A 135006-nucleotide genomic window follows, 5' to 3' on the forward strand; every position below is an offset into this window, starting at 1 on the left:
GCCTCAAAGAAGTAATTAGTAAATATCCATCTTCTTCTACCTCTATCTTCTTGAAGAGATTGTAGATAACTGGCATATTTTCTTCCTTAAACAGTTGGCAGAATTCACCAGTGAACCCATCTGAGCCTGGTGCTGTTTTAGAAGGTTATTAATTACTGATTCAATGTCTTTAATAGATATAAGCCTATTCAAATAGCTTCATTTTCTTTTTGAGTTTTAAACAGATTGTGTCTTTCAAAGAATTGTCCATTTTACCCAGGTTATCAATTTTGTGGGCATATAGTTGTTCACAGTATTACTTTATTGCCCTTTGGATGCCCATGGGATCTATAGTGATGTCCCTTTTTCACTTCTCATGTTAGTAATTTGTGCTCCTCTTTTATTCTTAATTAGCCTGGTGAGAGGCTTATCAGTTTCATCTATTCAAAGAATCAGTTTTTGGTTTAGTTGAGTTTCTCAACTGATTCCCGTTTTCAATTTCATCAATTTCTACTCTAAATTTTATTATTTTTCTCCTGCTTACTTTGGATTTTATATGTTCTTCTTTTCCTACTTTCCTAATGTTGAATGTTAGATTATTAATTTTAAATCTTTCTTTTCCAATATATACATTCAAAGCTATAAATTAGCACTGCTATGCCTATTAGCACTGCTTTCTCTATATGCCACAGATTTTTTGTGTTTTCATTTCCATTAGGTTCAAGAAAGGAGCCAAAAAAAAAACTTCCCTTCCTTCCCAACTGAGCAGCTTGTCCAAGACCCTGTTTCAACTCTAGTAGCTAAAGCCTATTTATAGGCCAAGTCCTGCACACTCCCTGAAGTCAAAAATGTGTGAGGACCCCCTTATGAGTAGATCTCTGTAGCATAACACCCGGACTTAATCCACACTAAGCCACCAGCAATTCATCAATTACACTTCACATTTTCCAAAGCCAATACTGGTTCCCCCAAAGGTAAGTTTCTTCTCCAATAAGTTGTGATTCTCTGCACCCATTTGACTCTCCAATTCTGGGGTTATTAGCTTGCTCTGTGATCTCAATTCTCTGACAGATCTAAGAAGAGTTTTTGATTTCTCATTTGTTCAGCTTTTTACTTGTTAGGATGGAGTGACAACTTTCAACCTCCTAACATGCCAGAATACAAACTAGCAAACTAGCAAGGCACTACAAAAATGCAAATGTTTCTTCCCAAAAGATAGACAACATATCAACAATTGGGAAAAGAACATTAACTCTCTGTTAAAAGCTTTCTTTCCCTAAAAAAAAAAAAAAAAAAAAAAAAAAAAAAAAAAAAAAAAAAAAAAAAAAAAAAAAAAACACACGCTTGCTACATTCCAAGCAGACATTCTATCACAACAAATGCCTGGACTCAAAAAAGAGAACAGTCCTCTTAAGAAAATTCAAGTGTTCCATAAGGTTGTTTTGAGATCTGTGTAGTGGAATAGCAAAAAATAAGGATGTAGAGATAAGTAGGAACTATGTTATGCATGAACCTGACTGGCCCAGCTAGCATCTGGATTTTATCCCTCTCTCAGCCCTTGAAGATTTTTAAATAGTCGGATGACATTTATTTCCTTATAATCTACAGCACTCAGAAACTATAAAAGGTGAAAGGAAATGGCATGAATTAATGTACGTTTCAGAAAGATCACTAAGGGGGCATTAGTTGGAAATGCATTATATTCAGGGGCCTGAAAACAAAAACATCAGATAGGAGGCTTTTTTCAGAAATCCTGTAAGACATAATGAGACCCTGAACTGAGGCAGCAGCAACAGTTGTGGGGGGCGGGGGACACAAAATGTGAGAGGTATTTTGAGTTTGGTGCTAGATTTAATGCAGGTGCTAAGGAATGCAGGGACAGGGAGAAGTCGTGATTTCCAGGTTTCTGGCTGGGGCAAGTAGGTGGATGGTGGGGACACAGAAAGATAGAAGAGTTCCTTTAAGGAGAAAAGATGACAAATGAAGACCTATCTAGTAAGCAGTTGTATGCCCAAGCCTGGAGTTCACCACAGCCGTCCTTGTTCATAACCTAGAAGAAGTTAAAATTCAGGATGTAGATGAGAGGGTAGAGTGAAGGGAAAGATAACAGGCAGAATTTTTTTTAATGTTTACTTTTGAGAGAGAGAGAGACAGAGCATGAGCGGGGCTAGAACTCACCAACCTGAAATCATGACCTGAGCGGAAGTCAGACGCTTAGCCCACTGAGCCACCCCGGTGCCCCTGGACATAATTTTTTTAGATCACCAGCCCTTAGGACTGAGCAGAAAGAGCCAGGAAAAAGACTGAGAAGCAGAGAAAGAGTGGTCTGGTAGACCTATCTTAAAATAATTCAGCATCCACAATAATCAGAGTTTAAGAGTAAAATGACAAATATTCCCCCTCTTCCCTCTCTCTCCACGCTGGCCACTCCTAAACCACACCATATCAAACTTTCTGGAGGCTTTTCGTTCACTAGTACTCCTTGCAGGTTTCTTCCTGTGTTCTACCAACCGCTAAAAATCCTACTCACCCTTCAAAAGCAGCTGGAATAGTGCCTTTAGAAGTTTCCCGAGGGGCGCCTGGGTGGCGCAGTCGGTTAAGCGTCCGACTTCAGCCAGGTCACGATCTCGCGGTCTGTGAGTTCGAGCCCCGCGTCAGGCTCTGGGCTGATGGCTCAGAGCCTGGAGCCTGTTTCCGATTCTGTGTCTCCCTCTCTCTCTGCCCCTCCCCCGTTCATGCTCTGTCTCTCTCTGTCCCAAAAATAAATAAACGTTGGAAAAAAAAAAAAAAGTTTCCCGAATGGGTACCTCCTTCGTCTCCCCTTTAAGCATTCTTCTCCCAACTCAGTTTTCCCATCAATGGAGAGTCCTTTGAAGGGCTCGATCTTACTCGTGCCCTCAAGTCACAGCGCACACAGTGTAGAAGGCGCACAGAATGGTGCAGTCCTCTCTCTCACGTGCTTCCAGTTAAATTCCTGGTCCCTCACCTTCCACATGTGTGCTTCATAAGCTTTATCTACGCTGCCTGGGCTAACGTTACACGGGGAAAACCCCTTCCTGACACAGATGTTTTGCATCCAGCCGGCAGGTTTCTGCCACAAAGCCGCCGCCCTCCAGCCTCGCGCAAAACCCTCCAGCTTTGGAGGCGACACCACGTGGGCGCGAGCTACAACGCCAGAGGCGTCACACTTCAGGCACCGCCCTTCGCGCCAGACTGGCCTAGCGAGCGCTGTATTCACGCTCCGCCCCCCGGAGCAGGCGGCGGCGGGACCTCGCTGGGAGCACGCCCCGCCCACGCCGCGCCCCCCTGCGCTGGGCGCACGTCCCGCCCACATCCCCAGCCCCGTGCGCCCCACCCCGGATGTCCACCCCTCACTGATCGGAGTCCGAGGACATGGCGAACCAGGTAGGCTTGGCTGTGCAGCGCGACCGGGCCCAGGGAAGAGGAGAAAGGGAAAGCATGGGATGGAACCCGGTCGCTTGACTGCGCGGGGCCTAGGCCGGTAGGCTGATATCAGCTGCCGGATCTGAAACGGTGCCTCGGGCAAGCTGCTCTGCGGGAAGGAATGGAAAGAGTCTTTGGGCTCCTTACTTGAAAGGTTTCGAGGCTTTTGGTGCAGCCCGAGGCGGGAGGGGGCGGTAGAAAAGGTTTAAGAGCGTTCACGCTTTGCGTTTGCAAAAATAAGTAACTTGCCTGGAGTCATCTTGCTGGTAGCAGAACTACAGCCAGAGCCCGTGCTCCTAACCCTCAGGTTGTTGTGTTTCATGACTATAATTGTTAATTGAATAATTATGGTGCCACTAAAGAATGGCGAAGGCTCCTGGGTCCCTTTCAGTAGTAACATTTTTGAGCACTTAAGGCACCAGAACTTTCCTCTTTTAATCCTACCGTGACGCTTCTGCGAGTATTGTCCCCATTTTGCACACCAAAAATTGAGATTTAAGAAGTTGGTCGACCTTAGTGGTTACATTAAGATAGTGAGCCAGGCCTGTCCCTTTGCAAGGAACTGTTCCAGGTTCCTGAAATATACTTTAGACAGTAAAGAAAGGCAGAAATGCACGAGTAACGTGAATAATCAGGCTAAAGTTGCTTAGTGTTTTAGTGTTTTGCAAACTTTAGAAAGATTTATGACATTAAATGTTGAGGTTGAAAAGAAATGGTAAACGCTAAACGATCTTTCATACTTAACAAACTGGCAAGTTGTTTTTCTTTATAACGTAGTGCCTTTATTTGGAGAAGGTGAAAAATTATCCTGTGATCATATTTGAAGTAGGGCAAAGTAGATTTAGGGTGGAGCTTTGTTTTAGAATTGTCATTAAAAGGAAAAAAATTTCTCAAGCATCCCTTAAAATAGGGGAGGGGGGTATAAAAACCTAGATTATTGGGGCACCTGGGTGGCTAGTTAAGCATCTGACTCAGGTCCTCATCTCACCATTGGTGGGACTGAGCCCTACCTGTAGCTCCACGCTGCCAGAATGGAGCCTGCTTGGGATCCTGTCTCTCCCCTCTCTGTGCCCTTCTTCTCATGCGCTCTTTCCCAAAATAAATAAAATTTAAAACAAAATTTTTTTTCTAATTTAAAAAGAACTTAGATTATGGATGAATTAGGGGCACCTGGGTAGCTGAGTCAGTTGAACATCTGACTTGATTTCAGCTCAGGTCATGATCCCAGGGTCAAGGGATCAAGTCCCCATTGGGCTTCCTTACTGAACATGGAGCCTGCATAAGATTCTCTATCTCCCTCTTCCCCCTCACTAAAAAAAAAAAAAAAAAAAATTATGGATGAATTATATTTATTCTTGTTGCCTAAATTCTCTAGAATATGTGACTATTTTGAATTTGACCTTTGTGATTTTGTTTTGAGATTTATGGTCAGTTGAGGTGAAAACATTCTAATGCAATGTCTGCATATTTTTACCATAAGATTTAGTATCTACCCTTTAATTTTAAAAATAATAATTTCCAGCCTCACCAATTTACACAAGCCACTCAGCTCTCTATACAGTTCAACTCTGCTTTTCCTCCACTCTTTGTTCTAGTTCTAATAAATACTATTTGTTTCTGCAAAGCACAATGCCAAGCACTATATTAGGGAGTTTTTATTCATTTTCATTTACTCCTCACAATAGCTTTTTATATTTGTAGGTGTTTAATTACTATGATTTGTAACTAACTTTTTCTCATCCTTGGGTATCCTAGTTAAAAGTGAAGTTTTTTCAAACCCACCAATGAAAGTTAACACTCTTTCTCCACTTTGTGCCTCTCCCTTTAACTTACCCTTTTTGTAAGTGTTGACTTTCAGGTCTGTCTCCTATAAACCCAGCAGTTTGCATCCTTTGTTCTGTCAACACATTTCATAAGCATTTTGTGAACTGCTCAAAACTTTTGGGGGTGGGGGCAATGCAAAATAGGTGACAGGGATTAAGAGGTCAAACTCGCAGATATAAAAGATGTCATGGGGGTATAAAGTACAACATAGAGAATAAAGTCAATAATATAGTAATAACTGTATGGTGGACAGATGATAACTACACCTATCATGGTGATCATTTCTTAATGTATATAAACATCAGATTGCTATGTTGTCCACCTGAAACTAATACAATATTGTATATTAACTATGCTTCAATAAAAAAATTTTTTTTACCTTTCCTCATTACACCTGATGCTCTAGTAAAGGAGGCCTAGTACTAAATTCTAGTACTGACTAGAATTTCTAAGTCAATGCTATGCTTGAAGTTAGCATTTCTAGCTAATTAGCTTGGAATTTTTTTTTAATTTTTTTTTTTTTTATTTTTTTTTCAACGTTTATTTATTTTTGGGACAGAGAGAGACAGAGCATGAACGGGGGAGGGGCAGAGAGAGAGGGAGACACAGAATCGGAAACAGGCTCCAGGCTCTGAGCCATCAGCCCAGAGCCTGACGCGGGGCTCGAACTCACAGACCGCAAGATCGTGACCTGGCTGAAGTCGGACGCCCAACCGACTGCGCCACCCAGGCGCCCCGGAATTTTTTTCTAGTAGCCACATTAAAATTGGGTTAAAAAATGAATAATAAAAAATAAAATTGATTAAAATTTAATCCATTATACAGTAATCCCCCCCTTATCCGCAGTTTCACTTTCCACGGGTTCTGTTACCTGCAGTCATTTGCAGTTCAGAAGCAGGTAATCTTCCTTCTGACCTATTGTCAGAAGGTCATTAGTAGCCTAACACTGCATCACAATGCCTACCTCACTCACTTCACTTCATCTCACCAGGTAGGCATTTTATCATCTTACATCAGCACAAGGAGTAGTACATACATATAGTGCAATAAGATTTTGAGAGAAAGACTATTCACATAACTTACTACAATATAATTCTGTTAATTTCTTACTGTTCCTGATTTATAAATTAAACTTTATCATAGATATGTTTGCATAGGAAAAACATAGTATATATAGTTTCAGACATCCACGGGAGTCTGAGAATCTATGCTTTACAGATAAAGAGGAATTACTGTGTTCAAATTACTGCCTTGACATGTAATTAATACTTTTTAAGTATTGAAATACTTTTACTTTTTTTTTTTTTTTTACTATGTCTTCATAATCTGCAGATCTTTTACATTTACAGTTTATATCAGTTCCGCTTGAAAGGCACACATGGCAAGTGGCAATTGTATTATATAGCACAGTTAAAAGGGGTAGATACAGTAATTTTTTAAGTTTATTTATTTTGAGAGAAAAAATGTGAGTAGGGAAGGGGACAGAGAGAGAGGGAGGGAGAGCGAGAATACCAAGCAGGCTCCACACTGTCAGCACAGAGCCCGACACGGGACTCAATCCCATGAACCATGGAATCGTGACCTGAGCAGACATCAGGGAGTCAGATGCTTAACCGACTGAACCACCCAGGTGCCCCTAAATATAGTGTTTTAAAATTTTCCCATTCTGATCCTCCTTATGCTCCTTCCCACCTTGCGGTTTTGCACTAAACCAGTGTTAACTTAAACCAGCTTTAGTAAAGGAATACCATAGGGTACATGTTAAGCATTCAGATTCCTTGGATCCTGTGGCAGACCTACTGAATCAGATTGTCTTAGAACCTGTATTTTTTTTTAAAGTATTTATTTTGAGAGAGAGAGAGGAAGAGCAAGAATCCCAAGCAGGCTCCGTGCTGTCTGCCTGACGTGGGGCTCAAACTCAGGAACCATGAGATCATGACCTGAGCCAAAATCAAGTGTCTGACACTTATCCGACTGAGCCACCTAGATGCTCTGGAACCTGTGTTGCTTTTAGCTTTTTTAAATATTTATTTATTATTTAGAGACAGAGCACAAGTGGGGGAGGGGAAGAGAGAGAGGGAGACACAGAATCTGAAGCAGGCTCCAGGCTCTGAGCTGTCAGCACAGAGCCAGACACAGGGCTCAAACCCACAAACCACGAGACCATGACCTGAGCTGAAGTTGTACACTCACCCAACTGAGCCACCCAGGTGCCCCCAGAACCCGTATTTTTAACGTATTCCTAGAAGATCGTTAAATATTTGACTAATAAAACTTAACCAAAAGAGGCTTTTACAGCTGACCATGTAGTCATCTGAATTAAATTTTTTTAGTGAACATTACTTGTATGAAATCTAAAAACATGCAGGGGGTGCCTGGGTGGCTCAGTTGGTTAAGCATCCAACTCTTGACTTTGGCTCAGGTCATGATCTAATGTTTGGTAGGTTCAAGCCCCACATCGGGCTCTGCACTGGGAGTGTGGAGCCTGCTTGAGATTCTCGTTCTCCCTCTCTCTCCGCCCCTCCCCTGCTCACGCACACTTTCTGTCCATGTCTCTCTCAAAAAAAAAAAAAAAAAAAAAAATGATTTTAAACAATAATAATCTTAAAACCATGCAAAATAATTCTCCATATCACTTAGAGGTTATGGTTTTTGTGATTCTGTGATATATTTTCTAAGATTAGTAGTCAGGATCTAAATAAGTAGTTGATTATTAGTGCAGGAGGATAAACAACTTGCTCTCTTTTTTCCCTGATCTCAGGTTATCAAGTGCAAGGCTGCAGTTGCCTGGGAAGCAGGAAAACCTCTCTCTATAGAGGAGGTAGAGGTGGCACCCCCAAAGGCTCATGAAGTGCGAATTAAGGTAATGATATATTGAGGGCACTGGAAAAGGAGACTTACAATGAGGTCTCTGGATAGATGAATCCTCTGTGGATAAATCCCCAAGGACAGCGTTAAAGAGAAAGTATTGAAAGTCCTCCAACCTGGGAATCACATCCTCCTCCTCTTACTTTACCTGCTTCACTTTTGCAGCACTCCTGTCCCTCTTTTTAGCTTGTGAGGGTGAGCTAAGCAGCCTTCCCCATGGATCACTGGATAACTGCACTCTTTCTTCTGTAGCCTGTGTTTAAGATGACTTTATAGGATGTTCCCCCTTTCTGCCAAGCCCATAATTTAAAATGTATGATGACACATTAGAAACAAAAGAAGAAATGGTCTTCAGTTTTGTTAGTGGAGGTTTCAAATACGATTTGGGAAGAGGTTCCTGATTTGATTGGAGCAACAAGCAAGTGAAGTCCGCTTGCTTGGAGAGCTTTAAAATGTACTGACCCAGGGCTCCTGGGTGGCGCAGTCGGTTAAGCGTCCGACTTCAGCCAGGTCACGATCTCGCGGTCCGTGAGTTCGAGCCCTGCGTCAGGCTCTGGGCTGATGGCTCGGAGCCTGGAGCCTGTTTCCGATTCTGTGTCTCCCTCTCTCTCTGCCCCTCCCCCGTTCATGCTCTCTCTCTGTCCCAAAAATAAATAAACGTTAAAAAAAAAAAATTAAAAAAAAAATAAAATAAAATGTACTGACCCTTGCAGGCAAGAGCAGTGTTCAGGGGATTCATTAGTCTAGTGCTTCTCAGCCTCTGTTGTGTCAGAGAAATGAAGTTACCCTTGGAGAGAACAGTATTGCACAAGGCAGCCAACTGGATATTTATAGCATTCTACACTTGTTTTGATGTAAAATTAATACTTTAAAGTAGTAACCATTGAATGAAACTAACATCCTAGAAAAAAATAAGCTCTTTTTTGCTATGAATTAGAGGATCCTTTCCCCATCCTACCTCCAAACAAATGCTCATGCTCCCAGGGATCAAATAGCAGGTTGCAGAGCCCAGGGCCAAATAATTTCTTAAGATCTTTTGCAACCCAGACTTATGACAGTTTATATGTTTTTCTTTAAGTTCAGAAATGAACCTGATTGTGATTTTGCTACTGAAAAAGAAAATGTGTCCTGGGATATACTAAGATGAGCTGTTTGGGGCGCACTGTCTTCCCTGGGAAACAAAACAAATGGCAAAGAATGTTACCTTGTAAGCAGGTACATGGGTGAGAGACAAAGAAGCATAAATATAAACACTCCAAGACTTCCTTTCTGTGCGTTAAATCGTTTGGAAAGATAACCTACTTAAAAGCCAGATAAGAATAAAAGGCTGTTTAAGTAGTAATTGTGTGTGGCTGCCAAAAAGGGAGTTGGTTTCACTAAAAGCTCTGAATTTTGGCCCTAATAAGCAGGCAGGCATATTTCCGCAGTAGTCCATACCTTCTTAGGAGTCACATTTGTCAACAGTCACAAGGATCCCAGCAGTGAAATGGACTCCTCCCGCTTTGTACACAGGTCATGTTCTCTCCACACCTGTAGGCACAGTGCCCATAAAATCACCTTGTTCACCTTCTTTTGCTAGCATGCACTGAAAAGGGATAGATGTACCATGTGTCTTTGCATATAAACACACCATTACTTTTATGTATCACTTAAAAACTGCCAATTCCAATTAAGATACCATAGATTGTAAATACTTGCTGATTTTAAAGATTAAAATATGAAACAAAAGTATCTTAGAATCAATGAAATGTGGTATTGAAAATGCCTTTCCTTTGACCTGTATCTCTCTGGATTGCAAGCAAACACCCTTAAATGCTCTTGATCTGCTAGATTATCGCCACTGCAGTTTGCCACACCGATGCCTATACCCTGAGTGGGGCTGATCCTGAGGGGAGTTTTCCAGTGATCTTGGGACATGAAGGGGCTGGGATCGTGGAAAGTGTTGGCGAAGGAGTTACTACCCTGAAGGCAGGTAAGGAGGATATCTGAACCACTCTTAATTTTATAATTTCAATTTATTTCTACAAGGAAATTATTTTTATACATTGTTTTTTTCACAAGTTATCACCTGAGTCATTTTTCAGGAAGAATTTTATTCCTTATCTAGGAAGCACAAATATTTGAGAGTTTTTTTTCTTTCTGATTTTGCAAGCTACTGTCATCTGAAACTATTTAAGTATATTTCCAAAGCCAGTTTGGACCAATTAAACAAGAATTTTTAAAGATTCATCGGTGAGTCAGTATTTTAAAGCCCATGACCTTGTTCTCCAAGTACAGTTTAAGAGCTTTCTCTCAATAAAAATTTTGAAACTTGTGTTTTTTGCATAGTCAGGCAGTGTCTGAATGATGTTGTGTAGGTAAAGTTCTGAGTTGAAGTTAACCTTGCAAAGCCACATGAGAAGTGGGGATTTGCAGAGGCTGATGTATCCGTTTAGAAACAGATGTCACCTATTCAGAATAACGTCTTTGCATTTGTTTCCCAGGCGATACTGTCATCCCACTCTACATCCCACAGTGTGGAGAATGCAAATTTTGTCTAAACCCTAAGACAAACCTTTGCCAGAAGATAAGGTTAGTATCTTTGTTATTTGGTCCTTAAGATAATAAGTAATTGTGTGGCAGTCTATACAGAGCATTCTCCGTGAATTATTTCATTCCAGCTTTATGGCAGCCTCACTATCATTGGTATCCCCGTTTTCATAGATGAAAAAATGAAGATTCAAATTAAGTGGTGTGCCCAATATCATCAGCTATTAGATAAAACAGAATTTTCTGAACCCATTCTTCTTCCATAACATTCGTCTAAACTTGCCAAAACGTATATTAAGGAGGGACATGCCTAGGAAATTAAATAGAAGCATTTTTATGAGCCATTTTATTGTCCATGAAATCAAAGTAGTGAAACCCATAAGGTTACTAGGAAGACTACAAGAGATAACTTAACCCCTTGACACAGAAAAGGTAGTTACTTTATTGTAATAAGGTAACTAACAGCACTTACCTATTTCTTTGAGGCAATTTAAGATGTTGTATTCCCCTTTTTACTGAGGTAAAACATATGTAATAAAGTACTATAAACCTTAAGTGTACAGCTCAATGAATTGTTATGTATATACACACCTAATGGTTATAACCACCCAGATCAACGTAGAGAACCATTCCAGCACCCTACAAAGTCATTCATATCCCTTGCGCTTCAGTACCTGCCTCTCTCAAAGGGAACCACTATTCTGATTTCTTTCACTACAGGACTTCATATAAATAGAATCACATACTGTGTGCTCTTTTGTTTGGTTTCCTCATAATGTCTGTGAAATGTGTTTAAGTTGCTCTGTGAATCACCTCTTTTCTATCATTCCAAATATACATCCATTTATCTCTATCCATTCCCCTGCTGATGGACATTTAAGTTGCTCAAATGTTTGGGGCTGTTGTGATTCATGCTGCTGTGAACATTTCTATTCATAGCTCTTAGTGAATATGTGACTACTTTCTCTTGGGTATTTTCCTAGGATTGGAATTGCTGGATGCAATATTGTGATTTCATTCAGATAACCAGATACATATTTCTCATATGTATTGGGGTCTTCTGCCATGGTTTCTGGCTCATAGCTATTAAAATTTAGTAGAATTTCCTGTGATGTGGGCTATAAAAGTGCCTTTGTTATGTTAATGAAGGGGACTTTTGGAAAGCCCTTAGGTAACCTAGGGGTGGCCTGACCTTTGGTAAGGAAAAGGAGGCGTGGAAGTTGAATCAGTCAATGGCCAGTGACTTAGTCGGTCATGGCTATAATGAAGCTTTCATAAAATCCCAAAAGGACTGGGTTCAGAGAGCTTTGGGGCTGGTGAACACGTGTAGATTGAGGAGAGTGACATACCTGGAGAGGGCATGGAAACTCCTCAGCCTTTCCCCATACTTTATCTTCATCTAGCTGTTGATTCATATCCTTTATCGTATCCTTCAATAACTTAAAGAGCACCTGGGTGACTCAGTTGAGCGTCCAACTCTTGATTTCAGCTCAGGTCATGATCCTGGGGTCATGGGATCAAGCCCTGCACTGGGGCTCTGTGCTGGGTGTGGAGCCTGCTTAAGATTCTCTCACCCTCCCTTTGTCCCTCGCTTGTGCTCGCTCTTTGTCTCTAAAATTAAATAAGTAAATAAAAACTGGCATCTGTGTGGCTCAGTCAAACCTCCAGCTCCTGATTTCGGCTCAGGTCATGATCTCACGTTTTGTGAGTTCAAACCCTGCATCAGGCTCTGCACTAACAGCATGGAGCCTGCTTGGGATTCTCTCTCTCTCTTTTTCCACCTCCCATGCTCTCACTCGCTCTCAAAATGAATAAACTTTTAAAAATAATAACATAGGTGTTTCCATGAGTTCTGCGAGCCATTCTAGGACATTAAAAGAACCTGAGGAAGAAAATCTTTGGAACCTCCAATCTGTAGCCATTGGGGTCAGAAGCACTGGTAACAGTTTCGGCCTTGCAGCTGGCATCTGAAGTGAAAGGTAGGGGGCAGTCTTCTAGGACTGAGTCCTTAACCTGTGGGATCTGATGCTGTCTCCAGGTGGCTAGTGTCAGAATTGAGTTGAATTGCCAGACACCTTGCTGGTGTCCAAGAATTGCTTAATGTTACGTAAAAGGGAACACACCCCCACACACACATTAGAGCTGGGTCCATGACTTAGAAGATTGGGTCATACATAAAAGATCGTGTGTTCTTGCATTTGTTTTCTAGTGCCATTGACAAAATTCTATTTTGGGAAACAAGATGTCATTCACTATATAAGTCCAGTTAATTTTGGCAAAGCTAGAACCAAAATCTCATTTTGAAAGGTAATTTCAAACGCAGTCTAACAACTTGGGACATATCAAGTATAATAATGGTATTGGCCTTTTTGTGGCTGCCTGTAGCCTTTCAGAGGGACAAGTCCTTTCAGAGCATGAAATGTATCCCACATCACCTTTTGTTCAAGAAACTCCTCTGAGATAGAAGTGATTTCTTGCATTAAGGAAGGGTGAACAAACTTAAGTTGCTCTTAAAGATACAACAGTTATCTGTGGTAGAGCTTTGTCACAGATTTGTTTTTTGTTTCTGGTCATATTTTTTTCTCAAAGGAAATTATTTACTCTTGAGTCTAGAGGCAATCTATTTTCATGTGTGTATTTGTTTATTCCTGTTTATTCCAAAGGATTAGCCTAAGAACGAACATCAAATTATAGTGCATTATTTTGAAAAATAATAAAGATTTATTTTTAAAAAAAAAATTTTTTTTTCAACGTTTATTTATTTTTTGGGGGACAGAGAGAGAGCATGAACGGGGGAGGGGCAGAGAGAGAGGGAGACACAGAATCGGAAACAGGCTCCAGGCTCTGAGCCATCAGCCCAGAGCCTGATGCGGGGCTCGAACTCACGGACCGCGAGATCGTGACCTGGCTGAAGTCGGACGCTTAACTGACTGCGCCACCCAGGCGCCCCAATAATAAAGATTTAATAAGCACTCTGTGCCAGGCACAATGTTAATGCCTTCCATAACACCTCATTTGATTTTATAGCAATCTTTGAGATATGATTGTTTCTCCATTTTTTAGTGAGGTAACTAAGCCACAGAGGTTAATTAACTGGCCCACGATCACACAGGATTTGACCCAAGTGTGTCTGACTTTAGGACCTGTACTCCTAAGCAAGACATTACATTACTTATTTAGAATATCAAAAACAATTTTTGTTACTATTTATCATACTGGTTGCTTTTGTGAGCTTTTTTCTTTTCCTTTATCTTTTATTAGTGTTACCAACTACACAGGCAACAGACAGAGTTACAGAGAAAGAAGAGATAACCTGAATCCTTGAGGATTGTTAGCCTTTTAACAAAGCCTCCTGAAAGATCTAAATCAGCCAGTTTGGCTATTTTCATCACCTAATCTGCATAATTGCTCATAATCTCTGTGTAGATTCTGGTTTGGGCTGTATGCTCTAAGAAGTTATATTTGCTCATAGTTTTTTCATGGATTTTTTTTTTTAATGTTTGTTTTGAGAGAGCACACAGAGAAGATGCAGAGAGCCTCACACGGGGCTTCAACTCACATATTGTGAGATCATGACCTAAGCCAAAATCAAGAGTCCGACACTTAACTGACTGAGCCACCCAGGCGCGCCGGTGATAGAATTTTCAAATTATTTCATCTAATCCATAAGTTGTATCTGTTAAATTTTATCTCAATACCCTGACAACAAGATCCAGAAGAATATTGAATGTTGGAAAAGATATGTAGGATTATAAGTCTTTTGTAAGGTTTTCTAATAAGGCATTGCTGAAAAGTGGTAAATTATTAATAAATACAGTAGAAATCTGACTTTGGGGCTTACACACTTTCTTGTCTACCTGTCATATTTAAAACTTTTTTTTTCCTGTGGGTTTTGAAAAACCTGATTTTACCCTGCCTTTCTCCTTTTTTATTTTCTTTAGAGTTACTCAAGGGAAAGGATTAATGCCAGATGGTACTAGCAGATTTACTTGCAAAGGAAAGACAATTTTACATTACATGGGAACCAGCACATTTTCGGAATATACAGTTGTGGCTGATATCTCTGTTGCTAAAATTGATCCTTTAGCACCTTTGGATAAAGTCTGCCTTCTGGGTTGTGGAATTTCAACTGGTTATGGTGCTGCTGTGAACACTGCCAAGGTAAGAGATTGGCCCGGGTTTTAGCTTCCGCCTTCTAGTTTGATACAGCGGAGCTTTGCTGGAATAGTGAAATTGGCCCAGTGTGTTAGAAACCTAGTGATTTCCTTGACTCTCGTGCAATGAGTGCCTTACAAACTATGTTTACTATTAGGTGGAGCCTGGCTCTACTTGTGCCGTCTTTGGCCTAGGAGGAGTTGGATTGGCGGTTATCATGGGCTGTAAGGTGGCTGGTGCATCCCGGATCATTGGTGTGGACATCAATAAAGATAAATTCGCACGGGCCAAGGAGTTTGGAGCCTCTGAATGTATTAACCCCCAAGACTTCAGTAAACCCATCCAGGAAGTGCTCGTTGAAATGACTGATGGGGGAGTGGACTACTCCTTTGAGTGCATTGGTAACGTGAAAGTCATGGTAAGTTTTAGCTTCATTCCTTTTTTTTCTCTAGCTTACTTTATTGTAAGAATAGAGTATGAAATACACATACAGAATAGCTGGTAATCAACTGTTTATATTGCTGGTAAGTCTCCCAGTCAGCAGAAGGCTATTAAATTTGGGGGAGTCAAAAGTTAATGTGACTTTTCGACTGGGCAGGGGGTCAGCTTCCCAACCCTTGTGTGTTTTTCAAGGGTCAACTGTATATCCGCTTCACTAACCTTGAGCAACAGCTTCTCTAACACCTCAGTTTCCTCAGGTGCAAGATGCACCTACTTGACATAAAGTCAATCCTCCGCAAAATAGTACTATTCTCCACCTTGCTTCCTTTATTAAAGTCTTTAGAATTTTTAACTAGGATTTACTTTTAAAACTAGACGGGAAATAAAAGCTTTAAATTCTTTCATTTTGTGTTAGTATTTAGCCAGATTAATACATTTGGTAATTTATCTTATTAAAACTTGAATAAAATTACATTGACTAAATATTCAGTTTGATCTTTTTGTTGTCATTTTTTTTTTTTTAAAAAATAGCTCTGTGCCGCCACCGTTCCCCCAAAAGTTACTTACTGGGGAAGCAGAGATGGCCGGCACAACGCACTGACTCCTGTGATTTGGTCCTCTCTTTCCTGCAGAGAGCAGCACTAGAGGCCTGCCACAAAGGCTGGGGAGTCAGCGTGGTGGTTGGAGTAGCTGCTTCGGGTGAAGAGATCGCCACTCGCCCGTTTCAGCTGGTAACAGGCCGCACGTGGAAAGGCACTGCCTTTGGAGGTAAGTTAATGGGTGAGCACATTTTCTCTTTTGTCATTTCCATCAGCAGAATTTTAATCCCAGGCTGATTTTTCATTTTAAGAATTTTCATGGGCTACCTTCATCAAGTTGTTGCACAGCTATTTTAATAGGAGGGCTTCACATTCAGTCAGTATTTACCCCTGGGGCTGGGGAGATACTCAACTTCCTCTGAAGCAGGAGACCCACTGTTTACACACAAAAAATCAGTATCCTGTTAATGAGGAAATAGTTGGGGGTTAGGGCAGAAGTTAGAAGTAGGTTCCAGGGATACAAACAGCATTGTCAGCCACACTCATGTTATGGACTTAAAGAGGTTATTGGCATTTGTGCTCATTTTTCCAGAGTGTCTGGTTGTCGCTGGATGTAATAATACCTCTTGTCTAAATAGTACTGATTTCAGTAGTAACCAATACAAAGTCTTCAACTGAAAATACTGTATTAGACAAAACTTTATAACAGAAATGAAAAGCTGCCAGACTGATCATTTTTCCCCTTTTGTGATCCTAAAAAAACGCATGGTGGTTTGGGGTTGCCTAACTACTGATAGAATGCTGAGAAACAGTTTCCATCTGTTTTGCTAGTTGCTCACCTAGGAGGCACAGATCGTGCCTGTATATTCCAACAAGTGTGAATGAATGAAATCTAAAGTTTTTGTAGGTTTTTTAAAAAAGTATATTTCTCGCCATCCTCTTAGGGAAAAAAATCACTTAGCGTGAATTTTCAATAATCTGAACTTAACAAGGTGTTTAAGATCCCCTATCATGCCAGCTTTTTTCAAGGCCAGAGGAAAAGACCAAGAGGGTATGAGGGGGTTTGGCCGAAGTTTCTGCCTTTATACTATAGAATTCACCATAAAAATTGTCATGCAGACTAACCTCCCCTTTCCAACAAGCTGTACGCCTCACTTGAGTATATCAGAACAGACTTTTAAAGCCACACATCCTCTCAGGTCCTTAGCTGTATTTAAAAGGACATTTTAAGCCTGGAAGACTGAGCCAGGGGGTTGATCATAACCTCTCACTGAAGCCTCATCACCCCAGCACATGCTAGTTGGGAAAGAAGCTGGAGTATTGGGGTGTGATGGGTGTTGTTAAAATATGACCCACAGATGTAAATAGAAGTTTTGGTCTAACAAATAGAGGTGGCTGTACTTGTCTCTGTTACCAGGGGATTTAAAGAAGGGGGCACCTGGCTAGTTCAGTTGGTAGCGTATGTGACTCTTGGTCTCGGGCTTGTGAGTTCAAGCCCCACATTGGTCATGGAGCATACTTAAATAAATAATACATTTTTTAAAAAAAGGAGAAAGGAAAAGACCTATGATTTGTAAGAGAAAAATAATTAATAGAGGATATAAGGAGGCAGATTTGGAAAAGGCTCAAAAGAGGTTTGAAATGAGCTACAAAGTGTCCCTGGTGTAAAAGGTGGGAAGGTGTCTTTGTTGATTTATTGCTTCTTTCAATACAAGTCAAAGATCGAAGCACCAATTTTGTTTAAAATCTTATATAGCTAAGAATTTCCCACTTTTGTTTTCAGTTTCACGATTTCTGGTGTGAGATGCTATCCCTAATTTCATTGTTGAATTTAAAACCAAAGAAATAAGAGGTGCCTGGGTGGCTCGGTTGGTTAAGCATCCGGCTCTTGGTTTCTGCTCAGGTCATGATCTCACGACTCGTGAGTTCAAGCCCTGCATCGGGCTCTGTGCTGACAGTGAGGAGCCTGCTTGGAATTCCCTCTCTCCCTCTGTCTCTGCCCCTTCCCCACTCAAGCTCACTCTTTCTCTCTCTCTGTCTCTCAAATGAATAAATAAACTTAAAAAAAAAAAAAAAAAGGCTTTAAAACCAAAGAAATAAAAGTCCTGTATTACGTCAGGTTTGTTCTTCCTTAAATGTCATAATTATAGAATCTTTGCTGTTGTGGAGCCAAATAAGTTTGTTCTAAGACTTCAGAGTTCTGTCCTGGTATCTTAGAAGTCTCACTTGGCTAAAACCTTAATGAGATTTTAGTAAATCTTAACACAGAAAAAGGAAAATACTCAAAAGGCATTTACTGTTTTTTTTAACTAAAGATGTACATTAAATTCTTCTTTCTCTGTATGCTAATTTTGAAGTTTTTCAGTCCTCTTTAATTGATGAGAAAATCAGGGTTTTTTTTTTCTTTTTAATTTAAATTTTAGTTAACATACAGTGCAGTATTGGTTTCAGGAATAGAATTTAGCGATTCATCACTTAGATACAACACCCAGCATTCATCACAAGTCCCTCCTCAGTATCTATTAACCATCTAGTCCATCTCCCACCCAGATGCCTCCACCTTCAGTTTGTTCTGTGTGGTTAAGAGTCTCTTGTGGTTTGTTTCCCTCTCTTTTTCCCTCCTTCTTCCCGAATGTTCATCTGTTTTGTTTCTTAAATTCCACATATGAGTGAAATCATATGATATTTGTCTTTCTCTGATTGACTTATTTCATTTAACATAATACATTCTAGCTCCAAAAATTTATTCTCTTAAATGTCTGTCACCCACTAAGTAATAAGCATACTGCAAAGATTTGTTGGAAGAATTAATACATGTGTGATTTCTTTTAGGATGGAAGAGTGTGGAAAGTGTCCCAAAGTTAGTATCCGAATATATGTCCAAAAAGATAAAAGTTGATGAATTTGTGACTCACAATCTGCCTTTTGACCAAATTAATGAAGCCTTTGAACTGATGCATGCAGGAAAGAGGTAAGTTTCCTCGTTAGCTATATATTATAAAATGTAATGACTTGGGGTTTATGGAGAAGGGTAAAAAAAATACTTTTAGTGGTCTTAAAAGATATCATTTAGGGGCACCTGGGTGGCTCAGTCAAAGCGTCTTGACTTTGGCTCAGATCATGATCTCATGGTTTGGGAGTTTGAGCCCCACATTTGCTGTTACCATAGAGTCCACTTTGGATCCTCTGTGCCCCTCCTCTCTCTCTCTCTCTCTCAAAAATAAACATTAAAAAAAAAAGATATCACTGAAAACTGTGTATTGCTTCCTTCTCTTACAGCATTCGAACTGTTGTAAAACTTTAAATTCAACAGAGAAAATATGTCCATCCTTTCACCTAAATCTTGTGGTCCAACTGGAACAACCAGACAAGCAGGGAGAAGCTCTTCCACGATCAGTCTCTTAGACCTTCTCTACTACTACTTCTAGAGTAACCTATTCTAGGGAGTGATATTTTGTGTATAATTCATATATCTCTAATCAAGGACAAAGCTGATACAGTCCTAAATTAGCTTTCTGAACTCTCCTTCACATGAATAATTGCTAGCTTATTAAGAAATAGTCTAACATAATAAAAGTAATTTCTGCATATGTGTGAAGTTGTGATCTCTGTTTTATGCTGAATTCATTCTCATGGTTCCTGTAGTTGTTGTCTTCATTCTTTAAAGGAAAGCCAGAGAAAAAAATAAAAGAAAAAAATAAATAAAGCCAGAGGAAACAGGGCAGTGGTGAATATCTTAACCTTGCCTTCTTCCATCCTCGGTAACTTGTGTTTAACTTTTAACAGTCTTTGGCCCGTTTACTAAAGAACATTTCTCGGGGCACCTGGGTGGCTCAGTCGATTAAGCATCCGACTTCAGCTGAGCTCATGATCTCACCGTTGGTGAGTTCAAGCCAGGCTCTGTGCTGACAGCTCAGAGCCTGGAGCCTGTTTCGGATTCTGTGTCTCCCTTTCTCTATGCCCCTCCCTCACTCTCCCTCTCTCAAAAATAAACATTTAAAAAATAAAAAATAACATTTCCCTCACCATCAGTGGCAAAGTTCATGAGAACCCAGGGCTGTCTCTGTGAGATTACATTCTTGAGAACAGGTAACCATGTCTTGTTCAAACTTAAGAAACCCACCCCCCACAATTTGTAGTATGGCATCTGGCCCACAGTGGGCACTAAACATCATTGACGAAGCTACCCTCTGTGCTTAAGTAGGTGTATGTGTGTAGGTGGTGGCTCTATGAATTCTCTCAAGCATAGGAAAAATACATACTGAATTGCAAAGTTCCTAGCTGCTTTTTCAAATCTTAACATTTTACCATTTCTAGACCAGCACATTGCCTTTCGTCTCCAGAAGTTTTTTGTGAAATACCTGTTTACCTCCTTTCCTCACCACCCAGAATTTGGTGTTTTTCACTCATACATGTTGTCACACTTACTATATGTATCCATTAACCGTCTCTAGTCTTCAGCATTGAAAACTTGATAACTGTCCTATTCTGCAGCTTTCATTTTTTACTCATTGTGATTAACCCATGTGATGCTCTCATTCACTAATTTTAATACTGTGCATTAGTATTCACTTATATGAACTACCATAATTTATCTGCTGCCCAAATGATGGCCTAACGCTATTTCCAAAGCTGTTTCTATATTGCTGACGACACTGGTGAAACATTCTTGTACATCCTTCTCATGCTCACTGTGTTAGTAATCCTCCTTACTTAGGATGTGTAGTTGGCCCTTGAACAACATAGGTTTGAACTGCACAGATTTCACTTATATATGGGTTTTTTACACTATGGTTCTGTAAATGTATTTTATGATTATCTTCACTTTTTTCTCTAGCTTATTTTGTTGTAAGAATACCATTTATAATATGTATGTGTTAATCAACTGTTATCAGTAAGGCTTCCGGTCAACAGTAAGCCATTAGTAACGTTTTGGGGGAGTCAGAAGTAATACATGAATTTTCAAATGCATGGAGGGTCGGCATACCTAGTCCCTGCATTGTTCAAGAGCCAACTGTATATCCTAGGATAAGCACATCTGTACTAGAAACTGCCAACATCGTTCCTCAAAATGGTTGGAAATCTTTACAAATTCAATGTGTGAAATGATACTTCATTACTTCAGTTTGCATTTCCCTCAGTTACTAAAGTACTATCGTACGTTTGTATTTCCTTTTTTGTGAAGTATCTATTTACATCCTTTGCTCATTTTTCTATTGGATTATCTTTTTCTGAGTAATTTTTAGGTGTTCTCATAGATGCCAGTCCTTCCATCAGTTTTATGTTTTAATATATTTTATATTTTTATTTTAATATCAAATCTATCAGTCTTTTTGTGGTGCTGTTAAGTAACATTTAGGATTTTCTTTTATTCTGAGCAATATAAAGCAGTAAACAAAAAATGCTTTCTCTTCCATCCAGGTAATCCATTGACATTGAAAAAAAAAACAAAAGCAACATATCCAAGAGTTAGAAAATTCAATTACAGAAAATTATATAAAAGCAACACAACATTCCCCTCCCACAAAAAAAAAAAAAAAAAAGGGGTTGACTCCTAGAAAGTTCATGTATCTTCCCAGAAGTTTCAATTCACGGAATAGCACATATACATATCCTTTAAAACTACACAAAGGAATACTATTAACATTATTTTGCGCTCTTTTGGTTTTTCCACATGATAGTGTATTGCAGACTGCAGACTGCTGTTCTGTCAACACATCGGATATGCCACGCACATAGTTCTTTTGGTTGGATTGAAGCCATGTGTTTTGTTGTTATTTTAAAAATACTTTTGGGGCACCTGGGTGGCTATTTAAGCTTCTGACTTCAGCTCAGGTCATGATTTCATGGTTCATGAGTTCGAGCCCCGCATTGGGACTCTCTGCTGACATCTCAGAGCCTGGAGCCTGCTTCAGATTCCCTCTCCCCTCTCCCCTCTCCCCTCTCCCTCCTCTCCCTCTCCCTCTCCCCCTCCCAACTCACACACTCTCTCAAAAATAACTAAACATTAAAAATAAAAATACTTTTGATTGATATGGCTTAATTGCTCCTGTACGTGCTTGTGTTTCTGAGAGAGCACTATTTAGTTGATTTAAAAATAGAAAGGTAGCAATTATGGTCATGACCTCTCCTTTTTGGATAGCTAGTGCATTTGTAGAACCAGGTATTGCCACCTAGCTTCTCTCCCATTTTACTTTGGGGGCTGGAGATGCACTAGGGGTCCAAATGGCCCCAAATTATTGTTCTGAGAAAACTGGAAGAAAAAATTAAAACTAGCTTCTACCAAAGCTCTGGAAATAGGCTTTTAACTGTTTCAGTTTAGCCTTAGCCTTCCAGGAACAAAATCTATCACCTTGAGCAATCACACTAAGAAAATGGACAAGTAGTGTGATAATGTAGGAGAGCTAATAATTCTCTAAAAAGTTTTTTCCATCATTAGTTTTCTTCTCATATATGAGGTATATACACGAATGCGATGGCATTTTTATGCCCACCTACATGAAAAAGCAAAGCCGTTTTAACATAAAATAATGGGGGCACCTGGATGGCTCAGTCAGTTAAGCATCTGACTCTTGGTTTGGGCTCAGGTCATACCTCATAGCTTCATGAGTTCAAGCCTCGCATCAGGCTTTGTGCTAGCAGCGTGAAGCCTGCTGCGGAGTCTCCCTCTGCCCCTCCCTGACTCACTGTCTCTCTCTCAAATTAACAACAAAACCTTAAAAATGATTGCTTTATTTTTAAAAAATAATAAAATATCAAAACAATGTAACTCCAACTTTTGTAGCTGGCCAATGAGGGAGTTTTTATATGATCCTTACTATAAAGATTCTTGGATCATACGACTATAAAGCCTTTTCAAGATCCTTTTAATATATCCTCTTGGATGGCATCTAGGATGTTGTGTATGTTTTTGTTTTTGGAAGAAATAGCATATACAGTTTTTGGAAGAAAGTATAGATAAAACAGGGCTAAAAGCTACTCACTATATGCACATCAGCAAGCCTATCCTGGTTGTCCAAAATTAGGAGGTCTACCACCTGAAAAGAATTGTTGGGCATTTTTTTTAAGTATCTTTAAACTGCTTTCTTGGACAGATACATAATTTTAACACACAATGGCTAACCCACTATATACTTCATGAAAAGTTAGTAAAATGTATTTTTAACTTAAGTACCTAAAATTTTACAGTATTAGGAACTAATTTTAAGCAACTTTTTACTGAAAATTTTTCCTGTACCTAGTTAGCACTTTTCAAATCTTGCTTGCATATTGTGCTATTCTGTTTAACCTGACTGATGTTCACAGGAGTAAGACAGTCCATTTGCAGACATGTCTGGGAACAAGTTCTTTATTACATGCAGAGAACTAACATATAAAGTAGGAACCTAGGGAATGATGAGGTTTGGGGGGATGGAGACAGGGAAAAACTGCATTACATCCCAAACTGTCACAGTGAACCATTCATGTGTGTACAACTTACATCAAACAAAAAACACTCCAAAAAATATACATAATGCTATTTCTTTCCATTTATCCCATTTGAATGCAAACTTATAGTCAAAACGTGTTTTGATTTGGAAAAGAGAGAACATGTTTCCCATGCACAGAATGCTTCAGAACATTTTCTGCCTGGCTACCAATCTGCCAATTAGGCTGGTGATCAAAGTCCTGAAGTAACTGACAATTCTTTGGGCCTAGAGACACTGTGTGACCCAGGAAAAAAAATAAAATAACTGTAGATTGAGCCAATTTTGTTTCAATACACATGCCAGATTGGATTGTCAGCAAATACCCTTTAGAAAAAAGTATACCACAAACACATTTGGAGAACATTTTATTATATTTAAAGAGATATTTAGATAATAAATGCATAGAACTAAGGGAATCATGTCTTTAAAGAAACAACTACAAAGTGAACAGGGCCATACAAAGTCCTCCATTATACAAATTTCTTTTGGTGGAACTTTATGGGCACTAAGTAGGTGGGATGGTTTTTAAAAGGTAGACTGATTTTTATCAAAGTGGACATCATATCAGAATTCCTTGTGATGAGATAAATTTGCACAAGCCCCTTTCAAGAAAGGAGTGCTAGTCAACTACCTCCAGTTTAAAAATGGACTGAAGCTTGATATATTAAACCAGGATATATTAAGCAACATAAACAGTGAAAATGTGCTTTAAAGTATCTATTGCTCTTTCCCTAACATAGATCTTCAGACTAAAAGTTCTTATCCTTGGCTATTTTGTTTCCTCAGAATCAGATTGACTAATAAAGTTGTAAAAATTCCAGCCTGAATTTTCTGTTGACCCCTGACCCAACTACTGAAATAAATTTGCTTTATAGTCACATTATATATAGAATAAAATAGTTGCTAATAGTATCATTCCACAAATAGGTCTCTCCACAGATAAGCATAGGGATTTGTCCTAGTCTTGCAACCAAATAAAAAACTGGAGAAATCAGAGCCCTGGGGTCCTGTTAGTCCTGTGCTCTTCTCATGACACGAAAATACAAATGTACCTACAAGTTTTGGAAAAGTATTAGCACGTTTGTTCTTGAGGGTGAGGTGAGGAGGCCGAGGTAACATGAAAAGGGCTAAGCACCCAGGAGATGTAAGCGATGCCTCTACTAAAAGTTTTACAATGGTAAAAACGTTCTAGACATCAGTAAAAAATAATTACCAGAAGACTTTGAGCCGTAACAAACGTATCACTGATACCTTTCCAGGAAGCCTTCTTCACTGCTCCACTGGACTTATTGGCACAGTTTGCTAAGACCCCAGCGTTGACACATTTTGTAATATAACCACAGAATCGCCATAGACCGACAGCTGTGTTTTTGCTCCTCCACAGTCCCCAAAATGATGAGAGGCAGCCAAGGCCACCTTATTTCCTGCTTTCTTTTTCTCAAAATAACCAAATACAAAGCACTATTTTTCTTTTTCATACTTAGCACCAAAAGGAAGAAGAGGTAAAGGAGAGGTTGCCACCAGAGGCTGCTTGCTCCTCAGGGTTCAAACGTGGGGGAGCCTGTGCTAAGCTAACCTTTCCTTGGGTGTTCATTTTTAAAATGAAACAACACATTAATAACTTTTAGGGTATTAGCATAATGTAGCCTACATTGTGAAACAATCTGTTGCTAAGACAATAATGCCCAGATGTTTTTCTCTACTGGAAAATGGGCCACACATCTACATTACCAAGTGGTATCATGTGCTCCTCTTATAGCTCCAGAGTTTGGTAGAGGTCAAACACCAAATGTAGACAGAATCTTACCACACTATCTCAAACCTTTCCAATACTTCTAACTCCCAGATCACTATCCTTCCCATTCCTCTTACTGTACTTTTGCCCCCAAGATGCACTGTACTGTCAAAAAGGAGCTCACAGTTTACAAAATTTAGGATACAGTAGGAATAAAATTACTTCAAGTAACAAACCAATAATCTGTACTCCCTTAGTGAGACAGGTTTCAAGAATCACAAATTTTGCACTTAAGTTCACTGTTGGTAGTGATTTTGATAGAGTAATTCTAAATTTTACATGTCTTACAGAATCCAGCAAATAAATATTAATGCTGTTCAGAACCAAAGTTCTCACCATGGGATAAAGCAGATATAAATATGAAACAGAAAAAGATGAGGAAGATTAGTGTTAGATTTGAAAGTATCAGAACGAATTCATGATTTATAAAAAGTACATTTCCTGGCTCTGTTCCCTGAAAGTGCCTGGCAACAAGGACACCCAGTAGCACCCAGATCCTCATTTCCAAATACCATTCCCCATGAAAAGGAACGAGGGCTCCTTGGAGAAACAGCCTGTCCCAGTGTGAGACAGGAAAGCTGTACGATAAACTTACAACATCTTGCTACAGCAAAAAGAAAGCAAAGACTGATAGGCGCAGGTCAAAATGACACATGAGTAAGCTGAAAGGTGCTTCTGCTAGCCAAATTTGGGACAATTACAGTAATTAAATAGAATTTTTAAGAATTGATGAGCCCACGTTGACAACACTCAACGACCGTGGGTAAAAGGAGGGGGGAAAATGCTTCTTTGTAAAAGGGTGCCAGCTAATAAAATGTAAATGGAATGCTAGATTTCAGTCTCAATTTGCAGCCACCAATGTAATAAAATAATGGATTCTGGCAAGGATTATCAGTGCACATTAATTCCATTGAGTGAAAAGAATATCCAAATGGTCTTCAAGTATCTCCTCCCAGATTATTTGCTTCAGAAAAGAAAAATATTCTTAAAATGGAAAGATCTGACAAAGCAAGTGATCAAACTTATATTGGCAACAATGTGACAGTAACATTGTGTCTCCTGATGTGATGTGACACAACGAATGAGACATACCACATACCATCAGTAGAGTCTTCTGCCAAAATATTTATCTTGAAATTTCTCATGAGAAACTCCCAGAGAAATACAGAAATTTATAAGCTAACTGGCCTGCTTTATTAAGTGTCAATTTCATAAAGCACCAAAAAAGGTAGGATTGCTCTAGAGTAAAGAAGACTACAGATACAGGACAACCAAATGCATGGGTCTAGATCCTGGATTTAGAAAAGAGAGAAGCTTTAAAGAACATTTGGAAAAAACTTGAGACTCACATTTGAGTATGTACTATACATTAGATAATTCTGTATCAATGTTAAATTCCTTGGGTGTGGTACTATGATCAGTAAGAAATGTCCTTACGTCTTAACAGATAATGTGAAGTATGATGCCATTTGTTTCAAAAGGAAGGTGCTTAAGAGAGAGATGTGGCAAAGTAATGATCGCTGAATATAGATAAAGGGTATATGATCATTTCCTTGTACTATACTTTCAACTTTTTTGTAAATCTGAAAATTTTCAAAATGCAAAGTTGGAAGTAAACTTTTTTTTTTTTTTTTTTTTGAAAAAAACAGCTTACAGATACCATGAGGGTGCATTCTGGGGGCCTTAGCAAAAAGTAAAGCACCATGCCTGCAATCTTAACCAAACACAAAGAAAAAAATAGTAGTTATAGGACAAAAGAATCAAGGTAAGATGACAAATTCCTCAACCTCCTATTAAATTTCGACCCGTGGCAAGTGGTATTAAAGTGTCAGTGAATGGGTCCTAATGTACCTTAATCCACTACATCAGCAAAAGACATAAAATTTAAAGGCAAATGTTTCCCTGCTTCTAAATTATAATTCCAAGGGGGCTGGAGGACTGGCAGGAAAAACTATATGTATTAATTTAAAAGCTGACACAAGGGGTGCCTGGGTGGCTCAATGGGTTTGGCATCCGACTTCGGCTCAGGTCATGATCTCACAGCTCAGGAGTTCGAGCCCCGCATCGGGCTCTGTGCTGACAGCTCAGAGCCTGGAGCCTGCTTTGGATTCTGTGTCTCCCTCTCTCTGCTCTTCCCCAGCTCATGCTCTCTCTCAAAAATAAACAAACATTAAAAAAATTAAGTTGACACAAAAAATAAAAAGTTAATACACTCTGAAAAGTTGGCAGAATAATGAAACGTGAAGCTTTCTCATCTAATAAACATTTTAAATTAGATATATACAATTAGACTAGAGCCCATACTGTTTTGAAATCTACCAAACCAAAAAAAGCATCATCACCAATGTTAACCTTTTTACAAAAAAATTATCCTATCAAGATATTTTTTCCTTGACCTTATATTCTAATGATCAAAGAAGCCCACACTGTTAATTCCACCATCAGTACCTAAAATGATTCCCTAAACATTTAGCATTCTGTCTTGAAAGCTCTCAAAACTATGGTTGCATCTCAAATACTGCTGATAGGCTCTGGTGAACTAAACACAGTACTGGAATTATGTAGTCGTTAAACTCGAAAAACTCTTCACTCAAATGGTCATGAGTTTATTTCAGATTATGAAATCAGCCACCCTACTCCCGCCACTTCCCTCTGAAACCCCAAACAAATGCAGCAAAGTTAATAACTACACGGTGGGGGGGGGGGGGGGGGATAATCGTTCAAACTTTTAATCTCCCTTTACACATTATATTAACATTCATATTGCAAGGCATTCCATTCACAAATATTACAGTTTGATAAAAAATTTCACACACATACCCCCAAAAGTCTATACTTTTGTGATTCAGTCACTTCACTAAATCATTAAAATAATAAAAGTAATGAAAACATTATCATAATTCTTTTAAAGCAATAAAGGTCTGAGGCACTCTGGGAAAGATGTTCTCATATAACATGTCAGTGGTATCAAATTATCTTACAAGAAAGTTACCAGATACCCAGTAATCAAGTACACTCCAATGACAACGACTTTGATCTGATACGTGTTCCCTGGATACACTTCCATTTGGACTGAACTACTGAAAGGAACAAAGATATTGGGCAGCTGGGGTCATTTCTAATGAGGTTCCCAACCATGTCAAGGTAAAGTGTGTTTTCAACACACCACGGACAGCTGCATCTCTACTGCAAGGGAACAGTACAATCTTCAAAGAAGTTCCTTTCTCATCACTACCAGGTTTACTAAATGTCAGAAGCTAACAGCCCACCTGACTTACTCTGCTCACTGCCAAAGAGATTTCAGAACTGTCTCTTCCCATCAACCTCCACAGTGCAACCGTTCACCCTTCTCTGAATATCTCCAAGGTTTGCCCTTGAAATAAAATAGAGGGGAAGAAAGGGAGCTTTTTCCCTCCCATTTCGACCAGAAAGAGGTCTGAAAGAGCAATGTATCACAAAACGCTCATGCTCTGAAACAGCCAGCTATCATATGAAGCATGGCTATTTTTGCCAGAAACTAGATGTTTTTAAAATGTGACAACCCTTTTCCAAAGTGAATTTTGCCACAACCATTCACTGACAGAGTCCACACTGGAGAGGAAGTCTCACTGACCGAGTGCTTCCTTACACACAATTACAAGGGTAAATAAGTAGCATGGGGAAGGAGGGAGGCCAAATTCCCAACTGGGAAATAAATCACTGCAAACAATGGGTCCATTTATGACAGCATATAGCACTGTCAGGGCAGAATTAACACAAACCCAGGTCATATAGTGTTCAGGAATTACATACATGGAATTTAAAATGTATACATATATATTTCCATACATATATAATAAAAAAAATCTGGAACAACATATGTTGCTAAAGTTTCAAGGATTCTCATCTTCCACATTCACCTGAAGAGCAGCTGGCTCTTGCTGGCCCAGTTGTGGCAGTGATAAAAGCAACTAGAAGCAGGTTTACGTAAAAAGTGCTCAAAGGCCAAGTGAGAAAACAGGGGTGCAGAGATTTCTGGAGGGAGAGGGGAATACTGAAAAGAGTTGAGAATGTTTCTTTTATTCTTCTCAGCTTTTTCAGATCCAAGTCAAGTTCTTGAGGACACACATCCAATGCTGTAGTCTTCCTTATCTATAGTCAAAACAAAACACGTAATAAAAATCTCCTCTTCCATTCTGTACTCTCAATAAAATGCATGGTACAGCCAGAAGGTATTACTGAGATGTGCCATCTTGGGAGAAATTAAAATTGGGACATGAAGTGAGGCCGCGTGCTATCAAGTCGCCGGGTCAGGATTTCACAGCCAGTGTCCGTGACCAGCAGGGTGTGCTCAAACTGAGCAGACCGCTTTCCGTCTCTCGTCACGGCGGTCCAACCGTCTGGCCAGGTTTCATCCTGCCATCCACCTTAAACAAACAAACAAAAACAATTTCTTAATTCTATCACTCAGTTTTCTAAACAAACTCTCTAGATAAGTGTATTTGCATGTACTCCTATATCCTTGGATATTACAGAAGCCAATTAGAAAATTCACTATTAAGACTCCAATTTACAAATGGTAGGCAGCTACATTCAAAAGAATGAAACTGGGAAAAAAGAGAATGAAACTGCACCACTTGCTTACATAATAAGCAAAATACACAACACACAAAAATAAACTCAAAATTAAAGACTTGGAATTCCATGGAACTCCTTAAAGAAAACAGGCAGTAATCTCTTGGACATCAGCCTCACCAACATATTTATGAATCTGTCTCCCGAGGCAAGGAAAACAAAAGCACAAATAAACTATCGGGACTACGTCAAAAATAAAAAGCATTTGCACAGCAAAAGACACCATCAACAAAACAGAAGGCAACCTACCAAATGCAAAAAGATATCTGCAAATGATAGATCTGATAAGGGGTTACTATCCAAATACATAAAGAATTTATATATACCTCAACACCAAAAACAAAAACAAAAACGAAGAATCCAATTAAAAATGAGGAGAGGACCTGAACATTTTTCCAAAGCAGACATAAGACAGCTAACAGACACATGAAAAGATACTCAACATCACTAATAATCAGGGAGCTACAAATCAAAACTACAATGAGATTATCACCTCACAACAGGCAATAACATGTGTTGGTTGGTGAGGAAGTAGAGAAAAAGGGAACCCTTGTGGACTGCTAGTGTAAACTGGTGCGGCCACTGTGAGAAAAATTAAAAATAGAATTACCACACAATCTAGTATTTCCATTACTAGGAACTTACCCAAAGAAAACAAAAACACTCCTTCAAAAAGATATATGCACCCCTATGTTTACTGCAGCATTATGCAGAGTAGCCAAGATATGGAAGCAACTCTCAAGCGTCCACTGATAGATGAATGGATGAAGAAGATACGGCATGCACACACAACAAAGTATTACACAGCCATGAAAAAGGGTGAGATCATGCCATTTGCGACAACATGGATGGACCTAGAGGGTATTATGCTAAGTGAAATAAGTCAGACAGAAAAAGACAAATACTCTTATGATTTCACTTACATGTAGAACTTAAAAAACAAAACCAATGAACAAACAGACTCTTAAATTTTTTTTTTTAACATTTATTTATTTTTGAGACAGAGACAGACAGCGAGCAGGGGAGGGGCAGAGAGAGAGGAAGACACATCTGAAACAGGCTCCAGGCTGCTCTGAGCTGTTAGCACAGAGCCTCATGCGAGGCTGGAACTCACGAACTGTGAGATCATGACTTGAGTCAAAGTCGGATGCTTAATTGACTGAGCCACCCAGGTACCCCTGCGAAAGACTCTTAAATAGAGAGAACAAACAAGTGGTTGCCAGAAGGGAGGTATATGGGGCGGGGTGGGGGGGCATGAAATTAGGGAATTAAGAGGTACAAACTTCCAGTTATAAAACAAAGAAATCACAGAAATGAAAAGTAGAGCATAGAGAATATAGTCAATAAAATTGAGAGGTGGTGACTACAGTTATCACGATAAGCACCGGGTAATACATAGTACTGTCAAATCAGTATATTTAATCTATACCTAGAACTAATACAATATTGTACATCAATTATACCTCAGTAATAATAACAATAATAATAATACTCCTATTTATACTTCAACTGTTTTAGTTTTTCCTCCAACTTCATTTTGGTTTTTAGTTCAATGAAGTAATGATGATATTTTAAATTTCCTTGGGTGTGTTACAACTTCACATTTTTTATGCCTCCCAAATACCAAATCAAGATGGTATTTCCAAAATAAAGGCACTGGGTTTCATTTTAGAAAACATATTGATACAGCTCATTATAGAACTATGAGTTAAAAATTGAATTAATAAATTTAGCTCTTTCCTGGTACAACTTTGGCATAAACTACAGCCAATGTATATTGTAAAGGAAATCATCTTTTTACACTTTTATTACAGCATTTTTTTTAATGTTTATTTATTTTTAAGAGAGAGACAGAGAGAGAGAAAGAATGCAAGCAGGGAAGGGGCAGAGACAGAGAGGAAAAGAATCCCAAGCAGGCTCTTCTCTGTCAGGACAGAGCCTAACATGGGACTCGATGTCACGAACCATGACCTGAGCCAAAATCAAGAGTCAGACGCTTAATCGAGTGAGCCACCCGGGCGCCCCTATAGCATTTAATTTCTAATATGATTTTTAAATGGCAGGCACACAGATGGTGACAAGAGATTCTACTCTGAAATTTTTGACCACACCCCTCTAGTAACCAGAAAAAAAAGGGGCTAAGAGAAAGAAATAGGATTGGTGAGAGAATTTTAAAAAATTAGAATGAGGCAAAATAGATAGGGAGGGGCTAAAAGAGAAAGGAAAGAAAGGGACAGTGAAAAAAGCCCCAGGGCAATGAAAGAAACCACTCTAGAGAAAGAGAGAAGGAGGGGAGGCAGAGGTAAAATGAGAAAGTTATGCAATTCTGGATACTACTATAGAAGTGTGTTTATAGAGACTTTCTTGTCTCCAAATTAGATGTCAAAAAAATCAATACAGCCTTCATTCTGAGTAATCTTTACCAAAGATTAGGTCTCACTGACTCACACAAATCCTAGAATACATATAAACTGCAGTGAAGTAACCTACTTTTACAATACTAAATCCCAGCCTAGAAAGAAAATATGAGGTAGCTTAAAGAAAGTTAATTCATGCTTTGTCAAACATGTAAAGATGACTATAACTGGGTATTTTCTGATGTAATGAATAACCTTTTCACAACTGGATTAAAGACATAATACTTATCTAACTTTACTGTGAACTGCTTACAAAAGGTTCTTTACCAATGTCAAGTCAAACATATCTGGATCCTATTCGGAGAAAATTCAAATTCTTCTTTGGATTTGAAACTTTCCACTCCAGAGCTAGGATTTAGCCTACCTGAGTTACACTAAAGTATGTATGCTATAATATGATGATTATCTGAACAGGCTCTATGAAAAGTTATTTGCTTATTCTTGGAAATACCACACTGTGTCTCACCAACCAGGTGCCAGTTAATGAAAACAGGTATGTAACCAAAACTACACTTTCTTCTCAGTGTCTTGCTTTTCTCTGCTAATATACCTCCCGCCCTCAGACTGGTTCCACAGGATCAGAACTTAATTCTTATTCCATGACAACGACAAAAACAGTACCTTGCATGTTTACAGCCCTTAAAAGGACACAAGGTATTTTGTGCTAATGTAAGTCATCTCAATTCTTAATAGCTGCCCTGGGGAGCTGGCAGGTTAAAGACTGTAATTCCACTTTACAGAAAAGGCAACAAAGGATCAGGTTATAAGAAGGCAGCCTGTAGGCTGAATTTAGTGACTCACTTCTAAGGAAGGCAATCTGACAGAAGTAATGGGATGTCACTGCCAAGATCAGGTTATAAAAAAGACCGGAAGGATCCAGAGAGGAGGTATCCTTTAATGTAGGCCCCAGGACACACCAGCCCCACTACTATAGCCTCACTGCGTCCCCTAATCCCAACAGAGGACTGGCTGAGAAGAAAGGTGAAGAGAACATCCAACCATCTGAGCGACAAGCTCTAATCATGACACTGGGTCTTTATCAATGCTATGAGCCTGCCATGGGGAACGGCGACAGTGAGGACATAAAACTGCCAGAGTTAAGTATGTCTGTGCTGTGCTTTGTCCACAAGAGCTAAATAATGCCACCTGATGACCTGAGCGCAGACCCTGAGCAGGCAGAACAGCTCATGAGTTTGGTCTAAGTCAGCTGCCACGTAACTAGCTAGATGACTTCAGAAGAGTTACTTACCTGCTTCAAGGATCAGTTTGCTCTTCTGTATGATGGGGATAGCACCTACCTCGTGAGTTGTGGAGAAGCAAATCATATACCCGTGTCTGCCTCGAAGTGAGTGGCTCTACTTCTTTTTCCCTCCCCCTGGACACCCATCAAAAAGCTACACAGGCTTGATGGAGGCTCCTGTTATTACAACACACCCTTTGACAGAATCTTTTACGGAAAGGGACCAGGATTCAAGTACTTCAGCATCTACTGACAGCAGAATTACCAGACAGAAAGCACTGCTTTCTTGCCAGCCCTTACAGTTTTCAGTTCTCTACATGATACTGAATTGAGCCTCAAGCTCAAATGCGACTGGGAGTGGAAATGAACCAAAACGAAAATAAACAGAGCAGACTACTGATCTGATCATGAGTGACCAAAAATAAATTAAAATTCAATTCAAGAACATTATAGCATCCTTTTTTCTCACCTTCACAAATCATTGGCTCAATTGTAAATACATGGCCAGCCTTCATCACTCCAACTGCTTTATTTTCTGAAATTAAAGAAAAAAAAATTCTCAAAACCCAGCTAAAAACCAGCAGCATACTGTTGAACAGCTCCCTTGTCAGAGTACACAACTTACATTCCTATCAGTGATTCTTAAATTCCTCTCTCCTTTCCCAATTCCCCCTTCTTAAAAGGGATCATTCAACAAACAGGTATTTTGCAGATATCCACCTGCTGTGGGGCAGATACTGTCCTAGGCATATTTTATTCTATTTTCTCTAGGAAAACACAGAGATGTCTGCAAAGTGATTTCAGATGTAGTTATCACTTCTATGAAATGAAAAGTACCACCATTTATGTTACACCAGGAGTAGAGTTGAAATCATGCAACCAAGCAAAGTTCTGTTACTCACCCAGATATTTAAAGGAAAACAACAGATGTTCCAGATTACGCCGGAAGCCTCGCACCTTTTGGGCGGGTGTGTGGATGTGGGGTGAGGGGGGAGCAGGCACACAGCCCACAGAAACAATGGCACGATTCTCATGAGGCTTTTATGTTGCCTTCTTTTTCTTATTTTCAAAAAGGAACAAAGCCTCTATGTATGAACCTACTTTTTTTTAATGATGATAAAACTATCCCTTATCTGAAAAGAGAAATTCCATTTTCTCCCCCAAATACTTTTTTAGCTTTTTGTTCACTAATATGAGAGTATTTTTCAGGACCATCATGAAAGACACAACGATGAGTTCAAGTATTCAAACTGGTCATCCTCCAAAAAAGGCCAAAAGGTAAAAACAGGGATGGACATTTTTAGATAATCTCAGACAAAAATGGAGAATCAGTTTAAAGTTCCAATTAAAACAAAAAACAAAAAAACTGATGTGAGCGTCAGTAAACAAATGACTGCATTTGCTCTGCTTAACCACCAGATGGCAACAGCACTGGCTTTCAGGGTTTCTTGGTAAGGCTGGTCTTGGAGATGGTGGCTTTGGTAATGAATGACACGTGTCCAGAGGCTGAATCCACTAAACGCCATCTAGATGTGATCTAATCTCACCTGCACATTTATATTCCTACACATCCTTCCTTGTGAAAAGCCATCATGCTGCTTTTCACTCTCTTACGTATTGCCAAAATACACGCACTGCAGATTCCAAATCTGTACTTTCTAAATCATCCTAAAATCTGAGAGGCAAAAAACAATGACTTATTATTTCTAAGAACTTTCTTTCCTAATGACCTGCAACTTACTACATATAAAGAACTGGTCATATTCCCCTGGGGATATGTATTGTTTTACTGTCAAAAGGGTAGCAGTGTGATGTCACAGAAAGAAAAAGGATAAAGGAATCTGGAACTGAGCTATCCCACTGCTGCAGCACTGGAAGCATGTAGCTTCCGAAAGCACTTGCCAAGTGGCTAGTCAGAATGATGTCAACTGTTCAGTGTAAAATACATGCCGATTTCAAAGATGAAATATATATCTCAATCATTTTTACATTGATTAAATGCTGAAATGCTAATTTTGTGAATGCAATGCATTACATAAAATATATCATTCAAGTTAATTCCACCTATTTATTTTTTTTTTTACTGCCCACTAGAAATTTTTAAATTACATAGGCACCTCGCAAGATATTACTATTGGACAGTGATGAAATGGAGACTCAAAGTTCCACTCCTTTCTTCTGTCACTGACTCATTATTCTAGAAGTTACCACTCCTACTCAACTTGACTCATGGTTTCAGTTTCTCCATGTACCTCACTCAGCAAACATACATTATCTGATTGACTACACGACTGCAGACAGTATGCTAAGTACTTTTTGTAAAAAGCTGTACCTGCTCTACCATCTACCTCACAGATTATTTAACATACATTCCAAACGTAGGGTATTATCATCATTACCTCTCAGCCCTAATGACTTAAATAAAAGGAAATCAATTCTAACAAGGACTTCTCTAACATAGAAGGCGTGGAGGAAGTTACACAACAGTTTCCTAGTTCCACCTTCAGCTGGTTAGGAATATGGAGTTACAAGCCAAAGCAGGGATCATTTACACATTTCAAAAGGTCTCAGCTGCACAAAGACTCAGCAGTTTCCTTTTACACTTCCCTAAAGTGATCACAACATATTTTAATATATATAAACCTGACTGAAACTGGACTTTCCATAAATGTATCAAACATATGAAATCAAGTATACCTGGCCCTTGCTTCTTTTTTCAGAACTGTTTATTTCTAATTAAATGGTTTTATGTATTTTACGGACACGATCATCACTGACCCATGTCCCCTTCTCCCATAAATTCTATCTTCTTCCATCTCTTTATATAATCCGTATCTAAACCTGAGTCTGTCATTTGTCAATTCAGTCAGTAAAGGGAATTTTTTCACCACCCCCACCCCCCGCACACACTCTTTTTACACAAACATACACATACTCCTGTATCCCTGTAATCAGAGTAGCCACTTCCATTCTGTTAATGGAATGCACATCAGATTACAGGGTTTACCAGGAAGGAATTAAGTTGGCTACTTATTTTCTGTTGCTAATTTTTATTTCAAGCACAATTCACAGCTTATATAAAGAAAACTTCGTGGTCTGCTAATAAATGCTTGCTGATATGTACCAAATGCTGTGCTCCAAACTACTTCTCCAGCTTCCCCCATTGAGAGGTTTCTCACTCCTTTCCCTTTTCTTCACAACTACTGACATCTAGAATCTTACCACCTCACACCTCGACTACGGCAACAAGTGTGCATCAGGCTGGCTAGACTAGCTCACACCTGCAATACACTCTAGACAACACTGCCAAATTTGTCTTCCCCAAATAACAACTTCACCTTGTCATTCTTCTGCACGAAAATGTTTCCGATAATCCCAGCAAATAAAGTCAAATATCCTTGGTCTGGCACTGCCTCCTGCTGTATTATTAATATATAGTACTCAGCCCTAGGTCATCATGTCTCTGTTCGCTCTCAACTTGAAACATCTATTCATGCTTCCTCTCCACCTGGAATTTCTTCCTCATCTCCACCAAGCCAAACTTTCAACCATTCTTTTTTTCTCCCACAGGAACTACACCAAACTGCTTCGGTCCTTACCAGGCGGCACAAAGTATGGGAATCAAGATTGCCTCTAGAAGGACAAAACCCAGGTACCACTCCTAGTCTTGGTATTTATTTACTAGTCTGTGTGAACCTGAGTAAATGAAGTACTTTTCTAAGCACAGAATCTGCATTTATTTATTTTGTTTGTTTATTTATTTAGTAGAATCTGCTCTTTAAAATAGGGCTAAGAAATTATTCAGAGTTGTGATGATCAAATGAAATAATGTATATCCGTCATTATCATCATCATCCTAAAAGTTAACACTAATTGTTTTCCATGTACTATCTCACTTAATCCTAGTAACAATTCTAGGGTAGGTGCCACTCCCTACTATTGTTCAAGATGAGAAAACTTAAGCACAAGAAATTATGTGAAAGTGCCTACACAGCAATAACTCACATATATTTGTTAAATTCCTTCTTAGGTCGCTTACTGTGGACAGCTTTCATTTCTAGCACTAAATAAACAGACTTATTCTTGCATGCCTTATCTCTCCAAGAGAAAAAGGTTTCTGGAAGACATTAATTGTCCCACACTTCCTTTCTTATTCTATCAGATAGCACTCAACTTAAAAAGGTACTTCATCTATCTCCTTTATTTATAGCAACAAATAGTACAGTTTCTGATATATACTACAAAATCAAACCAAGCCAAACCAATTTCATTTAAGGAATCAAAAAAGTGACAGCAGAGAATGCCTGATGACTCAGTCTGACTTCAGCTCAGGTCATGATCTCATGGTTCATGAGTTCAAGCCCCACATCGAACTCGCTGTGTCAGCACAGAGCCTGCTTCAGATTCTCTGTCTCCCTCTCTGTCTGCTCCTCACCCGCTCATGGGTGCACACTCTCTCCTTCTCAAAAATGAATACACATTAAAAAAAAAAAAAAAAAAAGAATAGTGATAGCTGGATCCATGGCAGAGGCTGTTGACCAAAATTAGGTTACTTCTCTGAGAGTCCTCAGCTAGATTACACTTCCCAATCTCCTTTTCAGTTAGTGTAGCCATGTGACTGAATTCCCACCAATGAAAAGTAAATGTAAGTGATCTATGCCAATTTCAGGCTGGTTCATTAAAACCTCCCAAAGATACCCCTCTCCATGCTTTTCCCCCTCCTCCCAGTATCTACAGATTAGAAGAATAACTCCCAAAGTGATCTTGAAAGGTATAGGTTGACGATGACAGAACCTGGGTCACAGAATAATTGCCGTATCACCACCACCCCAATAGTGACCAAACACGTTTTGGAATGTTAGGTGAGCAAGATAACAAATGTGTATTGTGTATGAGCACATATACATTTTGAGGGTCCATTTATAACAGTTAATAGAAAAATAAATACAAAATAGTAGGTCCTGTTAAATGTTTGAATAAATATTTGTTAAATAAATGGTTAGCAAACAGCAAATCTTTGGGTAGTACTTACTGGCATAATGGGGTACATTAGGGGCTGTATGAAAAAGCTTGTGGATTCCATGGCCACAATAGCTTCGAACAACTGAAAACCCATTTGCTTGGGCATGCTTCTGAATAATGTTTCCCAATTCTCTGTATCGAACACCAGGTTTCACTGGAAGGAAAAAAGAGGACTCATGACAAAGTAATAGTAAGTGACACTTACTGCCAATTACTATCTATGTGCCTGGAACCTTTCCAAATGCTTTATATTTCTACATTACATGCCTATACATAAACATGTCCCTTACAAAACTTTCAGATGAGGAAACCAAGGGTAACAGATACTACACTGCCAATAAATAGCAAAGTTGAGATTCAAACTAGTAGCACCTGTACTTCCTCCTTCGGTGCAGAAAGGGACACATGTGCAGTACTAAGGGGTTGAGAGACATACCTTTTGCTTTCTAAATAGACAAAAGAAAGGGGCGCCTAGGTGGCTCAGTCCGCTGGGTGTCCCAACTTCGGCTCACCACTGGTGGGTTCGAGCCCCACATCGAGCTCTGTGCTGACAGCTCAGAGCCTAGAGCCTGCTTTGGATTCTGTATCTCCCTCTCTGACCCTCCCCGGCTCATACTCTGTCTCTCTCTCTCCCAAAAATAAACATTAAAAAAAATTTTTAAATAGACAAAAGAATGGAAAACAGGCATCTCTTTCTCTCCTTCTCTAAGGTCAAGTGTGCTATCCTATTAAAGCGAGAAGAAGTAAAGTAGGAAAGAGCACCAGGACAAAAAGCAATGTCCAGAAAGTAACTTGGACTTATCCTTAGTTTCAGAGTGATCAAGTTCTCAAAGGATTACTTCCCCTGGGCTTCTTTCCCCATAAAAGTGATCCTCAAATTACTCACAGTTGCCTCTGAAGACAGTCCTGAGGATAGGGTATAGAAAGATACTTCTCACTATATACTTCCTGCTCTGCTTAATTTTTATGACTTTTGCCACTATAAACCAAAACAAACAAAGTGGTTCTTGTTGTTGTTATGGCTGTCCCAGCACTGAGACCCCCCAAGCTGGGCGCTGCCCAGACTCCCAGAGAACCTAGTCATGGTTCTGGTGCTCCAACTCCCTACAGTCTCCTAACTCTGCCTCCCTGATTTTCAACCTGTGGTTCCAGTACAACGTATCGCCTCCAGCCAATCAAATCTCTGGGCAAATAGCTCCAGGAATTATTTCAATTAATATGTACTTGTTCTTAACTCTATGTTCCAGCTTGACTGTTTTCAGGGGTGGGAAGTTAATAATGTTGAGGAACAAGGCTGACTTGCATAATGATTTGCTTGCATTCCCATCCAAGCCTTCTTATCAGCCCCAGTCACGGGGGAGCAAAGCAAAACTTTAACCCATTTTGCGCAATATACAACAACAACAAAAAATCCCTGTTCAAAAATAATGAGAATAAAAGAGAGGAGATTTCTCCCTAATTCTCAAACTAGAGGCAATTCTCATCCCAAGGATGCACTTCGTAAGTACCTGGAGACGCTTTTAGTTTTCACCACTAGGAGGGCCGGTGCAAACTGGCATCTAGCGGGTAAAGACCAAGAATGTGGCTAAGCATCCTACAATGCACAGGACAGGCCCTACAATAAAGAATTACCAGACTCAAAACAATTTAATGTGTAGATTGAGAAGCCCAATTCTAAAAGGATAATTTTAACAACAGTCAAGCTCTACTGCTCTACACCATGTTGAGCAGCCAAGCCAGTAGAAAATAAGGGGAAAGAATGATACATACAAAGGTATTAATAGCACTTTCCAGAGTTCTATCCTGGCTACTGTGACAAAGACTTTGGTATCTGCTGGTTTCTTGATAAGTTCTATTCCTGTGTCTTTGTAAAACAACATTTCAGCTCTCTGGTTATTTCCATCAACTCACAGAAGAGCAAAAAGGATATAAACATCAAAGATACTACCTGGCAGAAACCCTAAAAATTGTTTTAAACTACAACTTCCAAAAATGAGAAACTAAACACTAAAGAATATTAGCTTTTACATAATCAACACAGATACTTGAAAGTATCACATTGTCATTTTTCATTCCTCTAACTTTATTAGTAAAAATGTCATCATTTTGCATGCATGTTAAAATGGACTCAAAAAAATAAAAATAACAGATCTATGTTATCAGAGATAACTATGTGTTTGTCAAAGAATGTGGTCCTGTCCAATACTTTGTTGATGATATATCAGGTTTATTGTGGGGGAAAGGAAGGTGAATACAGATAATATACTGAACAATATAGCTAAAATGTCATGGGATTCAACCTAAAAAGTTGTTTGAACTCCAACTGTCCTTTTAGTAACAGTCTGCTAACATTCGCAACAAGCCATTCTTTCTCCTCCTAAGACATACTATAAACAACAACAACAAAATCTGTATGAGCTATCTGAGTGGACAAAGACAGCCTGAGAAAAATCCTACAGAAATATACCTGTACTCAAACATATTATTCACTACAATAGCAAGACATCTAGAAAACACCAAATTCTAGTAGGGGAATACTTGTAGAAATTTTTATAGTATGAAATATAATATATAGCCATTAAAACAAGGGAGTAGATCTATGCATGCAAGTACATATGTTAATTGGGAAAAATCACAAAGACCCTACTGAGAAAACATACAAATTACAGAATATTACAAATATTATAACTCCAATTAACCTAACTAAACACATACACATAAATATATGTGTTATGTGTATGTCCATCTGTTAATGTACAGGGGAGAAAAAAAACCTAAATGTTAAACGCAGATACCTCTGGGAAAAAAAGATATAAAAAGGAAAGAGGTAAGTGTAAAGGAAGATCGTTCATTTTTCTCTCATAATCTAGCATTAATTTTTTTTTTTAAATGAGAACATAATATGAAAGAACTAACATGTAGGAAAAAAAACTGCACTTAAGAACTACACATTTCTATACACTTATCATGTTATACATATAATATACATTCCTCATTTATCGGTCAAAGAAAAGAAAGATAAATCACAGAAGAGATAAAGGATGATAAGCAATCATCTGGTCCACCTCATCAAGGGATCCCCAAATCACCCGTATACCCATCACTGCTAAAACCCACGCTAACTCAGGCAGGGTAGAGGCAAAGCTGGTAAGGGCAAGGAAAGAACTGTGGAGGGACAAGCCATCTGAAGCCCATCAACACGTAACAGCTCTAGAGGGTGCCCAGCACTGCCACTGACCTGCGTCAATGGCTTGCATCAGGCACTCATACGTGGTCTGAACCAGTTTCCGTGCTCCCTCGTCCACATCTCCGACAAAAAACGTCTCATTCAAGTCCCCGTGGTAGCCATTGCGATAAAGAGTGATGTCCACTGTAAAACAATGTACAAATATATAGACCATATTTTTGTTTCAAAATAGAAGACATTTCTCCAACATGACAGCATCAAGCAGCTTAATGAGAAAGACAATTTCTGCATTCTCAAACTAGACACTAATGGATATACAGTTATCGCCTGAAAGACATTCCTTGTCTGTCATGCAACTAAACTCACTGTGGCAGAAAAGGATGTGGTCACGCAGCACAAGCCAGATGGTGGTCTTTTATACTTACAGTACTAATTAGATCATTTATGTCAGAAGAAATGTATTGAGGATACATTCACACAAGATCAATAAGCAATTAATAACATTAAATGGAGGACTATGCTACGTTTCGACATTAAACAGAAAATACTGCTTTCACTTACTGTCTAACGCGTTTTTTTCTCTTCCTAGTGAATCACTAAATAAAAAAACTTATGCTGTTCTACACTTATTTTTTTCAAAAACTCATTTGCTTTCACTTATTTGTGAATATTCACCCTTCCCTTTGTCAACATATTGAATACATACAGACTACTAACATACAACTGTAATCCACTAAATGTATGTTAAATGAGTTTTTTTAAACCATGAATTTTGACCAACCTACAGTATCACGATATAGGTGTGTTGGCTAGCACAACACGTACATTCCTGAAAAACCTCACACATTATGTAATAAATGTGTAAAAATAAAATAACAGGTTTGTATGAAAAATAATAATTAAAAATAACAGGGTATGTATGAAAAACAGGGTTGGGCAAAAGCCATGGCCTTTGTAAACAGATACCCTAACTAAAAAATAACAACCGAACAGGAAGTGTTGGCTGTCTCCACTATCACTCCCAGTCAGCATCATAGGCAAAGCATCCCCTGCAGCCTTACCACTTGGGCTCATGCTTCCTTATCTGACAGGTAAGCGTTTGAAGGTTTCTGATTACTAACAAGACCAAGGTCATCAATATTAAAAATACCATCTAGGGATGTCTTCTTCATCGGTATTTCTTTTTATCGCAGCTCCTTCCTCTGCACTTGCAGCGTCCCCAGATAGTTTAACACAGTGGCCCCTGTAGCCACTTTCTGAATTTCTTACATCAAGGAAGGCATTTCTGTAGGATTTTACCTTTTTTCTTAAGATCTTCATATATTACTAAAAATTTTTCATTCTCTGTAAGAAAGCCTGCCCTGATCTCTTCAACACCATTAGTGGACTAAAAGAAAAGGCAGGGGGGAGGAGTGAATCCCACCTGAATCAACATTACTTCCACATTTCACTGACATCTTCCACGATTTGTCAATCACAATCATGCTGTGCCAAACATATCATACCAGAAGTACTTAAAATCATAAAAAATGTTTCCACAGATTTAAGATTTCTTTAAAATTTTAAATACAAAAAAGGGATAAGTTAAAGACAGGAAGCAAGTAAAGAAAACACAAGTCACTATCAGACTCCCAAAACCTTGTTGTTGCTTTGCTCGTGGTGACAAAAGTCATGCTTACACATTTCTTACCGTTAACAATATCACCTTCTTGCAAGGGTCGTCTGTCTGGAATCCCGTGGCATATCACTTCATTCACTGAAGTACAACAAGACTTTGGGAAATTATAATAATTCAGGGGAGAGGGATAACAATTTCTTGCAATACATGCCTATAAGAAATTAAAATACAGAGAAAATAGTTTGGAATGTGCAAAAGAAAAAAAATCTATATGCAATTAACCAGATTTTAAAATTTCTTAAATGTGAAAAAAACTGTTGTACAGATGCTCCTAATGAACTTATTTATCATTTTAGAAAAAGTAATAAATATTATCTTAAACAATATACATCAGACTGTAGACAAACCAATATACTGGTAAGTGCAAAAGTAAAGCAATTTCACATATTATAACTATTTCCAAGTACACACAAATGTTACTATATGAAGATTCTAGTTTGGAATTAACTACTCTTTATTAAAAATATATTATTTAAAATAAAAAGATAATATCTAAAGCAAATATTAAATGTACTTTTAATGTAATTATATCTTATAACCAGCTTATATATATCCTTATAACCAAAAATGGAATACCAGCATAATTAAGAGATGACAAAGTACTTCCTGATACATTTTAATCACTACATTCACATGGAACAACAAGGGAACCTCTAAGAAAATGGTCTGGTTTTCCTTAACAAGTCTTATTTTACTTGGATGTTTTTACACAGTGGGAGTTACAACATATATAATTTCTGTTTCCATACTACCACACAGTCTTCAGACCAATAAATACTTGAATATGATTTGTGAAATATACCATAATTTTACTGGCAATTCCACTACTATTAGAAATTTAAGTGAAGTTTCCTCAATTACAAAAAATATTACAACCAGTAACTATATGCCTGTCACTTTTCCCTTATTTGATGACATGCTTCTCACAGCCAGTATAAATAGTTTAGAGCACATAGCAAATTGTTTTGACTAAAAATGTCAACTCCATCATTTACAAGTTGTGTAACATTGGACAGTTAACCTCTGCCTCAGTTTCCCTATCTATACAACAGAGAGGACAGTGGTATCTAGCTCATGGAGTTGTTGCAGACATTAAATGAGTTAGTGAAAAAGCACCTGGCCTATAGCAAGCGTGCAATATGCTACTACTGCATACTACATATTTTATAACATAGGGAAGAACTCCCCAAAATCAGAATTTATAAATTTTGAATAAAAAATTTTATAAAAGTTTTTTACTGCTCAAGAAACCTCGTCAAATTCCGTTTCAAAAAGGTCGTCCAATTTACAGTAGCACAACCATGCAAAAAGAGTACCAGCTTGGGGTGCCTGAGTGGCTCAGTTGGTTAATCATCTGACTCTTGGTTTTTGGCTCACGTCATGATCTCCTAGTCCGTGAGTGAGTTCGAGTCCTGCATCAGGCTGTCTGCTATCAGCACAGAGCCCACTTTGGATCCTCTGTCCCCCCCCTCCCCCCCCCCGCCCCTTCCAATCCGCGCTCTCTCTTCTCAAAAATAAACATTTAAAAAAATTTTTACAGAGTACCAGCTTCATCTCCATAGAGACTGTGGAAATAAACGTCTTTAAAATACTTAACTAATTCAATAGGTCTTCATGATTTGCGTTTGATTACCAGAGCAGGTTTAATTAGTTTACCATATAAGTTATTAACTAGTTTTGCTCTTGTCTTATGAACAAGATATTCATATAACGCGTGCACTCATGTATGCCAGGGTTTTAAGGTCTCTCCATGAAGGATAGGCTATCTACCCCTATATCATATTTAGTACAAACATTTACCTCTTTACTGCCTTTACAAATGGTAATAATGACTATTCAATATTTTCTTTTAAAAGATTTTTAATTTTTTTTTGTACATTTATTTTTGATAGAGACAGAGCACAAGTAGGGGAGGGGGAGAGAGGAGGAGACATAGAATCCAAAGCAGGCTCCAGGCTGTCAGCACAGAGCCCGACACGGGGCTCCAACTCACAAACCGCGAGATCATGACCTGAGCCAAAGTCGGACGCTCAACTGACTGAGCCACCCAGGTACCCCTGTTCAATATTTTCTATATTGAAAGAAAGTAAAATTTTGCTTTCAAATTAGCCATTAGAACTTTCAGAATTTCTAATTTTTTAGAAGCCTAAAGCATCTAATAAGGTGAAAAACATTTTCAAAGCATAAAAGTCAAGTTCTTACTAAGTGTACAGCATGATCTATTTCTTCAGTAGTTACACCAGGTTTAATCATGCCAGCAGCAATGTCCAATACTTCCCTAGCAAGCTGTAAAAGAGAAACATTTAATACATTCAAGAAGAAATGAAATAGAAACAGAAATCTGTACCCTTTGTACTATCTCAGATTTTGTGAGAAATCTGTAAAATGAATTTCACCCTGAATACTATAATCTTGAATTTTCATCTTAAAGCTATTTGTATTTCTAATGTCCATCAATAAATATGTGTGTAAAAATATGTAAATAAAATCAGGCTAACCAGCTTAATAAGTAAGCATGACTGAGTTCCATGTGAAAATGCGTATCCTAAGGAATCTAAACAATAATCAATCGATGGAAGTTAAGTCTTCTCACATTTCTATACTTCCTAGGTACAGCAGTCTCCTGTTATCTGCAGGGGATATGCTCTAAGACCTCCTGGATGCCTGAAACCACAGACAGTTCCGAAACCGACACATACTGTTTTTCCTATACATATAAACCGATGATAAAATTTAATTTATAAATTAAGGAGAGTAAGAAATTGACAACAGTAATAATAAAACAGAACAATTATAACAACATATACTCTCATAAAAGTTCTGTGATTGTGTTCTCTCTCTCTCTCTCTCTGAAAATATCTTACTGTACTGTACTCACCCTTCTTGTGATGGGAGATAAAATGCCTACATGAGGAGATGAAGTGAAATGAATGGTGTAGGCTCTGTAATGTGGCATTAGGCTACTACTGACCTTCTGACAATATGTCAGAAAGAAGATCACCTGGGTACAGACCGTGGCTGACTACAGGTAACTGAAACCATGGAAAGCAAAACCACAGATAAGGGTGGGCCACTGAGTTTCACAATAGAGGCTTTTATTTAGCTTTATATAAAACCTCAAATTTGCCCTATGTTACGATGACTCGTGAAAATAAAATGACAAAATATGAAAACTCGGTTCAATTAAAAAAAAATACAAGGATCAAAAAATGGACTGCCAACTTGCCATAGTACTTTTCAAAAAGGCTAAGTAGAAAAGAACCGTTGCATAAAATTATATGCTAACAATAGTTTAATGAAAAGTATGACTAGCCATAGTCTTACAATGGGACATTTGCTACCTTTGTAAATCAGCAAATCACTGACTTCATATCTAGAAACTTCAAGCCCATTTCCATCTATCTTATCTCATGGGGAAAAAATAACTCTTACCCTACATACAAGTCGCATCCCTTCTATGTCTTCAGATGAGAGTAATTTAATTTGAGAAGTACCTTTAAGAGCCTGTTCAGATTCAGACATCCCTGGAAAAGAAAATCAATAAGAAAGCCAAAATGAAGGTAAAAATGTAGTATTTATTAGCATAATGATCTTCCCAATGACATAATAATAGTCAAGTCTCATTGTTTCACACAAGAGTACCCCATAACTTAGGAGGGTCCAAGTCAGATATTTTAAAGAGATATTCTCAACATGAAAAGGAAATTTGCCCCTCACCACCCAAAATAAATAAATAAATAAACTTAAAAAAAAAAAAAAAGAGCACCTACAAGTCATTATAAAAAACTCCTCCTCTAACTGGCAGGGAGCAACTTGTGCTACATATTACCTATCTTCCCCGGGCATCTCACTATTGGTATCTATAAACCAGAGAAGACCACGGAACCCACTTCAGGGGTGGTCAGGGTAGTAACGGGAAGAAGGAACACATGTAAACAGCTTAGCCCAGAGTCTTTAGTTAGGCATTCATTCGAGGCCCCCACAATCTATTTTTTATCTAAATAGACACTACATAATTAAAGTAGAGGACACATTAAAATCAAAACAAGTTTTTGGGGCACCCGGGTGGCTCAGTCAATTGAGCGTCTGACTTCAGCTCAGGTCATAATCTCATGGCTCATGGGTTCAAGACCCATGTTGGGCTCTGTCCTGACAGTTCAGAGCCTAGAGCCTGCTTCAGATTTTGTGTCTCCCTCTCTCTCTGCCCCTCCCCTGCTCACACTCTGTCTCTCTGTCTCTGTCTCTCTCTCTCTCAAAAATAAACATTAAAAAGATTTTTAAAAAAATAAAAATAAAAAAACAAAAACTAAATAAAATCAAAACAAATTTTTAATCTAAAATTTGATGTAACAACACAAAATATATTATGTTGAATGTAGCCTTTAACAGCTATATCAACAGTGTTTTCAGAATTGGGCATATTTCTAAGAGGAAAGAATCTTTAACTCTCATAAATGTTCTAGTGTGTCTTGGAAAAACATGTTTACATTTACTGAAAAGCCAGCAATAGAAAATTTCTACAAAAAAGCACTCGTTTCCTTTGCAGTAATTACCAAGCCCACAAATTGAAAAATGTAGAATCGGCACAGCAGAATTTACCTAACGGGTGATCAGCATAATCTGGTCTTTGAATATAACTTGGCACTGGCCTTGTTGGCATCTAAAAACATCAGAGAGATTAGTTAAAACCAATTCAAATCTGAAAGTAACTTTCATTATTAAAATTTAATAACAAAGAAAATAAAAGTAGGGGAAAAACACTAAAGATATAAGTTCACTCACAGCATATAAATGGAAAACAAGTTTTAAATGACATCTTAAATATCGTATCTATTTCATGAAGACTAAGCTTTACTTTCCTAATGTTAATGCCACTCCCTTTCTTAGGATATTTAAGAAATATCCAGCAAGGATTTGAGACGACACACAGACAACATGGTGCCCAAGCAAAATGACAAACCAAAAACAATAATAAAATGTATTGAAGTAAACATATAGCAGTATGCTCCTGGTCATTATCCCTGAAGGCAGGATTAAAGAGACTTTCTTATGTTTTTGTTATTTGTCCAAATTTTAAAAATTAAAGGTACATTCCTTTTATAAAAAGAAAAACATCAATAAAGAGAATTCAAATATTTGAGAATGGCAGACAGATTTCAACTTAATTCCTATGTTATTAAGATTCTTGAGGTCCACCTGCCAAGAACATAGGAAGGGGTAGGAGTGGCAGAAAAGCCATACGTAAATTAAGGTGGAAATATATTCCACTTTAAAACAAAAAAAGCAAAAAAAAAAAAAAAAAAAATTGGAAAATAGAAATATACTACCACTGTGCTGGCCAGAAAATATCTACTCTACCTCATTCTTTTTTTAAGATTAAAGAATTTTTAATCCGTTCACCTAAGATGTTTTCTCCTTTGTCCGGGACTGTCAATTATCCTAAAATCCAAATAATGTATCATAAAAGCTAACGAGCTAGAATGCAAATTTCATCCTGATTATGTGATTCATAATTAGAATGTAAAACACATGTACCATTTCTAGGAAACTGAAAATTCTTAAAATTGGTTTAAAAGAATGCAAAATTTTTATTACCTTATTTACTCACCAGTGGATAATGTGGTCTGAGTTTACCAGTATATCGATAGCCTGCCCACGGATCAGTGTTAATATCACCTTCTAGAGTCCAGGAAGACACTTCTCGCTTGGCCTTTTCATCTTCTGGGAGGTGGATGGATGAGAAAAAGAGAAAGAAATGCTTCAGTGGTCAAGCTACTGAGCACCAGCATACTTTAACCATCACTTGTTTGGAAACCAAGCCACAGAGACCAGGTATAAAAATCTAGCAAACTTCCACCCTAATCTAAATCACCAAAGCTTCTGCTTCCCTGCTATGTTCATAACCCTAGGACTCTTCAAAGATCCAAACGTCTTGGGAGAAAAGGCCCAAGCTAAACATATTCTAAGTTTTTACACGAAATTGAATAGGAATAGCTCCCAGAGCTCCCTTTTCAAAAAAAATGCTAAATGTATTCTCTCTACAATGTCAATTTATAGGAAGACCATTTATTGAAATGTAAAATCTAAACCTAGGCAAAACTTCCCAACTGAGAGCAGATATTATAAATGGATTCTGTGCTCTTACTAAAACAACAGAGTCTAAAAAATTCCACAGCAAATTTAAAATAAAAAAATTCCCACTTAGCTGATGAACAGCTTTCAGATCAATATTTCAAAATGCTTTGAAAATTTTATAGTCATCATTTGCCTTTTTTCAGTAGGGGGGGTAATAGGATGTAGTGAGAAAGTCAAAGATAAGAGGGGGGAATATCAATAGAAAATTACTGAAAACTCATTAGAAAAATTAAGAATCACACACACACACTCACTCATTCCTACCAGCTTAGTCATTAATACATAATGTTATATTTACTGAAATGCACCTAAGAATTCTTTTCACATGGAACAGACCCTCAATGGTGTCTTATGTCCGCACCCTGACTGCATCTCTTATCCATCAACTAAAATAAAACTAACCTAAGACTTTAAGGGCATCTGGATGGCTCAGTTGGTTAAGCATCCAACTTTGGCTCAGGTCATGATCTCACAGTTCATGAGTTCAAGCCCCACATCAGGCTCCATGCGGAAAACTCAGAGCCTGGAGCCTGCTTCAGATTCTGTGTCTCCCTCTCTCTCTGCCCCTCCCCTGCTTCTGCTCTGTCTCTCTCTCTCTCAAAAATAAATAAACATTAAAAAAATTAAAAGAAAAACTAACCTAAGACTTTACACAGCAGGAATTCAAATCCCTCCTACACCAAGTATCAACCTATACACTTCCCAACTCACACTGATCTTGATTACTGTTATCATTGACTTTAAAAATCAGACTTCAAATAATTTCTGCAGTGTACAAGAAAAATAAAACTGCCCCCCCCCACACACACACGCTATCTAAAATATGAGACTCACACAATGTTAAGCTAGAAAGGAACAGTGAAATGGGTAAGGGGGTCCAAAGGTACAGACTTCCAGCTATAAGGTAAGTAAGTGCTAGGGGTGTAAAGTATAGCATGGTGACTACAGCTAACAACAAAAAGACAACTGAGACTAATTTACTCATCAATTTACAGATGAGGAAACTGAGGTGATGTGGCTCACAGGAGCAGAGACGTGGGAATGCTGGTTCTCAGTCCAGTAGCCTCTGCAGAGAGCCCTTCGTCAACTTGGGATTGCAAGACTATTGAGGCACAACAGACTAGAATGCAAAAATATAGCCAGTCTTGGGGCACCTGGGTGGCTCAGTTGGTTAAGCGTCTGATGTTGGTTCAGGTCATGATCTTGTGGTTCATGGGTTAGAGTCCCACATCAGGCTCTGTGCTGACAGCTCAGAGCCTGAAGCCCACTTTGGATTCTGTGTCCCCCTCTCTTTCTGCCCCTCCCCCACTTGTGCACTCTCTCACTCTCTCTCTCTTTCCCTTGCTCTCCCAGAAATAAAAAAATGAATAACCTTAAAAATATATATATAGCCAGTCTGTTCACATTACTTTGGAAGAAAATTCAATGATAATATTACAAATAAAATAAAATAAAAGAATAAGACTAGAAAATAAGAATAGCAAAGGACGATGCCTGGGTGGTTCAGTTGGTTGAGAGTCAGATTCTTGATTTTGGCTCAGGTAATAATCCCAGGACTGTGGGATCAAAGCCCTATGTTGACTGTATGCTAAGTGTGGAGCTTGCTTGACATTCTCTTTCTCTCTCTGTCTCTCTCTCTTTCTCTCTCTCTCTCTCTCTCTCCCCCTTCCTCCCTCTGCCCCTCTCCCCTGCTCACACTCATTCTCCTTAAAAAAAAAAAAAAAAAAAAAAAAAACAGAATAGCAAAGGAAAAGAAAAGCTCTATCATGCTACTGAATTTTAGATCTTTCTCCCCTCTGGAGTTCAAGAAAGCCACTGTGAATGTGAATGTCAACAGGAAAACTGTTTCCCAACCCAAGATAAAAATGGACTCCACTCATTGCCCCTAGGGTCAAATATTACAGAAAACAGTTCAAAATACAGGCCAATTGATGCCTGCTTCAGCTATGAACTGCATCAAGTGCTTCGTCTGAAATATGAACTTCCAGAATCATTTTCACCTGAAACCCAGACAGAACAGCAATCAAGATGCAGGCTTTCTGGTCTGACACACTCCTGGGGAAGGAGGAGGGAGAAGGAAGGACATAAGATCTTTCAAAGCTTCCTGCTGATCTGCATTCAGACCCTTCCACAATCTATTGTCAAAAGAAAATTAAAAGCAGACCTCCAACAAATATAACTCAGAGCTATCTAAACAAGTAAAGATTGAAATATGGCAATTTCTTTTCTCTATGTAGAATTTACCTAGGGAAATTTACACTTCGAAAGTAAGTTAGTTTACATTTTAGGCCCTCAATTTGAGGACACGTGGGTGGCTCAGGTTATAATCTCACAGTTGGTGAGTTAAAGTCCCACACTGGGTGAGCACAAACCCTGCTTCAGATGAGCTCCAGCCCTGCTTCAGGTAAAAAAAAACAAAAACAAAAACAAAAACCACGAGCCCTGGGTGAGCCCTGCTTCTCTCTCTCTCCCTCTCTCTCTCTTTCTCTCATAATAAAGAAAGAAAGAGAGAGAGAAAGAATGAATGAATGAATCAATTTGATCTCAGCCTTAAATCCTACAAACATTAACAGACACCTAGTAAGTATGAATCGTATGGGAGTTTTGTAACAAAATTACATACTAATTGGTCTCTGTCAAAAGAATGAAAGCACAGGACAGTGTAAATAAAGATCTGTAAATAAAGCTGTCTTTGAAACATCATAATGCAAAAGGGCCAGGTACACTGCAGGGAGTGTTGAAGAGTACCTAATATGTGCAAGGTCTGGCCCAAAGTACATCATACTCAGGCCTCATTCTTTAAAAAGTTCTGTGCAAGCTGTCTCTTCCAGCCAGCTGATAACAAAGAACTACATATGTCTTACATATGCCTGGAACAGGACTTTCTAATCACAATCCTGACTCCGTTCTTCCAGAGATGATTATTAAATAATTGCTGAGCATTTACTAGGCATTGTACATATGCTAAGCACTTTATATGGATCTGTTCATTTAATCCTCACAACAAACCTATAATTTCAGCATTTTGGAGATAAGGCTTAAAAGTAATCCATGCTCGAGCGTGAAGGACTCCACGAATCCCGTTTGGAGGCATCTTTGAGCTCGCCAAGCAAGCATGATGGGCAAAGCTCACCCTCCCAAGTTGAAAAAATTTATGGACAAGAACTTATCATTGAAATTAAATGGTGACAGACATGTCCAAGGAATACTGCGGGGGTTCGATCCTTTTATGAATCTTGTGATAGATAAATGTGTGGAGACGGCAACTAGTGGGAACAGAACAATATTGGAATGGTGGTAATTCGAGGAAATAGTGTCATCATGTTAGAAACCTTGGAACGAGTATAAACAATGGGTGTGTTCACCAGAAGAAACCAACTGCCCTCACATGTCCCCTCCATAGCACCTGTTTTACTACAATATAAAAATCAGGTCATGCATTTTCATATTGAACTTTTTTGTTAAATAAACTTCTTTAATAGTCAAAAAACAAAAAAAACAAAAACAAAACAAAAAAAAGTAATCCGTGCTCACAAAGCTTGGTGGAAGTAGTTCTCTGAATTATCACATAACACCTTCTCTCTGCAATCCAAAAATCAAGCTTGCTAGTTTCGAGGAGTAGAGGAAGAGAATAAATAGTGTAAAGTTTTTTGTTTTTTAAATAGAGTTTTCATATCATATTTCTGGCTATTCAAGAGATACCTGTAAAACATTCCTACCTTTTACTCTAGGCAAAGGTGACAAACACACTGAATGTATCAGTAATAAAGTAAAAACAATGATAACCTAAAACATACTATATTATTATTAAGATGTAAAGTGCTACAACTTTTATAGGTCAGACTAAAAGCCAATGCTACTGCATACATTCTGACAGGAGATACACATTGGACACTGTGTACCCAAGCCAGCATGTCAGCATTACATGCCTTTTTTTTTTAATGTTTATTTATTTTTGAGAGACAGAGAGCAAGTGGGGGAGGGGCAGAGAGAGAAGGAGACAGAATCTGAAGCAGACTCCAGGCTCTGAGCTGTCAGCACAGAGACTGTCGTGGGGCTGGAACCCATAAATTCTGAGCTGAAGTCAGATGCTTCACCGAATGAGCCACCCAGGCACCCCCTTTAAGGGCTTTGCAATCTAAGTGATCGTCTTCACTAGGACACATAAAAAATAAATACTCCATTGACTCATTTCTTTAACTGACACTTGAAATTTTCCTAAGGTCTTATTAGCTTCTGCAATCAAAACAACTTCAGGTCCAGATGGCTTCACTGGTAAATTCTACCAAATATTTACAGAAGAAATAATACCAGTTCTACACAATCTCTTCTAGAAAAGAGGAGGGAACATCTCCCATTTTATGAGTCTGGGATTACTCTGATGCCAAAACTAGGCAAAAATATTAACAGCAAATGTCAGACCAATATCTGCACCAACATAAATATAAATCAGGCCTCCTTAATTAGAGATCAGTACACATTACAGTTAAAAAAAAGAAAAGAAAAGAAGGGCACCTGGTGGCTCAGTCGGTTAAGCATCTGACTTGGACTCAGGTCATGATCTCACAGTTTATGAGTTTGAGCCTCGCGTCGAGCTCTGTGCTGACAGCTCAGAGCTTGGAGCCTGCCTCAGATGCTGTGTCTCCCTCTCTGCCCCTTCCCCAGTCATTCTCCCCCACCCTCAAAAATAAAATAAACATGAAAAAAAAATTTTTCTGAAGAAAAGAAAAGTTACTGCTTCCTATGTTAGCTCACTATTGTTTCTTTGAACACGGTGTGATCTGTAATATGCTTGGCTCCTTGCCAGTCCAACATTCTTTTCCCCTGATCCCTTTTCCAGCTATTCCTCTTCACCCTGGATGTTAACCTTCCCCTACACCATTCCCTCCTCCAGAATAGTCATCCTCAATGGTATAGTCAGGGTCAATTTAATAGGGTGTAAAAGATACAGGGCTGGCCAGCTGAGAGCTGTCTCCATCCAACAGCATAACACAGCCCAAAGGGATCAAGAATAGTGCTCACCCCTAAGAAAATCATCTCCAAAAAATCCAGGAGGGCACCATTTAAAAGAAGGCACCATGTGTAAACACCAGAGCTATAAGTAAAACACAAACGGTCTCAGTCCAAGGCAGTAATAATTATGTTCTTTTTACTTAGGGAACATGAGCTATTTAATTCTCTTGGAGTGTAGGTCATAATAGCCCTTATTTCCTGTAGGAATCCAATATTAACGAAACACACACACTTCAACAAGTTAACATATGCATGGGGTAGAGACCCATTCTCAGCTTTTTTACTAACATACTGTTTCACCTCAACCTTTCCCTTCCCTATGCTTTAACTTCCTGGATATAAAATGTTAATAACTGGCTCAAAAGAGCTCTAACAATATCTAACATATCAGACATACAATACTTAATGTGTGACTTAAGTTACATATTAAATAAAAGTAAATGGCATTTTTAAACCAACCTCTATACTGTACTTTGATCTGAAGTAACAAACCCTGTCATTTATGCTTTCTTGAACTCTTATGTATTCATAATTGTATTTCCTCATTTCTAACCACAATTCCTCCCACAATAACCTAACATTTCCATTAAATGTAGACTTCACTTATAGAACCACAGAAAATAAGTCTTTTTAAATTTTAATTTCCCTTTCCTTCAAATGGTGGTTGAACTGACCTCAATGAGGTTTTAAGATATAAATATATACATATGTATATACATACATATATGAAATAATCTATCTACTTTATTAAACCAGCAAATTCCTAAAAAATATACAGTTAGATGAATAAAAAATACCAAGAGCATTAAGACGAAACTTAAGATGGATGAAGACTGTCTGCCAAGCCTTCATCCATTAGGATGACAATGCTTTAAGACCAGAAAGCCCTTGTCAATTTTCAGGTAACTGTTACAAATTGTCTTAAGCCCTTAAGCCAGCCCACTAATGAAATGAATTTACAGGATGAGTAAGTAAGCCAAAGCAAGAAAGGGCATGTGAGTTGGCAATAGATCCATGCGGCTGACAGCAATAGCTAAGAAGCAGCTAATCGTTTCACTTTGTTGTGTCTCACAAAGTAACTTTAAAAAGGAAAATTGAGTATCTAGCTGCAAGTAATAAAACATCAAAAAACAAAGTAATAAAATTTTGAAATAGCAATCAAATTGAAACTAAACAAAAACAAGAGGTCTGGCTAAATTTAGAACCCAGACAGCTCATGTGCACCTGCCTACAACATGCAAACACTTCTAGCAATGGAAAGAGGGTGCCAAAAAATTAGGACATTCTCAGGTACTGCTCAAGAAAAAGCCATCTATCCTAGCAACCATCTCATGTTTTCATGTTACATACAAGATGAACAAAGACAGTACTCAGCCACATTTTATTTGCATGTTTATGCACCACAAAGAATAAAAAATATTTAAATATGTGCTAATTCTAGAACATATAGGGATTACACTTTCAGAACATTCACATATACACTTTCAGAACTGGAAGACTTCTAGTCTTCTGCAAAAAGCCACTTCTAAAACGATTAACACAGAGATGTGTAATTTTACTTACTTGCTTTCTTATGCAGTAACTTGTGAGTTGCCCAACTTCCTTTAAAACATTCCTAAAAGAGCAAACATGAAAATTAGTGTCAGACCTTCCTTAATCAGAAACATTTTAAGGAATACTGTATGTAAGATACAGTTACTGGAAACTCTGCAAAAATCTAAATCAGTTGAGTTTACTATATTCATTCAGTATTTAGGAAAGCTTAAGAAATGATGATATCTATTTAAAAGTTCACTTCAAAAACCATCCTAAACTTGAGAGTACTTCAAATAAGCAAGAAACATCAGCCTATATTATAAATAGTAGTCATAGTCAGGGCGCCTGGGTGGCTCAGTTGGATGAGAGTCCGACTTTGGCTCAGGTCATGATCTCACGGTTTGTGAGTTCGAGCCCCACGTCAGGCTCTGTGCTGACAGCTCAGCCTGGAACCTGCTTCGGATTCTGTGTCTCCCTCTCTCTCTGCCCCTCTCCCACTCATACCCTGTCTCTCTCTCTCTCAAAAATAAATAAACATTAAAAAAAAAGTCATAGTTATATTTCAATTTTATGTCACCAAATTATTTTTAAGCATTTAAAAAGAACCATGACCCATGTCATACACTGGAGGGATGGGGGGGGGGGGGGGACACACAAGGAAAATTTTGCAGATTTTTCTATTATTTATAGTTTGATTCCTAGTTAGTTGTATCCTCATTGTTTTCTACACACTGACAATCCTACACTGTAAGTTCAGTAAGGGAAGGGACACTGTCAAGTTTACCATCACATGCTCAGAGGCAACCGTAGTGGCTGCTACACAGTGGAGATTCAGTGCATACTTACTGATTGATCAGAATGGATGAATGATGTGAAAGATTGGACTTTTCACTTAGGAAAAAAGTTCATATGACATATTTCAGACACCAACAGGAAATACTATATTGGGAAAATGAACTCAAGTAATAAATTGAATTCAAATAATGAACTCAAGTAATAAATTAGAAAAATGAATTCAACCATAGATCTTATTTATGCTTTGATTTTTATAGTATTTCCCTCAAAGAGTTTAAAATCACTCAAACAAATCAGTACAAATACTAAGAGAATTCACAAACTCCTACAAATGTTTTGACTTTGCAAACATAAAAGAGTAAGTAATGGATAAGAAAAAGCTAAGACAAAAGTAGAAAGCCTCCCTAGGACTAATTAGTAATTAAACTACATGACACCAGTGTCGCTAAAGCTACTCTCCTTAAAGGTTGTCCACGGGCTCTGAGGGGTTGGTTTCTCCCTCCAGGGCCAGGATGTTCACTAGTTCTCCTTTCCTCTCCTTGTACCCTACACAGCCTGTAACTGTTTGCATTCAGAAAACCCAGGTCAGAGGCACCTGGGTGGCTCAGTCAGTTAAGCATCTAACTTCAGCTCAGGTCATGAACTCAGGGTTCGTGAGTTCAAGCCTTACATCAGGCCCTGTGCTTATGATAGGGAGACTATCCTGGATTACACAAGTAGGCCCTAAATACCATCATCATGAGTATCCTTATAAAAGAGAGGCAAAGAGAGGTTCACCCACACAGGAAAAAAGGTAATATGGCCAGAAGGGTAGAGATTGGAGAAATGTCGTAGAGCCTCTGCAGGGAGCATGGCCCCACCATCACCTTGATTTAGACTCAGTGAAACTGATTTTGGACTTCCACCTCCAGAACTATGAAAGAATACTCTACTGTTGTTTTATGCCACTATGTGGCAATTTGTTAACAGCAGCCACAGGAAACTAAGACAGTAAATAACAAGACCCCAGGGCACAGCAAAAGAATGAATCCAATTACTACAATGACGGTGAAGGATCAATTACAGTCTTCTTGAAGCTTTTTTTACTTATTCATGGGGTCAACTCCCAATTATGCATGGTGATTTTTATTTATGTCTTAAAATGTTTTTATACTTACTTATTTGAGAGAGAGAGAGAGAGAAGGAATGAGCCAGGGAGGGGAAGAGAGACAGGGAGACACAGAACCCAAAGCAGGCTCCAGGCTCTGAGCTGCCAGCATAGTTCGACATGGGGCTCGAACTCACGAACCATGAGATCATGACCTAAGCCGAAGTCGGACACTAACCAACACAGCCACCCAGGCGCCCCTTTGCATGGTAATTTTTAAATGGGATGAGCAAAGGCACATGACTTATTTTAAGAAACTTAATTTCAGTCAGCAATTTCAACCTCTTCTTTTCCTCCCCTTTCCAAAGTATTCATCATCATGGATAAGACTGACAAGAGGGAGGAGACAGATTGGAGTTTCACTTGTTTTTCCCTTCTCCCACCCTAGCTGGTAACAAAGATGTTTATGGCAGTAAGACATTCAGCAAGGAAAAGTTCAGGGACGAGGAAAGAAAGGAGTGAGGTATTCAGGGTGGGTCCTAGAATACCAGTCTAAAAGTCGGCCAGGCCTAGAAGCAAAATCCCACCATGGCTGCATGCTAGGTGCACCAATGTTTTTCTTCAGTTCAAGACCATGACTCCAATGTTTCCTTAAACCAGACAAACCATCTGCATGCTAAATATGCTTGGTACAATTTTCAATTCATTTTCATTATGCCAGCTTAGAATAAATCAACTGAATGTCTGCTCAATGAGAACAATATATTGCTAAAGTGGCTTACACATCTCCTAGGAACAAACAGAACCACTATTGCAGCACTGCTATAAATAGACTTCCCTGAAAAAAATTAAGGACAGATTCTTGTCCCATCACATACACCCCCTTCTCCAAAATCCTAAGGTACTCCAATTGTTACGTAAGCACAAGCACAGTTTGTGCCCTCAGCCTGGCTATCCCTCTTCCTGCCATCACTGAAATTAGGACATAAGAAGGCAGAAAACCATCAAAAAATGAGAAGAAAATGTCAAGAACAATACAGAAGAGACTTCTGGACAGAGCAGGGTTATCAAAGGTGACCCTGTAGATACTCTTCAGCTCTACAAGCCTAGGATTCCATCTTACAAGTAATTATGGAAGACATTACAAGTTCTCAAAAACTTAAAAATGTGACAGTAGAAATGATGATCTCAAAGTTAACCTCTCCCAAAAGCAGACTGAAATGACAAAAAGTTGAAAATAACGAGATGGTATTTGTGAAACAAAGGACTTGCAACCAACAAGTCTGGGGCACCTGGCTGATTCAGTCAGTAGAGCATGCGACTCTACCTTGGGGTTGTAAGTCCGAGCCCCATAATGGTGTAGAAAATTACTTACAAATAAAAAAATTTTTTTAAATCTTAAAAAAAAAAAAAAACCAACAAGTCTAACATCTGAATAATAAAATTTCAGAAAGAAAAGGGCGAGGAGAAATCAAAGAAATAAAAGTTTTCCATAACCGAAAGACAGGAGTTTCCAGACTGAAAAGACCCCCAAAGAATAAAACGCAACTTGCCCAAGGATACAATATGAAATTTCTCAACACTGAGATAAGAGAAGATCCAATAAGCTTCCAGAGAAGGGGGGAGAGGGGGGCATAAATATGCAAAAGATTATGAATCCCATGGCAACAGACTTTTCAACACTGGAAGCTAAATGAAAATGGAGAATATAAAAATTCTGAGAAAACAATTTCCAAACTAGAATTCCAAACCCAGCCAAACTGAAAATCAAGTGTCAGGGTATATAACAAGACATTTTCAGAATCTCAAAAATCTACCTCCTGTGCCATCTTTCTCAGGAAGCTATTGGAGGAGACAGTGCATAAAACACGAGAACTAACCAAGAAAGAGGATGATGTGATACAGACAAAAGAGAAGTAAAGGGCGATGCTTGAAGAGGGATATAAGGAGGACTGCTCCGAAGCAAGCCCAGGGAACAAGTTATGGCTGGAGGTCAGAGAGTTCCCAGATAAAACCGATTACATGCCAAATGTATTTAACAGTACTGAGAGGAATTCTATGAAATTGTAGAAGAGTCTGGGAATGAATCAGTAAACGACCAAAGGATACTGTTAAAAGAACGGGAAAGAGGGAGGCCTGGCTGGCTCAGTCGGTGGAGCTATGACTCTTCATCTCAGAGTTGTGAGTTCCAGCCCCAAGTTGGGGTAGAGCTTCCTTAGAAAGAAAAAAAAAAAAAAAAAAGTGGATAATAGGGGGCACTGGACTGGCTCAGTCAGAAGAAGAACATGTGACTCTTGACCTCAGGGCCATGAGTTTGAGCCCCATGTTGAGTGTAGAGATTATAGATAGATAGATAGATAGATAGATAGATAGATAGATAGAAAGAATGGGATATAGAGGAAAGCAGGGAGGGGATTTGTAAGTTAGAAACATTTGTCTAGGTATGTGAAATAATTTGAATAACCAACTAAAAAGTTACAAAAAGTCGGGGCGCCTGGGTGGCTCAGTCGGTTAAATGTCCGACTTCAGCTCAGGTCACCATCTCGCGGTCCGTGTGTTCGAGCCCCGCGTCGGGCTCTGGGCTGATGGCTCAGAGCCTGCAGCCTGCTTCCGATTCTATGTCTCCCTCTCTCTCTGCCCCTCCCCCATTCATGCTCTGTCTCTCTCTGTCTCAAAAATAAATAAAACGTTAAAAAAAATTGTTTTTTAAAAAAAAGTTACAAAAAGTTATTTTAATTAATTATGGACATTTTGCCTCCATGATGTTGAGACAGTAAACATAAACCCAATCAAGAAACATCTAAATTACTTTATTGTGAGTTAAGCTTCTATACAAATTCTATACATGAATAAAATCAATATCAATATTTTATCAATAAAATCAAAATCAATATGAAAAAATCAATAGGTAACTTTAGAAAGAAAACACAGACTTTTAAAACTAGGAGAAATTTACAATTTTACAGAAGATGAATTCAAGGGGCATATGGGTGGCTCTCTCAGTTAAGTGTCCAACTCTTAATTTTGGTTCAAGTCATGATCTTGCAGTCATGAGATCGAACCCCGCATCAGGCTCTGTGCTGGTAATGGAGCCTGCTTAAAATTCCCTCTCTCCCTCTGCCCTTCCTCTGCTCACGCTCTCTCCTAAAAAAAGAGAGAGACAGAGAGAGAGAGAGAGAGAGAGAGATGAAACCAAGTAATCTCCCACTCAACAGGACTTCTATCACACTGTAATATATGTTACATAAAACTATGAGAGAGATTTTTTAAATGCTATTATATAGATAACCATTTTTCAAATGAATTTTATGTTCTACAATGTAATAATTTAAAATGCTTGCTCACTGCCATATATATATGTCTAGATATTCAAATGCAGTTTAAAATTAAAAAGTAAACATCTTCTATGTCTAATGATACCATCTAGGTTGAATACCCACTGTATCAATTCCTTTAGTGTGATACTTAACTTTTTTTAGACCACTGAATCTTTTGAGAATCTTGGGAAAGCAATCATTCCCCTCCACAGAAAAAAAAAATCCATGCACATATAAACTCATGCACACAATTCTACTCATTTATTCATATAAATACAGAATGCACATTATGACCAAAGCACTTGCAAGGTGCTAGGCATTCAGCAGTGAACAATATAGGCCTGTTCTAGACAAATATTACACGGCTAATTACACAATTACACAGTTTAAGTCATAAGGGCTAAAAAGAAAAAATACACGGTGCCGTTAAATGAGGAAGAAGACAAAAGCTAAAGATATAGTCAGGGATCAGATTAGGTTAAGGATTCTGGTCTACTCTAATAACAGAAAGCCACTAAAGAGTTTTAAACCAAGGAATAACCTGAAAAAGACTGAATTCCTGGCATCCCTGATCTCCATCAAACCCAAAATCAAAACCAAAACCCCTTTTTCTAAATAATAGCCTAAAGAATGGTCTTAAGAACTGGTTTTTAATATAAGCAGTCCTTGCTTTGCACAGTAGTACAGAGCCATAAAAATGACCAGGGCAAGCTATAACCATACAAAGAATCTTGTAAGAAACTGTAAGAAATTACAATTGTTCCATGACCTTTAAAATTTTTTGATAAAACATTAAAAAACTCTGTCAGTTATAAATATATAGAGAACTGGGGGGTGAAGGAATAAAAGTAACACTTATGTACACTGTAACACTGAGAATTAGAGTGTTTTGTTTCTTTATTTAAAAACTTAGCAAGGGGCGCCTGGGTATCTCAGTTGATCTCAGGTCATGAGTTCGAGCCCTATGCTGAGTGTGCAGAGATTGCTTAAAAAAATAAATAAAATTTTAAAAAATTAAAAAATAAAAACTCATCAAGACTAGTTTGAACAACGTTTAGCCTTCTTCCCACTGATAACTTATGAAACGGAGTGAGCATCTTTTTGTGCTTGGCAAATTATCCCTCTCCTTTCTAGATGTGGAGCAGCTTCCAAATTTTATCCTTTGCACTTTCAAAACCTGAGACTTCCTTTAAAGTTTTTGTTGGTTATCGTTTCCCCTGAGACACTGTCATTCTTTTCAGCACAACCAGTTTCCTCATTGTGTCAACAAGCTGGCCTCACAGAGGTGCTCTGACTACTCGTCTCGAGTTTCTAGAATGGTGAGCTATGCCAACATTCCCATGGTCAGCTACTTTTTCTACAACCCCATTTATGTTCTATTTAGATTTCACTTCCAGCATTATCATTTACCATTTCTTTGCTGCACTTTCATCTTTGTTGACAGATTCCTTCTTTCAATTACATTTGTAAAATATCACAGAAGTTCTCACTGAAAAACAAGAAAGCACCACAACTACAGGCTTTGCTATCTGTCTGGATGAGAAGTGAATGACGGATGCACAGTGACCAATCACAGGTTTTGAAAGAAGGGAGTGACTGGTCACCAATCAAGATGCACACCTGTGATTTACATAGTGCTCCTAGGACTGAAGAATTAGCCCTCAAGTGTGTACTTTATGTAATTACTCTGTGATGTTAGGAGACTTGGTTTCGTTTAACTAAACTATGGTAACAAAACTCATGCGTATCAAAACTGCAAAGTAAGATCTGCCTTTAGGGGGCACCTGGCTGGCTCAGTTGGCAGAGCGTGTGACTTGAGTTCAAGCCCCTCATTGTGCAAATAGCTTACTTAAAAAAACAAAAAAACAAAAAAAATCTGCCTTTATATAGTTGGCACTCTCATACAACCTATTTATAAAACCTTTCTAAATGGGTTAAGTGAACAAAAACGCTTCTGCATCACTCAACATCTTTTTTTACCCTCACAGAAGCTGACACACATTTCCGTAAGTTAAAAAAAAATCTCTATCCCAACTGATTCATTTAGAGAACACAGAAGTTTACATACCAATTTGAATGGGGGCAGGAGGGAGGGGTACGTGCCAATCTGAACAAGAAAGGGTAGGGGAAGAACTATCAGAGAGGAGAGGTAAAAGAAGCATTTAAAATGTTGCCAAAAATTTAGTATATTCACCTAATTTTTTAATACTAAAAAAAAATACTGCCTACTTATTACTAAGGATAATTCATAATTCATAAAGGGTTTCTAAGTAGGGACAACTCAAAACCCACAAGGCTTTGTAAAACATTCCTTTTCAAAACTAACGTTAGGGCAGTGGCTAAAATCATGGACTTTGAAATCAGACAGACTTGTATCCTAGCTTGGTCACTTATTAAGCTGTGATACTGGAGAAAAAAAAATCTTAGTATCTCTTCAGTTCCACTTTCCTCAACTGTTATGTTGGGAAAACAATTAGGTTAAATGTGTGGCCAATAAGTGCTCAATTCTAATTGTCATCCATTTTACTTTTTCAAGCAATTTAAATTTTAACTTTGAAAAGATGATGCACCTACATATCTATCTTTAACATGTTGTCAACCCTGGCCCAAATTCCTGGCTTGTGAAAACTGATGGCAATTAGGCAGCTATTGCTTACTGTGAGCTTTGTATCTGACTAGCATCATTACTGCCCACAGAAGCTGCACAGTGGGGAAGGGGATGCAACCCAAAGTTCAAACTTGCTCCTAACACGTAGACCATCAGAGAACCCAGCCTACTGGCCAAGGTGTCTGAGTACAACCTGGGACCAATCTCTGGCAGAATACTAAGCTATGCAACCCTTAGAAAGCCAGGCCACGAAGACAGAGTGCTCCAGGAGAAATCCTCCAATTTTGGTTCAAGAATCAGAGTTCGTGAGTTTGAGCCCCGCGTCAGGCTCTGTGCTGATGGCTCAGAGCCTGGAGCCTGCTTCAGATTCTGTGTCTCCCTCTCTCTGCTCCTCCCCTGATCATACGCTGTCTCTCTCTCTCTCTCAAAAATAAATAAAGATTTAAAAAAAAACAAAAATCAGGACAGGGAACTCCTAATGCTCAAAGAGCATGGGTATCCACCTTCTCTCTCTTCTATCCTCTCACACCCCAGACCCCAAAGTGATCCTGAGGTGGCCATCTACTACATGAGTTTGTAGGAGCCAAAGTTCTGAGGAAGGGGCATTTTCCTTCCCTGATCAGTGCAGAGAGGGTGGGATTAAACCCTACTGCTTTTTTTTTTTGCCTCTGCCCTCTCTCCATTTGGCCACAGATACAGGCACAGTCATGAAGTGTGCAGCAAAGCAGGTAACTAAACCACAGCTTACTGGCCAGAAGACCAAAAAAGAGAATTCCCAAAGAACCAGAAAGTACCTGCAAGTTGTTCCAGAAAGGGAACTTACGGAAAGTTGTCCATAATACAATAAACTGATGCTTGTGAGAAAAGAACTAATCGAAAATCCATCATCCAAGTCTCAGACCAAGCACTGGGTCAGAAGGCAGGTAAGAACTCATAGCCTGAATCTAACCAAATAGCCTGCTAAAACAAAAATATCAACATTCTCCATAGGATCTAAACAAGACTCAAGACCTCATAATATTCAAAATCTCTAGGATACAATCTAAAATTATTTGACATATATTGGGGTGCTTGGGTGGTTCAGTCAGTTAAGCATCTGACTCTTGATTTCAGCTCAGGTCATGACCTCATGGTTCATGGGTTTGAGCCCCACATCAGGCTCTGTGCTGACAGTGCAGAGTCTGCTTGAGATTCTCTCTCTACCCCCATTCATTCACTTTGTCTTTCTCTCAAAATAAATTTTGAAAACTTTTTTTAAAAACTATTTGACATAGGGGCATCTGGGTGGCTCAGTAGGTTGAGCGTCTGACTTCAGCTCAGGTCATGATCTCAAGGTCTGTGGGCTCGAGCCCCGCATCGGGCTCTGTGCTGACAGCTCAGAGCCTGGAGCCTCCTTCCGATCCTGTGTCTCCCTCTCTCTCTGCCCCTCCCCACTCACACTATGTCTATCCTTCAAAAATAAACATTAAAAAAAATTTTTTTTAAATTCAACAAGGCACGAAAAATAAATATAAAAGGCATACAGACAGGGAAGGCAGGAAGAGGAAGAGGGAGAGGGAGAGAGAGGAGAGAGAGAGAGAGAGAGAGGGAGAGAGAGGGAGAGGGAGAGAGAGGGAGAGAGAGGGAGAGAGAGGGAGAGAGAGGGAGAGAGAGGGAGAGAGAGGGAGAGAGAGGGAGAGAGAGGGAGAGAGAGGGAGAGAGAGGGAGAGAGAGGGAGAGAGAGGGAGAGAGAGGGAGAGAGAGGGAGAGAGAGGGAGAGAGAGGGAGGGAGAGAGAGGGAGGGAGAGAGAGGGAGAGAGAGAGGAAGGAAGGAGGGAAGGAAGGATCCTCTTTCAAAGATGACATAATTATCTATATAAAAATACAGCAGCACCTGGGTGGCTCAGTTGGTTGAGCATCCAGCTCTTGATTCTAGCTCAACACTAAGCATGAAGCCTGCTTAAGATTTTCTTTCTCTCTCTCTCTCTCTCTCTCTCTCTCTCTCTCTCTCTTTCCCCCTCCCTCTGCTCCTCTCCTCTCTCCTTCTGCCCCTCTCCCCCCGCTCAGGCTCTTTCTCTCTCAAATAAAAAAAAATACAAATAAATAAAAAAAATTAGAAATACAAAGGAAAAAACTCCCAGAACTAAAATATCAGGTTACAAATACAGAGTCAACACACAAAAACCCACTGTATTTCTATATACTGGCAGTATATAACTGGAAAGAGTTATTGTCTTGTCTCAAAAATACAAATTCCTGCCATCTTAATGAATAGAAAGGACCAGGTGGCAAAAATCTATAGAGGAAGGTTTCTGTCAAGCTGAGTTAGGAGGATCACTGTCCATTAGAGATAAAGGCCTGTCTAGCCTCCAGTCAACATTTGTCGATTGGAACTACCATTTGTTGAGAGCCTTTTTTGTGTGTGTGGCAGGCACCTTACATGCGTTATCTCACTCAGACCTCACACTTATCCTAGGAATCGGATATTAAGATTCCCATTTTACAGATGGGGAAACTAAAACAGGAAAGGGTTAAATAACTTGAACCAGCTCAAACAGCTGTTGGGCTTTCAGGTTCCAAGGTCCACTCTTTTTATGCAGCTACAAAGCTCACAGGGCAGGGCTCTGAAGAAGTGACAGCTCAGTAAAGGGGAAATAAGATGGGGCACCTGAATGGCTCAGTTGGTTAAGCAACCGACTCTTAATTTCCACTCAGGTCACGATCTCGAGGTTCATGAGTTCGAGACCCTCGTCGGACCTGGCAATGACCTCACAAAGCCTGCTTGGGATCCTCTCTCTGCCCCTCCCACCACTCGCACACGTGCACGCACTCTCTCTCTCTCAAAATAAACATTAAAAAAAAAAAAAAAAGAGCTCTGAGACAGGAGCAGGGAGCTGGTGCCACTCCCACCTGTGCCCAACTCTAAATGTATCTTTCAAAGCAATTAAGCTTAAATAATCAGATGCCCTCCTCTGCTCCATTCAAACCTTACCTTTCTTCAAGAGTACAGAAGATAATAATAACTGATTTTAAATACCATCTGTCCCTAAGTGGGAACTGACATTTCTAACTGCCTCTATAATTCACTTAATAATCTATTCCCACTGTGATCTGTACCACTGATTTGATTCTGAGGTAAACTTTGAATAAACTAAAAGCAGCATAAATTTTTTAAAGGGATCATATTTCAAAGTCCTTCTCCATCCTCACTTCATGGTGGGCAAAGTAAAACAACCCAAAATAATATATAAAGATCAACATTTAAAATACCCCTTAAGGGGCGCCTGGGTGGCGCAGTCGGTTAAGCGTCCGACTTCAGCCAGGTCACGATCTCGCGGTCCGTGAGTTCGAGCCCCGCGTCAGGCTCTGGGCTGACGGCTCGGAGCCTGGAGCCTGTTTCCGATGCTGTGTCTCCCTCTCTCTCTGCCCCTCCCCCGTTCATGCTCTGTTTCTCTCTGTCCCAAAAATAAATAAAAAACGTTGAAAAAAAAATTTTAAATAAAATACCCCTTAAGCATTCATGGAAAATTATTTTTTCATATCTGTTTTAAAAAGTCACAAGCTATGCAGTAATTACCAAGATTTAAAAATAATCATGCTTGACTCTGCTTCAGCAAAGAACACTTACAACAAGAACATACTCCTGGAAAAACACAACACGTTTTACATTTTTCAGACTACTTGGTATTCTAAAGAAGCTTATGATGCACTGGAGATCAACTCTGTCCCACATCGATTTTTCTCCCAACTGTATTTTCAATGTAGCCAGCATCAACTAACATTTTGAAATTTCACACATTCACTGAAAAGTAGCTCTCCACCAAATAGCCTTCTACTTTCCTCAAAGGATTTCAGAGTGCTTTATATTTAGTTCATGAAACTTACATCAAATCCCAATTTTTTAATAAGAGGACTAATAGGATTATTCTCATTAAATAAACTGGGGAACTATCTCATGAAACAGCTTAATTAGCTAAAGGCTTGTATTTCAAGATACCTGAAGATTCAAGAAAATATTCCTAAGAAACACCTCTCACCTGTATAAGTGCACCCACCTTCCCCTTACTTGCTGAGGCCGTGAAGCAACCTGGTCATGACCTTCAAAAATCACTGAGGATGTCAAGAACATTCTCACATCTCCTAGTAACTCTTGATGACTGAACAGTGTTCCTTCCCTAAACCACAATCTCCCTCTTTCTCTTCTCCCATTCGTTATCAGCCAAGGACCACCCAAAGCCCCGAGTGACTGCCCATTTCCTAAAAAATCAACCTCTGAATGCTTAAGTTGGCAATCTTTCCCTGCTCATCTCTGAGAAATGTACCAATGACCTAACTAAAACTAGACTTAAAGTTCCCCAAACACACTTCCCTTTCCTTTGCACAACCTGGTCTATGTGCTTCTGACACTCACCTTTACATCTGAGTTCTCAGAAGCCTTACCTATCCCTTCAGGTCTATTTCAAATGCTACCTTCCCTATATAAATGTCCAACACACCCCACCCCACCACCAAGCCTAACAGGTCACCTGTACTTATTTGGTGCTTGTTTGAGAGCACTTTGTCTCACTGCTTTAGTCTCCACCTAATTAACAGCACCAAAGCACTGTGTATTGATTACCTCTTATAACTAGTTGTGTAAACCTTTAGTTTTCACCCCAAGAGAATGTATTTTTTCTTTAGCACCAGCAAAGGTCTACCAGTTTTAGGAGCTGCTATGAGAGAGTATGGTTCTTAATCCTGGCTACATAAAAGAAACACCTGGAAAGCTTTCTTTTCTGAGGACAGGCTACATAGGGGATTCTTATTTATTTCCAGGATTGTGAATCACTGGAGAGCAATAAAGTACCAACAGAATTAAGAGACCTGTGTTTTCATTTCACTGCTAGAACAAGTCTTTTCCTATTTTATTCTTATCTAGTTAATCCCAATATCCCCACCCTATTTTAGGCTCTACTGACATGTCAAATTACCAAAACAGCTTACCAAATGGTATCCTTACCAGAACCCTCTCCTCTCTCCAATCTTTTCTTATTCCAAACCACAAACCATCCTACAACTAGTTGCTAGAATTAACATTAAATGGTTTTCCTAATGTGAACACCTACCTACTCCTGCCTCCTTAAGAACCTATATTATCTTGTTCTTTTCTGCCCTCTCAAAACTAAAATCAATTCATGTTGATAAGGGTCTGAGTAAACAGACACACCATTCAGTGTTAATGAGTCTTGAATGATCAACTGATACCAAGAAGGCTCCATGTATCAAATATAACATGTATATAAATATACAACACATATAAATATATATTCCCACACAGAAAAATACCATTTGAGCCAGTAATTCCACTTCCCTCCAAAAAATTTATATATTTAAGTATAATTGATATACAGTTATATTAGTTTCAGGTGAACAACATACTGATGCAACAATTCTATACATTACTCAGTGGTCATCATAATATCCACTTCCAAAAACTTAGCCAAGGAAAATAACCTGACAAACAAGCAAACATGCAATTTAAGGCTCACTGCAGTATTGTTTATAATTGTGAAAAGCTAAAGAGAGTTTAGATATCCATCAATATAATATGGTTTAAATTCTGATTCAACCATGCAAATAAATCCTACATCATTATTAAAAGTAATGGAAATAACCTTACTTTCAAGCATACAAAGAATTCTACAATGTTTTAGTGTTAAAAAAAAAAAAAAGTAAATTAGAAGGAAAACTGGAAAAATCCACAGATGTGTGGAAATTAAACAATGTACTCTCCTTTTTTAATGTTTTTAATTTTGAGAGACAGAGCATGAGTGGGGGAGGGGCAGAAAGAGAGGGAGACAGAGCATCCAAAGCAGACTCCACGCTGAGAGCAGCTAGCCCAATGTGGGCGGAACCCTCAAACCGCAGGATCATGACCTGAGCCAAAGTTGGACACTCAACCAACTGAACCATCCAGGCACCCCTAAACAATGTGCTCTTAAACAATCAATGGGTCAAAGAGAATGACACAAAGAAAATTACCAAATACCTTGAGACAAATGAGAACAAAACACAACATACCAAAATTTATGGGATGCAGGATAAGTGAAGTTTATAGCTATAAATTCATACATTAAAAAGGAAAAAAGATCTCAAATTAATAACACTAACTTTACACCTCAGGGAGCTTTAAAAAAGAACATACCTAATCTAAAGCTAGCAGAAGAAAGGAAATGATAAAGATTACAACAGATTAATAAAAGATAAAAAACAATGGTGGGGGGTAAGAATGAACACAACTAAGAGTGGAATATTTTTTAAAAGATCAACAAAATTGACAAACCCTTAGCTACTTAGAAAAAAAGAGAGAAAACTCAACTAACAATAAAGAGGGTAAATTCTCAGTGTGTTCATTCTACAAAGCCAGTGATATCCTGATACCAAAGCCAGACAAAAGACACCACAACAAATCTACAAACCAACATCCCTGATTAATATTGATGCAGGGGCACCTGGGTGGCTCAATTGGTTGAGCGTCCAACTTCGGCTCAGGTCACGATCTCACAACTCCTGAGTTCAAGCCCCACGTCGGGCTCTGCGCTGACAGCTCAGAGCCTGGAGCCTGCTTCCGATTCTGTGTCTCCCTCTCTCTCTGCCCCCAACCTACTCACATTCTGTCTCTGTCTCTCTCAAAAATAAATAAAAAACATTAAAAAAAATAAAAATAAAAAATATATTGATGCAAAAATCCTCAACAAAACATTAGCAAACCAAATCCAACAACACATTGAAAAAATTATACACCATGATGACATGGGTTCCTGGAATGCAAGGATGGTTCAACACACACAAAGTCAACTGATCAGTATATAAAATTCAACACTACATTAACAGAATGAAGGACAAAAATCAAAGTAATTATCAATTGATGCAGGAAAAACATTTGACAAGAGTCAACACGCTTTCAATGATAAAAACACTTAAGTTAGGAACAGAAGAAACTACCTCAACATAATAAAAGCCAACAGCTAACATCACAGTCAATGGAAAAAGAGTGAAAGCTTTTCCTCTAAGACCAGAAATAACTCAAGGATGCCCACTCTCACCACTGCTATTCAACACAGTATTGGAATTCTTAGCCAGAGCAATTAAGCAAGAAAGAGAAATAAAGGGCTTCCAACTAGAAAGGAAAAGCAAAATTATCTTAGTTCACAGATGACATAATCTTATATGTAGAAAATTTCTTAAAGATTCTAAAGTGTAAAACTATTAGAACTAATACGCAAAATCAGTAAAGTTGAAGGATACAAAATCAACATGCAACAATGTTTCTATATACTAACAGTGAATAATCTGAAAAGGAAATTAACAATTCCATTTATAACATCAAAAAGAATAAAATACCTAGAAATAAATCTAACAAGGCAAGGGACTTATACACAGAAAATTACAAAACAGTGCTGAAATTAAAGGCACATACAAATGGAAAGCAGTCCTGTTTATGGATTGAAAGACTTAATACTGTTAAGATGTCAGTACTACCCAAAGCAATCTACAGATTCAACAAAATCACTATTAAAACCTCAAAAACTTATTTTGCAGAAATGAAGAGTCGTCCTAACATTCATATAGAATCTAAAGGGACCCCAAACAACCAAAACAATTAGTTTTAAAAAGAACCAACTCAGAGACTGACACTTCTACAAAGTGTCATACTACATACTACATACATACAGCATACTACAAAGCTACAATAATCAAAACGGTATGATACTGCCATTAAGACAAATATAGAGACAACTGGAATAGAATGGAGTCCAGAAATAAACCCCCAGATATATAGTTAAATGACCTTATTAGAGTACCAACATCACTCAATACGGAAAGGACAGTCCCTTCAATAAATGGTGTTAGGAAAACTAGAGATCCACATGCAAAAGATGAAGTTGGACCCTTATCTTACACCATATATAAAAATTAACTCAAAATTGGTTAAAGAAGTAAACATAAGGCCTAAAACCATAAAACTCAGGGGAAAAGCTTCATGACATTAGATACAATGATTTCTTGCATGTGACACCAAAAAGAAAAGGCAACACAAGCAAAAATAAAGTGGGACTACATCAAACATTAAGACTTTTGCTCATCAAAGGACACAATCAAAGGTGAAGAGGCAACCTATGGAATGGTAAAAAAGATATGCAAATCACGTATCTGATAAGGGGTGAATATCCAGAATATACAAAGACTCCTACAACCCAACTAAATCACTAAATCAATTTAAATCACACAACCTGATTTAAAAAATGGGCAAAGGACTTCAACAGACATTTCTCCAACAATGATTTTAAAAAAATAAATAAAAAGGCCAATAAGCATCTGAAAAGATGCTCAATATCACTAGTCATCAGAGAAATATAAATCAAAACCCAATGACATATCATCTCACACCCACTAGGATAAGCTACTATCAAAAAAACCTGAAAATACTGGCAGGGATTTGGAGAAGCTGGGATGTTTGTGTACTGTTGGTGGAACTGTAAACTACTATGTAAACCATACTGGGATAATGTAGCTGCTATAGAAAACAGTATGATGGTTCCTCAAAAAATGAACATATAACTAGTTAAAGATCCAGCAATCCCTCTTCGGAATATATATCCAAAAGAATTGAAAGCAGGGTCAAAGAGACATCTGGACAGCACATTCATCAGCAGCACTGTTCTCAATAGCCAAGAGATGGGAGCAACCCAAATGTCTACCAAAGGATGAACAGACAAACAAAATGTGGTACATACACACAATGGAACACTCTGCAGCCATAAAAAGGAAGTAAATCCTGTCACTTGCTACACCATGGATGAACCTTAGGACACTATGTTAAGTGAAATAAGCCAGTCACAAAAGGACAAATACTATGTGATTCCACTTGTATGAAGTATTTAAAATATTCAAATTCATGTATAAAGAAAGCACAATGGTGGTTAGCTAGACTAGAAGAAGGGAGTAAAGGAGAGTTGTTATTTAATGGGTTTCAGTTCTGCAAAATGAAACATTTCTGGAGATCTGCGCAACAACAATGTAGTAGATATACTTAACACTACCAAAATTGTACACTTAAAAATGGTGACAGTGGTCGTTTGTGGGTTTTTTTACAATAAGAAAAAAAAGACGTAACTTTAAAAAAAGTTAAGGGGCACCTGGGTGGCTCAGTCAGTTAAGACCGACTCTTGATTTCAGCTCAGGTCATGATCTCATGGTTCATAGTATCAAGCCCCATGTCAGAATCCCTGTTTGGGATTCTCTCTCCCTCTCTCTCTGTCCCTCCCCCTGACTCATGCACGCTCTCTTCCAGAATAAATTTAAGGGAAAAAAAAAAAAAAAAAAGGTTAAGTTCTAAAACTGAATAGCTCTATGTAAGAGCAATGACCTCATTTTTGTTTTGAAAAATTAAAAACAGCTAACATTTGAGCATGTACTATATGCCAAGCACAGATTTAGACACTTACCATGTATCAATGCTGTTAATCCTACAACTAAGAGGTAGGTAATATTATCATCCCATTTTACAGATGAGAAAATGAGACACAGAAAGATTAATTAACATGTCCAAAAAACATAAAGCCAGGTTTTAAATGCAGGCCCTCTTGAGGTACTATCTATGCTCTTAACTTCTATGCAATACAAATATAAAAGTCTGGAAAGATAATTAACCAGAGTGTTAACATTCTTCTAGGTATCATCATGATGGGACTTTTTACTTTACATGCTTCTATTAAATTTATGCAAAGATCATGTACTGCTTTTTACAATGAAAACCAAAAGGAGATATTTATATTTTCAAAAAATATACTTAAGGGAACAGCAAGGTCTCTGTCCCTACTAACTACTCCTACTCTTCACTACAGTAAAGCTACTCTATTTGCTATGACACAACACCTTCTCAGCTTGGATCTCTACTTCCATAAGTTCATCCTTCCCCTGGAAAGAATGTCCTCTCCTACACCCTAATGCACACCTTCTGATTCACTTTTTCACTTTCACTTATTTTTGTAATTTATCAAAATCCAGTTCTTAACTCACCTCCTTCAGGAGGTCTTCTAGGACCTGTCCTTACCTATAGCATTTTTTCACCTATTTAGTGTACTCCTTTAGAAAAACTGCCCTGTAGAGGTTTGATTTATGTCCCTCATATGGTCATCAGCAAAATTTCCTGAAGATCTTACTACTCCTTTTCCTAGAGACAAGGACCCTCCAGGAGCATGAAACATACTTAAAGCACCCAGATCTGGATTTCTAAAGACATTCCTACCAAAAACAAGAGCTCCTTAGAGACAGGACTGATTCTATGTCTGGGATAGGGAAATTACAAGGTAAATCTGATTTGTCTTGTAGCAGAAAGCCAGGAAGCAATCAGAGACTAATGAAGGAAGGTCAAAAAGATACAGAAGTCACTTTGAAAGTGGTACCACTGACTGAATCTGAGACAATTTGAACATCAAAAAGAGTAAGGACTGTAACTTATTTTAATGCTTAATGAAGGGGAAAAAAATTCAAAGGTCCCTATACTGAAAAATGTGAAAACTCCAACAAACATTTGTGACCGTTTAAAGTGAGCGATGCATTACCGTTACATGTCTTTTTAGTAGGAATATTATAGTACGTTTTGGGGCGCCTGGGTGGCTCAGTCGGTTGGGCGGCCGACTTTGGCTCAGGTCATGATCTCTCAGTCCGTGGGTTCGAGCCCCGCGTCAGGCTCTGTGCTGACCGCTCAGAGCCTGGAGCCTGCTTCGGATTCTGTGTCTCCCTCTCTCTCTCTGTCACTCTTCCACTCGTGCTCTGTCTCCCTCTCTCAAAAATAAATAAACACTATAGTACGTTTTTAGGTGGAACATAATTTATTAGCCAATTGATAAAAATAAACTCTTCCTTACAAGAAAAAAAAATCAGCTATTAAATGCCAGAATGCAGTGGGGAGGGGAATCACCATTTGCAACCCCTATTGGAATAATTATCAGACAAGCATCATTAATGGATACTAAAACCACTAGGAGAAAGCATGTTGAAAAAAAGCATATTCTCATAGTGCCAGAGGATCACCCCACAGATTACACAGTCATTGCTAAGTGAAAAATGTGTTTACAGTGGTGATCTGGTAGCACTTTAACAAAGAGATCAAGTTTAGTGGTGGGACAACCAGGTGTTCTGTGCCTCCTGATGTGATACAATACAAGGCACACAGCATCACCCAGGAGTCTTTTCAAGGGAATCTTGACATATTCCAATTAGGCCTCTGGACCTAATATCTGGCTTAAGGAAAATAAGAACAACTTAAAGACACTATAAGGAAATAATCAAAAAATCAAGAATGTGTGACACTCTATAAGACAACTGACTAGTCTCTATAAAAGTCAGCATCATGAAATAAAGATGAGAGAACTCTTCCAAATTAAAAGAGGCTGAGAGGACAATCAAATGCTATCTGTGAGCTTTGACAGGATTTTGATCCCAAAAATAACAAAAAGCAAAACATACAACTATTAAAGACGTGCTTAGCGAATAACTGAGAAATATGAACAGGCTTGACTATTAGACGACATTAGGGAATCCTTGTCAATTTTCTTAAATGTAATCATGGCACTGTAGTTAAGAAAGAAAAACGTCCTTGTCGTTAGAGAACGCATGCTGAATATTTAATGGCTGTGGTGAAATGTTGTCTGTGACTTATTCTCAAATGTTTCAACAAATACATACAAAAATGCAATATACACACAAGCAGACACAAAGCAAGCAAGGCACACCATTAATTTAGGTGATGAGTATACTGCAATTAGTTATAATATTCATCTTTAAATTTTTCTATGGTTTGAAACTGTTCAAAATAAAAAACTAGGGAACTTAATAAAATTGTAAAATAAAGGAAAAAATAATTATTTGTCTCTAACTTTCACTTAGCACCTCCTTGTTATTTTTCTTTCTTAAAAAAAAAAAACAACTTTTTTTAATGTTTATTTATTTATTTTTGAGAGTGACAGAGAGTGAGCAGGGGAGGGGCAGAGAAAGAGGGAGACAGAATCCCAAGCAGGCTCCGTGCTGTCAGCACAGAGCTCGATGTGGGGCTTGAACCCATGAACCATGAGATCATGACCTGAGCCAAAACAGAGAGATGGATGCTTAACCAACTGAGCCACCCAGGCGCCCCTCCTTGTTATTTTTCTTTCTTTTTTTTTTTTTAATTTTTTTTTTCAACGTTTTTTATTTATTTTTGGGACAGAGAGAGACAGAGCATGAACGGGGGAGGGGCAGAGAGAGAGGGAGACACAGAATCGGAAACAGGCTCCAGGCTCCGAGCCATCAGCCCAGAGCCCGACGCGGGGCTCAAACTCACGGACCGCGAGATCGTGACCTGGCTGAAGTCGGACGCCTAACCGACTGCGCCACCCAGGCGCCCCCTTGTTATTTTTCTTAAGAGAAGTATACTTGCATATAATATTACTTTCATGTGCACAACACAATGATTCAATCACTTGTCTTTTTTAAAGTACTTCCTGTTTGTACAAGTAACTATTAAGTCCCTGAGGACAGTTAAATTTTTTCAGGTTTACAAACATACAAATAACCCAATGAATGTTGTTATTCAGAAGTAACACAAAAGACCAGATTGACAAAAATCAAAATGTCTGTTAATTTCAAGTCCTAGCTAGGATATAGAACAATATAAAGTTTTGGATGATGGGAGTAGAAGTACAAGCGCATTGAAAAACAATTTGGCACCATCAAAATAAAGCTAAACACATACGTATCCTATGACTCAAGAATTTTTCTCCTGGGTATATACCCAGGAGAAACTCTTGCACACAGGCACCAAGAGCTAGGTACAAGACTATTTAAAGCAACACTGTTTACAATAACAAAAACTTAGAACAACCCAAATTTCCATTAACAAAGAAATGAATAAACTATGATATATGAATTCATTGGAATACCATAGAGAATGAAAATGAGCTAGAGCTGCACACAACACGAATGAATCTTAAGAACTTAATGTTAAACGAAGAAAGCAAGTTGCACAAGAATACTAGCAGTGATTTCATTTACAAAATTTTCAAAAACATCAAAAGTAAACAATGCATTATCTAAGGAATCAAACATATGGGAAAGCAAATGAATGATAAACACAAAATTCAGGATATGTAGTACCGCTTGTGTGAGGAAAGCATTGGAGTCTTCTGGTTTTACTTGTTTTACTAGTAATGTTCTTTTTAATAACTTAAGTGCTTAGGCATTTACCATGTCTTTTTTTTTTCTTTTTAGATTCTATGGATGATTTACCAGTAGTTTTTAATTCTACTCAAAATCTAATGAAAACAATTTAGGAAAGAAAAAAAAAGATAATACTTATATATAGATCCTGACTTTAAGGTACATAAAACCTCAATTCAAAAACAATACTAAATTATTCACACAATAACTGCATTTATATTTTTCTCTGCATTTGCTTAGTAGTGAACAATGCAGTTATCAGTATTCAAATAATCAAACCTATCAGTAGTACCAATTAGCAAAACAACCAGGAATAAAATAAATCCCTTCACCCAAAAAGTCACGTCCCATTTGAGGGAGGGAGGGGGAAGCCAAGGCAGGTCTAATGGCACTTACATTTACCTATTTTACTGAGTGATTTAACGTCATAGCTTGATGGATAAGACAAAGTAGCCTTCGGAACGTGATATAAAAGGTTGCCCTTTTGTACCTTTCATCAAGGGAAAATCATTAAAGACAGGTTTACAATATGGAGAAGTCTCTGTCTCCTCTTACTTTATTAAGGAAATTGCTACAGTCACAATTTATCTTTTTTACCCTAACCACTAGAGGCCTGAGCTATGACCCAGATAAATGGGACACTAGCAGACCCCAGCTAACAGCGTTTTTAAGAATGCTTTCCAACAGACATGGCACAGCTCTAGTGTATCAGGAAGAAGTCCCTACTGAATTTTATGGTAAAACAGGTAAGTTACTGGAGACAAAAATAGGAGAGAATTTTTTTTAAGTGTCAATATAATTTTCCTTGTTGTAGGTAAAATGTTGAACAGCAGACCTCTAGAGCTTATTCTAGGGGGGGGGGGGGGGGGTGTGTGTGTGTGTGTGTGTGTGTGTGTGTGTGTGTGACTGAAACTTAATGCCTGATTAGCACCTTCCACTTCTCCCTCCTCCCAGCCCCTGGCAGCTACCATTATATTCTTTGATTCTATGAATTTGACTATTTTAGATACCTCATGTAACTGGAATCATGTAGTGTCTGTTAACTGGCTTGTATCAGTTAATATATGTCATGGCACACTGCAGAATCTCATTTTTTAAGGCTGTATAGTATTCCACTATGTGTAAATGCCACGTTTTATTTATCCATTCACCCACCCATGGACACTCTGGTTGTTTCCACAACTTAGCTATTGCGAATAGCGAGTGCTACAAGAGATATACTGCAATATATAACTCGGGGGAAGAATTACAGGGTCCCTCTCCCAGGTTTAACTATAGCTGCCAAACATGTTGAGACAAGACACAGCTTACAGAGTGTGTTGAACTGCTCTTTATTCAAAGCCACACACAAGACTGATACTAATCAAAGAAATCAAAAGAAAAAGGTGTAATTGTTGAGCTAGGAGTACTACCTGCCCAAGCATGAATAAGCAAATGCTTCATGTTGAAACTGTGAGGTCAGGAGAGGTTCATGATCAAGCAGAAAGGGTAGTAATTATATTTATACTCCATTACATTAAATCTTTGATATGCAGAGATTCACAATAGTTGCTTTACAGAGTATGCCTGCCTATATTATATTTACTAAATGGGTTTGCTATTAATACCAAGGACAATTCCTCAGTAATTAATACAGGAGTTACCATGCCATTGCTTTTCCCTCCTAACATCTAGAGCTAAGCATGCACTTAGCTATGTGCTTATGTGTCTGTCACGCCACCCCTGCCAATTTTACTAAGACCAAACTAAAAATTTTCTATGCCAAATAATTTTTTGTATGTCAAAAAGACTCACCAAAAAAAAAGAAAGAAAAAAGAAAAAAAACGACTAAAACATCTATCCACAAACTGTATGAACAATATAAGATCACACCTACTACCAACAGCCCTTCAATCTCTAAAAAATTCATTAAAGACTTGTTCCACTTTTGATTACCTACCAAATGCTGCTTAAAAAAAAAAAAAGTTTATTTATTTTTTGAGAGAGAGACAGAGTGTGAGTTGAGGGACAGAGAGAGAGGGAGACACAGACTCCAAAGCAGGCTCCAGGCTCTGAGCTGTCAGCACAGAGGCCAACATGGGGCTCGAGCCCACGAGCTGCGAGATCATGACAGGAGCCAAAGTCAGACACTTAACCGACTGAGCCACCCAGGTGCTCCAGAGGCTTGCTTTTTAGAAGTTCTACTGGAATATAAGTATAACTCATGCCAAAATGCCAACATGTTTGTTTATAATATAAGCATGTCAATAAAAAGATCTCCACTGGGGCATCTGGGTGGTTCAGTCGATTAAGCATCTTGACTTTGACTCAAGTCATGATCTTATGGTTCATGAGTTCGAGCCCGACACTGGTGGGTCCTATCAGCGCAGAGCGTGCCTGGGCTTCTCTGTCTCTCTGTCCCTCTCAAAATAAATAAATAAATAAGCTTAAAAAAAAAAAAAAAAAGATCCCTACTGACCACCACAAAGTCTGCAAACCAACAATGATCTTTATAAGATCAATGAGCTTCATAAGAAGCTCTGATAGTTATACCCAATCACCTAACTTACAGTAGTTATCTAGGGGTGGTATGTGAGGAATGTAAAGATAATCCCTATAAAATACAATATAGTAATATCTCCATCAATGATGAAGATGAGTTCCAGAAATACGCTGCATTATCAGGAACTTTGATACAAAAGGAGAAAGAATTTCAGAGGACAGGGTTGCATTTCAAAGATGCTGACTGTTGGAAGGGCAATTCCTTCCTTCCTTTCCAGCTCCAACCCACAAGATGCTCAGCTACTCAACTTTCTTCCTGGAGACCCAGTTCATCACCTGACTTTGCCACTGCTTCTTTGAAAGAACCTACTGCAAGACTTTGTTCAAAATGTTCATAAACAGACAGGAGCACATGTGTGGGGGGTAGGCAAAATGGATGAAGGGGAGTGGGAGATACAGGCTCCCAGTCATGGAATGAATAAGGCATGGGAATAAAAGGCACAGCACAGTAAACGTAGTCAGTGATATTGTAATAGTGCCGTATAGTGACAGATGGTAGCTATATTTGTGGTAAGCACAGCCTAAAGGTACAGAGATGTTGAATCACTGTTATACACCTGAAACTAATGTAACATTGTGTGTCAACTATACTCAAACTAAAAAATTTTAAATAAAATAATAATGATGATAAGGTTCTAAATATTCTGAGAATTACTAAAATGTGACAGAGACACTAAGTAAGCTAAATGGGGCCAAGAAACTTGCTTGACACAGGGTTGCCACAAACGTTCAATTTAAACAAAAAACACAGTATCTGTAAAGCACAATAAAGCAAGCACAATACAATTAGGTATACCTATATATACCTCCATTTCTAGCTTTTCTTTAATTTCTCTCAGCACTGGTACATACTTTTTTTAGTGTAGAGATCTTTCATTGCTTTTATTAGATTTTCCCTAGTTATTTGATTTCTTTGGGTGCTACTGTAAATAACATTATTTTATAATTTTACTTTTTGATAGCTATTATGGAGAATAAAAATTGTTTTACGGCACCTGGGTGTCTCAGTCGGTTAAATGTCCAACTCTTCATTTCGGCTCAAGTCATGATCTCATGGCTCATGAGATCAAGCCCTGTGTCAGGCTTTACGCTGGCATTGCAGAGCCTGCTTGAGATTTTCTCTCTCTCTCTCTTTCTCTCTCCTCCCCCACTTATGCACACACTTTCTTTCTCTCTCAAATAAACGTTTTTTTAAAAATTGTTTTCATAATTAAAAAAATATTTTTCATAAACAAATGATACTTCTTCCTAAACATGTTTAAACCTTCCTCATAACTAAGTGTAAGGGTATTAGATGTGAGGCAATATGCATAATAAAACCACTCACTGAACACTGTGCTAAGCACTTTGCACGCTCTCTTATTCACCTTCCCCTCAGCTCCATGAAGAGGATACACCATTAGCCCTCTACTACAAATTTAAGAGAGAACTTAGCCAAGAACATAGCAGCAAAGATTTAACCCTAGGTCAGACTATATACCCAGTCTCTCTCCACTCACACTATACTATCTTTTAGTTATTGTATCTTATAAATGATTGGAAATCACTCATGTGTTCTCAGCTTGATCCTTTAACTACACACAAGGTAGCATCTGCCCTGGGCTGATATTCACTAAGGGCAAGAATGCTCTTTGCTTTCCTTCTCAGGCCCATCAACCTCTCTTCTTTCAGTTAATAAACTAAGTGCCTACAGTGTACAAGGTAGAGAAAATGAAAATAAGTAAAGCACAGCCTCCATCTTCAAAATATTCTTACAGACTCCTAGGAAGTAGAAGTAAACTCCTATACTACTATTGAAACTACTAAACTACTGGGGCGCCTCAGTGGCTCAGTTGGTTAGGCATCCAACTCTGGATTTCGGCTCATATCATGATTTCACAGGGTTGTGGGTTTAAGCCCAGCATCGGGCTCTGTGGTGACACTGTGCAGCCTGCTTGGGATTCCCTCCCTCTCCCTCTCTCTGTTCCTTCCCCACTTGTGCTCTCTCTCTCCCCCTCAAAATAAAACATAAAAAAAATTAAAACAAAAAATAAACTATTAAATAAAAATGGACATGCATCTATAAGGAAATACCATCAAACATCAGAAATTCCTGAAAAGCTTGATTTTCAAGTAAAACAGATTTTACTCATTTAAAGGACCAAAACTTTTCTTAAAATTAAGCATCTTAGAGGTGCCTGGGTGGCTCAGTCACTTAAGCATCCAACTTCAGCTCAGGTCATGATCTCACAGTTCATCGGGCTCTGTGCTGACAGCTTGGATTCTGGAGCCTGCTTCAGATTCTGTGTTTCCCTCTCTCTCTGCCCCTCCTCTGCTCTTGCTCTGTCTCTCTCTATTTATCTCTGTCTCCATCTAAAAATAAATAATAAACATTAAAAAAAATTTTAAGACAAAAAAAATTAAGCATCTTATGAGTGCCTGGCAGGCTCAGTCAGAGGAGCACGTGACTCTTGATATCAGGGTTGTAAGTTTGAGCCCCACATTAGGTGTAGAGATTACTAAAAATAAATAAACTTAAAAAAAATTTAAGCATCTCAGATAAAAATATTTCTACCTTAAGCATAAAACACAGTATAACACTAAGACCTAACATCGGAAAAAAAAAAAAAGTTAGGGAGGGAGCCAAACCACGAGACTCTTAAAAACTGAAAATAGGGGTGCCTGGATGGCTCAGTTGGTTGAGCAACCGACTTCGGCTCAGGTCATGATCTCACACTCTGTAAGTTCGAGCCCCGCGTCAGGCTCTGTGCTGACAGCTCAGAGCCTGGAGCCTGCTTTGGATTCTGTGTCTCCCTCTCTCTCTGCCCCTCCCCCACTCATGCTCTGTTTGTCTCTCAGAAATAAACATTAAAAAAAAAAAAAAACCTGAGAATAAACTGAGGGTTGATGGGGGGTGGGAGGGAGGGGAAAGTGGGTGATGGGCATTGAGGAGGGCACCTTTTGGGATGAGCACTGAGTGTTGTATGGAAACCAATTGGACAATAAATTTCATATTAAAAAAAAACCTAACATCGATTAAATTTACCAATGTGCAAAATGTTTTACATACTCTTAGTATTTACTGAAGACTGAACCCTGTACTATTAATGGCCCCATTTTAAAAGGATGTAACAGAAAATAAAGAAGCTATATTATTTGCCCAAAGTCACATGGCTAGTAAATGATTAAGTCATGATTCAAATGCAGCCTCTCTATGCAGCCCTGTGATACACTTATGATTGATTCAAACACTCACTGCCCACCTACTGCATACAGAGCATCATGTTGAGAAATAAGAGGGCAGTGAACGAGACAGCTTATTCATGAAACTCACCTTCCAATTAAAAAACAGATAAATAAGAAAATAAATGAGAAAATTACAGATTGTATAAAGTATTATAAAGGAAATAAAGAAGGGGATGTGAGGAAGTAACTGGAAAAGAAAGGCTTATTTCTGTTATGGCCTCTTGTAGTCTTGCCCTCAGCTTGTTTCCACACAAGCTGGCCAGACAGCCAGGCTGGCGACCAGAGAAGCAGACAGAAGACAGACCACTCCTAGTGAAGATGATCAGAGAAGTGGCAAGGAGAAGCCCTAGTTTCATGTTTTCATAACTGTGTTGGCATTTTTCCACAAACCCTAATGAGCCAATGTTCTTTCTACTGAATAATACCGTGCCTAAGAGAACATCACCTATGCTGGATGAATACAGTTTCACAGTACCTTTCTAAAATCTCAACAGGTAAGTGTGTGTACACATTAACTCATTTGGCATTACAAAATGCCACCTAATCTTAAACGCAATGAAAACCACATTATTCCACACAAAGATGGTACATAATTTCCAAAAGCAAATTATTGGGTTTTTGTTTTGTTTTGTTTTAAATCCAGGTCCCACATAGGCTTCAACAAATGAGAATTTGAAAATTATTTCTAAGAAACAAAAGGACTCATACCAGGTTTAGCATGCTGAGTAGTCCTAATGCTATTTTTAGAAAGAGCAACTCTTCTCATGTGCAACTTTTTCCAAATGATATTAACAAGGTCAAGGATCATATCCTATCTAAAAACATGACCTATACAATATAGCTAGGATCTCTCATAATGGCTTATGCACAAGTATTGTGACCTGAAGGATTTATTTTACATACATCTTTAGGTTTACATAGTTTATATTGAAGATATTCATATTCTTGTATTTACTGTTCTTATATATTTGTTTCTATTCCATTCATTGATATTTTTTATATGGCAGTGTTGCACTGCACTGACAGCCTCTAAAACCAAAAAAAGTGCTTCACGTTTTACCAACATTTCCATTTACTGGATAATTTGAGCTCCAGAACAACCTTGTGAAATATGTAAGTGAAAGTATCACCTTTCCCTCTGCACAGTGGGAGCTCAGAAAGGTTAGGTAACTTGACTAGTTCAAGACTGCACTGTAATTGGCAAGGACAGGGCCCTGCCCAGGCCTTCAGACTCTTTGTTCATGCTCTTCTTCCCACAGGACGCTACTAATTTAAACCTGAACTTTCACGTGTCTCTCTTCAACAAATCTGGACTGTAACTACGAGCCTTACCACTGCTACCCTGCCAATACTCTGTTCCAATGCAACCGGAACACTAGTACTCTTCAGTAAACATAAACACCGGCACACGTTTCTGTCAAGACCCCATTCAGTGCTGGGTTTGCTCCACTGCACAAAACTTACTAAAATACACCACGGCCTTAAAGCATAACCCTTAATGGAACTGACTTTTTCCCTTAGTGGGAAATTCAGTAAATGAGAACGGTGACTCATAACGCTAACTTACGGTTTTCTAAATTAATAATTTTGGGTGCCAAAGCAAAAGAATGAATTACAGACCCCTCTCTATCCCCACGTCCAAAGTTGCTTAAGTGTCAAAGCGCGGTAGTAAAACACAAGGACACAGGTGGGGCTGGAGCTAACATTCCTCCTGTCTGCGACCCCCACCACCCCCAGGCAACCCAGTCCTCAAAACCCAGTGGGTGTCTTCCGACCTCCAATCCCGCCGGGACCAGAGTGACTACCCAGCTCCGCAGCCCCCTGTGACCACGATCAGAGTCCTGCCGGGAGCTGTGGAGACACGCCAGAGGGGCGTGCCCCCTCCCCGGGGCGTCCCCACCTGTCTCGGGCAGCCCGCACACCTGGTAGCCCCAGCACCGGCAGGAGATGCGCGGCGGGAACCCGCCCCTAAACGCGGCGCCTTAGGACCTCCGAGCTACCCGGGACAAGTCCGCTTCCGCCCCCAGCCCACATGGCCGCTGCAGACCGCGCCCGCGTCGAAGGGGCCCAGGCTCTCCGGAGGCGGGAGGGGGCGGCGGCGCTGCGGCTGGGGGTAGGAGGAAGCGCGGCAGGCGCGCCCGGGGGGTGGAAGAGGAGGAGCGCGTCCCGACCGGCCGCGAGGGCAAGCACAGAGGGAAGGAAGTCCGCCAGCGGCGGCGGCGCCGTGGGAGAGCAGGCGTCTACCTGGGAGCAGAAGTACGAGCCTTGGATGCCCAGCTTGATGCAGGTGGGACATTGGAGCTTGGCCTCGCTGCTGCAGCCGTCCGTCTCGCACACCCGCGTCTCCACAGCCGCCATGCTGCCTGGCTGCTGGAGGAGCGCCTCACTGAGGAAGAGGAGGAGGAGGAGGAGAGAGGGCAGGGGAGGGGACAGAGGCCGAGCCGGGGGAGGAGCTCGGCCTGCGGGGCCTGGGCGCGGAAGCAGAAGGAGCGCCGGGCCGGCCCAGACCACGCTGCGCGCCCCGCCCCCGCCCCGCGCGCGCAACTGGCGCCCCGCCCCGTGGCCTTCGCCCCGCCCCCGCCCGTGGCCCCCGCCTCCCGGCGCCAGTCGTGCACGTGGGGGCTGTGAAGGAGTCTGTCGGAGACCTCCTGCTCCGCGGGGTCCCACGTCTGTCCCCGGGTAGTGCGACTTCCTGGCGCCCGGCGGCGAAGGGCGCAAAGGGAGAGGCCCTCACGTCTTGCGCTGTCTGCACCTAGGGAGACAGCGCCCCGGCCGTGCCTTACTGAATGTCCCCCACACTCACAGGCGGTTGGAAAGAGCGCCGCGCTCCTCTGCGTTGGTTCACCCGGCAGCTCCTTGGAAAAGGAAAGTAATTCTCTCTTTTAAAGTACTGTTTCTCACCGATAGTGTCTGCTCTGAGGCCTAAAGACCGCCACTCAGTCATTCACAAAAAGAGGAGCCAGAGAGCTGTCAGAAGATGGGCTGAGATTTGCATCAGGCCTCCCTCGTGCCTGATTTTTTTTCACACTCCCCCCCCCCCCCATTCGCAGTGTACAATGTTAGGAATAGTGACACAACTACTAGATATTCAATAAAACAATGATTTTTTTGTATTATCCCAGTTGATTGTTTGAAAGGTGAGTAGGGAAGAATTGTTCTAATGTTGAAGCACCGGAGTTGAAAGGAGCTTTAGAGGTCATCTGATGTAAACTTGTTGCCTAAATTTCTTCAACTACATCCCAGGTCTGCCATTTTCTAACTTGTGCTTAAATACCTCCTGTCACTGGAAAGGGAGAGGAACTAATATTTATTGATCATCAGCTAAGCGCTGTGAACTTCGTGTTATCTAATCCATATTTTTTTTAACTTACATACTTAATAGACGAAAAAACTCATGTTACTTTTATTTTTATTAAGTGTTGCTGTATAAGCAATACAAATAAATAATGTAATAAGATCAAATAATACATTTTAAAATGTTACACGTGAGCAAAAATCAACGATTTATGTGTGTATAGATGCGTATGACATACATGTGTATATGTATGTATAAAATATTTTTTAACAAAAACAAAGACCATCTTTAGTTACTTGCTTTCTTCAGTTATTACATTACAAACTTCCTTTATTGTCCTTAAATATAGTATAACTTATTATTGATTTAATTATGATTTAATAATTTAATTATGATAAAATTTACCACATAATTTAATGTCTGCGTAATATCCTATTGTATGGGTAATTCACTGAACAAAGCTCACTAACAATAGACATTTAAGTTATTTTTAACTGTTATATATTATGAACAAGGCTTCACTGAATACCCTTTTAGCTAGAACTTTGCATACATTCTTATTTACCTAGGATATGTTGTTAAAAGTGGACTTGCCTCATCAAAGGATTGTCACTTTATTTTTTATGATACAGTTTGTCAAATTTTCCCTTAAAAGTGTATACAAATTTACACTCTAGTCAGAACTATACTGACACATTATTTCCTGAGACTTTGCTAGTGCTGATTATTATCTTATTTTTAATGCCTGTCATTTTGATAAATGGAAAATGGTATCTTATTTTTTTTTTATTTTATTTTATAATGAGGCTGGACATTTTTTCTCTGATTATCACCATTTGCATGTCTTCCTGTATGTGTTTGCTTTTATTTGTTAAATTTTCCTTTTGCAGAACAATACTTAAAAACTAAAAAAAAAAAACACACAAATTGGCCATAATACTATCACCTGAACACCTCAATGTGTCATTTGTCCTTGTTCCCTCAATCTTTATCCACATGCATCTTCAGCATTTACATATTTGCAATTATTGATAGAATTTTTTATTCTACATTTTCACATAATACTATGCCATGGATTAATCTCAGATTTAGGAAAAACACTAAGTTCTATTCCTTTTCAACATGACAGCTCTTTTATGTGTTTGAGACTGTCAGGTCTTATGGTTTGTCAGTCTTACAGCATCCCCTTCCATCTGTAGTAAAGTTTAGATCCCTTGCAATCTTTCTCCATCTAATCTGGAGGAATTCCAGTTTGTTCCCTCATGGGTTGTGTCCAGATGAAGCTAATCAAATAGAGGAAGACGAATTATTGAAAACTCTAGTCCAGAAGACCCTCAGGGTTCTTCTCAGGCATGGGGAGACCGGAAACTCTTCTGCTTTTGCTAGCTGTCTGCTCTGGAGTCGGCTGTGTCCTTGCACCTTTAGGAAAGCAATGCTGTGGGGCAATTAAGAGCACAGATGTTGATTAAGATAGGCAGACCTGGGTTGAAACCTCTGCCTCCCAACTCTCCTCCCTTAGTCATGTTCCCATGAGCAACTTATTTAACCTCATTTCCCATATCTGAAAAATACAAGCTAGAGTACCTACCCATGGAGTTTTATGATAGTTAAATCAAATAGATTTTGTGAAGTGCTTTGGAGCTCCATTAGCAATACTTAGTTAGCTTTGCCATCAAGTCCTCCTTCCTTGGTCCTCCTCACCCCACCACCACTCCAGCCTCAAACAGGCTGTTGAGTGAGATAAACTTCCTAAGATCACCTTATGTTATTCTCAAGATAATCGTCCATATTCCTTTTATTTAAACATAAAAAAGTGACAATATATGAGAGGTTTTACAAAATTCTGTCTGTCAGAGTCCCTGTTTTATTCTTCTCTTCCTTTTGAGATTTTAACTGTTTCTGTTTTAATTCCTATGTGCAAAGTTCAGCCAACCCACATCCAGGAGGAAGAATGTGCTTCAGAATCGCAGCTGAGAATTTGCTGCGATTTATAAAGAGTCCTTTGGGGGCACCTGAGTGGCTCAGTCAGTTAAGTGCCCAACTCTTGATTTCAGCTCAGGTCATGATCTCAGGCAAAGCCTGCTTGGGATTCTCTCTCTCCTCTCTCTCCCTCTGCCTCTCTCTAAATAAATAAACAAACAAACAAACAAACAAACTTAAAAAAAACCAAAAAACAAAACAAAAAAAAAAAACGAGTCCTTTGGCCTTGGAAAGCACTTGTTTCCCAGGACTTCTGCATAGAGAGAAGCATTTTTGATATCATGTTTAAGCACATGTTCAAACTATCTGCCCAACTAGCTACAATATTTCCAGTGTCCATGGACATTTCAAATCAACATAGCCAAAAAGAAACAATTATCTTCTATTTACCCACTTTTGCCCTTCAAATCTGCTTTTTCTCCTGAATTCCCTGTCTTGCTTTGTGACATCCTCTATCTACTCTTTTCTCCCAAGTTAAAAATTAGGCCCCTTCTCTTTAAACCCCCACATCAAATGAATCACTCAGTTTCATAGACTTTATCCTCTAAATATTTTTTTAGGGGTGTCTGGGTGGCCCAGTCAGTTAAGTGTCGAAGTTCAGCTCAGGTCATGAGCTTGAGATTTGTGAGTTCGAGCCCCACATCAGGCTCTGTGCTGACAGCTTGGAACCTGGAGCCTGCTTCAGATTCTGTTTCCCCCTCTGTCTCTGTCCCTCCCCTGTCATGCTCTGTCTCTCTCTCAAAACAATAGTAATAAAAACATTTATAAATAAATAATTTTTTTTTAATATGTTCTCTCTTCTTATGGCTACAGCTTTAGTTTAGGCCATTTTAAGCCTTTGCTTAGACTGTTACAGTAGCTTCTTAACTGCCTTTAATCCATTGAATCTACCCTGCCATCAAGCTGATTGTTCTCAGAGATAAATCTGATCATGCCTTTCCCCTATTTAAAATCCTTTGCTAATATGGGGCTTGTAGAGCTGGAGCCAGGGTCAGAAGGTGGCCAGACCCTGCAGAGTTGGTGGTAAGGAAACAGGACTAAGGAGATCTGTGGACCACCAAAGTCAAAGCTAAGGACACAGCCAAGGAGATAAGGGGCTTGGTACACAAAAATGAAATGAGCAAATACATAACTAAATTAAGGGTAATGAGAGACAAGTTTATCACTGTCTGAGGGAGTTACAAATATGAAAAGGATGAAGGCTAGGATGAATCATGTGGTATTATATTGGATTTGGAAATATTGATGGGATGGGCTCCTGGGTGACTCAGTCAGTTAAGCGTCTGTCTCTTGATATCCACTCAGGTTGTGATCTTATGGTTGTGAGATCAAACCCCACATTGGGGTGGGGGTCAGGGGGAGGTCAGCATGGAGCCTGCTTGGAATTCTCTTTCCCTCTCTGCCCCTCTCCCTCTCTCACATACATGCCCTCTCTCTGTGTCTCTCTCTTTCTCAAAATAAATAAACACTAAGGGGCATCTGTGTGGTTCAGTCAGTTAAGTGTCTGACTTCTGCTCAGGTGAGGTCACGATCTCACACTTCATGAGTTCGAGCCCTGTATGGGGTTCTGTGCTGACAGCTCAGATCCTGAAGCCTGCTTTGAATTCTATGTCTCCCTCTCTCTCTGTTCCTCCCCCACTCACACTCTCTCTCTCTCTCTCTCTCTGTCTCAAAAATAAAGATCACACTGTCTCTCTCTCAAAAATAAATAAAAATCAAAAAATTTTTAATAATTAAACATTTTTAAAAATATATTGATGTGAACTCAAGGTTTTGCATAATAGATAATATGGACATGCATATGTGTGTGTGTGTGTGTGTGTGTGTGTGTGTGTATAGTTCTGACCACTAAATGGAACTATAGGCAATGAGCACACCTAATTTTCAGATCTTTGTTTCTAAATACTTTTCTCCAATAAAAGGGATCAGATGTCCTTGGGGAGCTGGCTCATTCCAAAACTAGAGCAGGGAAAGTACAAGTCTGGAAAGTCAAATTGTACCAGAACATAACGTAGAACACAAAAATTATGGTGACTATAGAAAGGACATGGTAGCCAAGTTGAAGCAGCTCCCACTGGCCAAATTGAATACAATGTGAACCAGAATAAATAGTGATAGTATCAGATTATAACCCACTGAAAAAAGATAATGTTCCATGAGCCTATATTGCTAAAAAGACATAAACAAATGAGGGACAAAAGTAAGCTCTTATTTACAATAGAATATCAACTAAGAAATCGCAAGAAAACTGAGAGCTTTTATTCTAAGATCAAGAACAAGACAAGAATGTCCATGCTCACCACTTTTATTCAGCTTAGTACTAGAAATCCTTGCTATAGCAATCAGACTAGAAAAAGAAATAAAAGGCACCTAAATTGGTAAGGAAGAACTAAAACTTTACAATTTGCAGATAACATGATATTGTATATGGGAAACCCTAAAGGCTCTACCAAAAAACTATTAGAATTGATAAATGAATTCAGTAAAGTTGCAGGATACAAAATTAATATACAGAAATATGCTGCATTTCTATACACTAATAACAAAGTAGCAGAAAGAGAAATTAAGAAAACAGTCCCATTACAGTTGTACCAAAAAGAATAAAATAACTAGGAATAAACTTATCCAATGAGGTGACTGACCTATACTCTGAAAACTCTAAGACACTGGTGAAAGAAATTGAACATGACACAAACAAATGGAAATCTATTCCATGCTCATGGACTGGAAGAATTAACATCACTAAAATGCCCATTCTACCTAAAGCAATCTACACATTCAATGCAATCACTATCAAAATACCAGTAGTAGTATTCACAGAACTAGAACAAATCCCAAAATTTGCATAGAACAACAAAAGACATCAAATTGTCAAAGCAATCTTGAGAAACTGATGGTATCACAATCCCAGACTTCAAGATACACTACAAAGCTATAGTAATCAAAACAGTATGATACTGGCACAAAAATAGACACACAGATCAATGGAACAGGATAGAAAGCCCAGAAATAAACCCACACCTATATGGTTAATTAATCTATAGCAAAGGAGGCAAGAATATACAATGGGGCAAAGACAGTCTCTTCAACAAATGGTGTTGGAAAAACTGTATAGCTATATGCAAAATAATGAAACTGGACCACTTTCTTACACCAGACACAAAACACGATATGGATTAAAGACCAAAATGTGAGACCTGAAACTATAAAACTAAAAGAAAACATAGTAATCTCTTGGACATCAGCCTCATGAACATATTTATGGATATATCTCCTCACGCAAGGGAAACAAAAGCAAAAATAAATGATTGGGACTACACCAAAATAAAAAGCTTTTGCACACCAAAAGAAACTATCAACAAAATAGGCAATTTACTGAATGAGAGAAGATATTTGCATGTACCTGATAAGGGGTTAATACCCAAAATATATAAAGAATGTATACAACTCAACACACACATTCAAACACATACACACACACATTCACACACACACACACACACACACACACACACACACACACACACAAAAACCTAACTAAAAAATGGGTAGGGGCATCCAGGTGGCTCAGTCAGTTGAGCATCCGACTTCAGCTCAGGTCATGATCTCACAGTTCATGGGTTCAAGCCTGATGTTGGGCTCTGTGCTAACAGCTCAGAGCCTGGAGTCTGCTTTGGATTCACTGTCTCCTTCTGTCTCCATCCTTCCCCCACTCATTCTCTCTCTTCTTCTTCTTCTTCTTCTTCTTCTTCTTCTTCTTCTTCTTCTTCTTCTTCTTCTTCTCTCTCTCTCAAAAATAAACATTAAAATAATTTTAATGGGCAGAGAATCTGAATAGACATTTTTGCAAAGAGAAGTACAGGTGGCTAACAGGCACAATAAAAGATGGTCAACATCACTAATCAGGGAATGCAAATCAAAACCACAATGAGATGTCACCTCATACCTGTCAGAATGGCTAAAATGAAAAAGACAAGAAATAACAAGTGTTGGCAAGGATGTGGAAAAAAAGAAAACCTCATACACTATTGGTGGGGATGCAAATTGGTGCAGCCACTGTATGGAGAAAACTGTATGGCGGTTCCTCAAAAAATTAAAAAGAGAAGTACTACACACACCAGTAATTCCACTACTGTGTATTTACCCAAAGAAAACAAAAACACTAATTCAAAAATATATGCACTCCTATGTTTGTTGCAGACTACTTAACAATAGCCAAAATATGGAAACAACCCAAGTGTCCATTAATAGATGAATGGATAAAGAAGGTGGTATGTATATACACTGGAATATTGCTCAGCCATAAAAAAGAATGAAATCTTGGAGCACCTGGCTGGCTCAGTCAGTCAGGCGTCCGACTTCGACTCAGGTCATGATCTCGCGGTTTGTGAGTTCGAGCCCTGTTTCATGTTCTGTGCTGACAGCTCAAAGCCTGGAGCCTGCTTCATATTCTGTGTCTCCTCCTCTCTCTGCCCACCCATGCTCATGCTCTCTCTCTGTCTCTCAATAATAAAATAAACGTTAAAAAAAATTTTTTTTAAAGAATGAAATCTTGCCATTTATAACATAGATGGACCTAGAAGATATTACGGTAAGTGAAATAAGCCAGAGAAAGACAAATACTGTTAGTTATGTGTGGAATCTAGAAAACAAAATAAATGAATAAACAAACAAACAGCAGGAATACAGAGAACAAACCGATGGTTGCCAGACAGGAGATTGGTAGGGGAATGGGTAAAATAGGTGAAGGGGAATGGGAAGTACAGGCTTCCAGTTATAGAATGAATAAGTCATGGGGATGAAAGGTATAGCATAAGGAATATAGTCAAAAGTATTGACTATACCTGTTTGGTATTCAATGATAGCTACATGGGTAGCTACACCTGTGATAAGCATAACAGGATGTATAGAGCTGTCAAATCACTAAGTTTTACATGTGAAACTAATGTAACATTGTGTGTCAACTATACTTCAATTAAAAAAATAAAACTAGGAGGGGCGCCTGGGTGGCGCAGTCGGTTAAGCGTCCGACTTCAGCCAGGTCACGATCTCGCGGTCCGTGAGTTCGAGCCCCGCGTCAGGCTCTGGGCTGATGGCTCAGAGCCTGGAGCCTGTTTCCGATTCTGTGTCTCCCTCTCTCTCTGCCCCTCCCCCGTTCATGCTCTGTCTCTCTCTGTCCCAAAAAATAAATAAACGTTGAAAAAAAATTTTTTTTTAATAAAAAATAAAAAAAAAATAAATAAAACTAGGAAAAAACTAATTTGGAAAGAATGATGGAGTTAGAAAATCACCATTTGGCAATCATTATAGCAATAATTTATTCAGGCAATAGTCATCAAAAAATGCTAAAAAAAATGTATGCTTTCACTGGGTGAAAGTTTCTTAAGTAACAGGGTATTTACATAGTCTCAGTGTAACTTCCTACAAAATATTTATCATTTAAAAAGGCAAAATAGGGGCGTCTGGGTGGCTCAGTCAGTTGAGTGTCCAACTCTTGATTTCCGTGCAGGTCATGATCTCATGGTCGTGGGATTCAGCCCTTCGTCGGGCTCCACACTGAGCATTGGGCCTACTTGGATTCTCTGTCTTCCTCTCTCTCAAAATAAATAAGTACATATGTTAAAAAATTAAAAATTAAATAAATATAAAAAGCAAAATAATAACTTCACAGTGAGAAACCTTGTAGATACTGTCTTAACAGTTGTTTTCTAAGTTAAAATCACCAGTAATGAGACAAATTGACTTTGTGCACCTCCTGATATGAAACACTGAGAACACAATTTTGTCTTCTGTGGTGTTCAGAAATGCATAATTGATTCTAACCATGAACAAACAGTCAACCCCAAATGGAAAACAATCTACAATATAAATGACCTGTAATCTGCAAAATGTCAATATCCCAAAGACAGAGAAAGATTTGAGGAACTCTTCCAGATCAAAAGAGACTAAAGAGACATAACAACTTGAATCTGGGTTAGATTTTGGATGAAAAGAAAAAAATGATTTTGCTAAAAGGAAAATATAAAGATTGTATTGTATCCTTAAGAATTCCCTGGTTTTATGGCAATCCTGCTCAGTATGAGAGGAACTGCAAGTTCAGACATTTGGTGTATGTGTTTGCCTCAGAAGCCAATGGGACGAAGCTACCATCTAGTGGATTATGGACTGTTCAACCTCTAAGTCGGAATCCCACCCATCGCAGCACCACAGCTTTTCTGTTGGCCTCAGATAGTTGGTTCCCTGCCTTCCCCACTGACAAGCCCCCACCTGTGCGCCAAGTGTCTTGGTGTGCCCCACCACACATTGGGATCAGGTTCTGTGCAGAGAGCCTCTCATCCTGGGAAATGGGGCATGGCTAGAAAGGGGAAAATAAAAAAGGAATTCCCTCGTTTTCCTTTCTTGATAAAAGCCCTCAAGAAAGTAGGGATAAAAGGAACATACCTCAAGATCATGAAGCCCGTATATGAAAGACCCACAGCTAATATTATCTTCAGTGAAGAAAAACTGAGAGCTTTCCCCCCAAAGTCAGAAACACAACAGGGATGTCCACTCTCACCACTATTATTCAACATAGTGTTGGAAATCCTAGCCTCAGCAATCAGACAACAAAAAGAAAACAAGGCATCCAAATCAGCAAGGAAGAAATCAAACTTTCCCTCTTTGCAGATGAAATGATACTCCACATGGAAAACCCAAAAGTCTCCACCCCAAAAAATGCTAGAACTGATACATTAATTCAGCAAAGTCGCAGGATACAAAATCAATGTACTCAAATTGGTTGCATTTCATTGGGATTCTCTTTTCATCCTACTCAAGCTCTAACAGTAGATATAAAGTGGGTCTCCCCCTAAATGGGATGGCCAGGAACGGGGTGTCAGAGCCCCAGCAAGATGACAACAACATCTCTGCACAGTGACGGTCCCACCTGGGGTGTCATGACCAGAGCTGGGCGAGAAGCACATACCCATAGAGGGACAGGCTGGCAAGGAGAGTCAACCCTAGAGTATGTTGAGGAGGATGCCTGTACAGGACAGCAGCTTAGCATGACAAGTCAGAGTCTAATGGAGGTGAGGTAGGCATCACTCCAGAGAGGCAGCCCAACATGGGTAGTCAGAGCCTGAATGCGGGAGGAGATCCATAGGGAAAGGGGGGAAGTGTGTGGTGTCTGAGCCTGAGTTGGGTGAGGAAGTCATACAAGTGAAGGGGAAGACTGATGTGGGGTTTTGGAGCCCATGTGTGATAAGAAGAAAATGTGTACACAGGAGGGCAGCAGCAACAATGGGATTGGTCAGGGCGCCTGGGTTGCTCAGTCGGTTAAGCGTCCGACTTCAGCTCAGGTCATGATCTCATAGTTTGTGGTTTTGAGCCCTGCATGGGGCTCTGTGCTGATAGCTCAGAGCCTGTAGCCTCCTTTGGATTCTGTGTGTCCCTCTCTCTCTGCCCCTCCCCTGCTCATGCTCTGTCTCTCTGTCAAAAATAAATAAAACATTTATAATAATAATAATAATAAAACAATGAAGATTGGTTGTGTACGCAGGATCCAACAAATAAATATGTTAAAGATAATTGAAGCCAGTTTTCTCTCTGTCATAGAAGGCAGTTTCAAATATGGAAAGGTGGAAAACTAAAAGAAAAGCCGTGGTGTTGAATGAAATTGAAGGAAATGTTGTGAGCTATGGTTTTCAATATATATTGATGGATATAGACATAAATATACATTTAAATGTGGGTATATTTGTGCATGTAAATATACACATTCCCCAGCTCTATCCACTGAGTGAGGCTGAGACCTGCATCATCCCAATAGCAAGGATCATACTGGTGCCAGATCCTGGCTTCTAAATATCAGCCTGCTAAAGAGGAACCAAAATAATAAGAATTATAGATTATAGCCCATTAAATAAGTAGGAGATAATGAATCATACTTCTAAAAAATGATAAATGAATAAATTGAGTGTGTTAATAGAATATTTACATGGTTTCAAATATTTCACCAAATTAATATTTCAATAATAATAAAGGAGGAAAAGTAACTTCAGAGTTGACAAGCCCAGCAGATGCCTTCTTTTTAAAAATTTTTTTTCAACGTTTTTTATTTATTTTTGGGACAGAGAGAAACAGAGCATGAACGGGGGAGGGGCAGAGAGAGAGGGAGACACAGCATCGGAAACAGGCTCCAGGCTCTGAGCCATCAGCCCAGAGCCTGACGCGGGGCTCGAACTCACGGACCGCGAGATCGTGACCTGGCTGAAGTCGGACGCTTAACCGACTGCGCCACCCAGGCACCCCAGCAGATGCCTTCTTAATCAAGTAATCATATCAAATATCACCAGCAAAGGAACAAATCAAAATAGTGTTCCACCTGAGAGGATGCAATGAGAATGTATGTCTCTTCTAAAGATGCATAACCTGCATCTGGTCATGAAGAAACATCAAACCAAAACTGAGGAATATTATATAGACAACTGCCTTGATATGATCAAAAATTAAAGTTATAAAAATAAAGGAAAGACTAAAGAACTGTTTTAAACAAAAGGAGACTAAAGATACATGACAGTTAAAAACATCTCTCGGTTCTGAAATGGATCCTTTTGCTCTAAAGGACATTATTTGCACATCTGGTGAAATTTGAATGGGTTTGCTGATTGGATGGTAGTAATGTATCAATGGTAACTTTTTGATCTTTATGGTAGTGTGTGGTTATGTAGGAGAATGTCCTCATTGTAGGAAATGCACTCTGAAGTATTGGGAGGTGATGGGACATCAGGTAGGCAATTTTCTCTGGAATGGTTAAAGAAAAATAACGTTTGCATCATAATTACGGCTTTTCTCTGGGATTGTTTCAAGAAAGGCAGCCTCATCATATGCAAAGTTTTATAAAATATTTTAGGTATGCTACTTAAATTTTCTAATGCATGGTACAATAAACTCTGCCTATAATTAAAAACAAAGTAAGTATTGTGAAAATTGACTTACTTTCAGGTGATAGTTTGGCCCTGATTCAAATGCTTTAATTTTTGCATGTACATATTTTAATTCTGCTAGAAAGTGTTTTTTACTATTAATATTAGCAATGTACATACTTGTGTGTTTTTTAGGTGTATATGTGCACAGAGTAACCAAAACAAGCACAATGGGATCACACAAATGCACATTTCAGATAAAACATATCTCTGTGCTTGTGGCGCCTGGGTGGCTCAGTTGGTTAAGTGTCTGACTCTTAATTTCAGCTCAGGTCATGATCTCACGGTCTGTGAGATCGAGCTCCATGTCAGGCTCTGCACTGACAGTGCAGAGCCTGCTTGGGTTTCTCTCTCTCCCTCTCTCTGCCCCTCCCCTGCACACTCTCTTTCTCTCTCTCTAGATAAATAAATAAATAAATAAATAAATAAATAAATAAATAAGCATTAAAAAAGCCATATCCCTGTGCTTATCTACACTATCCATGTGTTCATTAGATAATGGATGTGGTAAATTCTATCTCCAATAATAGTTTTTACTCAAGAAATACAATAGAATTAGCATGTTATATTGTGACCTACCATACCCTAAGCACTTTTCTACATTATCGGGATACAACAGACAACATAGACTTTGTATTCTTGAAGGTTCTGACAAGAATCAGATAAATAAATGTCAGGGGGACATAACTGCTTTCATGGAAAACACAGAACTGTGTGTTACTGGCTTATAGGCAGACATATCAATTAATTGAATAGAATTGAGAGTCCAAAATAAATCCATATATTTGTTTTCCAAAAAATGGAAGCCACACAAATATCCATTAACTGATGAATGAATTTTTTAAAATGTGTTATAACCGGGGCGCCTGGGTGGCGCAGTCGGTTAAGCGTCTGACTTCAGCCAGGTCACGATCTTGCGGTCCGTGAGTTCGAGCCCTGCGTCAGGCTCTGGGCGGATGGCTCAGAGCCTGGAGCCTGTTTCCGATTCTGTGTCTCCCTCTCTCTCTGCTCCTCCCCCGTTCATGCTCTGTCTCTCTCTGTCCCAAAAATAAATAAACGTTGAAAAAAAAAAATGTGTTATAACCATGTGACAGAATATTACTCAGTCATAAAAAAGGAATGGCAGGGGCACCTAGGTGGTTCAGTCAGTTGAATGCTTGACTCTTGATTTCCCCTGGGGTTGTGATCTCACGATTCATGGGATCGAGCTCCACATGGGACTCTCTCCTCTCTCTCTCAAAATAAATAAATATAAATGGATACTAGTGATGGCTGTTCAACCTTGTAAATATACCAAAACCACTCAACTGTATAATTGAAATTATGAATTTTATGATATATGAATTATATCTCAGTTTTTTTTTTAAGTTAATTTGAAACAAAAAAGGAAAAGAGAAGAAAGATGTAAAGACTGATACATGGAGGTACTTCTGAAAAGACTTTAAAGTTATCATTCTAATTGCTCTTGGTTTTTAGGGTTTCTTTTTAAAAACCAGCGGATAGCCTTGTTTTTGTTCCTTTGAAAGTGATTTCCCTCCCTCAGAATACTTTTAAAATTTCCTTCTTTGCCTTTGATATTCAATAGCTTTGCTGTGATGTGCCTAGACATGATTTTCTTTGTATTTATCCTGCCTGTAGTCTATTGCTTACTGGTTCTGTGGCTTGATATCTCTTGTTAGATTTTGAAAATTCTTAGTATCTCTCATTACACATACGTTAAAAGTAAACTTCAATTACACATATATTCAATATATCTTCCATGTCTAGTGTGATTCTTAGGTTCTTTTTTGCATTTTCTGCCCTTTTTCCTCTCCAAGTTTCTGTCTGAATATTTTAGACAACAAGCCAACCCTTGTGTTAGGAGACCAAAATGTTATTTGGTGGTCTTTTCTGCTGATCTTAAGTTACACAAGAAAATAATTCTCTTATCTCCTGCCAAGAAGTTGTATATATTTGACTGCCTCAATCTCCAGAAAAGAGTCTTTCACTTTATTCTCATCAGCTCCTGGAGTCACTACTTCCTGTGGTCCAGATTTCATATTTTCATTCCCATTTTATTTAATATTCTGAGTTAGAATATGTATTTTATTTTTTACTGTTTCTTTGTTGAAGCTTTGAGTAAAAGAGAAAATAAATGTATTTGGTCATAGTCCCATGTTTAACAGGAAGTCATGTATATAATACTATTCGTTGCTGCCAGCATTCAATGCTGCCATTGAACAGCATTCTCAGAAATTTCTTTTGTTTTTAATATTTATTTTTAAGAGACAGAGAGAGAAATCATGGAAGCATGAGAGCAGGAGAGGGGCAGAGAAAGAGGGGGGACAGAGGATCTGAAGCAGGTTCTGCCAGAGAGTCTGATGTGGGGCTTGAACTCATGAACCATGAGATCATGACCAGAGCCCAACTCAGACACTTAACTGACTAAGCCACCCAGGCGTCCCCAGAACTTTTTTTTTTAATGTTTATTTGTTTATTTATTTTGAGAGAGAGAGAGAGAGAGAATATGAACAAGGGGGGGGGCAGAAAAACAGAGAGAGAGAGAGAGAGAGAGAATCCCAAGCAGGCTCCATGCTCGGTGCAGAGCCTGATGTGGGGCTCATACCCACAAACCGTGAGATCATGATCTGGGATGAAATCAAGAGTCAGACACCTGGGGAGCCTGGGTAGCTCAGTCGGTTAAGCGTCCAACTTTGGCTTAGGTCATGATCTCGCCGTTCATGGGTTCCAGCCCTGTGTCGGACTCTGTGGTGATAGCTCAGAGCCTGGAGCCGGCTTTGAATTCTGTGTGTGTCTCTCTCTCTGCCCCTCCCCTGTTCATGTTCTGTCTTTCTTTCTCTCTCTCAAAAATAAAAACAAACATTAGAAAAAAAAGAGAGAGAGACAGTTAACCAACTGAGATATCAAGGTGCCCCTTCCCCCAGAACTTTGTGATGGTACATGATGGTTGTGTCCTTTTTTTAAAGGTCTTTAAATATTATTTCCCTTCTGAGAAGAAAGCCTACATAAATAATCTAAAATTAAAAAGTAAAACTATGTTCTATGCACAAAGATATTCACAGTAGTATATTTTATGAAAGTTAAAACTTACATCAACCTAAATATCTAATGATTTGGGACTAGATAAATAATTTACAGACCCTACATTTAACAGAAAATTGTATGGCTTTTTAAAATTTTTTGTAAATTTATGTATTAAATTAGAGAAATGGTATTAGAGAAAAGGGCAGGATAAAAAAAATAATTGTATACATACAGAAACTCAAAACAGAAGCAGAAAAAAATGTAGAGGAAACATACTGAAATATTGAAAATACCTATCTTTACACCGTTGAACAATGGCAAATAGTTTTTTTCTTCTCTATACATTTCTGTATTTTCCAGTATCCTTAATGAATCTGTTCCCTTGGAGGGGAAAAGCTATTTTAAAAAAAAGAAACATTTCTTTAATTTACACAGTATGCTATTTATAACATGCTATTTATAATAATATGCTATTTATAATAATATGACAGACACACCATTTGTCCAAACTTTCCTATTTCTTTTTAATTCATTGAAAGTTCTAGATTTCAGTTCAGTTATAAAGGTGGGGATTTTTCAACATGCATTTCTAAAAATTAATATCTGAGAAAACATGCTGAACTCACAAGCCTAGCAAACTCCTAGGATCATCTTCTCTACGTTTCGTAGAAAACACAGGTTTCACATATATAAGTCAGCCAGAATTAATTGACTCAACTTCTGTGCTAATATAACTCTACAATGCAATGCCTCAGATAAATATCAACCAAGCACCACAAAGTTTAATTTGAAATATGTGTTCCACGTTACAGTCTGGTTTCCCTCAATACTGTTTAACAAATTAAACTGTCAAGTGGCATCATCTGCTAACCCTTTGAGGCAGCAAGCGATACTGAAGAGTTGCTTAAATTTATTTCTGCTGACATATTCTTCAATGTATTACAAGACTGTTCTAAGATTGATTACACGTACAAGTTGAACTAAAAGTGATTTTTTTTAAAAGTGGGTTTGGAGATATGTAAAATCAGCACCATTCTGGTTTTCTGTCTTGAGTGCCTGTGATAAATTTAAAAGAAGTGAAATCTTTGAGTGATTAGAGACAGACAAAAATCCATAAATTGTGGAAAATGTGACATATACATTAACACCAAAGCCACGTTCAGATTCTGAACTTTCTCATTTGAACTGTGGGTGGAAGTAACATGTCATCTATCAGGCTAGCAGGATCCAAATGATGGAGATTCGATTACCCATGTAACATTTATATACAAGGCAATAGCCTTTTATACTCTGCTTATGTTTGTGGCAATCCTTGTAGCAAAGAGAGACTCCAGGAAAGAAGCAAGGGGAAGTACAATTCTTTTACATCTTTCGTTTGGGCTCAAATTACACAGAATGGTTTGTCCCACCTTCCAGGTAAATGGTAGGAAAGACAACTAACTACATTTCACCAAACCAGTTTGGAAATGAAGGACCAGCATCTGTTTGTTTTATAAATTTATCAGCTTCTTTTCTGATAGCTTAGCCAAGTTTCTTCCAAGGCCCTCTACAGCTGCCCTTTGGCACTGCTTGGTGGTACACTCACTCAACGTGAAACAAGCTTACTGATTACTATTGCTTCCTTTCTTAGGAAGTAAATGGTCCTTCTCTATTGTGCTTTCTAGTTACTCTATTTGCATAGCTTTATGTCTCTCAAAGGAACATACAGCACGTAGCGTATAAATCAGGAATTTTATAGTATCCATTCATGGACCTTGATTTATGGCAGGACTCCATTTCAGCCCCATTCTGGGCATGAATGAAAGCAGTGCAAGAGGTGAGATCTACAGAAGCTCACAGAGAAGTCTCAAAGGAGAGGTCAGACATGCTACCAAGGTCAGAATGCCTTTGTGAGAATGCCACTTCATCCAGCTGTGAGTACAGCTACTGTGTGAGAATGGCCAGTGCGACAGTGTGATGCTACTTAATCAAGTGTCTTGATAATTCAAAAAATGTCAATGTGCAACCTGGGATTGCATAAGCTATCTACTTTGCTTTAGTCCAATCTCATAACTATCAAAATGAAGAATGTAACTGAATAATGCAATTCGGTTCTCTTTCCTTGTCTTATGATTAAACCATATTTCTTCTCAAACACTTGGTGCATTTAGGCAAGTTTTTTCAATAACAGTCTTTATGGGGACACTTGGCTGGCTCAGTTGGGAGAGCATGCGACTCTTGATCTTGGGGTTATGAGTTCAAGCCCCACGTTGGGTGTAGAGATTATTAAAAAAATAAACTTAAAAAAATAATAGTCTTAACAATGAGAATATAAGGATTCCTAAATAATTTTATATTTATTACTGTTTTCTCCATGTATTCTGATATTTTTTACATAGATGAACAGCATAGGGGCGCCTGGGTGGCTCAATCAGTTAAGCATCTGACTTCGGCTCAGGTCCTGATCTCACCATCTGTGAATTCTAGTCCCGCATCGAGCTCTGTGCTGACAGCTTAGATTCTGGAGCCTTCTTCTGATTCTGTGTCTCCCTCTCTCCCTGCCCCTCCCCTACTCGTGCTCTGTCTCTCTCTTTCTCAAAAATAAATAAACATTAAAAAAAAAAGAGAGAGAGAAAAAGATGAACAGCATAGGCTTCCAATTCTGTATGTCATTTCATCATATTGAAAGTATTATCTATAATACTTAGTTTTATAATTTATAAAAGCTGAATCAGACATGACCATAAAGCACTTTTAGAGGGCTCACTGAAAAGTTTGATATTAGTGAACCTGCTCTTCTAATGCTTCCTTAAAATAAACAAAAATAGAGGTCGCCAACAGAACCAGGCATGCTTCTCACAGTTTTGAATATGGAAGAAAAATATTTACCATAATCAGACTCTATCTTCTTTTTCACTTAGGAAAAAAAAGCAAACGTTTGATGAATTTGTGAGACTGTTGAATCTCTCTGTTGTGATATTCGAATATTGAACTGCAATCAGCAGCTTAACGGGGATATTCCTGACTTAACTGAGGAGCTGGATTATCTATCTCAGCTCAGGAAATAAAGGAACAGCTTCTAATAAACAGGGATTTCATAGGATGCTAGCAGAGAGCTCTTAGCCATGGAATTAGTAAAAATAAAAAAAAAAGTTTGTGTTCACAATATCTAGAGATTGACTCAAACATAAAAATCCTACCCACACTGTGCAAGACTATACCTGTGATGATTTAGGAGGTTCGAAGAAGCAGAATGTTAATTTCAAAAGGCAAAGGGCCCTTTGGAGTGTATGAGTTTGCTAGGGCTGCCTAGCAAGCCCTACAAGATAACATGGACTAGGGGGCTTAAACAACAAGAGTTTATTTTTTCACAGTTCTGGAAGTTAGAAGTCCAAGATTCAGATGTTGTCAGGTTTGGTTTCTTCTGAGGCCACTCCCCTTGGCTTGCAGGTGGCCACCTTCTTGTTGTGTCTTCACATAGTCATCCCTTGGTCTGTGCTGTCTGTGTCCTAATCTCTTATAAGGGCACCAGTCTTGTTGGATTAGGGCCCATCCACATAATCTCATTTTACCTTACTTACCTCTTTAAAGACCCTATCTCCACATACAATCATATTCTGAGGTATTGGGGATTAGGACCTCAATACATGAATTTGGGGGAGGGGGGAGGCGGATGCAGCTCAGCCCATAATATTGAGAAATATGATCTCAGTCAGATCTATCAGACTCTAGATTCAGGAAATGTGGAAGCAGTTCACACTATTTCCAATGATCATCTTGATTATGCACATAATAATTCTAGGAAGTCTGGGGAAAGATGTCTCAGCACATATAAATATTTGCATATATAGCCACACATGCTGAAGAGAAGAGTCCATTACTGCTGGAAGGTATTAATCTCTGGTAAAGATCACTAAAGAGTTTTCCTTTTCTTCCCAGAGCCTTTGTCACTTAACAGTGTTGGTGTCTGAAACATTTATGTGGTTACAACATCTCAACCACACATTTATCAACAAATTTGCCAATCTTATTCAAGAAACTGGTGCTTACGTGGTTTATGTGTCAGAATAGGCTAACTGCCATAACAACCCCAAATCTAAACCCACTGAAGTTTATTTCTCCCACATGCAAAGTCAAGTAGATGTTCCTGACTGGGCAGCTTTCCCAGGCAATTCTCCAAGTGAGAACCAGGCACCTCCCATCTTATGGCACTACCATCCGAAATAGGTGGATTCCAGGGTTTCCACGGAAGGGGAATAGAGCATGAGGAAGGCACATCAGATACTACTTTCCTTGAGCTGAATGTGAAGCACATCACTGGTGTTCACGTTGGCTAGAACCAGTCATATGTTCTTACTTAGATTCAAAGGGACTAGAATAACATAGCCCTTAGCTGGGCAACCACTTCCCATTACAACTCTCCACCAGGAACACAGAATTTGGATCGTTAGTAGTCAGCTAGCCCCTCTGCTGTGCATGGCAGATCCAGTGTAGGTTTCTTTAAAAAATTCAGTCGAGTTGGAAATGTAGCGGGTAAAAGCCAGACTGCCTGGATAGAATCCTGGCTCTGCTGCTTACTGGCTGTGTGACCCCGGAAACATTGCTCACCTCTAACCACATTAGCTTGCTTTTTTATCTGTAAAATGGGAATTTTATTCAGAGGTTTGAATAGACTAACTATAAAGTACTTGGAACAATGTCTAGTTCACAGTTAGCACTCCATAAGTGTTAGATATTATTATCATTATATTATTATTATTTTCACAGAGTCTGTCCATAAAACTGTCCTTGTACACTGGGCTATGAAAGTTTCAGGAATTCACAGTGCTGGCTGTAGCAGAGAGGATACAGGTGTGAGCACTCCATTCAACAGAAGTGGCTGTAACTGAATGAATGGACTCTTTTGCAAAGGCTGAGGGTATAACACAGAGAGTAAGTCAGCAGGTTATTATAGGGGTAGAATTCAAAAAATGAAAAGAACAAAACCAAACAAACACCCAGAGAAAAAGCAATCATCAGAAGCCGTGAGACAATAAAACCCAACAGTCGTCAGAAACTATGAATGGCAAAAGCTAAGAAAGACAATGGACAGAATGGAATAGCAGGAATAGCAGCTACAAAGAGTAGCTGAGTCACCAGAATGGTATAGGACTGCAACAGGGATCCATGGCGGCATGAGAACACAATGGCATAAACTGCTAATATCCCGAATGACCTTCCAGATTCATTCCAGTGGGGGAAGAGGGTCTGACTGCAGAAGTTATTTGTCTGCCTTACTTTAAAGCCCTATCACTTAAGCTTCCCTAGCTTGTCATTTTATTTTGTGATTTAAAGAGCCATCATCATAGCCACTATGATTAATCTGAAACTTAGAAGTGATCTTGGTACATTTTTTTCTGATAACGCGAGTATAGCGCCTTGTAAATCTCTGTCCACAGATACAGATGTACAAAAATGTTCTGTATCAAGGTACTTCCTGATGCTGAGTCCTACCATCATCTTTCCATCAGGTGTGTGGAAATTTAACATTGTCCATTCTTGGAGCTGACCCCAACCTACCCAGGGTTGTTCATGGTTCTGGAATCTTATGCAGTGCCAAGACATCACTCAGATGGAAGAAAGGCCCAGTGGTTGTTGGTCATCTCTTCACAGCCCTGACTTTGCTCTGTCTGCATTATCCCTTCAGGTCCAGCAGCTCTCAGCTGCTTCTGCACCAGATCTGCAGGATGGATATTTTTACCAAGAATTCCAAGCTTGGGCTCTCATGTACCCTGCAGCCATCACTTTCTGAGGGCCATCTTGCTGCCTCCCTAACAATACTACCCGAGAGCATGATCTAGGTTCCTTCATCCAAGTCCTCTGGCCCCCATTGGCATGTAGAGTCTTTTTTTTTTCTAAACTGAGGGAAGTTCTAACTTCAGCTTTCTCCTGGTAATTTTGTCTCCACCTGCAATTTCTCTCTTCTACTGAGGCTTAGCCTTTTGAAATAACAGCCAGAAAGTTTTCCAGACAACTTCAATATCCATCCCTAGTACACACTTCATCTTGCTGAAAAAAGCACTAACCTGCCCACCTAGTTAGAGGAAGGGAAAGGGAAAAATAAAGAGATAAAAGTTAAATGTCTCAAAATATTTTAGTTCTTTTTTCTTTTTTCTTTTATATATATATATAAAAATATATATTTATAAATATATAAATATATATTTATATTAAATACATATATTTATATTAAATATATAAATATATATTTAATATAAATATATATATATATATGCCTTAGATACTTGGAAGGTTGGGCTTCAAATTTTATGCTGAATATACATAGCAATTATAGATCCTTGAAGTGAGAATATTTACCAATTTATTTTGCTTAAGTTCTGATTTTTAGATTGTCATTCTATTACTAACTCTATGAGGTATATCATGTAAGCAAGTACACTTCCCCACTTATTCAAATCACTGTTGATTTTTTTTAACTGACAAAATTCATTGCAGTAGTGTAGGAGGTAGCTAGGGCCTGCTAGGTTACAGGAATAGAGACGTACTTGAGTTACCAGGTCAAGGAGACAGAATATGGCTCGGGAACTGCAAGGTCCATCATGATGTTCAGCAGTTCTTGTGACTCAGTAATCTTCCAATGACCTTCATTCGATGCTCAACCATAACAGAGACTCCATTACTCTGTGTCTGATTGTCCTGCTTCACATGCCACCAATAAACTGACCATCTCCTTTCAACATAATGGCATCTGCTTACTTCAGCTTTTTATTTGTGGCTTCTGCTTATAGACTTCTATTAATTACCTTTTCTCAATCTTTGTTTTTCAGTTTTTGTGTTTGCTACCACTTTCTCAAGGAAAGGTGATATTCATCAGCCTAACTACAATTTTTCCCGATTGAGTTTCTATGAAATATCAACTCATATGTTATTAACTAAATGCGCTATTGGCTTTCCCTGGATCAGATAACTGCCTTTGTTCGTATCAGTTGTGGCTAAGATGACAGGGTGATTTTATACAAGAAGAGAATTCTATGTAGAAGTAAAACTCTAGAAGAGTATTATAGACAAGAACCTCTTAGAAGGGGCTGTTGGCAGACATATCCTGAGGCTTAGCTTGTTCAGTGTTACTGTCAAAGGTAGAGTAAATAGAGGAAATATTGCTTTCAGAATATAAACATATCCTTTCCCTTGGGGGATGAAACCTCATCCTGATCCATGTTAAACATGGTTTAGTTCCATGACCTTTATGAGGCAATGACCAGAGTCCAAATTGGTTCATTTCCCAAAGTTTGGGTTATTTAGTCTTAAATAAGACCTTATATAACAAGGTAGCCTGTGACTATAAAATGAGATTACACATTCTATTTGTCTCAAAATTATTATGACACAGTTCCCTTCAAATATCCTCAATAGTCTGATGATGACTTCCGATCTCTAGATTATTTTATATATCCATTTGTCCAGCTTCCACCAGCTTGTAGATGCAAATAAGGTCATTTTAAGAGGAATGACCCACTAGTCATCGGCTTATGTCATCACCTGCATAATGCAGGACTTCAGTCCTTTTTTGAAATCTCACTTCCTTGAGGTGTTTTAGGCATCTTCAGTGGGTGTCTCCCATATGCTCACAAACTCACCCTGATTCAGCAACCACCCACCAGGTATCACATTTGCTCACAAGAACCTGGAACTCTTCCCCCAGCACTGTTTCCCTACCAGGCTCTGTGCATGGCAATTTCTGCTGGGTTCCACTGATGTTCAGGGAGGCTTCCGGATCACTTGATGGGCACTGCAGGCACCAATTTACCTGCAGACGCTGCTGCTGTTCCATGAGGCATCCCAGCTTCTGTTCTACTCCACCTAGGCATGGCAATTCTTACTGGTCTTAGCCATGATTCTGCCTGCCAGTGTCTCTCACCAAACACTGCCACAAAGGCACTAAAGGAAGATGCTTCTCCCCTATCAATTCTGATAAGAGGAATCCAAACCAGCAGTTTCAATGTTTTATGGCACGTTCAGTTTTTACGTAGAGCCCTGTCCCTTGCTAGGTCCCAGACATCTTGCTTGAAAATGAGAATGAGCTAAATAATAGCCACCATGCAGCCCACAGAGCCCTATTCTCTTCCTAATAAGTCTCTGTTACAAACTCACGTTCATTGTTTCTTACTTGGTCTTTCTTCAAGGTGATTTCTCCCATGAGGCAACTTTGTCTTCATACAAACAGTTCCTAGGGACCCTACCCTACCAGTTTGGCAGACATCCCTGCTCATGCCTGCAGCTTATCCTAATTTCAAATTGAGACTCCATGCTATACTTCAATACTATTTGGTATATTGTTCTTTCCCAGTTTTATCTTTCAGATTAAAAGGAGATCTTCAAGTAATGCGCACAAATACATATGCTCTCTGCACCACTAAAACAGAAACAAGGCATTCCTGTAGATAGGGAAGTGATAACATAGTGACAGAAAATACTGTAGAGATGAGAAAAACAAAACCCACTTTATGTCAGAGCCAAATGCTTAGTCTAATATATGTAATTAGTTATAGACTTGCCAGGTTTCAGCAGCTTTGCAGAAATTATTGCACAAGTAATAAATCATTGCACTCCAGAATCTTAGAATAATTTAGAAAGCTGTCAGTAATTCATAGAAGAACAAATAGACTGAATCTATTATGATATCTCATAGAGAGTGACTAAATTAGGTTTGCTTAAAGCAAAATTTTTATCCAAATTAAACAGAATTAAATAGACAAAATAAAATGAAGTTTTGAGTTAGTTTTGAAGAAATGTCAAAAGCATTTGTTAGGGATTCAAGAACAATTTGCCATGAACTAGATTAAAGTTCATTGCAAATCTGATTATAGTAAATCACTAACGTAATTGATTAACCTGTTTTACTTCCTACTGAGTTTACATATTTCTTCAGTTTCTGTAGCACTTGCTAGCTATTTGGTTTTGTGTTTTATTGTTTGTACCATTCCTGGAAGAGCATTTTTTTTTCATAGTATGCATTCCAAATAGTATGATAAATGAGGGCAGAAATGAATGGTTGGAGTGTGTGAAAGGAGTGTTTCCCTTCGGTACTTTGGCCTGCGGTCTTGCAGGAGGATGGTGCAATGGCTGCGGGAGAGCCATGTACTAGAGCCAGACATTGTGATGCTGCCCTTGTTAGTGGTGCAAACCTGTACACTGCACTTCACATTTCCATGCCTCAGTTTCCTCATCTGAAAATGAGGATAAAAATAGCACCAATCTCATAGGGTTGTGGGAAGGATTAGATGAGATTTCACATGTTAAGTCCTTAGAACATTGCCTGACACGTGGTAAAGCATAAGTAATTTCTACTATTATTCCTTTAATTTATGTATGAATACTCTTCAGGTTAAGTAAAAAAAAAATGTTAAAAAAATTTTGAACTTTCAAAATTATCTGACATTAATTTGTTTCACATAAGCTGAAGACTAAACTTTCTCAGGATAGAAAATGTTATGTGTGTCGAAGAGAAAAAATATCTAGGAGGAGTGATGATGAATTAGAAAATTCTGAGGCTAGAGGCACCTGGGTGGCTCAGTGGGTTAAGCATCTGACTTCGGCTCATGTCATGATCTCACAGCTCATGAGTTCAGGCCCCACATCAGTCTCACTGCTGTCAGCACAGAGCCTGCTTTGGATCCTCCTCTCCCTCTCTCTCTGCCCCTTCCCCACTAGTGCGTGCTCTATGTCTCTCTCAAAAATAAATAAACATGAAAGAAAGAAAGAAAAAGAAAGAAAGAAAGAAAGAAAGAAAGAAAGAAAGAAAGAAAGAAAGAAAAATTCTGAGGCTTGAGGGATATCCTGGTGGCAGGAGATAGTACCGGTGGGCAAGGCAAAAAGCAGTGGTAAGAGATCCCAAATTACCAAGGGACAAAGGAAAACCAAAGCCAAATATTACCAAAAGACACACCAGAGATCCGGACACCATATGAACTTTGTCTTAATAAATGATTTCAACACAATCTCTTGGGGAATTTTTATCCTATGGAAGGATTTCTCTCATTTCATAAACAGCCAGTGTAAACAGACACTTACAATACCCGTGTCACATCCTTCAGGCCCACCTCTGATTTGTACCACAGATATGGTTCACAATTACATGAAAGTTAAGAGTCAGACTAGTAGAGTCCCACCTCAATCTCTCCGTGTGCGTGTGTTTCTCTGCTTCTGCTTCAGTGTCCCACCGGAATATGTAGGTGCTCGCACATAGTAGCTATTACCACTCTGTAGAGCTCCCCCCATTAATGCTGTTGTCAGTTTACATTTATCACCATACTTGCATTGCTGGGTTTCTTGTAGTAAAGTTCAGAGGACAGGAAACCTTTCTTATACCCATGTGTTATCTGTTTCTTGAAAAAAAAGAAATGCTTTGCAGCAAAAAATACTTTATTCTATCCCGGCTGTGTCATGCATTTATGCAATCTGCCCAGTCTTGTAGGTATTTAAGTTTCTGGGCTATATTCAGAAACTTTGCTTAAGTCAAAACATAGAGAAAGCCTTAACGACTATAATCTTGGTAAAGATTTCAAAAAGATTGAAAATGCCCCGGAGTGGCTTCAGATGAGTGCCTGTAGGATTTCATTGTGAAGAATGACACTGGCTGTTTGCTTCAGGTAAGTAATTATTACGATAATGAAGAAGTAGATTACAATTTCTAGTCTGAACCTGAAGTGGGCACGTAATTCTTATTAAACATATTTTCAGTATTTACGTAGATGACTTTGTGAACTTTTTCCTTTAACTGTTTAATGCCATTAATTTTATATATAATACATACATGCATATAATAGGCTTTTAACAAATACATTAGGTTGCATTGCTGGAATAAATCACTGCCATGATTCATTTTTTTAAGTTTATTCATTTTTGAGAGAGAGAGCAAGAGAAGGGCAGAGAGAGAGGGAGAGAGCAAGAGAGGGGCAGAGACGGAGGGAGAAGGAGTGAATCCCAGGCAGGATCCTCACTGTCAGCAAGGAGCCTGACACTGGGCTCAAACTCATGAACCATGAGCCAAAACCAAGAGTCAGACATTTAACTGACTGAGCCACCCTGGTGCCCTTGCCATGTTTCATTTTAAAACACAAATGGTGGGGGCACCTGGGTGGCACAGTCGGTTAAGCATCCGACTTCAGCTCAGGTCATGATCTCACAGTCTGTGAGTTTAAGCCCCGGGTCGGGCTCTGTGCTGACAGCTCAGAGCCTGGAGCCTGCTTCAGATTCTGTGTCTCCCTCTCTCTCTGCCCCTCCCCTGCTCATGCTCTGTCTCTCTCTGTCTCAAAAATAAATAAAAACTTAAAAAAAAAACCACAAATGGTGTATTTGTCTAATATTTGACTTGGGACTATTTTTACTTTTTAAATTTTATTTAGGTATAATTGACATATGATATATTAGTTTCAAGTATACGACATAATGATTCCATAATTGTATATATTGAAAAAATATCACTGCAATAAGTCTAGTTAACATCCATTACCATACATAGTTACACATTTTTTTCTTGTGATAAGAACTTTTAAGATATACTGTCTTAGCAACTTCCAAATATGCAATACAGTATATTAACTGTAGTCCCCATGCCGTTCATTATATCCTCATGACTTACTTATTTTATAACTGAAAGTTTGTATTTTTTACCTCCTTTACCCATTTTAATCAGTTCCTACCCCCCTTTTCCCTCCACTTTTTAAAAAAATTTAAAAACATTTTTAAGTTTATTTATTTATTTTGGAAGAGACAGAGATAGCATGAATGGGAGAGGAGGAGAGAGGAGACAGAGAGTCCCAAGCAAGCTCCGCACGGTCAGTGCAGAGCCCAACGTGGGACTCGAACTCACAAAACCGTGAGACCACGACCTGAGCAGAAACCAAGAGTTGGAAATTTAACCAACTGAGCCACCCAGGTGCCCCCCAAAATTAAAATAATGTGTTTTTTCCAAACTTTGAGAAACATCTTCCAAATATAGAAGCATTTGGACTAAACTGAAGAAATATTAAAGGAGAGGTATAAATATTAGAGATTAAGAGCAAATCTCTGAGCAAGACTGCCTGAGTTCATTTCTAAATCAGAAGCCCAAGATCTGCAAAGTCTTGAAGCTACCCATGGCCTCAGCCCACTTCTTCCCTCTCCCAAGCCACAGGAGGGTAATGTTCGTAATAACCCAACACTTAACACAGCCTCGCCTATGCACCAGGTATCATTTTAAATGTGTTGCAATCATAAACTCATTTAATCCTCATAATAGTTTCATTTTACAGGTAAGGTAACTGAGCCACAGAGATAGCAAGAAGCTCAGGGGCACACAGCTAGTAAGCAAAGAATACAACATTCTGGCTCCAGAAGCTGGGAACTCAGTTTTTGTGTATTACATACCACAGTAAGGGATAGTGGTTGTTATAACAAAGAGAATGTATCCATCCTTAATATCATAGGACAGTTTAACAGTTCCCAGGTCAAGGGAGAGTGAGCAATCAAGGATAATTCATCAATAATATTTTTTGGACAAAAAAACAGACTTGGATAGAATTGCTCATATTATAGCAGCACTATCAACAATAACCAAAGTATGGAAAGACCCCAAGTGTCCATTAACTGATGAACAGATAAAGAAGAAGTGGCATATGTATACAATGGAATATTACTCAGTAATCAAAAAGAATGAAATCTTCCATTTGCAACAACATTGATAGAACTAGAGGGTATTGTGCTAAGTGAGATAAGTCAATCAGAGAAAGACAAATATATGATTTCACTCATACGTGGAATTTAAGAAACAAACAGATGAACGTAGGGGAAGGGAAGCAAAAAATAAATAAAAACAGAGAGGGAGACAAACCATAAGAGACTCTTAGATACAGAGAATGAACTGAGGGTTGCTGGTGGGGGTGTTGAGTGGGGGGGACGGGCTAAATGGGCAATGGTCATTAAGAAAGACACTTGCTGGGATGAGCACTGGGTATTATATGTAAGTGATGAATCACTAAATTCTGTTTCTGAAATCATTATTACATTATATGTTAAATAATGTAACTTGGACTTAAATTTTTTAAAAAAATGAAAAAATTAAATAAAATATAGATGTAACTATGGGAAAAAAACCTACAATAATAAATAATGGCACAAACTAAAAGAAAGAAAAGAACATATGGTACAGCTGGATGATAATTCAGAAAATTAGAGTTGGATTCTTACGTAATACATTCCACTAAAAAAAAAAAAAAAATTCAAAGACTTAAACTTAAGATATAAAAATGTATAACTACATAAAAGAGGGATATTTTTAAAACACACACTCTTAGAGGGGCCCCTGGCTGTCTCAGTCGGTGGGGCATGTGACTCTTGATCTCATGGTCATGAGTTATAGTCCCATGTTGAGTACAGAGCCTACTTACAAAAACAACAACATACAAACAAAACCATACTCTTAGAATAAGACAGAGCATTCTAAATATGAGATAAACCCAGAAGCCATGGGGCGCCTGGGTGGCGCAGTCGGTTAAGCATCCGACTTCAGCCAGGTCACGATCTCGCGGTCCGTGAGTTCGAGCCCCGCGTCAGGCTCTGGGCTGATGGCTCAGAGCCTGGAGCCTGTTTCCGATTCTATGTCTCCCTCTCTCTGCCCCTCCCCTGTTCATGCTCTGTCTCTCTCTGTCCCAAAAATAAAATAAACGTTGAAAAAAAAATTAAAAAAAAAAAACAAACAAACCCAGAAGCCATAAAGCATAAGACTGATAAAATGAAGCACATAAAAAATCTTTTAAAATTCTCAAATAGGAAAACTCATCAACAGTTAAGTAAAGTGACAAACTATAAACTGGAAAAAAATATTTGCAATTCATATCACAAAGAGAAAACTTCCTCAATACATAAAATATTCCTTAAAGTCAGTAATAAAATGACCTAACAACCCAATAGAAAAATGGACAAAGATATGAAGGGACATTTTGTAAAACTAGAAAATACACAAATAATTCTTAAATATATGAAGAAACACTCAATTTCACTCATTAGAAGAGGCATACAGACTAAAACAACATTATAATACCATATTTTATGAAACTACTAAAGCACAAAAATTTTGATAACTTAATGTTATTCATGAGGGTATGAGTCAGTAGGCACTGTCACACGTTGCTAATGAGTATTAATAATTTGTTATCTTTCCTGGACATTTTATAATATTATCAGAATCACATATACACATATATTTTTACCTAACAATCCCTTCTTTGAATTCTATTTCATACACTACTCACATGTGAAATGACTTACATATATGGAAATTTACTGATCCATTCTTTGCATTAAAAACATGTTTTAAAAAATGCATAAAAGCTTCTAGAATACTAGTTAAATACATTATCCTTTATCTAAAAAATGGAATCATTTACAGTCAATGAAAAGAGGGAAGTATTTCTATATATACTTATATGGAAGCATCACTTACAAATATTGTGTGAAAATATTATATATATGAACAAATTTTGAATATACTAAAAAATATACACACACCGAAATGGGAGTACAATATATACTGCTATTTATCATATATATGTATACATATGCACCAAATGAGTAAATTCGTGTATACATAGTAAAGAATAAGTGGTGTTCCAGAAATAAGATTGTGTGTAGAAACATCGAAGGAAATCATCAGCTTGATACTTGAGGATGCAAATTCCTTGCATTTCTATACATTTCTACATTTCTCCCTCCATATTGGCTTCATCTTAGAGCTTGTTCTTCTATGGTTATGAGATGGCTACAACAGTTTATGTACTTACATGCAGATACAACTTTTAGCAAGAAAAAGATTGTCTCTTTTCAGGTTCACTTTCCTAGGAGTGAGGAAGTCTTCCTAGAAGCCCTCTAGTGGAAAATTCCTTAATAACACATTGGCCAGGTTTGGGATACCTACCCAGTTCTAAGAAAAAAGTAGTAAAATTACCATAAATAGCTTACACCAGTAGTTCTCAATCCCAGAGTGATTTTGTCTTCCTGCTGGCATTTGCAATATCTTGAGTTTTTTTGGCACAACTTGGGGGGGAGGGTGCTACTGGCGTCTAATGGGTAGAAATCAGGAATACTGCCAAACATCCTACAAGGCACTGAACAGCCCCCTACAAACAAGAATTATCTGATCCCAAATGTCAGTAGTATGGGGACTTACTGATTTAGGCTAATCATCGGTGGGGGAGGGAACCAGTGCTGGGGAGTCATCTACCAAGACCACTATAATAACTTTGACTTGCAGAAGGTTAAGTTTCTGAGCATATCCTTTCAAGTTATGCCTCCCCTTTTAACTTCCTACCCTAGGTCCTGTGCCTCCATTTGTGGCTGGAGTGAGATCTCTGAGAGAGACCCCAGTAGGACAACATGATTGGAGTGGGAGTGATTAGAGTGGGAGTAGGTCATCAAAAGAAAAAAAATCATTGTTACCAGAGGAAGGAGAAAGCTGATCTATAGATCTAAAGATGCCCACTACACTAAGGTAGTGAGAATGAAGAGAAGAGGGAATATTTGAAAATATTAAAAGAATTGTTTATTCCTGATGATTTTCTAGATGTGGAGGATGAGAGAAGGATAGTCTTTGGAGGGCTGATGACAAGATTTGTAGAAAAAGAGTGACTGGAGGATGATTTTTATCATTAACCAGGACAAAAAGAATCCAGGAAAAGAAATGTGTGGTTATGTAGAAGAGAGATTAGTAGTGTTTTGGATTCCACTTACTTTCATTAGCGTTCATCTGTAAGCAATTTTTAGTATTAATTTTATAGGGCTACCTCTAAGTTTTATATCCTACTTAATAATGACAAGTGTCACCAACTTTGTTAGTCTGGTATAGGCTTAATATCGCAATCCAGTGCACCAGGGTAGCTCAGTCAGTTAAGCGTCCAACTTTGATTTTGGCTCAGGCCACGATCTCATGGTCGTGGAATCAAGCCCACATGGGACTCTGCACTGACAGTACGGAACCTGCTTGGGATTCTCTCTCTCCCTCTCTCTCTCTGCCCCTCCCTTGCTCATGCACGCATGTGTGCATTCTCTGTCTCTCAAAATAAACAAATAAACTTAAAAATAATGAATAAAACACAATCCAAATGTGCTTCTCTAAATTTATACCTAGGACATCTTTACTGAATTTTGTTATTTTCTACTCATTATTGGAGGAGTATGCTCTGTTTTGGCATTACCCCCCTGAATTATTAAAAAGCCTAGTAACTTACTCAGTCCAAGGAGACCTGTTCCAACTCTACAGAAGAAAGAATTGGAGAAGCATGCAAGTTCACTAACAGCTCTAGTTTGGGTTTATGGTTCTGTCTACTAATACAATAATTAATATCTTGCTGGTCTAAATGGGGCACAAGTCACTCTAGGTTTGGGCCCCCAAAGCCATAGCATTGTAACATATTTAAGAACACACTCTCCAAGACAAGTAAGATGAGAGACAGAAAAGAGAAAATCCTCCTTGTGAGCCACCTGCTATGCTACATAGGGATATGTCTCTGTCCCCAGATGCCCCCTTTCTTCATGGCTTATTCCTGGTAACTTTGGTGTTCTTTACTGCCAGATGCCATCATTTGGGACCATCTCAATCCATTAAGTAGATTGTAAAAAATTGGAATATTAGAAGAAATGAGGTCAAGATCTTGGTTCCTTTCCACTCAGGAGGCTCCTATTTTTCTAGGAAAATTTGCATATGAAGAAGCATTGGGAAGGGCAGCTTCTGTCAAGCCACAAAATAAAGGATAAGGGGTGTCTGTGTTCTTACATTTACATAACTAAAAACAGCCACTGGGGTGATTCTTCTCAAAAAAAAAAAAATCTATTCTAAAGTGAAACTTTGTCTCTGCTTAGAGTAGCCTCTGGCAATTTTTAAATTTGTTAAAATAAATGTCAATTTCTACCTAAACAGGCAACATATCACACTTCTTTGTTCCATTCTCAGTGGTGAAGTGTATTCATTACTTTGTATCATACCTTGCTTTTAGTTTCTTGAACCAACTAAATTTACCCCCTACCCCATTTGGGGGAATTGGTTATAGGTTTATCTCAACAACCTAGGCTTAGAAATCTTTAAACCACCCCTAACTTTCTTTTGCCTCAGAATCCTCTAATCACTTATTTTTCTTTCTTATCTATCTAGACTTTGACGCACTTTGTGACCTCATGTAAGTATCATACCAATTTCATCAGCTTGGATGTTATTTATTTTGCAGATGTGTTAGAAATAAGCCCATTGACCCAAACAAAGGAGGGACACGGAGACTCGGAGCACAGGGAAACGAAGCTTTAATCAACGTTCTTGCAATAGTGGGTGTCTGATGGACAAGCACACTCGGGGCAGTTACAGCAGACAATTTATCTCTTAGCATGAAAGTCCCTTCCCTGATTCCTCATTGGCTGAGTACTACAGAGGTTACAGCCTTACCCAGAAGTCACCTATGCCCATGTAAGGCAAAAAGTAGTCTGATTGAAATAAATGTACGTTCCCTGAAGTGACGCAGAGACTTTCAGTAGTTCCTCCCTTTATTCTTTGGCACATGCTCATTGCAAAGGCCCTGAAAATAAGCCCGTGATGAAAATAAGCCCTCGAAAAGGAGAGGGGAAGAAGAACCAGGAAGTGGAAGTGAACTGTCTATGAGTTTGGGACTCCATTGGTGTGTGTGTGGGGGGGGGGGGGGGGGGGGGGTTAATACATATTTCCAATAGGTTGTAAACCTATTGTTAATTAGACAGTACAGCTTTTATTTGGTATTTCTGAAAATGCATCATCTCACTTACTTCTTAGATAGTCTTCTCCCGGAGAGCAGAAGAGCTATTCTCTCTCTTTATTTCAAATCTACAGAATTGATGACTATTAACGTTGTATTGGTGTGTTTTTCATTACACATGACACCTCTGTTAGTTCCCAGTATATAATATTTTTCTATTCCTGTTGCTTAAAAGACTTTTAAGGAATCTTGGGTCTTCTGTCTTTGCTATTTCTTTAAAAAAATTTTTTTCAACGTCTTTTATTTATTTTGGGACAGAGAGAGACAGAGCATGAACAGGGGAGGGGCAGAGAGAGAGGGAGACACAGAATCGGAAACAGGCTCCAGGCTCCGAGCCATCAGCCCAGAGCCTGACGCGGGACTCGAACTCACGGACCGCGAGATCTTGACCTGACTGAAGTCGGACGCTTAACCGACTGCGCCACCCAGGCCCCTGTCTTTGCTATTTCTTCACAACCTTTGGTATACTACAGTATACACATAATCATAAAAATTTCAAACACTATAGATGTGTAAAACATGGAAGTCTCTGCATGACCCCCCCCCACACACACACATTTCCCAGAAATAACTATTGTTAATACATTGATATGTATCCCTCTGTATATTTTCATATCATTGTTCTTTCAAAATATGCTCCGTTTTTATTTTGTTGTTAGAGTTTATTCATCTTATAATATCTAGGTTGATTAACCTGGTTAATTATGCATCTGTGTATGATCTTAATTAAGCTTTTGTTTGGGTTTTTCTTTTATACTAAATACTCCTTTCTCAGCAGCACATCACTCCTTTCACTTTTCTGTAACCTACTCTTCCCTCTCCTCCAACTCTCTGACTCACACAGAAGTTACTACGTTGTTACAAATGCTATTCCTTCCCCAGGCAGAGTTGACCGTCCAAAAGGAGTATATAACTCAAGTCAGGCCAGATAGAACATCCCACCCTTGCTGGACTTCATTGATTGGTCTAGATGTAGGTATCTGACTTAAAACTAACTCTTCCTTCCCTGGGATTACTTTAGCATAGGACCATGGGAGTCAGTACCATTCTGGTGGCAAGTCCTATAGTATGACAGTGAGGTGTGGAGTTTTCGGCAGCCATGTTTCCTACAATTTGGAGACACTTTGCAGTGAGAAGAGAAGGCAGACATGCAGAGCACAAATAAGACACAGAGGAAGTTTTGAAGTCATTCAAATTCCTTGTTCCTGAGACTTAGTTTCATTCTAGTCTTTTCTAAGTTCTTCCAACTAAAAGAGATTCTCAAGTAATTTCCCTCTTTTTGCTTATGCTAGGTCCCTAAAAAACAGATTCTCTTTAGTTTAAGGATACTCCCATTTCATCCCTACCATCTCTGAAACATTGTTTCAACAAAACAAAACATTTTGAAGTATGTCATTAAGGTTACACAGGGTGTTCTGAACCTTATTTTCACTAATGGGATCCTCAAAAGTTGTAAATATGGGATGTTATTTCTTCAGGTAACACTCATGAAGCATCCACTGGATCAGACTATCAGTACTTTCTCCTTGTTACCAGTGCATGGATGAAAACATGCAGTGAGCAGAAACACAATCAGGATCACACCATGTTCCTTGAGTTATAAATCACCAAGACTGGAGGCACCTGGGTGGCTCAGTTGGTTGCGCTTCTGATTTCAGCTCAGGTCATGATCTCATGGTTTGTGAGTTTGAGCCCCACATTGGGCTTGCTGCTGTTAGTGCAGAGCCTGCTTCCGATCCTCTACCCCTCCCTCTGTTCCCCCCCCCCCCCCCCCCACTTCCCACCCCCCAACTTGTGCTCTCTCAAAAACAAGTAAACATTTTTTTAAAAAAGGAAATCACCAAGACTGGCTGGCTTAGTTGGTGGAGCATGCAACTCTTGATCTTGGGGTTGTGAGTACAAGCCCCACGTTGAGTGTAGAGACTACTTAAAAATAAAATCTTTAAAAAAGAAAAAAGAAGGGCACCTGAGTGGCTCAGTCAGTTAAGCGTCTGACTCGATTTTGGCCCAGGTTGTGATCTCACAGTTTGTCAGTTCAAGTCCCGCATGGGGCTCTGCACTGACAGTGTGGAGCCTGCTTGGGATCCTCTCTCTCTCTCTCTCTCTCTCTCTCTCTCTCTCTCTCTCTGTCTGTCTCTGTCTCTTCCCCTCTCCTCTCTTTCTCTCTCTCTCAAAATAAATAAAATAAGCATTAAAAAACTTTTTTTAAAAGAAAAAAAATCACCAAGACTGATTTAAGTAAGAGCCATGCAAAGATAGTCCCTCATCTTATACAACCGTAACATTCATAGTTTAAAGCACATTTTTTATCAATATTATTCACAATCTCTTGATAAATTACTCATCTATTAATTACTAGCATTCAAGCTAGTAATTCCATTTGGCGGGTTCTGAGAAAGTTCCTTAACATTAATTTCTTGAAAATTTTCTTGAAGCTGGCAAACAGCCATCATTTTAAATCAGAAAAGATTACTAACCGTTATTACTTACATATGACCAACAATATATAAAAGGATTTTTAGAGGTTCAGTCTTTAGGAATGATGCTCAAGGACTGTGGGGGAGGATTGGAGAGAAGTGTGATCTAGGAGGAATACAAAAGGGGTTGTAACAATATCTACAACACTTAAAAGTTTTTTTTATTAAGCAATCTCTATGCCCAATGTAGGGCTTGAACTCACGACCTCAAGACCAAGAGTCACACGCTCTACTAACTAAGCCACCAGGTGCCCCTATGACACTTTATTTTAAAAATAAAACATCTGGTTAATGTTGGAAGATGCTGGTTATTAAGAACCCAACTCGAAGTTGGTGAGTCCCAGATATTATTTTTAGCTATTCAAATGTCACAGTGCTTGTTAATTTTATGTGTCAACTTGACTGGGCTGAGGGATGCCCCAATAAGTGGTAAGTCATTTTTTTCTGTGTGTATCTGTGAGGCTGTTTCTGGAAGAGACTAGTGGTTGACTGGTAGACTGAGTAAGATTGCCCTCGCCAATGTGGTTGGGCATCATCCAATCCACTGAGGATCTGAATAGAACAAAAAGATGGAGGAAGGGTGATTTTTTTTCTCTACTTTCTCTATCTTCTGCCTTGGACCTCAGTGTTCCTGGCTCTCCAGCCTTTGTACTTGCACTAGGGCTTACACCATTGGCTCTCCTGGTTCTCAGACCTTAAGATTCAGAGTAATCATACCACTGGCTTTCCTGATTCTCCAGCCTGCAGACAATAGATTGTGAGTCTTCCTGGCCTCCATAATTGCATAAGCCAATTTCTTTCCCTATAAGTCATGTATATAGGATATGTATACATACACATATACATATCCCATAGTAGGATATTATTCTGTTTTGTTTTGTTTCTCTGGAGAACCCTAATATAGTCATGTAAGGTCACTTAGTGGGAAGGTCTTGTCCTAGCAGCCAGAGCTAGGATTGAGTCATGGGGTTTGGAGACTATGGGGTCAGTTTGTTTAAATGCTGAATTTTTATCTATTCTCAGTCCAAAAAAATAGCAGCAACATTATAAGTAATATAAAGTATAATTTCAGGATTTTAGCATTTCCAAATATAGAAATGAGTAAGCCACCTGTATAAGTATAATAAGAAGACACATTATTATCCTAAAAAGCAATAATAATCCTGTGGTTCAGGATATATGAATTCTTTATATAGCAATTTAGAAAAAAAATGTGGTCACAGTTTAAGTTGCCAGATATATCACATTGTAATTTAATATTTTTCACCCTTTGATTTCCATATTTAGCTTAATACATTTCCTCAGGGTTTTATGACAAATTATGCCATTATATGTTTTCCAATTTATTCATTAATTATGATTCAATCATGAACTTCTCCAGGCCTATTCAAATGCTGGTACGTATTTGAAAAAAAAAAATATTTAATTTAAAATGTACTAAATATAGGTGTTCTACTTATATGTCAAATTACACCTGCTCAAAATTTTAAATTATTATCTATGTATATAGATTGTTGCTTGTTGTACATTCTGGTCAGTACATTCTGACACAGAGCTGGGGGCAATGAGCCGTTCATTAAAGGCAAATCTTGGTGGGTCAGCATTGTATTGACAGTAGTTTATCCCCTGTGCTGCTCAGATCCACTACTTTTTCTTTTAAGCAACTTTTTTTCTAATTGAAATGTAGTTGACACACAACATTACATTCATTTCAGGTGTACAGACCCACTTCTTCACATATGTTTTGGAACACCTTCTCCCAGATCCCAGTGGTCCTGTTTTCCAAGGGAAATTTGGAAGTAGAAGGTGAGTGGAAGGAATCACAGATACCACCACAGCAGCTGACGTCAGGGCTGTAGCTGAGCCTCACTGTCTCCCTTCCTCACTATCCACTTAAGATTCTCCTCACCCTCAGAGAGCACCTGTGGTGGTCTCAGTAGTTTGCCCCATGGCTTGGCCCAGGTCCTTATCCAAGGGGTCTGATTCCCAAGTTACCATGCCCTTCTTTGTCCACGTGCCTTCAAACTTAGTCAAGACAGCACTAGAAGGCACCCATGTGGATCTCCTGGGCACCAAGCATCTCCTCCCTGCCTCCACTGCTTAATAGCAGTTCTGCCTCTTCCTGATTGGCAGGGTCAATGACTTCTGACAGAATGATGAGTCCTCTTTTTGTCTGCCAAGTTGCAGCTTGATGGTGGCAGGAGCTAGAGCAGCCTTGGTGAGTAAATTCATCTTTTGGTGGCCGTGTACAGCCTCCATTCACTGTCACCTGGGTATTCTGTTCATGCACCCATTGTGCAAGCACTGAGGTGCTGATGACGGAGGCTGGCTAACATCAAGTGGCCAAGCCATTTTGTTTTCTTGGTTGTTTAGAGTCTCTTCCATGGTGGATGCTCTTTGGGGGACATTAACATGTGACACAGGGACCCTAATACTTGTATTCACAAATGCTTATGTACATGTTCCCCAGATCTACTTGGCTCTAATCTTCTAATATTTCTTTTTTCAGGCCCCTATCTATCAGGCTGAGCCATTGACCACTGACATGGGTTTTTAGACATTCTGACCCTGGGCCACTTATCTTTCCACGCAAAGTGGAGGATCCAGTACCAGTGTGCTCATTGGAGGAATTTCATTCACCAGGGACTTTTATTTTTAAATTTTTATTTTATAGTTCTTTTAATATTTCTTTTTTTTTTCTTTTTTTTTTTAAATTTTTTTTTTCAACGTTTATTTATTTTTGGGACAGAGAGAGACAGAGCATGAACGGGGGAGGGGCAGAGAGAGAGGGAGACACAGAATCGGAAACAGGCTCCAGGCTCTGAGCCATCAGCCCAGAGCCCGACGCGGGGCTCGAACTCACGGACCGCGAGATGGTGACCTGGCTGAAGTCGGACGCTTAACCGACTGCGCCACCCAGGCGCCCCTAATATTTATTTTTGAGAGAGAGAGGGAATGCTCGAGTAGGGGAAGGGCTTAGAGAGAGCGAGACAGAGGATCCGAAGCTGGCTCTGTGCTAACAGCAGAGAGTCTGATGTGAGGCTCAAACTCAGAAACAGTGAGATCATGACCTGAGCCGAAGTGGAATGCTTCATCGATGGACACTTGGGCTGCTTCCATATCTTAGCTACCGTAAATAATGCTGCTATAAACATGGGGATGCATGTATCCCTTTAAACTGGTGTTTTTGGGGGTGCCTGGGTGGCTCAGTCGGTTAAGCGTCCGACTTCAGCTCAGGTCACGATCTCACGGTCCGTGAGTTCGAGCCCCGCGTCGGGCTCTGGGCTGATGGCTCCGAGCCTGGAGCCTGCTTCTGATTCTGTGTCTCCCTCTCTCTCTGCCCCTCCCCCATTCATGCTCTGTCTCTCTCTGTCTCAAAAATAAATAAACGTTAAAAAATTAAAAATAAAATAAAATAAACTGGTGTTTTTGTAGTCTTTTCTTTTTTCTTTTTTTAAGTGGGCTCCACACCCAACATGGTGCTTGAACTCACAACCCTGAGATCAAGAGTTATATGCTCTACCAACTGAACCGGTGTTTTTGTACTCTTTAGGTAAATATCCCAGGAGTGTGATTGCTGGATCATAGGATAATTCTATTTTTAACTTTTTTAGTAACCTACATACTGTCTTCCACAGTGGCTGCACCAGTTTGCATTCCTACCAACAGTGCAAGAGGGTTCCTCTTTTTCCACATCCTCACCAACATCTGTTGTTTCCTGTGTTTTCTATTTTAGCCATTCCAACAGGTGTGAGGTAATATCTCACTGTAATTTTGATGTGCATTTACCTGGTGATAAGTAATGATGAGCATCTTTTCATGTGTCTATTGGCCATCTGTATGTCTTTGGAGAAATGTTTATTCATGTCTTCTTCCCATTGTTTAATTGGATTATTTGTTTTTTAAGTGTTGAATTGTACCAGTTTTTTATATATTTTGGATATTAACCCTTTATCGAATATGTCATTTGCAAATATCTTCTCCCATTCAATAGGTTGCCTTTTAGTTTTGTGGATGGTTTTCCCTGCTGTGCGGAAGCTTTTTTAAAAAATTTTTTTTTCTTCAACGTTTTATTTATTTTTGGGACAGAGAGAGACAGAGCATGAACAGGGGAGGGGCAGAGAGAGAGGGAGACACAGAATCGGAAACAGGCTCCAGGCTCTGAGCCATCAGCCCAGAGCCCGACGCGGGGCTCGAACTCACGGACCGCGAGATCGTGACCTGGCTGAAGTCGGACGCTTAACCGACTGCGCCACCCAGGCGCCCTGGAAGCTTTTTATTCTGATGTAGTCCCAAAAGTTTATTTTTGCTTTTGTTCCCCTTGCTTTTGGGGGACCTATTTGGAAAAAAAGTTGCTACAGCTGATGTCAGAGAAATTACTGCCTGTGCTCTCTTCTAGAATTTTTATAGATTCAGGTCTCACATTTAGGCCTTTAATCCATTTTGAATTTATTTTTGTGTTTGGTGTAAGGAAGTAGTCCAGTTTCATTCTTTTGCCTGTTGCTGTCCAGTTTTCCCAACACCATTTGTTGAAGAAACTGTCTTTTGCCCATTAGATATTCTCCCCAGCTTTGTTGAAGATTACTTGACCATATAATTGTGGGTTCATTTCTGGATTTTCTATTCTGTTCTATTGACCTATGTGTGTCTATTCTTGTGCCAGTACCCTACTGTTTTGATTACTATAGTTTTATAATACAAACTCAGGAATTGTGATACCTCCAGTTTTGTTTTTTTCTCAAGATTGCTTTGTCTATTTAGTTCTTTTGTGGTTCCATACAAATTATAGCATTGTTTATTCTAGTTCTATGAAAAATGCTGTATTTTTATTGCATTAAATGTGTAGATTGTTTTGGGTAGGATAGACATTTTAACAGTATTTGTTCTTCCAATCTATGAGCATGGAATGTCTTTTCATTTCTTTGTGTCATCCTCAATTTCTTCCATCAGTGTTTTATAGTTTCCAGAGTGCAGGTCTTTCACCTGTTTGGTTAGGTTTATTCCTAGGTGTCTTACTATTTTTGGCATTCACCAGTGTTTTCTAAGGCCACACCCATGTGGGGCTGCAGTGAACTTCTATTTTCAGCTTGCACCCACTTATTGAGTGGACCCAGCCACGACTCAAATTTGAGCTTTCCTCCTCCATCAGGTGATCTTGAGTAATTCTCCATATAGCCACAGTGTAAGGTGAAGGAGATGTGCTAATGCAAACTACTTGGGCCCTCTGGTTCTATGTATGCTAGATTCCAGGTGTACGACTTTCATTTCATTATGAATCATTGCTAGGCTACTTAACCTTGTGACTTGGTGGAATAGATCTGACAGAACTCAGCTCATCATGGGTAGTTGCAACCAGATGGTCACTTGATGTCCCATGGGCAAGTACTCCCCTTGTATCAGGGATTAATCATGCCAGAAATTGTTTTTCAAAAGGAGTAAAATTCTCTGCTGCAAAAGTCGTGGCCTTTCTCTGAAACCCCAGAAGCTTACATTGTGATTATCCTACTGCAGCTTGCCAAAAATTCCACATGGCATCTTTTACCACCATTGATACCTCTAACATCATAGTTCTTCTGGTTCAGTGGCCCAAAGGGTGGGACTGTTCGCACCATAATCTGGTCCTGCTCTAGAACTCTTTCTCCTCTGGGCGCTACTTAAAGCTGGCAGCCTTTATCGCTTCATCCCAGGAGTAGAATATGTTGCTTTCAGTATCCGAAGAAGCATGTATCTGATGTTATGCTTCCTTTTTCATTGGAGGTAGTGTGAGATGCAATAATTAGTCCTTTAGTTTGGATGCGATATCCTGGCGTGCCACTGACCATTAGACCCCTAAAAATTATATTGATGTGTCAGGCTCCTGAATCTTAGTAGAGTTTATCTTCTACCATCTGGTGCATATATGTCCTATCAAAATCTCCAATGTGCTAACCCATTTGCTCATGCAGTTTGATTAGAATGATGTCACTGATACAGCAGGTAAATGTGAGGTTCTGCAGGATGTCCATTCAAGCTTCATGGAACTACATTATGTCAGAGGCATATAATATACTGTATAATAACATAGCCTGAGGGCAAAATTATAAACATATATGTCCTGTCCATGTAAATGCAGTCTTTCTAATCCACATTTTGGATAAGGATGGAAAAGGAATTTCACCAAATTAATGGATATATATGATGTGCCATGGCCATATTAATCTGCTATAGCAAAGATATTATGTTTGCTACAGCAGCAGCAATTGGGGCTTCCACTTAGTTGAGTTTCAAAGGTCTAATGTGATTTTGGGGGGAACTATCTAGCTTTTATATGAGCAAGACTTGCAGATTAAATCAAGATATAGTGGGGGGGGTCACCATCCGTGCATCTTTTTGAGTTTTAGGAGTGGTATTATCATTGTTCCCAGAAATATACTGCTTTTGGTACTGCTTTTGGTTTATTATCTTAACTGGAGTCAGTGGGGAAAGAGGAGCAGTTTCAGAGGTCTTCACTTGGCCTTTACCATTATGAAATCTTTTCTCCCAAGGGCCAAAATTCCAACTACCAAGTATGACTATTCCAGTTACACATTCAGGGAATGGTAAAATAACCACCAGGTGGCTTTCTTGATACAGTGGATTTACTGCGAGCTAGACCCTAACCAGGATTCCATTTATTACTTGAATTCCATATGCTCTGATTCTAAGAAAGGAGCCAACATGATTTTTCAGGGCTCTGGATATCAATGTAAAGTCAGACATGAGTCTAACAATGTTAGAAATATTTAGGTATTACCTTTTCCAAGGTGAACAGTTACCCAAGTGGCCATAGATCGATTTGAGGAAGGACTGGGAAAATCATTTCCCCATTACTGGCCATGATTCCTTTCTCTTGGGCATCCACCTTCTTCAGTCAATGGATTTGGGGTCTGGAAACTGGCACAGGCCCAGGTATTGGGCAAAAGATTGAGATGAGTATATTTATCTTGGTAAGCACTGAGAAATGGACAGAATTGTTAAATCATATTGTACAACTGAAACTAATATAATACTGTATGTTAATCATAATTGGATTAAAAAATTGTGATGTTTTATCGATACAACTGCCTTCGGCTTTCCTTTTATCCATCATAATTTTTTGACTGTACAAATCAAATAGTGCCCTTGTTGCCTGCCCATCAGTTTTACACCTAGACACTTCATGTCTTATTAACGGTTTCCATAATTCTGAGGGACAGGCCCCATTGGCTGCTATACACTTTTTTTTTTAAGAAATTAGGTCTTTTTTTTTTTTTTTTTTGGTTTATTTATTTTGACAGAGACAGAGAGAGAGACAGAGAGACAGAGAGAGCACAAGCAGAGGAGGGGCAGAGAGAAGGGGAGTCAGAATCTCAAGCAGGGTCCACACCATCAGTGCACAGCCCAATGTGGGGCTTGAACTCACAAACCACCAGACCATGACCTGAGTTGAGATCAAGAGTCAGACGCTTAACCGACTGTGCCACCCAGGCACCCCCACACACTCTTCAATTATCACAAATATTCTTGTCAATCCTATTGATTCAAAGATCATCTAGATGAAGAACTTACAATTGTTTATTACACTGTTTCAACATTTTGTAGATTTAAAGATTTTCTCCCTCTCTGTACCCCTCCCCCACTCATACTCTCTATCTCTCAAAAAATAAAATAAACATTAAAAAAAATTGAAAGAGTTTCTAAAATAAAAGGTAGGGTAGAAACCAGTGATAAAAATTATTAACAATATATTCTCTTAATTCTTTTTAGCACTCATTGCTGATGAGTTTGTGTGACCTGTCATGTCAACCTAACACTTTTGGAGAGCAATGTGAATTCCAATATGTATAAAGAGTGAACATTTTGTTTATCTTATATAAATTGTTTAATTCCATTGTTGAAAATTCATCCTGAAAGAATCATCTAAAATATGAAAAAAAATTCTCATGAATGTATGTATTATTCATAATAGTATTATTCATAATAGGAGGAAAGTGGAAATAACCTGAAATATAACTGTGGGGAATTGGGCAAGAGAATTGTAATATACCTACTCAGTGTAATATTCTGAAGCCACTAATGTTACCAGCGTTGTGATGCACTAGGGATGACACAGTATTACTTATTCAGTATTTCTGCCAGAAATGCACAAACCCAAAAATGTTGTATCCACATAACAATAACCTTATCAGCACTGAGTGTCAAACTGTGGTAAGAAAACAATCCAATAAACCAAGGTAAGGGATATTGTTCAAAACTACTGTCCTTTATTCCTCAGAGTGTCAATATCTCAAATGGCAAAGAAAAACTGAGACGTTGTTCCAAATTAAAGAAAACTGAAAGGACATCACAACTCATGTGATGCATGATCCTGGACTGGAAAAAAAAAACAAAAACAAAAACAAAACCCAGTTCTATGAAAGTAATTATTGGAACAACTGGCAAAATTCAATATTGATTGTATGTTTTAGATAAAAGTATTGAATCAATATTATATATCTTGATTACATTAATTATATGGCTCTGTAAGAACATGTCTTTATACTTAGGAGGGGTATGCTGAACTATTTAGAGGTTATTATGTCTGCAACTTGCTCTTGAATGGCTCAGGAATAATGAAAGATTGAGAAACAGAGCAACATATTAATTACTGGTGAAGTTAGAAAGATTTGTGGGAGTTTACTGTTGCAACAATTCTGTAAATTTGATAATTTTTCAAAATAAAATGTTTAAAAATGTTCTCCAGTCTGTAACCAATGTTCAGTTTGCAATGTTTGCAATAAAATATCATGTGAAAAAATGCCCAGTTCAAAATTTTATGTGCCCTGTAATTGTCAAAGCATAAAATGTTGGCATGTTGGATATACTGGAGTAGAAGAGATTTTCTTAAACTTTTTTTCTTTTATATTGTTTGTTATATTGTACTTAAAATGAAACCACTATGTAAGATTAAATGCATTTCAAAAATCACCAGGGGGAAAAACAATAATAAATAATAAGAATAACAAAATAATTTTTAAAAAGTTCCACTTCTGCTCCAGGGTTCCTTAACTATTTTGAAAAACAGAAGTTTAGTTTATAGATTCAAAGTAATTTGAGCTGTTGTTCCAATCCCAAAGTGAATTTAAAGTCCAGTTCTAAATTAAAAAACAAACAAATAATAATAAAACAAATTCAGCTTTGGTGTGGGTGTGATTTTTTTTTTTTTTAAATGAGCTAAGCACCAGCTTTTTAAATAATGTTATCTTCTATCAGGTATCTGATTTAATCTCCCAAAACAGCAGCATAATTCCAAGTTTCTTTGTCAACACTTTAAATACCTTTAGACCCTAGGCAGGTTCAGAAAATAGCATGAATTTCCTATATTAAACATTCTCTTTTGAGCTTAAAAAACAAAACAAAGAGCTTTATTGTGGTATAGTTGACTTAGAATGTAACATTGCTTCTTAAGATAAAAAAATAAACAAAAGTAATAAGCTAAAATATTTTAAAACTTTCACTCAAATATTTTCAGTCAAGTACTGTTGATTGCTCTGCCTTTCAAGTATTACATTTAGCCATTTCTTTTTGTAATTAACAAAACACAATAATTTCCCCTTGACTTTTTATTTATTTCCATTTTTTATTTATTTTTGAGAGAGACAAAGCACAAGTGGGGGAGGGGCAGAGAGAGACAGAGAGATAGACAGACAGACAGACAGACAGACAGACAGAATCCAAAGCAGGCTCCAGGCTCTGAGCTGCTAGCACAGAGCCCGATGCGGGGCTTAAACTCACAAACTGTGAGATCATGACCTGAGCCAACGTCGGATGCTCAACCGACTAAGCCACCCAGGTGCACCCCGCCCCCCTTGGCTTTTTAATTTTAATAATGGCTATTGACATTTTCCTGTATATTTCCAAAAATCTCTTTCAGAATGTAAAAATTAAGCTCTGTTAGGATATTAAGACGGTGTTTACCCATCTTGCCATCTTACTTTATTATAAAATGAAATAGCACATTTAAATTTCATCTGAATAAATTCTCTCTACTTATCAGGGGTGGGTAGGAGGAAGCATATAAGCATATAAAGATATAAGAAAGAATTTTTAAACAAAGTCAGATTATTTTTTTTTTTTAATTTTTTTTTCAACGTTTTTATTTATTTTTGGGACAGAGAGAGACAGAGCATGAATGGGGGAGGGGCAGAGAGAGAGGGAGACACAGAATCGGAAACAGGCTCCAGGCTCTGAGCCATCAGCCCAGAGCCTGACGCGGGGCTCGAACTCACGGACCGCGAGATCGTGACCTGGCTGAAGTCGGACGCCTAACCGACTGCGCCACCCAGGCGCCCCCAAAGTCAGATTATTTTTTAAGGTGCCATTTCCATAAATTGTCTGGCAATTAAATTAACAGTTTATTTCATAAGTCTGCTCAGAAATGGTATTTTGTCATTTCCCAGAAGTCAGTTTTTACAAGGTTAAATATATCCAGTCTGCTAACATGCATATCTGGATTAAATCCTTCCCCCCTTCCTAAAACCTGATAATCTCAGGTACTGATATGATAAAGTACAGACTCTTGTTTCCTAATTTTCCATTTAAGAGCTCTGAATGCTGTTGGTTAATTTGTACTAAATGTATCCATAGAGCTGGTAAAAGTTCTTCCCAAATAGCATGTCCTTAATAGTAATTTCTCATTTTTTCCAGAGACTAATGGCTCCCTGAGTATTATTAGCATTATATTATAATTTATATTAATAAAACAATAATCATGGTTTTCCATTAGCTACTTGAAACACACAGGATCACATCAGAATTTTTAGTACATCTCATGTTTTTAAGCAACATCCTAACTGAGGACTGGTATCTCTCAAACTTTGAAATTAGAGTTTAGATGTAGGTAAATCAAAAATTCCTAATTCGTAGCTGTCTAAAGATGCAGTTGGAATAGAGAGGCACATGGCAAGTCCTGAAGAAGGGTAATTAGCCATCCATACAATTCCTACAGATTGACATTTCCTCAGAGAATCATTACAGTCCAAAGACACAGAGAAAATCCAGCCCACAGGGGTAGTTTTCCACTTGCCAAGCTCAGAGAGCATAAGTATAAAAAACTAAAAATCTTAGTACTGTTTAAAAAAAAAAAAAAAAAGGACTGTGGGATGCCTGGCTGGCCCCGTTGGTACAGCAAGTGATTCTTGATCTTGGGGTCATGAGTTCAAGTCCCATGTTGGATTTAGAGCTTACTTTAAAAATATTTTTTTTGGAGAAACGGGAACCCTCTTGCACTGTTGGTGGGAATGCAAATTGGTGCAGCCGCTCTGGAAAACAGTGTGGAGGTTCCTCAGAAAATTAAAAATAGACCTACCCTGTGACCCAGCAATAGCACTGCTAGGAATTTATCCAAGGGACACAGGAGTACTGATGCATAGGGGCACTTGTACCCCAATGTTCATAGCAGCACTCTCAACAATAGCCAAATTATGGAAAGAGCCTAAATGTCCATCAACTGATGAATGGATAAAGAAATTGTGGTTTATATACACAATGGAATACTACATGGCAATGAGAAAAAATGAAATATGGCCTTTTGTAGCAACGTGGATGGAACTGGAGAGTGTGATGCTAAGTGAAATAAGCCATACAGAGAAAGACAGATACCATATGGTTTCACTCTTATGTGGATGCTGAGAAACTTAACAGGAACCCATGGGGGAGGGGAAGGAAAAAAAAAAAAAAAGAGGTTAGAGTGGGAGAGAGCCAAAGCATAAGAGACTGTTGAGAACTGAGAACAAACTGAGGGTTGATCGGGGGTGGGAGGGAGGGGAGGGTGGGTGATGGGTATTGAGGAGGGCACCTTTTGGGATGAGCACTGGGTGTTGTATGGAAACCAATTTGACAATAAATTTCATATATAAATAAAAAAAATATTTTTTAAAAACTGGACTCTGAGCTGGAGCACCTGGGTGGCTCAGTCAGTTAAGATTCCAACTCTTATTTCAGCTCAGGTCATGATCTCACAGTTCATGAGTTTGGTTCGGAAGTTCAAGCCCTGAGTTGGGCTCTGCGCTGACAGCATGGAGCCTACTTGGGATTCTCTCTCTCTCTCTCTCTCTCTCTCTCTCTCTTTCTTTCTCTTCCCCCTTCCCCGACTCTCTCTCTCTCTCAAAAAAATAAACATTTTTTTTAAATGGACTCTGAGTGATATAGCTATTATGGATCATGTTTCCGTATCAGTCCTGCATACATACAAATCAATATGGGAACATATGTTTCGTATGACTGTGAACCTGGAATCAAAGCAAGGTGAATTTGTTGTATGGTTGGTGTCCTCAAGAAACCATTTCCAATGAGGAACAATGGACCAGAGATCCATGTTTTTCCACCAGCGCACCAGTCCACAGAACAATGCTAGGGACAGATCACCAAATATAGTCATTTTAGATTTCTCTTTTACAGATGGCAAGCAGGCCATCTGCCACCCATTAATACATTTCTGTCTTTAGACAAATTCAGTGCAGGCATTTATTCACAATGAAAATTCAGTCATGCCTCCCTGGGAGTTCCACTTAAATCTCTGAATTTTGGGTGTTTACAATCCTGTAGGTTATTTCTAAATACTATGGATCTTATCCCATATGTTTAATTTTTTTCCCAATTTGTTTTAAAAGGTAAAGTAAGTTCATTTGGGAACTACCTTATTTTTGCCCAACATACTGCTTACATGAATTTTTCACATACTCTTTGCAGATGATTTCTTTCTCATTGTTTCAGAAAATGATTTTACTTACTAGGTGGTCCAATCACAATCTAGTCAATATTACACAGTGTTAAGAGTCCTGGAGACCAAACTGTGTTCTTGGAAAAGTTATTTAACCTTAGTTTATCTATCTCAGAACATTGTTTTGAAGATAATATGAGGTTATTATCATGGCAAGTAAACTGCATAACGCGGTGCTTGGCATATCATAATTTTCTATTACATTATTAGTTTTCAGGACAGAATTTTATGTAGTTTTAAAAATTAGATTTGAATTTTCTCAAATATTTGTTAGCAATCTACCTACAAATCACAAGAAGCTACTCTTTTACCAGTGGAGACGACCTGCAATTAATTAAATAACGTTTAATATGATACTGGGTTTAGAGCTAGGGTAATGACGTAGTCTGAAGAAAAAGAAAGGTAAGAAGATAAAGAGTAATGAGTATGCTAACTTAGGGTGGTCAAGGAAGTGTTTTGTCAGGAAATGGCTTTAAAACATAGACCTGAGTGAAATGAGGGAAGGAACTAGGTGATGGGTTCAATTTATTAGATGAATGAGTGCTTGTTATGATGCTTGTTAGCTGCATCCTTTTGGTTCTTAGTCACGCTTCTTTATACGGGTACTGAACTATTTATATTTCTATGACTTAGCAGGCCACGCAGATTTTACAGTCCAGGAAGGAAGTGCCTGGGCTTCCCATGTGCTTTAAATATCTGCCAGTGATTACACATTTCCCATGACTGACTTAGTACTTCTTGAGTGGTTTGTCAGTTCTGTAAACGAACTTAGTATCAGAAGTCCTTTGAAGAGGAGCAAGCATTTGGAAGAACCTACCAGAGGAAAGCAGCTATGGTATGGAGGAAGGAATCTTGAGTCCAGAGAATGGGTTTGAATGCCGGCTCACCACTGACTGTGTGGACTTGTATATGTCCCCTAACTTTACTGCATTTGTTTCTTTATCTCTAAAATGGGGTTGATAATGTTTAATTCACCTAATTGTTGTAAAGGTCAAATGAAATAATTGATATGAAAAATACTTGGTATGCAATAGGAAATCAGTAAATGTTACTTGACTTTGAAAATTCGGAGTATCCTTAAAGATAATGGGCTGTGGTTGTTTTTCTGCATAAAATAATTCTTAAGCATATTACACTAAACTAAAAAGTAGAAATAAGAAATTTATGTAACTATAAAATTGTAGTTAACATTGAATTCTTACCATGTTCTAAGAACTATTCTAAGCATGTTACATGGGTTAATTTGATTATTTCTCACACTGATCAAACAAGATAAGTACTATTATTCTGCACATTTAACTCATGACAAAAATAAGGCACAAAGATGGGGATCCTGGCTAATTCAGTTGGTAGAGCATGCAACTCTCAATCTCAGGTCATGAGTTCAAGCCCCACATTGAGCGTGGAGCCCACTTAAAAAATGAGGCACAAAGAGACTAAATAATCTGCATACTGTCATACAGTAAGTGGTGGAATTGGGATAATAAACTAATAAATGCGATAATTAAAAGATTACTTATCCTGTCCCAAGCCATCACCTAGGTCTTTCCTTTTTAAAAAAAATAAACTTTTTTTATTTTATTTATTTATTTATTTATTTAAAAAAAATTTTTTTTCAACGTTTATTTATTTTTGGGACAGAGAGAGACAGAGCATGAACGGGGGAGGGGCAGAGAGAGAGGGAGACACAGAATCAGAAACAGGCTCCAGGCTCCGAGCCATCCGCCCAGAGCCCGACGCGGGGCTCGAACTCACGGACCGCGAGATCGTGACCTGGCTGAAGTCGGACGCTTAACCGACTGAGCCACCCAGGCGCCCCAACTTTTTTTATTTTTTAAAGTTTATTTATCTTGAGAGACAGAGAGAGGGAGGGAGAGAGACAGGGGGGGTGCAGAAGGGAGAGAGAGAATCCCCATGCTAATGGTGCAGAGCCTAAACCCAGGAACTGGGAGATCATGCCCTGAACCCAAATACAGGAATTGCGAGATCGAGATCGTGACCTGAGTTGAAATCAAGAGTCAGACGCTTAACCAACTGAACCA

At 38.8% G+C, this 135006-nt stretch overlaps 2 protein-coding genes and 1 pseudogene across 3 annotated transcripts; 2 read left to right on the plus strand and 1 right to left on the minus strand.

The window, feature by feature from the left end:
- The first annotated feature begins 3262 nt into the window (after positions 1-3262).
- On the plus strand, positions 3263-19369 carry ADH5 (alcohol dehydrogenase 5 (class III), chi polypeptide). Its single transcript, XM_025922362.2, has 9 exons — positions 3263-3384; positions 8009-8110; positions 9946-10087; positions 10599-10686; positions 14586-14805; positions 14957-15217; positions 15873-16008; positions 18612-18750; positions 19059-19369. Exons 1-9 carry the CDS (start codon positions 3373-3375, stop codon positions 19081-19083), a joined length of 1125 nt encoding a protein of 374 aa, XP_025778147.1. The 5' UTR covers positions 3263-3372; the 3' UTR covers positions 19084-19369.
- Positions 19370-27628: 8259 nt separating this feature from the next.
- Positions 27629-85142, minus strand: METAP1 (methionyl aminopeptidase 1). Of its 2 annotated transcripts, XM_025922334.2 has the most exons (11): positions 84924-85138; positions 55913-55964; positions 48810-48922; positions 47801-47861; positions 46634-46725; positions 45404-45487; positions 43214-43352; positions 41575-41706; positions 38347-38490; positions 33784-33849; positions 27629-29449 (listed from the first exon to the last, which is right to left on the minus strand). In XM_025922334.2, the coding sequence occupies exons 1-11, from the start codon at positions 85035-85037 to the stop codon at positions 29286-29288; spliced, it is 1161 nt and encodes a 386-aa protein (XP_025778119.1). In that variant the 5' UTR covers positions 85038-85138; the 3' UTR covers positions 27629-29285. The 2 variants fall into 2 exon arrangements, with proteins under 2 accessions (XP_025778119.1, XP_086560650.1); XM_086704524.1 differs by lacking the exon at positions 33784-33849 and having other exon boundaries at positions 84924-85142.
- On the plus strand, positions 52425-52829 carry LOC112858994 (small nuclear ribonucleoprotein G pseudogene; annotated as a pseudogene).
- Positions 85143-135006: the final 49864 nt, after the last annotated feature.

The sequence above is a fragment of the Puma concolor genome, chromosome B1 (genome assembly GCF_028749965.1).
Source record: "Puma concolor isolate L17-30 chromosome B1, mPumCon1.1.hap2, whole genome shotgun sequence".
NCBI lineage: Eukaryota > Metazoa > Chordata > Mammalia > Carnivora > Felidae > Puma > Puma concolor.

Coding starts and splice junctions, on each gene's coding strand:
- ADH5 (XM_025922362.2), top strand. Junction 8,111..9,945: donor CTCATGAAGTGCGAATTAAG/GTAATGATATAT, acceptor TTGATCTGCTAG/ATTATCGCCACTGCAGTTTG. Junction 15,218..15,872: donor TTGGTAACGTGAAAGTCATG/GTAAGTTTTAGC, acceptor TCTTTCCTGCAG/AGAGCAGCACTAGAGGCCTG.
- METAP1 (XM_025922334.2), bottom strand. CDS start 85,037: ATGGCGGCTGTGGAGACGCGGGTGTGCGAGACGGACGGCTGCAGCAGC. Junction 38,491..41,574: donor GATGCAAGCCATTGACGCAG/GTCAGTGGCAGT, acceptor TTTTCCTTCCAG/TGAAACCTGGTGTTCGATAC. Junction 29,450..33,783: donor TGAGCCAATGATTTGTGAAG/GTGAGAAAAAAG, acceptor TGTTTGTTTAAG/GTGGATGGCAGGATGAAACC.